The sequence below is a fragment of the Scomber scombrus genome, chromosome 17 (assembly GCF_963691925.1).
Source record: "Scomber scombrus chromosome 17, fScoSco1.1, whole genome shotgun sequence".
In the NCBI taxonomy this organism is placed as follows: Eukaryota; Metazoa; Chordata; class Actinopteri; order Scombriformes; family Scombridae; genus Scomber; species Scomber scombrus.
The window spans coordinates 18028092-18172270 of record NC_084986.1 but is presented as its reverse complement, the minus strand read 5'-3'; the positions used below and the strand labels follow the sequence as shown (position 1 = coordinate 18172270).

The 144179-nt window shown below is 39.6% G+C and overlaps 4 protein-coding genes across 4 annotated transcripts in view; 2 read left to right on the top strand and 2 right to left on the bottom strand.

Moving 5' to 3' along the window:
* Nucleotides 1-6016: 6016 nt before the first annotated feature.
* LOC133997723 (single-minded homolog 1-like) lies at nt 6017-15198 on the bottom strand. The gene is made up of 11 exons (XM_062437417.1): nt 15024-15198; nt 13108-13190; nt 12878-12967; nt 12629-12737; nt 12189-12274; nt 11631-11830; nt 11221-11327; nt 10866-11013; nt 7693-7849; nt 7196-7580; nt 6017-6759 (listed from the first exon to the last, which is right to left on the bottom strand). The coding sequence occupies exons 1-11, from the start codon at nt 15196-15198 to the stop codon at nt 6017-6019; spliced, it is 2283 nt and encodes a 760-aa protein (XP_062293401.1).
* A 36715-nt stretch (nt 15199-51913) lies between these two features.
* On the top strand, nt 51914-55627 carry si:dkey-205h13.2 (uncharacterized). The gene is made up of 9 exons (XM_062436947.1): nt 51914-51977; nt 52248-52279; nt 52424-52457; nt 52556-52612; nt 53790-53822; nt 54112-54283; nt 54670-54785; nt 54867-55041; nt 55528-55627. Exons 2-9 carry the CDS (start codon nt 52268-52270, stop codon nt 55625-55627), a joined length of 699 nt encoding a protein of 232 aa, XP_062292931.1. The 5' UTR covers nt 51914-51977; nt 52248-52267.
* A 10820-nt stretch (nt 55628-66447) lies between these two features.
* Nucleotides 66448-127640, top strand: LOC133997954 (glutamate receptor ionotropic, kainate 2-like). Its single transcript, XM_062437694.1, has 16 exons — nt 66448-66738; nt 85419-85586; nt 87075-87332; nt 90191-90372; nt 91691-91744; nt 93646-93819; nt 110805-110948; nt 111812-111919; nt 112041-112154; nt 112340-112546; nt 113577-113800; nt 118425-118543; nt 119402-119619; nt 120180-120405; nt 124083-124333; nt 127476-127640. The coding sequence occupies exons 1-16, from the start codon at nt 66615-66617 to the stop codon at nt 127638-127640; spliced, it is 2736 nt and encodes a 911-aa protein (XP_062293678.1). The 5' UTR covers nt 66448-66614.
* A 16130-nt stretch (nt 127641-143770) lies between these two features.
* Nucleotides 143771-144179, bottom strand: part of lin28b (lin-28 homolog B (C. elegans)) — a 15251-nt gene continuing 14842 nt past the window's right edge. Inside the window, exon 4 of the mRNA XM_062437511.1 lies at nt 143771-144083. Within this exon, the coding sequence (XP_062293495.1) occupies nt 143771-144083 (313 nt within the window). The remainder of the gene's footprint in view (nt 144084-144179) is intronic.

Below are 144179 nucleotides of genomic sequence, written 5' to 3'. Positions count from 1 at the left end.
ATGCATCTGGTCCAATTATTTTAAAGAATTTACTAACATTTAAAGTCAATCATGATACTTGCAGAGCTAACCATTTATCTTTGGCTGAGATATTCCCTGTAAGGGAGATGCAGTTTTATTTATATTTTTAAAAAGACAAAAGAATCAATAATTAGATAACAGAGTATAGGCAATGATTTGTTTAAATGCTTTAAGGGACATGATGCAGTTAAACTAAGATTATAAACCGCAACATTATTATTTACCACATGAAATTGTGTTTGTAATGTTAAGTCTGGTGATACATTTTCTTAATGTCAACAAATCCCATCAAAAGGCCAAAACCAACAATGAATTGATCCTACTGACAAGATGCTTGTGTATCCAAAGTCTGACATAGCTTATTCCTCTGCAGTACAGACCCAAATGTTTGTCTAGAAACTTTTAAAAACACACCAATGAGCCACAATGTAACACTAGATGACATGTTAATTAATTACCTTGAACCTGGACACTGCAGTTTATCTGAGTCAATCTGACATATGCCATTCTGCTGCTTTAAATACTCACTAATGGAACAAATCTGTGGTTGAAAATAGTCAACCACAGGAGATGGAGTAACTTTGGCTAAAAACCTTATATTGCCAAATCCTTAAATTTTAACCCTTTAAATGTATCCTAGTTGGTGAGATTTAAAAATATACTCATCAAATGTTTGAAAGTGGATTTTTTTTTTTACACTGTCTATAATTACCAATATATTTTCAAAGCAGCAACTCAGGTGCTGTGACACAGAAACCTTATTTCCTCTCCACTTTGCAGAATGACCTCAGTCTCCTGGCTCAGCCAATCATATCGACCAGATGACCTCAATATCCTGGTCCACCCGATCAGAACATCTAAATGTGTTCTGGTGCAATGAGGTCTGCTGTCAGGGTGTCACTAAGTGCCCTGGTTAAAGGACTTTTCCAAATCCTGTGCTATTTTGCCCTTGGTTGACTCATTTGCAGGTGACTCACTACCAGAAGTGAATAGGTTTATTGATACATAGGAAATAATTTAATGCACTATAGAAAGTTTGCCTCTTTTCACATTGTTATGTGTTGTTTTGATCCAAAAAAAAAAAAAGAAACCGCAATTTCGAAGATGAATGTTTCCAGGGGGAAAAAAACATCAGAGATACAGTGGAATTAAACAATTATAAGATGTCAGTTCACCCTCACAGAGGTCATAAAGTACACACAAACAGAAAACATATTGAAACATTTTCCTCTGAGTTGGGCTGAAGCTGCTTCATAAGGATGACTCTTCACCAGGCGCCAGGTTGAATTATGTGAAGGAACACTTTAATTGATGTATGAATATGCAATTGTGCCTCAATCCCAGGCCTGAAATCAATCAAGTAGACATTCAGGGCTATTCTGAGCCTCGCCACCTGCACACTCGTATTCTGTGGTTAGGATCTATTTCTCTTACACTGCAGTCGAGAAGCCCTGGGATCTTGCTTCTGTGGCTCTAAAGTTTACCTCCACTCAATTCAACACAGCCAGCATCTTTATCTCCTTTAACTGCTAATGCGTTCTGGTGTAAACAAAGCTGATTCACTCCTGTTTTCTATTTGCAGTAGCATAGAAGTTAAATCAACCGCGTATGCTTACATTTTGTAGAACTAGAGTAAGGAAACAATTAACATAACACATCTGTTCCTGCAATGACATCATAACCATGCTTTATTTTATTCCTGATTGGTTTTTATTCTAGTCCCAACATCTGCTGTCTTACAATAACTTTTTGAATAACTCCTTAAACATTTTAAACACCTTGATTGCAGTTAAAGAAAGTTGTTTCTTGCTACTGTGCTGGTTTAAAAGTATATTTCAAAGGGAAATATACTTTTTGCGCCACTTTATATGTCTGACGGCACACTTTATTGAGTTTTTACAAACCTCACACACAAGTTGTTCTTATTCATGGCTTTAACTGTATAAGCATTAGTAGATATTTTATTAATTATAATAAAACCAGTCATTCCAACTTATTAAACCTTCGTGAAAGGGTTCCTTTTTAGAAAATGGGGCCAATTAAGCATACAAAATGTATTATTAACCTATAAAATATGTTATATTAAAGCATTTTATATTGGCTCCATGTTGCAATGCCACAACATTAAAATACTGCTCATACATTTTTCATCAATAATAATACATTCAGTAAAATAACTTTCTAAAAGGAGCCATTCTGCTTAACGGGTTCCTTTCCTTCAACACTAAAAGCATATTTTACTGATAATACTGATATACATTTATTTGATTGAAGTTTTAAATGCAGGACTATTACTTGTAATTAAACTTTTTTACATTGTAGTATTGCTACTTTTTAAGTAAAGGATCTGAGTATTTCTTCCAGCACTGCTATGTCTTGACTTTATGATCTGTTCTTCTGAAAATCTCTGAGAAATCTGTTCACCTTCCTCTTCACTGACACAAAACCCTGCAGCTTCCCTCTGATTCGGAGACTCTATAATAGCCTTTTGCTTTCTATGGATCTGAGGTATGGCAGGGAGGATCTTGGGTGGAGGGGTTAGGTATGGACGTTAAAGGGCTATATGCAAGTGTGCGCAGTCTGGGCAAAAGGCCCAGTGTTTGGCTCCTTTTGTAGCCGACTCTACATGTGAAAGCCTTCAGGGCATTTCAGGCAAAAGCCCCAGTGTTTCGGAGAAAAAAAAACAAAAAAACGTTTCTTTTTTATTGAAATATCTTAGCTACAAACACAACCACACTCATTCTCACACACACACACACACACACACACACACACACACACACACACACACACACACACACACACACACACACACACACACACACACACACACACACACATATACACACACACACACACACACACACACCGTTTCTCAACCTTGGTGATGTCAACAGAACAGGGCAGTAGTTCTGCCTCCTGGAATGACAGCAGCAGTGATATCTGGCAGACCATCAGATGGTCATGTCAGCAATGACTGATGGAAGTTCTGCATCCAGACTGTGTCCAGGTCCTTCTCAGCTCAGACAGGCAGGCAGCCGTTCCAGCTACATGTGAATAACTTACATACATTAAAATACATGGCAGAGAAATTGCCTCTAAGCAGAGGTCAGAGTGGCTAAACGTGCAAGTTCAACCGCTCCAAACAGCGGGAGTGTGTTGCTGCAAGTGCATTTAAAACATGACAGCTCAGTAGTCATACTGAGCTGTAGATGGTAATAATGTGTTCATGATTTGGACTAGATGTTCTTATAATTCTGTTGTTTTCACTTGTTAGGCCTTGGATATTCTATTTTTCTTGCTGTGAAAAAATCCCATGAAAAGCCAGAGCCTGATATAACTTATTCCTCTGTGACCATTGTTATCCAAAATCTATTAAAAACAAATCAGTGAGAAAAACCCATTGTACAGGGTGACATGTTACTCCATGATGATGATTGTGGGCATTGTAGTTTATTTTGCTCTCTAACAGCAGCAAATATGTTTTAATTGGAAAATTGTCCAGAAATATACCACTGACGCCAGCTTTTGCAACATTTTCTAAAAACGGCAATGCCCGGTGGTTTGAACAAATCACAAGTTTATAGTTAAGAGACTGTTTTTTTTGTTCTCTTCTTGGCATTTGTTGACAATAAGAAAAATATAGAATACCATCAGACTCATGTTATTTTTAAATGGCAAAGAGTTACCAAGTATTTGGGTTTTATTATTCATCAGAATCATTTAAATCACACACTGAAAAACTTTTTTCCCCATTGAAACTTAAATTAAGTTGCTTTTTAGGAATAAGTCCTGTTTCTCCATTCAAACAAGGAAACACTTGATTTCTGCAAACTTTTTTAATTTTTTTTAAGCTTTATTGGACTATCGTGATCTGCACTTAATGAATGCACCTGACAAATGCCTAAAGATGTTCGAAACTATACAGCTGAGCTTTACATTTTATTACATTTTACAGTCTGTGGCAATCTTCACCACTGTATTCTGTATGCTGCTGCTAAGTATCCATTTCTGTATATCCACAGACTTTTACATAGGTTGACTTTTATATATAAATCTCCCCTTGGCCTGGTTCCTCCTCATCTGTGTGCATACATGTGTAAAAACCAAAATCAATATGGGCTGCACTCTCATGATATTCTTCAGATGTTGGTCTGCAGACTTAGAACTGAATTAGTTGAAAAAGCTATTTAAATATGCTGGTCCTTCTACCTGGAATCATGTACAGAAGGACCGGAAACTGTCAGAGCGGTTTACTATGGGGGCATTTAAGTCAGTAAAAATTGAGAAAATAGTACTATTGGTAAATGTAATTGCTCCTAAATTTTCAATGAAATCTTTTAAGAAGTTTTGACCTGTTCATGTTATAGCTAATAGTGACCTTGTATTGCATAGTAACTGAATATTGTGTTCATTAGTTTGTATGTATTATATAAGGATATATTGTATGTTTTCTTCTTACGTAAACAATTCAAGATGAAACTCTAAAAAATACAATGGCAATTAAAATGTAAAGGTCTACTGAATATGTACATTTTACCTATTTCTAAATATCTATGTCTATCTATCTATCTATCTATCTATCTATCTATCTATCTATCTATCTATCTATCTATCTATCTATCTATCTATCTATCTATCTATCTATCTATCTATCTATCTATCTATCATCTAATATGTTTTCTTTAAAAATAGTTTTGAAAGGAAACAGATGTAAGACAAAAATCAACACAGACAAAAGTTATGTGTTTGTGACTGTATTCAGATTTAAGAGACTTTTTTAAACAATTAATAAATAATCTTGTCACTTCTTGTCCAAAAGTTCATTGTGTGATGATATTTACATCATAAATTAAATAAGAGAAACTAAAAACATTCAACATATTTTTTTAAGATAAGTTTGTATCAGTCATTTCATTTTTAACCCCACTGTCATAACAAAAACAAAACAAATGGTCTTCTTTGAGAACAATTGCATGTAGAGCGGGATTTAATGCATACTCTATATACAGTATGCCAATAAATTGGGTAAAGGTTAAGTCAGGTAAAAACAGTAAAATGTATACTCTGATATGTAAACAATATGGTTTTAGCTACAACTGTACGTCAATATATACCATGCCTATATTTAGAGAGCATGCTGAGATTACAAATGAGCTTGTTCTGTAATCTCTATGCCTTCTAAGTGAGGGCATTTTACATATACATTACAACAGTTCCAACTTTACACTTTTACATATCAGAAGCATTTCTTCTTTCTGTTTTTCCACTTTGTTTCATTTTATCACCAAGTGTTGGTGTGATCCAAACACCAAAACTAATTCCACCAGTAAAGATTCTACTTGGACAGAAAAAATGACACATACAGAAAACAGCCCACTGACAAATAAATACCAGGAAACATTGACATCTTACAATAGTGAAATGCTTGCCTTTCCCATGTTGCACCTCATGTGTCAAACATTATGCTCTGTGCAATGGAGTTTTCAGGTGAGGGGGCAATGGAACACATTTTTTTACTGCCTTTGGAAATCGTGTCCAGGACAGATTAACTAACAAAGCCAATGGTGCATGAGACGTTTGGGACAGAAACATTGGCTTGATGTTTAACCAGACTCAAAACCTTGGTCACCTTTGGAGGGAGGGGAATTCAGTTCACCACTATTAAAGTAACACTCTATTCCTAGTAATGGAGCAAACCTTCACTTTATGCAACTTGGTGTACCAAACATCAGTTCATGAACATTAGTCCATCATTCATCTTGGAAAATTGTGCTCCAATGACAAAGAAAAGAGAGATGTATGATACAAAGGCCTGATAAACACAACTTGTGCTGAATGAACCACAAAGGGTACATCAACCCAGTGCAGGTACCTTTTTTTTCATTGTCTAGCCTTTTGTATAAAGCACCTGGTAAGTGTTGCATGTGCATACATCACCACCTTACTGTAACATCCTCATTTAGAGAACAGGACCTATCTGCATCAGACATCGTCAGCTTCCATTGGTTATGATAACTGAGGTGGCCTTGTGTCCCTGCATCTGCTCGGCTTGCATCCTCACATGGGACGCCACATCATACTGAACTCCTCCACAGGCCAGACCCGAGTAACTCCGCAGGCTCTCTTGGTCATACAGGTGCTCCAGGGAGTACCCAGTCAAAGCATAAGCTGCTTGCCTGTCCAATGGTTGCCTCTCCTGGGCCGAATAGAGCAGAGGGCTCCCCTGGGGTTGTGGAGGGTGGGGGGAAAGATCCGTCTGCATGTAGTCTTTGTTGAGGGAGAGGCCAGACCTGGGGATCCCATCAGAGCTGGGGCTGCTGAGACGAGACATAGATGCCGGACTGGTTGTGTTTTCGTCATTGTCATGAGGACCGAGCACTTTGACACCATCCCGGTGATGGAGGCGTTCAGAGGGGAGGTCGATACTGGGGGCTCCTGGACCTCGACATACCACACTGGGCATAGTGAGCTGGGAGTGGTGGGGTAGGGAGGAAGTGAAGCATGGGCTGTGAGCCTTAGTGAGGCCTGAGACTTCAAGTGGCGCCTTGTGTTGCTGCAGACGGCTCTCTTCCTCTTTGATCATCTGCTGTGTGGCACGGATCAGAGTCTCCATCTTGCTGGGCTCTCGAGGGCTAGCCCGGAAATGGTCGCCGTGGTATCGCTCACCTGAATCACTGGTGGACCCTCCACCATCAGGTGAACTCACTACACTGTCTTCATCCCAGTGGCCTCGTCCTGTAAGAAGAGTTCAATGGCGACATTTCAAAACAATGAAATAGATGAATTACATTGTTGTGTTAATAAGTAATTTGACCCTTTCTGCTTGTATCTACAGTGTGGTTGGTTGCTAAGTTGCTAAGACCACAAATTGTCTGTGTAACGTGTGCAATTCAGTTTTAAATTTGTATGGAATCATGGTTTGTTAGACTGAACGTCTTAGCAGAACCACAGTGGGGGTTGTTTCACTGTTTGAGGATGTGAGATGTAAAATGACTTGGCTTTCAACTGCAGGAAATTTTTGAACAGATGGTAGCAATCGGCACACTGGCAAGAGACGGCGTAAACAACTTAGCATGTCCCATAATAACATTTGGAAAACAGCTACCAGGAGAACCTAGGCCAGAGCTATTTTCAGAGACAGATGGTTGTGGTCTCAACCCTAACACCTCACCGTGAATGGCTCCATGGTACGATGTGATTTCGTATCCCTCGTTGTTTTCCACGGAAGATTTCGGCAGTGAGAGCACGGAGCGTGTGGCGTCCCACCACACCTCTCTTCCTGACTGGGGGGCTCCCAGAAAGTAGCGCCCACTCTGGCATCGAACACGATCGCAGGTGGTGGTGTGAGGATGTGTTTGGGCATGGGCGAGATCCTCTTCTGATAGACCCAGGCCGTAGCAAAGGGAGCCCGAGTCTGGATACAGTCGGTAAGCACATGATGCCTCCGTGGCCTCACCAGGATCCAACAGCTGGGGGGAGGCAGAGTCTGTCAGCGGGCTCCCTCCCCATTGGCTGTCTTGGTCTGACTCTGAACGCTCTGGATTGAAAGCCGAAAACTGCTGGACATAAACAAGAAAATCAGTTTGTGATTTGAACCTCTTTCTAACAATTAAGCCTGCACCGAGTCCCCTCTCTTGATTTAGCTCTATAAAAGAGGCTGTTGATTACCTGCGGGTAGGGTGACACTCTGGCTTTGGCCTTCGCCTGGGTGAGACGTGACTTTGTGCTCTTCCTGTCTTCACTGTGACTGTCAGTGTAGGGGAAGGCAGGCTTGGTGGGGCTCATTTGGTCCAAGGACAGCTGCATTCCCTTATACTCCGTGTCCCTTTTCACACACACAAAATATATGTTAGATATAAAAATAACAGTTTTAACCAATATTTATCCAGATTATGACTTTTTAGCTATGCTAGCAGCATGGCTCAAGTGATGGCAATTGGTCTGTCAACTGAATGGATTGGCATGAAATTTTGTACAATCTTTCAAGGTCCCAAGCAGTTCAAGCCTATACCAACTTTGGCAATCCTCTGACTTCTCATCTGAGCATCACCATGAGGTTGACATTTATGGGTTTGGGTGAAATCTACATGCACATTAATTTTTATAGTTTATTTATCGTTTTTTTTTCTTAAATCAAGCACATATTTAGGGGTTGTCTCATCTAAATTACACAATGTCAACAGTTGTATTATGAACAATTTCTTTGGTAGAAACGGTAACTTCACAGATAAGTTTAAAGATCATCTGGAGTAATGAGGACATTGTTTCTGGAAAGAGAAATTATTGCTCATTTTTTAGCCACACTAGTAGGTTGGTCAGTCCACTATTAGATGGCAGTGCCACTGAATTTTGTACACACAGTCAAAGTCCCAGGAAGATGATGCCTACTGATCCTCTGACTTATCCTCTTGTGCCATCATAACATTTGTTGTTTGGGTATAATATCACTACTTCTATTTTGATGAATTGTCATGAAATTGGTACATAGTCATATTCTCCGCTGGTTGAATTTAAATAACTAATATCGATCCCCTGATTTTTTTTTATTCAGCCCTATTATACATCCAGTATGTGTTTACGGCTAAAGAGCAAATCTTAGTATGCTAACGCTAAGATGGTGAAATTGGTAAACATTATATCTGCAAAACAACAGTATGTTAGGCTCTATCTCAAAGATGGTTTTACAGAGCTGCTAACATGGTAGTAGATTCTTAGTATTGTTTAAACACGTTTGCATCTCAGCTTCACTTTCGTTCAAATTATTTTATGCCTTGTCTGCTGTGGGCCACTGAGCCGCTTCATTACAGTGTTGATGGTTGAGTGCCTTGCTCAAGGACAATGAATGTTGTTGCTCAGGTTTTGCCAGTTAATTTAGAGTTTAACAAACCTTTAGGCTTGAATTTCTTCCAAATAATCTGCGGACTGTCTCTCTTTCTTAGAGCCTTTTGTTGTGTTGCACCAAGTGACAAACTCAGTAATTAGTCTGTAGCAGACGTCTTGGCCAATATTGAATATAGATAGCCACACATACTTATTTTACAAACACTTTTTTATGATATGAGTGATGTGAGGACTATGAGAAGTGAAAACAACATTTGAGATAAATATAAAAGATTAAGTCCTCCCACTTCTTGCCTTTAAGTACCTGAGAAAAAAAACAGACACCCTGAAAGTTAATCATTCTTTTCTACCGTAAAACCATAACACCGCTAGAAAGCAACATGACTAATCTGCACACGCCCAGAAAAATGCATGCGGTTGCACACAAACAACCTCTGCACTAAACCTCCTCCTATTTTTTGATTACTGCAGACTTCTTTTAACTTGTATTTGTGCATGTGGTCTGTGCACCATCTTTGACATTTTAACCCACTGTCCTGTAGCTGAACTCAATCCAAGTGACACTGTCGAGGGAGTGAAAAGGCTCCTGTGTCAAGTGTTCAGCAAACATGAGCCTATTCTTAACTTATCACATCAACAGTATGTAATAGCAGCTGCCTGGCATTTTAAACCCCGTGGCCCATCCCTGACCCTGCACTGCCAGCCTCTTTAATATGACTCTAAATATGACCCATTCTTTATGTACAACACCTTGGGGGAAAGGCTGTGTTTGGATAGCCAGTACACAGTGTGACTGTTATTTGCTTTTGCAGGTATAGTTGCGGTGGCTGGTTCTGCATCCTATCTGTGCCCTGTCTGACTTATGTCTGAGCCAATAATGTTGGGCCTTTGTGCAAACTCAGCTGTGTTAGCCGAATTCCACCTCAGGGTCAATGTCAGAGCACCTCATGTCTGAAATGCGCCACCAGCCAACCTCCAAACATGATTTATTAATGGATTCCTGTTGGGTTAAAATGCTGTTGGGGAAAGGTGATTGAATTGCTGTTTGTATTTTTTAATGTAATTGTCTTTTTGTTTTTTTTAACGTTCCTACTGCGTGTGAACTTTTTGATACGCCTGTGTTAGAGCTAATTATGCGTTTGGAAATTCACTGTCATTTTAATGTAGTTACTTTGTTGTCTCCTTACTGCATTGAAGAAATCAATACCTGGAGTGCAGCCATATGCATGCATGCACGTACAAAGACTCACATCGACACACCACCACACACAGAAGGACACACACACACACGCGCACACACACACACACAGAGAAAAGCGACATGTGGATCAACCAAACCTAACAAGGAAAATCCAACATGTGCTAGAGCTATGAGATAGCTATTGATTCCTAGTTCACCGTTCGATCGACTTTGCTTTCTTTAGACTGCAGATCGATGGTGACAGTAGAGGTTTTTTGATGGGGTTGAACCCTGATGTTTGTCTTGCTGTCTCAAAGGGCCCGAGTGTGGTTTGTGCTCTCATAACACACAACTGCCTGAGACCTGCAGCTGCAGTAGTTTGTGGATTTGTACAGAGGGACTACAGAGGGATAAAGGGAGGGATTTTTCAGAGAGACAAAGAGCCATCATATCACAGAGTGAGCTTCAAGCATGGATCATAAGAGTGTATGATGTGATTTTACTTAATCCAGTTAAATATTCAATGCTATTCCTTCAGCAAACACCATTAAAAATGCACTTGCTTTTAGCCCTGTATGGCCTCATAAACCCTGTGCTACTATAATCATGTAACTGTAGTTTTCAGGATTTCAGTCTCAAATGCAATAAATCTAGCAACCTGGGTATAAAATGTATGACTTATATCACAAAATGAAAGATAGCAGCAATATTATATGCATAAACATGTATATAACTTTTACTCTCTAATGTTTCTGAAGAGTAGCTCATTTGTGTAAGGTTCTCAGTAGATTTTGGGATGGAAATCTTTATCAAGACTCACGTGAGGACATAGTTGACACTGACTATACAGTGGGGTCTTGAGGATCGGCTGTTGTGGACGATTGTGGCATAACTCTGGACCCAGACCCAGCCGCCGTGCTTTGCCAGGAAACGATAATACTTAGTGGTGACTTGGCCTTTTACCAGCACTGAAGGAGATAAAAGAATCAGACAGACGACAGGGATTAACGTATTTAACGATGTGCATGTTTGTGTGTGAGAGCCGTGTCTGCTCGTACGTGTGTAATTGTCTGCATGTGGTGGTTGCAGCAGGGCGCCTGAGCAGTTACTGTCTGACAAAAAGAAGGTCAGGCAGCTTGTTGTAAAAAGCATAATAGAGCAAGTGTGTAACTCACAGAGATGGTGCGCACAGCGGAGGTGGAAGATGTCACAGCTGTGGACATGATGGTACAGAGTTTTCTCTATCAGGTCCTGGGGTTCGTAACCCGTCAGCTCTGCTACCCTGGTGAGGAATTAAGGAGTTATGTTAAAAATATCCAGAGGGATTCTGACATTTTAAAAAATATATATATTTTAGCTTTTGCTGAGGGAAGACAATTTTTCAGTTTTTCAGTCAGCAACGCAGTATTTTTTGGAAGAGTTGGATTAACCTCTTGTGAGAAATTGGTTTTACAGGCTTCACATTAAGTGTACACAACTAATGGAACTTACATTGCAGGTGATTTTTAACAATTTAAAAATGCAGAGAGACATTATTATAGATTATTATTAAAGATGATGGCACGGTGTGTACAGCTCTGTGTACCTGGAGTCAAGGAAGATGAGCTTCATGTCCAGACTGGCTCTGAACATGAACATATTACTGTGCAGTTTGATCTCAGTCACAGCACTGGGAGGCAGAGAGTGTCCCACAGCCACCAAACCAACGTTCTGGTAGCAGCCCTCGAAAGGTGACATGTCCAAACTGTACTGACGGATCTTCAGGTAGCCGCTGCAGTGGATCACCTGTGGTGGACAATGAAAATTAAATGTAGATTAATGTAACATAATAACATACTTCAACAAGAATTAAAATGATAATTGAACTACAATATTACCTATATTAAAATATTAATGTTAAATATTGAAATCCTTATGACACAGTGACATCACAAGAATTGTATGTTCATTTTTCATTTAGATGTAAAAAATATAAAGCATATGATCAAGAAAAATCTATTTGAATCCTAATAGTCATTGTTTTAATTCTATTAATTTATTACATGTAATAATTCAATTTTTGGCAATTAGTTAACTAATAATTAACTCATTTAAAAACTATTTTGAAATACTAATGGGCAAGTGACAACGCTTCTTTGTCTACCTTGTATCCACCACTGGTGAGGCCTGCGTTTCTTTTTGCCAGCACACATTTCATCCGCAGAAAGAAGGAGCGCTCTGCTTCATACTCTGAAAGAGAGGAAAAAAGAATTGGGTGCTCTTTAAAGAAAAAAGGCCCGATCGGAAAACACGCAGGAGGAAAAAAAACGAAGCCTGTCAAAATATGGCTGCATATTAAAAAACGTTGTCTCATAGGCCAATATGACAGATGAAAAATGAGTGAAAATAAACTGTGATTGTGCTCCATGTTTCAAAATACATCCATCACGAATAAGACACACTGAAGAACATTTATTTTCCACGCACTGTTCCATCTGTGTAACATCATACACATCTGTCGCTTTTATTATAGCCATATGCCGCTTCTATAAACACTAAGTTGCAATTAAATTGCAAATAGCCGAGAGAGTAAAGTGTTTTTACCTTGGACGAAGTGTGAATGATAGGGCTGATGTGGCGTCAGAACGGCTGTCATCTCATCGTGGTCGGCAGGATGGACATATTCATAAATACTGTTCCCGGTCAACTCTACCTGTTGAGAATAACTCAGGTAATTAACAGGTAGAGACTGTGTGATGGGCGGTGTAAATTGAATATTCTTTCAAGTGAAACATAATAGAAACGCAGAAAAAAATATATCTGACATAAATAAATATGTTTACACAAGCATACCTGAGAGAGACCTAAATGGACCGACGCTGTCTCTGAAATGTACATTATCTTTCCATCTGGAGCCACAACAAAGATGAATCCGTCCAGAGTCTGCAAATAAACAACATGCGACAGTTACATGACGCATTATTTTACATGACCACGCTGACCAGATTCCATTGCTGCATATCAGTTTATAATGCTGGTAATAATGATACTAATAAAAATAAGTAAAACCAGTAAGCGTATACCTGCAGTAAATGAGATCCCAGTTCTCGTCCAACATTGTCCAAAGATCTTGTTCGACTCGTATGACCCCAGGCCTCTCCCAGACCTGGAGAGAGTGAGAAATACTGTTTGGCTGCTGCGTGACATTATAATGAAGAGTTCATGTTTTTATCATTTTTATTTATTTATTTATTATTGTCATTTTGTGTCTTAATTATTTAAAACACAATGCCATATTTTGCATTGCTTATAATAATAATAATAATAATAATGATAATAATAATAATAATAATAATTATTATTATTATTATTATTGAAATTTAGTCATTCTTTCTCTATCTCTCTCTCTCTCTCTCTCTCTCTCTCTCTCTCTCTCTCACACACACACACACACACACACACACACACACACACACACACACACACACACACACACACACACACACACACACACACACACACACACACACACACACGTGCCTGTTTAAAAATAAGTCTATTTCGAGTTAAAGCATGATCAGTAGTCTTTCCTCTATGTCTCTCACATGTTGCACCTCATTAATCTGCTGCTGTTTACAAGCTGCAGAGGCGACGTTTCCTTTACAGCAACTGCAATAGACTCTCTTTAAATAGCAGCATTCATCGTGATGTTGTAATAAGTGTATTACTATTATTGCTATTTGATTATCATTATTATTATTATTTCCTACCCAAATGTAGTTCATATTTTGATTTTTTTTGGGGGGAGTGTTCCAAGAACCCTACAAATTCCGCAGTGTGGGCTATTTTGCTGCTCATTGTAATTCACTCAGTTTCATCAGAAATGTCATAGTGATGGGCTATCATCAATTAATTAGGTGTTCGTCTCCCCTGCTGTAAATGAAAATAAAAAAATAGGTCTCCGCTGTCCGATATTTGGTATCATTTCACCCCAGCAGATGGGAGGTTGTAGAAAGAAATCTACATTACCTACAACAAGCACTGCAAAGAAGATATTTTTTCCAACTCAACGATTGAAAATATTGAAAAATACAAATGATAAAATTTCTATTAAAAAAAAGATTTTTTTTACAGGCTTTTATGTTCCATGTTATAACACCAAACATATTAATAAACCTGTCTGTTACATTAACTACACGTGACAGTAAAAACGCGGAGCTTCTGATTTGATTTCATGGGAGATCATTTATAGCATCCCCCCCCCCCCCCCCCCCTTTTTTTTTCTTACACCGGCCAGAGAGGCTGTGTGTGATTGTGTGTGTGCCTCCTGCTTACATGGCTTTAGGTGATTAGAAGCCTTGCAGGGCCTTTTTTAAAAATAATTGGTGCGTCTTGTTCTCAGTCACGCAGAAAAGAAACCTGAAGAGACCTGTGTAAAAAAAGAAAGAACAAAAAAAAGATGGAGGCAGATTGCCTCCTTTGCCTTTGGACACACTGAGTAAAAAACGATCATAATAAATGTGTAAAGACTTCCTGTAGATCAATGAGAAATTAGTATAATATTAATATTTCTGTATGGATGAAAGTTCCTGGCGCGTAACCGTGCCTACTCTACTTAATACTTCATTCAACTGTATTTTAAAAAATCTTCCATAACATTACTACAATTGGAAGGAGACCTAAAGTGATTACTGATTTTATTAATACTTCTATAATTCTATTTGCAGTAATTAACATAGACACTATAAATAATAATGTCATTACTGTGTTATTAGGGAATAATATTTAGGCATAAAAATAGTGATTTTATATTTTCCCGGACTTTAAACCTCATAATGTAATTTTTCCTGAAAGTTAACAAATACGGCCATAATTATTTTTAAATGAGTAATGATACATGCTATGTTTTCGCACTAAATTGAGCTCCACACCTGACAGGAAAGAAGTTAAGAAAAAAAATAACCCAATGAGGTGTGTGTAAAGTGGGCTGCTCGCTCACCCTGAGGGAAAACAATTCTCATCTTCAGGTAACTCGTGGTCAGTCTTATGATGGACGCTTTGTCCAGCTGTGATGTGATTGCCGACGGTAAGGGCAACATTTTGGCCAGTTCATAAAATTCACTGTTCTCCTTTTCCCGTCTAGTCCTTGCGGCCGTTTTGGATTTCTCCTTCATTTCGGCGCCGTTTCACTTGTATCCTTTTTCTCGTGTGCAGCGGTTCGCATTCAAATCAGCACCAATTTGACTGATTTCTCTCCACTTTGCCTCCTTTGCATTGTAGAATCGACTATAAGCAGGAATTTGAACACAAATACACAGTTGAATCCAAAAATGTTTAAATATCCCTGGTACTCCTGGCGGTGAAGCTTCAGCTGGTTAAAGATCCAAAGTGCAGCCGCCGGCTTTCATCCATGACCTGCAAAATATAAAGAAAAGAGAAATTGTCATATCCAGCAGGCATGATTGCATTTTGATCTGCAGAGGACTACTTTACTATTGCACCGGACATGATTGTGTTATTGTGATGTATGCCTGATGCAGGCCTGCGTGTCAGCTAGCGCTGACTCTGGAAATTATAGCTACTATTAAATAAGACATGCAGTCAGTCTTTAACACTAGCATAAATAATGAATAACTAAAGCAACAACAAAAACTACATCTAAATATACAATGAAGACAACTCAACCACTATTACAACAGTCAAAAGGAAAAAAAATATGTGCAATAACAAATTCCACAGAAATAAAAAATCCCAGCATATAATATAACATAATTTCATGATGTGTAGTTATTTAAGCAGCTGACCCATGCAGGCATGACCTCAGAATAATTCACACTGACTTGTTTTCTTTTTTCTTTTTTTCTTTTACTTTTAAAAGACAAACTCAGATTATTGTGTCATAAATTTCTCCGAATTTTCCTCAAGGGAGCTGCAAACATTTATGTCTTCTGTCATTTTAGCGACCAAGTCAGCCTTAAATATTCATCATAAAACACATAAACATTCTGACAGTGAGATTAAATAATTCTCAGTATTGCATTCTGTGTTATTCTGTGTCATCACAATCACTCAGTGGCATCGAGGAAATGACATCTGACCCAAACACAATTCCTGAAACACGTGAACCTGCGTTGGTAAAACAACTACAACATTTTCTCACCTCAACGGTTTAAAAAAAAAAAACCTTTAAAAACAATAAAATGACATTTTAAAAATGACATCCAGTACTAGTTAACATACTTGTTAAGCCATATATCCGCAGTATTCCTACCCGCACTCAGACAGACTGTATTTTCATACATGTGAATCGATCCTATGGCCTTACAGGCAGCCTGCTGGGAATTTCACCTGTCCTGAACCGGGTTCACCAGTCGTCCCAGTTAAGTTTGGTTTCAGCTCCTCGTGGATTTCCACCTGGAAAGGCGAACGGGTCGTGCGCTGCATACACCTCTCCAAATTATAGTTACGCGCAACGAGTGGCATTCGTGCCCAACAAGCCTCCTCTCCCCAACTATCTCAATGTCCCTCTCTGGAGCTGCTCGAGACCCGCCTACTGTGTGCCCACGTTGCTCTGATTGGCTGGAATCGTCGAACTCCTTCGTCTGATTGGATACTTGCCGTGGGCGTCGATTTGGCACTGCAAGGTATGCAAGGCACTTGGCAGTGGCCGAAGTGAGCTTAGATGTGATCTTGTTGTGTTTTTGTCATTAACGCAGAAAAGATCACGGATCAAGCTGAAATAAAGAAATACATCTGCATGAAAAAGCACCGCAGGGATGTTCTGCATGGGGCTGTACTGTAAAACCTTTAAAGACCCCCAGATGATGATTATTGCAGGAACATATCCAAGAGGGAGGGGGGGGGGGGGAAATCAAATTTTACTCAAGAAACAATGTTATATTTTCACATCATAACGAGCCAACTTTATGTATTATTCATATATAAACGTCAGAGTTCTCCATCCAGATCAGTCTTTAAATTATTTGGGTTCTCGTTGGTGCAATACTAAATAAATGCAGTATTTTATTATCTTAACGTAAATTATTTTTCATCAGTATACACGTTAACAATACAGTTCCTCAAAAAGGCAATGTGGAATTTGGAGAAATAGCAATAAGATAGACAGTTTTAGTGATGTTTAAGTGATATAATAACCCAAACACAACGCTGAAAGAGGCCTAAAAACACGGGTGTCATTTTTTGAGAAAGTCAATAAATGTGCTAAACTGATGCGCAGGCCCTGTTAATAGTTGATAACCAAGTCTCAAACACGACCCCTCCACCCCCCTCTCGTTTTTAGCCTCTTATCACTGCTTGTAATTCTTTAAGTGATCTGTACACAACATATTGATATACGTTTCTAGTCAGCTCACCGGTTTAAATGTTATACTGAGTTGTTGACTTGTTTTCTTGTTGATTGGCCTCTTTTCTCTGCATCTTAGAGGTTTGTTTGTTGTGCTGAAACATGTTGCTAATAAAAAATAGTCCATACTTCTTTAGCTCCATGTGTTACATTTTTTCAGTTTGAATTAGAAATCTCGAGTTGACTTTGTACAGTTTTCTGTATATATATTGATAATAATCATTTACCCCCTTTTTCCTAATTCACCCTCTCATAACCCTTTAGTTTTCTTAAACTATTTCAGATCATTCATTTTTGTAAGTCAAATGCAAAGCAGTTTACACCCGGCTGAAAGAGCATTGCGCCTCGTCCAGAGCTCATGCAATAGTTTGGTATCCGTCAAACATGTTTATCTGAGGATTAATTTCCATGGTGTGAATCAGACGAGAGCGCCGCGGCGCATGTAGTTTTTTAATTAGATACCGGGCGCTCAGATGGAGAAGGGGGTGGAGGTGGGACGCGTATGGGGGGGGGGGGGGGGGGGGTTTAGAGCAGCGGGCGCGGTGACGGGGGCGCGGACGCATGACGGTGAGCTCATTACGCACATAATTAGCCCTTAAATTGATGCTGCATCCTGCCATAATTGGAGACTCTCTTGCTGCCTGGGAACAGATATCTCTGTTTCCCCATTTTCTCCATCTCCCTCTCTTTCTCCATTTCTCCATCTCGCTCTTCCTTATAGTGTGTGTGTGTGTGTGTGTGTGTGTGTGTGTGTGTGTGTGTGTGTGTGTGTGTGTGTGTGTGTGTGTGTGTGTGTGTGTGTGTGTGTGTGTGTGTGTGTGTGAGAGAGAGAGAGAGAGAGAGAGAAAAAGTATCTCTCTAAATGACTTCTGCTGGACTCAAAATTAGCCACACAAGGCTACACCTTTCTATTATTGTCTCATTTTAGACGGATAAAAGCTAAAAATTGGCAATTAGGGGATGGCCCTAGATACTGAACAGTCACATGTTCTCCCTTTAAACCAACAACATGTTCCTGCACTCTCACATCTGATGTTTCCAAAAGGAGGCATTCCTATTAAGTCTTTGAAGTTGAACACAAGCTTCATATCTGTCTGACTTCACTCTCTGTAAAAAATCCTTCATTGTTGTCTCTCATTTCCTTCCCTTTTTTATTTTACATGAGTCAACCACAGGTCAGAGGTCACCATGGTTTGTTCACTTCCTAAATCCTCTCTATGCAAAAGATTGGGCGCTTTAAACTCCTTTTTAACTATATACAAACAAAACATGTATTTTGTAGAGGTTGAATAGATCAGATCTACTGTTGCTTTCTATTTGCTGGTGACCCCACTGCAGTGACTGACAGCCTGTCAGTGATTGAGAAATTCTCTGAGGGTTTGAGCTCTGAGCGGTTTGGTAGAAGATTTACCCTGCCCGGACATCCTGTTAATGCCCCACCACAGGCTATCGCAACAGGGGAGCTCGCTTTGCTGTCCTTCCACTCCCCACCACCCAAGTCTCACCCATCTTTCCATTTTTATTGTGTTTTTACAAATCACACCTCACTGTGGGAAGCCAGGTCTGAAATTCTGCCCAGCATGGAAAAAAAAGACGACAGTGAAGTGAAGGTTATTTCTGGAAAGGATTCAAGGGAAAGGTGGGAAGGAAGTGGTAAGATGAAGGTATAGTGCACAGTGAGGAACACAGTGGTTCATTTCTTCTAATGAGCTCTCATAATGATCATGGAAGAGTTTCTGTTTTATGATTTGGGTCAGTGAGCAATATTATCACTTAACTATAGCTTAAGGTGCCCTTGAGCAAGGCACTTAAAGGGTATATTCAATAAACAAATACTCTATGTTCTCACCTATACTTACTTATCTAGCAATGCAAATAGTTCATGTTTTATTTCTTTAACTTCGGTGTGATGGAGGTGAATGGGATTTTGTTTGTGGTGTTCAAAACATTAAGAACAGACCCATGAAAAAGTCAACACCAGCATGCCTTCTCAGAAATACTGTACCCGTTGCTCAGGAAACTCATTATGTGATAATACATGGTTAGCAGGGACTGAAAACATTTTCTTTTTGGTGTGTTTAAGCAACTTTAGCTGATGTTTCTTTTAAGATCTGATATTTAAAACATTGTTGTGTTAGGGTTAAGAAACTAAAAACACAAACAGTAAGTAAACAACAGACTATGAGACTATGAATGTTATATGAATATTTGGTTAACTCAAGCAGTTTCAGTGCTTGGTGATGATGGCTGACATATTTTATTGATATTTAAAATATTACATTCTTGCAAAGTTGAATTGAAAATCAAAAATATTTTGAAAATAAATGATTAAATTATCTAAAAGTAATGGGCCAAATATATGCAAACTGCCATTTTTCACATTTTACATTGGTGCATTGTGCTGATCATGTACACTGGTTTAAAGGACAGGTTCACAATTTTTCAAGTCTGTCTTAAAACAACAGTCAGGTGCCCACATGAGCATTGTAAAGGGTTTTGCTCACTGTAATCATTCTTCCTGTTTATGATAGGGGACAAATCCACATTCCTTGTGTTGAGTTTAAAATGTATTTAAAGATAATGTGAGTTAGACAAATTAAGTGGATATCTTCTGGATATCCATGCAGTGTATTATGAGGGGGACTGTTAATGGTCAGTATAAACAGAGGGGAATGATTACAGCAAGAAAACTATGTGTCAGTGTTCTACTGGGCATCTAACTAATGGTTTAAGACAGACTTGAAAAATTGTGAACCTATCTTTTTAATTTGTCTGTACACCCATGCACTCTAAGAAAACTTCATCATGGACTTACACACAGACAGTGCAGGTTCAAATAACCTAATCAGGTTTAACATCAAATATATCATGAATGAGAATAGATATAAAATATATAGTGTCTATATGTGGAGGAGGAGAGACATAAAAAGCCATATGGAAATTCAGGGGGATATGTGGATCTAGTGAGGACGAGTAAATATGGTAACAAGATGTTTCAGAATAGGAAACATGGGGGAAAAAACATTTCTAAATGTGTTAGCAAAAGATTTTGCAGAACGAGTGAGAAGGCAATAAGACACTATGAGGCACCATGTTGAGTTACACTCTGTGCACCGAGATTGAAACGGTTGGGCATATGTAAACAGGCTGCATGTTTGACCAAGATTTGCCAGTTGTGTTTTCTGTAAGCTATTACTGACTCTTTGTGTTCTGTTTTCCCTAAAAAGACTGAAATATTATTTAGTACTCCCCACCATCTTTAGCAGTTGCTTTTTAACCAGCCATTTGATTGGAAATTTTATATTGTGTTCTTTTTCTCCCATTAACAGTGACTCCTTTCCATCTCCTCCCGCTCTCTGTCTCTTTCTGCCAGGCCCTTCACTGAGCCCATCTGCTGTGTGCAAGCGTTAATTAACCACACTGCCATTTCCTCTGTGCGCGCTGCGTTTGAAGGTGCTTAGAGCACACGAGTCAGCCCCGCAAGTTCATCAAAATGCTAATTCAGCCCAAATTAAAGTTGTGATTAACATTACACAGTTTCCTGTGCAGACAAATTGATCCTTCCACGAGCTCTCTCTTTCACTGGGTGATGAGTGTCTGGGGAGAGAGAGACTTTCCTCTTGGGTGTTCTTGTCATCATCGCCAAAGTGGAAGAAAAACAGAAACAGGCCCATGAAGCAAATGGTGTGTGAGTGAGGTTTGTGTCTAAATGTTAGCAGTTTTCTTTCTAACATAAACATTTGACACAGTTCTCCGATTTGCCTATTCTAGAAATATAGAATTCCATAATGTTTTTCCCCTGTCTTTCAATATTTTACAGCATATCAATCCATACTTGTTTGTGTGTGTGTGTGTGTGTGTGTGCTGTACATGTGGGCGTGCTTTATTTTCCATTGTCTCACACTGTGTACATACGTGAGGAACCAATAAGCTGTACCACTGATGCTGTGACACAGTTCTGACTGTATTTACCCTGCGCTCCAGCTGCCTCTGCACCTCCCAGACACTAACAGGAACATGAAAACTAGGACCCTGAGAGGTTAAAAAAAATCATGCATTTTTCATGTCATCAGAAATGCAAAGTTGTATTTTCCCCTTTAATTTTATGACCGCTTCTAGTTTTGTGACCTTAATCACCTTGACTCTGACACATTCACAAGTCTCTTCTGTCAACAGGCTGTAGGCACAAAATAAATTTGTAATGCTGAAAGGCAGATTAGTAGCTAGTCTTGCTGGGTAGCCGTGCTAATTCATGAGAGCAAATCACCAAGCCATATGCTCCTGGTGCAACTGAGGCAGCGCCATATGTATTTTTGTTAAAACAACAACAGCTTGACATTCCCAATGGGTAAATGACAGTGGAACGCTTATTTAGGTACGTACTGTAGTCATACACACAAACTCACACACACACACACACACATCTTGTGGTAATGAAAGCCCCTGGCGTTCATCACTCTGTCTTAAGCAGTGGTTATTGAGGCATTAAATATGTCTACACAGGGCTCAGTTAAAGGCTGCCAGATCAGTGTTCTCCTCTGGGGGGGCTCTGTTTGCATACAGACAGGTTGGGGGATTGGGAACGTGCGCCGAATGGAGCCCGGGAGTCATAACTGGGTGCCCACCACTCTGGTGTTAGTGCCATTATGGGATGTCACTGTGGGAGAACTGCAGCTCTTCAGCGGGATTACTGAGATTCTTGCTGAAATTGAGCGGAATTGGAAATGTGGCCGAAGGATTCTCTCTTGATGTGTGCTCAAGGCTGCCACACACACACACACACACACACACATACACACACACACACACACACACACACACACACACACACACACACACATGCACACACATGCGCGCACACACACACACACACACACACACACACACACACACACACACACACACACACAGAGAGAGAGAGAGATGTGCACACACTTACATTCATGTTCAAATTAATGCCTATGCACATTTACACAAACATTTTGCCACAACAGTAACTCTTGTGATGTTGATGCTTAAGTAAAAGAAAAGTAAACAGACTGATGTTGCAGGCGGATTTGAAGCAAACTTCAACTTGATCAGCTATGAAATTTCTTATCTTTCTTTTCTTTTGACAGCTTGATGACAAATGCAAAACAGTACTGGAGCATACCTCCGCAGCCTCTACTGCCTTTAATGCATGTTTGCATAATATAAAATATGGTGGTTTGTTGTGTTTTTTCAAAACCTGCTCGCAAAGCAAATTTCCCATATGGAACAATAAAGATTTGAATTGTATTGAAATGAACTAAACTTACAATGCAATAATGTAAATACCAACAATAATTCTGAGTTAGTAAAACACTATATTTGGAAATTTGGGAGAAAATGTATAAAAACCATTAATATGTAGGATTTGTGAAATATTCTTCAAATGGATTGAATCTGGTCCCCTTTTATCCACCTTGCATTGTGAGCGCTTTGATTTTCAGTGCTACTGTTGTGGATGGTAGCCCCTCTGCAGTATAAGCACAGGCCTGTGTAACAACATGTCTCAGGCATAAGAAAGAGCCTTTACAGCTCAGTAGCCTCCTTTCTAATGGGATTGGGGGGTCAATGTGTTTAGGCCTCACTCCCTTCTGAGATCCGTTCTCCCGTGTCATAAAATAAACATGCTGGGTGCAACCCTGGTGAGGGTGAACATTAACACCCCAGCCGCTGGCCCAGGGGTCAGCCAGGGGTCAGTAGCCGGCTGTGGTGCAGGGAAGGACGGAGATCACTCTTCCACACTGACAGCCGCGCCAACGCAGCATCAGAAGCTTTACATCGGGTGTGTAGAACACTCACACCCCTGGTGTCATGTAAATTCTGTGTGAAGGATGAATGGACTAACCAGACTCTTTAGGGTCAAAATGGTGTTTTTGGCCTCTTGTTTACCCTGGGCAGAAGATTTACAGACCTTATTTATGTGAGACCTTATTTATTGAGGGAAACCTTATTTATTTGAATTCTTCTTGTGTTATTGTTTCATAATTTTTACAGTCTTTGAAGAAACTATCACACCTTCAGACTTCATAACAAATTAAATCAAGCTGCAACAAAATATTTTAGAATTTTAATTTTAATCTTAGAAAAAGAAACCCCACTTAAATTCATTAAACCCACAATATTTTTCTTATTGTTCATGATTTCTTGGCTAAGTCAGGGTGGTAGAAATTAGCTGTAACATGCTCACAAAGATTTGCATCCACCAAACATAGAGCAACATTAGTATTCATTTTTGAGTCATGTTTCTGGCCACCTGATGAATATAAGTCCAACGTTTGCTCTCCTTTTAGCTCTGTTTTGCTCTCCACCAGCTCCTGAGGTAAATTTGAGTCAGTTACTGACTCTGATGAGAGCTGTAAGAGTGAACCAAAGCAGGGCCAGGAAAACATGCAAAAATTCTCCCTAAAGCTGATAGGGAACCACAGAGTCAGGTGATAACTCTGTTGCTTCATCGCAACAGGAGACACCTTTCCTGTGATCCATTGTTAATAGAAAAATATTGATTGTATCTACATTAAGTAACTAAAAGCCAGTAGTGTACATCATTCAGCACAAAGCAAATGATAGAAGTTGTTGAAATGAATTGTTTGCAGCATGTCACAGGTCCAGAAACCAGAAGAGGCAGAGCAGAGTGGCGTGTGCCTCCCCCAACAGTGCTGCCCTGGTGTATTATTCAGCCTGGCATTCACCCTGACTGTGCAGAGCCACAGATGTCAGACATGGCTAACCAGCTATTGTGGAGAGCAAGCACGGACATCAGACCTGCCAAGACTAGCCAGTGTTGATAGTGAACTACATATTCCATATTGACATTAAGAATGAATGAAGGAGGTACCAAGAGAATGAAAGTCAATGATTGACAGCCAGGTCAAATAGCACTTGTAAATAAGTCTTAAAGTTTGTACTGTATTTTGCAAAATGCACAATATAGTGGCCATTGGATATTCTCTGGCAGTAAACTTCACTCATGGTTTTCTTTGCTAGTAAAATGAATTTACACATTATGCAGCCAGAAGACACTATAATTAAAAACCACAAATTTATCAGCAAACTACAAGACGAAGGATTTATTTGTCCTTTTAGCCTATCCTCAATGTGCTTATAAAACATCCTCCTGCAACAATTAGGGTAGCATAGATCACATTCTTGCCTTCACAGAGGCCAAATAAGACCATAAGGCTTTGGGACATCTCATTCGCATTGGGAACGGTCTGGAAGATGCTTTACTTGATGGATTTATATATGGCCTGCGCTGCTTTCCAGTGATTGAATGTCTGTGTGCATGTGCTGAGCTGACTCTGTGTGGATCTGTCAGGGGACTCATAAGGCAGGTTTGAAGTAGGCATGAGATAGAAGGAGGATGTGTGTGCATTTCCTTGTGTGCGTGTGTGACTTAGAGTACTTTATGGTGAAAGAGCGTGTAAATAGTGACTGGAGACAGATGTGGTCTCATCCCTGAAAGACTGAGGATAAAAAAATGATTGGGATAGGACCTCAGAACAAGGCAGACATTTCTCAAGGTAACATACAGCATGTTATTAGTGAAAAGAAGCCAAAAGATATGTAAACGCAGCATATACTCAAATGCACATAGTTTTCTTTTTCTTTTTGATGACATCACTGACTGATAATATCCAGTTGCACAAAGTGAAATCAAATCTGTGAAAAGCTCGCACAATCTTTTTCAACTGTGCAGTTCACAGCTTCACCCAAGAGGTTAGCTGTAGCTTTAAACACCACACAGACTATAAAACATGAGCTGGAGAGTTGTGAGAGACATAAAAGCAGTTCCTTTTAATGTAATATTGATTTACAAACCGCATGTTAAAACACCTCCCAGTCACGGGTCATTACTTTCAGCCCCTAACGAATTGCACAGGGTGTTGAATTGGATTCAGTGCACATGAGGCAGTGAAAGTTTTTAGATCCACATGCACAGGTTTTGGGTATCCTGATGTCTAGACAGTAGCTTGAACTCAAGAAAGACTTTCCACAGCAGTGAAATAAAGCAGCAGTATACCGATAAGAAGTGAAGAATTGCCCTAAATCTACCTACAGTACCTATAGGTACAAATATAATCATGCAGTCATGTTATTTCATTTGGGTTTGATGTGACAGGCCAGGCTGAGGGAGGATCATTGGATTAACTGTCAAGATCTAATTTCCTTTGATCAGCGCTTTCACTGATACCATGCAAGTATTTTTACATGCCCATACTGATTAGTAGAATTAGAACAGTTACGTAAAATTGCTGTCTCTGTTTAACCTCACAGCACAGTGTTGTGACAACAAGGACAACAGGGGGAAATTATACTAATTAATTAGTTTCACTCACTTATTGTTTCAGTGTTGTTAATGGCAAAACAAAAGTAAAATGCTGTGAGAAATAGCACGACTGTTTTATTAGGACAATGCGCTCTTTGCTCCTTTCTAAAGAAGTAATTCAACTGTAGCAATGCAAACAATGCTGATGTATTTAAATCCTTAATAAGAGAGATGTTTCTTAAGAGATGAAACTACTGCATTTGTAGTAGAAGCAGTATCTTATTTTCAGTTAGAGTTTCAGGTCTGAGAGGCAAATAGGTTTTCTTAAATGTACTTACACTTGTAATCAAATTTGTTCAATGCAGAAATTATGAAACATATTTTAAAGTTCAAATGTCTTTATAATTATTATAATAATAATAATAATAATAATAATAATAATAATAATAATAATAATAATAATAATAATACTTATTCTAATTATTCTAATTATTCTAATTATTATTAATAAAAGTTGAAGTTGGGACCAATATTAAGGACATTGAACTCATGGCCTTGATCTTTTTTATAGGACTTTGGGATTTACACTATACATATAAAAGGCCACATTTCGAGATATGTGATTGGATGATTCCAAGGGTTTTGGACTGAATAAATCTCTATTGTCTAATAATTTTTAATAAATAAGTATTTGTCCATTAGAATTGTTTTCCTTCCAGTGTGGAGACCTTTGAAATAGCATGTCAGCTTTCTTGTTTAGGAAATAAAATGTGCACAAATTGTAACATAACAGGATTATTATTTTTGTTATTATTGCCTTGAATAATTGAAAAAACAATTATCCTGAAAATACAGCATTTTATACCGCTCACAAGATTCACTTAACAGCAGAGTGTACTCAAGCATGCAAGATGCTACAGCAAATGGCTTCCATTAACATTATAATTCACCTACTAGTAAATGCTTCCACATGAGCCTTTACGCATGTTGGGAAGTTATGCTCCTGATCATGAGAAATTAGTCTGTTTAAAGGTGTATATAGTATAGACAACTAAAAATACATTGTTTTTCAGACTTTATTTATAGGCAGTAACAATCCAGCAAAAACAAAACACAGCTTGTTTAACTCATGCAAATCTGTGGAGCTGGGCACCCCCTTCACACTTTGTTTGTCTATGGTAACATTGCATTTACATTTACATGAGCTCACTAGCCCTTTTTCGTCCCTTAGCACTGACTTGTCACCGTGCTGATTTAGTGGACCAGTCATTTCCATGCAGGCCAGCGGCTGCAGCGCTCTCCGTGCTGTAGATGAATATTTACATGGCAGTTAACAGGTGGTGAGTAGTTTAATGGTGGTAATTGCTTCATGGCACGTGTGGCAGGAGAGGAGGTGTGTTGCTTAGGGGTGTCCCACCCCTGTGATGATGTATCCCAGGGGATATATGTGCATATGTGGGTGTGTGTGCACCATATTTTAAGTTGAAAAAACAGCATTGTGCATTGTGACATGATTCAACGTGTTTCAGTGTCAACAATTTACAGATGATGACAGTTAATTTTACAGCTGAATGTTCTAAATGCATGAATTTAGTCCATGCTGATAAATACTATCTTCATTCAGCCTATTGTGTTGGGAAAAAATCCTTGCAAACCACTTAAAACAGTTTGGAAAAAGCATGTAAACCCTTTAGAAATATCCTTATATCCTCATACTGTAATGGCCTTCTGGCTCATAGAAAAGTAATACATTTCTATAAATTCTGGTTTGTTAAAGTGTGAAAATTTGTAAAAGTAACCAATATAAGCATAATCCCTATTTCCTCAGTTTAATAGGATAGAGATATATCATTTCTTAGATTTGTTATTTAGCACCAGTTTCAATTTTTTCTTCTATTCAGTGGATACAGATTAAGTTTTATTGTCCGTCTGACAGCCATGCAAATGTTAAAGCACTGGAATGTTCCACAAACTGCAGCAGATGGACACGACAAGCCCCTCCTTTTCATTCTCAAGGAACATGACATCACCACATATGGTCGCAGTGATTGATCTGTCGTTAGAGAGTGATGGCTGGCTGAGTGGTGAGAATGGGGAAGGGATATGCGCAGAGTGGAGGCAAAGTGCGGGCGTAATGTTTTCCATGGCAAAACTCATACAGTCAAAGGGATGAATGTGTCAATGCCCAGACCGTATTTAAATTGATTACCTCTGTGTGTATGTGTGTGAGAGAGAGAGAGAGAGAGAGAGAGAGAGAGAGAGAGAGAGAGAGAGAGAGAGAGAGAGAGAGAGAGAGAGAGAGAGAGAGAGAGAGAGAGAGAGAGAGAGATTTACAGTGTTTGGATGGCCTACTTCTTTTTTTTCTATATTTCAGTTTAGACTTCTTGCTTGTTTATATGCATTTGTGTTTGTATTTTTATGTTATTTGAGAAGAATAATACAAACCGTATTGTTCTTATGCATAACTTTTATTTTTAAGAGGAAAAATATGTCAACTTTAACAAGTTCTTGACTACTATTAGCCCTATTAATTTTTTGTTTGTTTTATATTATTATGCACACAAGTATCAAGCACAAAGTCAGTGTCTGTAACATGTCAACAAATGTAGAAATAGCAATATGTCAAATGCATTGAGGAAGAAGACTACCTAGTAAAGATAAATGTAAACAATGGACGATTTGAATATTTCTTAAAATCTGCTTTGTAAATGTTTTATGCAGAAAGAAATGCGCTGAATATCTTTGTAAGCCTCAAAGACACACACACACACTGTATTATGGGAAGATACAGTGAATTTAAACAAAACTTTTGTTTGTTTACCAAAAGAAAAAACTCCACAGGGTACCTTTAAACTAGGAACCCAGCGGTTCAATCCAGCAGTCAGTGCATAATGTAAAATACAGAACAGAGGCTGTCGGTGTTCCGGTCTGATTATACTTACAGATTCAGTATTCATTTACTGAAAAATAATATATAAGTGGCCTCTTTAGACCTAGTAGATCAACTTGTATACAGTGATTCATTCTGTTCATAAAGTGAAACATTGCAACTTTGTAACCAGGTGCCAAGACAGATGTATATGGTGACTCAAGGAAAGGGAGGAAGCAAGAGAGATTGTGAGAGATGATGTTAGAGGTAAAAGAAGTAGGATGGATATGCAGTTCCAGACACAGAACAGAAGCTGGGAGCTTGTCTTGTCCTGCTGTGTGTCTGGCAGATTGCTATGGAGCCTGTCATTGCGACCGGCAGGGTGTCCAGCCACTACATGGCATTCAGCAGGGGAGCTGAATAAATCACTGGAACACACACAGTCCAGTTTACAATTCGCCTGACAAAGCCAAGAGTGCCCTCTGTTCACACCTTTACTTTGTACAGCTATAGAAACAGCATTATTCTGACAGCTAAAGTAACACTGCTTGGGTAATTGATTTTACACATGCAGAACTAAGAAACAGAAACTTTTGACACCCAGAAACAAATACCACATAAAACATTAAGGCTAATTAATTTTGATAATTTGAAATAGTGCAGATTGTCACAGTTTTCCATAAAAATAATAAACAAAAGAATATCCAAACACAGTCCATTCAGCAACAGATTTACACAACAAATAGTGTTGCATGTTCAGGTTTCAACTAGACATGATGATCAGCATAGAGGGCATAGTTTGGAGGCCATGGGGAAGTGCCATGTGGGGAGTCCTGAATCCCAATCTTTAAATAACCTTCAAGACGCAGCAAAAAAAAAAAAACATACAAAAACAGGCTGACAACAACATTTTAAGCCAGGCTCAGGCTAACAGGAGTTTTGGGCTGATTTTTCTCCAATTCACCCCTCCTGACAATCAGAGGATAAATCTGGTCTGCAACCTTTGAGCTTTAAATTTCCAGAAATTAAGTTAACTAGTTAATTTAAGTTCAGGAGCAGGACCATGCCTCAACCACACCGCTAATAACCTGTCAAGCCTACTTATTCCTGGTCAACCCGTCCTGTCCTGTTTGTCTCAGTATCGATCCACATATCCCTTTCCCTTCCCTTTATCCATGCACCTTCCTAACTCATCCCTACCTATTTTCTTCCCTCTGTTCATCCCAACCTACATCCCTTCATCCTCTCTTCCCTCCTCCCGTCATCCCTTCCCATTCAATCTAGTGCATACACGTACTGTCTTGGGCCTGTAATTAGCTCAACTTGAAGCACCTCTGAGAAAGAACCCCACACTGAATCTACCTCTCTAGTGAACTTAATAATATCCTGTATGCGATGCACCATTATATTCCAATTTTGGAGAGGAGTAAAACTGTGAAGTTTCTCCTTATGTGCATGATGCAACCCGATTTCAAAATTGAGTAGGATTTTAAAACTCCTGTAGTCTGAGGCTGGCTTTAGCTGATCATTACTGAATGATAAGATGTATCAGTGCACATACATGTATACACCTACTTAACACTTAAATGCTCACTCCAAACATTAGATAGTTATAAGCAATGATAACATTAATATGCAGAATTGTGATGAACAAAAAATGTTTTTTGTCAAAGCACTTGACAAATGAGTAATTTAATTAACACTCTAATAGAGTATTTTAGCATTTATAATTCATACATAACGAACACTGCAAGGCATATTATTACACCAGAGCTTTTCTTTACGTTCACTATGTTTATAGTCTATACTAACTGTATTATTGCAATGGGTTATTAACTATAAAATAAGTTGTACAAATTCAACATAGATAAAAGACACATGTACAAAAATATTTTTTTTTCTTTCTTTTTTTTGTAGGAAAGTATAGCTGTGTGGTCCCAAATTCACATGCCCCATGCCATAGTCATACTTAGAAGGCATTAGGATGTCAGTGTCACCTCCTTTTATCCTAGAATAAATCAAAGAATTGCATGGAAACCCTGCAATTGGGCCGGAAAATAATAGGCTCTGTTCCTGGTAAGAGTGGCTCATTGGTTTGGATTGAGAAATGGCTGTGATGAGGAAGAAGACAAGCTTATATTTACACAAGACACCCACACAGGCCTCCATAATCAATCTTCCAATCTCTCAGGGTTCAGACTGAGCCAAGAATCAGTGTGTGGGATGTTGTGGTAAACAGCATGAATCTTTGCCATGAGTCTGTTTGAAACCTTTATTTATCCACATACAGATTTAACTGAGAATCCTTTCCTGCAATGTGAGACTCAAGATGACAGCCGTGCATATGTTGGCATTTTGGGAAATATGTTTACCATCTTACCCACAGTCAGATAACAAGATACCCGTGTCATCTCTGTGTCCACAAAAATGTGTTTCGCCCATAGCTACTTTGGAAGCAGAAAGAAATAGACAATTTTTATTTTAAACTAACAACAACTGTTTTGCATGGATCTTGTTAGTTAGGTTTATGGCCACCAATACGTCCGAGAGGGTTTAATTCCTGGCCACATGAGGAGGACTTCAGCTGTTGTTGGTCAGGGAATAGCTGCAGCATGAAGGCAAAATTGCTCCTAAAACCACTTTGTCTCATGTTTCATTTCTACACGTTAAACGCAAAAATAAAGCAAGTTTGGAGTTGTTGGGAGACTCTGTGAGTAGATCAAGGCTTTACGGTGGACATGCGCTGGTTTGTAAGACATGTTATCCAATGCATAGACTGTGTATGATGACAGATGTGGTGGAATGTGACCCACCTATTGGTTTGCATTAGAGACATTTTGAATCCCTGGGTTATAATGCCACCTTTTCTGTTGTGCTTTGTGTTGTCTTTCATGCTTTAGAAACACGCCCCATTAGCTTACTGATAACACCAAGCAATGCACACTTGGGCTAACGCTAGCTACTTCAGCTAAATTGTGCCAACAGGGCAGGTATAATCAAGTAACATTAAACTCAGCAAAATATTGCAATAATAGTTTTGACTCAGTGCAAGTCCTGGGGCTGGGGAGAGAAGCAGGTGGGCCAATTGTCAATCACAGCTGTAAATCAACGCTAACACGGCATACATCAAAGCTAATCTAAGTCTTCAAAATCCTGTCAACCCAGCACACGTATTAAAGGGTCTGGATTTAACAATTGTGACTACAAGGATTTGTTGAAAATAATTAATGACGTAATATTTATAGAGAAAAGTTTGGAGCCAGCATTTAACAGCCATCAGTGGCATTGCACTTCCTCATACAAATGGGGATAATGGCACATGCTTTTGCTCAGTCTCTTCTCAAAAACATTCATGATGTTACAATTGGATGTACTCATGAAAAGTCAGGGAGTGTTCACCTCTGTATAACTGGCCAATCCCTGTTGGAAGTACAAATTGCTTGTCTGTTTCAGAAAGTTAAAAAAAACAGGACAGAAGCAAGAAAAAATAGTACATAGTAATTATTGACTTACAAAAATATCAACCACCCAAGTAAATAAAAATTAGATACACGTGTAAGAAATATAGCTTCTTCACCTCTCACTTTTCTTCCTATTACAAACTTGTTGAACAAGACAAATGGCATGTTCTGTAATTTCATTAAACCCTTTTAAATTGTCTGTGTGGAAATCTTCTCCTGCTCTTGGGGATGTGCCCACAGATTCGCAGACATCTTGAAATAATCTGAGTGTATATTGAGAGATATAACTGGGGTAGGGCAAAAAAACAAAAAAAACAGCAGCCTCCCTCGACACTCATCTCCATTTCTCTGAAAGGCTGATGTAGACATCTCTATAAATATCTCCACCAAATGAAGAATAACTAGTTCACATGTCGCTGTGATGACACATTCAAATAGACATCTTATCTGAAAGAATGGTGTTGAGAGAGGTGGAAAATGGCAACAACACAATAACAAACTGATTACCAAGTAAAGACCTGAGAGAGATAAAGACAGATTAAAGGATGGAGGAAATGTATGAGAAGCAGAGATGCAAGAGGTCATTTAAAATGACCAGTCATGAACACTTAGGGTGAATGGGTTCTCTAGTGCAGTTACCAAGTAGATCTCAGTGTGACTCACCAGAGCTTAGCTTTGCCTGAGCAATAATTGGCAACATGAAGGATCCATGAGTGTTCATGTGTAAAAGTGAGCGTTTTCCATTTGCATAGGACATAGATGGGTGAGAAAGTGGAACCCTGTCACTCTATGGGCTCATGTTCCCTAATTGTCTCTTCAGCTACATTTTCTGTGTCTCTGCTGTCACCCTTCTATCGTGATGTCTTCTTTCTTACTCTCCATGCTAGCTTCCTCCTCTCCCTAACTTCAGAGATTGGCAGCCCAGCAGAGCAGAGTGAGTGCAGAGACCGTGCATGCTTTTACATAATCTCACAGCCTAAGCAAAAGATCTCCTGCTTGATACGAGTAGCTGCATGCCAAACAGTTCCACCTAGATTTATGACTTGGCACTATGAGCAGAGCTGGCAATCTAATACTTGTTGCCCAATGCATCCAGCGTCCAAATCCTTCCTTTCACAGTACTACATCAGGCCAAACAGCATTTGCAAACACATTTACAGTTTGTTTTGGCCTTAAGGTGGCAGATAGACAACATACTTTGAGCTCCAATGTATTTAAATAATACATATGGAAGTATGTAAAAGTAAAATTTGAACTGGTCTGATTTGGTAATTCGCACTAGATTTCTTTTTGAACTGCTAATCTGTGTGGTGGCACAGTAAACTTACTTCAGAGGATCCAGACGCTCTGAGGGTCTATTCTGGCAACAACATAATATTTTTGAGTTTGCAGTTTGGATTCAGGGGTTTATAAGTGAAATGCATGAGAGAAGAACTGGTGAAAATGTTCTACTGATTCTAGACATTTGGAAGTTTGCAGGGCAGACCATTATTAATCATTATTCATATAATATATTTTATAGTAGAGTACCTGAGTATAACAAATATTTAAAGGCTTGTTCAGGTTTTTAATCCTGTTTACTATAGTGAATCAGACATTTTCTGAATTTAATTATATTTATGGCTAACTTATTTTGGATTGCTTCATTTACAAAATACAACACTAATGCATTTGAAAAGTAGGGGGGAAAAAGTAGTTTTTGTATTTCTCAAAGTAAGGTATCCAACCTTGGTGTGTAAGAACTTTGTGGTGGTTGATACTTAAAGGTGGTATGGACAAAGTATCATTTAATATTAGAACTCAGTATTAACACTGGTTTCAAAAATTTAAAATTATAGTTACCCCTCCAGGAATTTAACAGGTCTGATCTACTCGTGTAAATGAAAACACTCTGTAAACTTTAACATTCATGCTCTGGGTGATGAATGCAAAGTCATACTGGAAGATAAAACAAGTGACAGCTTATATCTACATATTCTCTTGACTTCCTGCAACCATGTTTACATTGTAAATAAACAGAAGGTTCTTTTTCGTGTGAACTTTAAAAGACATCTTGTATTTTCTCTCTTTGCTTTGGCAGTTTTACACAAGGACGTGATTATTGCTCAATAGCTGAAACAGAGAAAGCAAGCTCATGAATATGAATAAACTAAAATTCAGTGAACTGGCTCAACTTTTCCAACCATTATAAACATATTTTCATTATGTTTTCTGAAAAAGTGTTTTGGTTTATGGCTCATTGTAGCATTGTGAGACGAGTGGGAGAATTAGATTTTTCTCAAAGACTTTAATGTTCTATGTTTATGGAGAATTACCCCTGTCCCCTTCCCTAAATGCTCATACATTTTTGATGTGGCTGGACTTTGTCGTGAAAGCAAAAGCTGAATTATTGAATCCAGTTTTTGAAGTTTGTTTTCCGTCTTATTTATGAAATTTCAATGCCTACTCAAATTTTAAAAAATCACAATATTTTCTCAATTTGTCAAAGACTCATTTGCGTATGTCTACTTCATTTTTATCACCACAAACATCAACCCCCCTGTTCTGGTTCCAGATGGAGCTCTGCCAGCCAAGAAAGGTGTTCGCTACAAACCCAGCTGTGTAAATTGTTAATTTTGAATCAGTAAACAAAAACCTGAGTCGTCCGCTGAGGCAAATATGATAATTGTTTGCGGATTATGGAGATCTGGCTGGCAACTCGGCAGAGGCTGTGAGTAAACGGGAAGAAAGCTCAGCTCAAACAAATGCAGTTACTCAGCCAATGGAGCAGTAAGACTGATGGCACACACACACTGGCGTGATCCTCGGGGGAATATCCAGCCTGGGGGCCCAGGAGGGTCTCTGTAGAACAGGTTGGTCCAATCATTAAGACACACATGAACATCTATAAAAATGGATTCTGCACAGACCATTAAGACTAAAAACTGTTTTAAAGCATTGAGTTAAAATGCATTATCAATCCATGTCAGGCAGTTTTGGCTCAGATACTGACATGATTAAAAGGTCAAAGAGGACTAAAAATGATGTTGGAGTTGGTATGGAGAAAAAAAGTAGCTAATTTGTAAAATAAAATAAAATAAAAAATTTAAAAAATTGTTGCTTTGATGTAGGAAAAATTGTAAACAACATATGGTTCAAATTTTGTGGAAATTGATTACCTCACCTCAAGTGCTGCACTGCGCTGAGATGTAACACACACAGTATAGAGGAGGAACATTTATGTTTATATTCAGTGTTACTCACCAAAACTCTTTTTGCCTTGTATTTCCTGGATCATAACATTTTTGCAGTTGATTTAAAAAAAATTCTAAATCCAGCTTTGTGTACATCAATGTTAACTCACCCTTAACCAAACAGAGGCCCTCTTCTAAATACAGAGCTCCATAGAAGCACAAGTGTCCAAAATCACCAATTTAATGTAAATATTTTTTTTTGTCTGTTGTAGTATGATAGTATAGCAATATGGTACAAACAATGGCAGTGCAGGGGTGTTGAAATGCAAAGTTTGTCAGCTAGAAATCAACCAGCAATGTAACAGTTACAATGTATGCCTCTTAAACCACCAAAACACATTTACGTTTCCTATTTTAGCTACAAAGTGCTAAAAAGCCATTGAGAAATTGTTTTCTATAACCAATTACAATAGATTGACTGTTTGTATATCCTTAAGCCTCTGCCGTAAAGATAATGTTTCTTACATAAAATGTCACTTTTGTTTCAACCACTTTGCTATTATAGAGGGTCCAGCTGTGCTGTTTGGAATTTATTATCATCAGATCACAGCTGGCTTGTCAGCAGATACTGCAGCAGGAATGGGAGCTTCCCCATGACATCATCCTGTTAAAAAAATATGCAACAGGGAAATTTGAATCACCGTAGAAAGCAAGTGTCTGTGATAGGCTGCAAAATGCAAACTTAACCGTTTAAAGGAGGACTGACATCTTCCAATACAGCATCCATTGACCTTTGAAGTGGATGCTGTGAGCTGCTGCTCCTTAAAGAAGAATTGCTTCTCTTCTGCTTTGCTTTTTCAAGAATGGTGATAATTTTGGTCAGTGAAATAATCTAATCTCTCCACAACTGAGACAACATATCTCAGCAAATCTTGAGATCAAAGCCTGCCTGGGACTCCTCAACATGGTATCCCATAAATGCCTTTTCTACAACAAAAACAAAATGCCCCCAAAGAGTGTGTGAACTGCCCACTCTAGGAAAATGTAAAAGAGATTTTAATGTCTTGAACAACGTAAGTAGAGTTGCTTGGCACTCTTGTCATTGATACACAGTCGCTGCTGTCTCCCTTCTCTGTGTGAGGCAATGGTCTTCAAGGATGGGTGGTCCGTCTGGGGCTGAAATCGGACGTGTGTGTAGGGGTGTGTGAGCTGCCTTTGTGTCAGGGGAGAGGGGCCTTTGTTCTCTTAACCAGAGAGGTGGGACCAACAGATTAAGCCTTTAGAAGTGCAACCGACCACCATGAGGGCATGCCGCAAGGGAGAATGTGTTTGCATGTTTGTATGTGTGCGTGATTATATGTCTTTCTGTGCATGTAAGTCTCTTTCTGCAAGCAGAGTATGTGCCGTGCAAGATGAGTGAAAGCAGAGAAAAGAAAAAGAAAAAGAGAAAGAAACGATCACAGAGAAAAGGGAGAAAAAGTCATAGTGGGCATTTGTATCCATTTGCATGCGAATTAGCTTGAGTTAGTGAGAATCTGATGAAGGTCAGCAGGTCAATAGTTCTTATCCATCTGTCCTTCTGATGGCATGCCTCCCAGGTCAGTTTGATTTCTCTGTGAGGGAGCTAATCTCACCCCAGTGCTCAGTGAGCCTCTACAGCGTCCTCTGATCTGCTCCTTCAAACCCCTCTGCTCCCCACACACACAACAAAATGGGTCTGAGCCGAGGGGAGGAAGGGGGGGGGATCAAACACACACACACACATACACACACACACACACACACACACACACACACACACACACACACACACACACACACACACACACACACACCGACAAACCAAAGGATAGTTGCTTTAAGATATTAGTTTTTATCCACTTTATATTCACTTTAGAGAATGCAATATATTAACTAAAGGGGGCCTCTAAACCCTTTTCAATTTGTTGCAGGCAATTTGTAGACTATTGAAAAAAAAATGTTCAAGCATTCTTTGAGCATCATGAGGATGAAAGTCCCCAGATAGGAATACTTAAAATAGTCTTATAAAGTTATCAGTGACAGTGAAGCATCTCGAGTCTTCCCTGCTAAATCTTCACTCACTCTTGTTGTCCCGTGTTTTGCATTCTGTCTTTTTAAGACACCGAGCAGGTTACAACATATGCTAAGAATTATTTTTAAATAATGTTTGACCCTCGTCTGCAGAGAGCAAAGCTTTTGGGAATAGGACAAGCACACCATCTGTGATGTAGTCCTCCATCAGTCCTCCATCTCATGACTCAACCCCACCTCCTCCTCCTCCTCCTCCTCCTCCTCTCCAACTCTTTTTCTCACTCGTTGCACAGTTTTCTTCCATCCTAGTGTTCTTCCGTCTGTCATGGCGGCTGTCTGAACAAACAAACACACGAGGGTCCGCAGTGAGCCAGACGGTGTGATGTTGGATTGTTTGCTTTGGTTGCTCCCGTGTGGGAGAAAGTTTTCTTAAGAGGCACATAGAGGTCTGGAGCTCAACGGAGAGACCACAAAACAAATATTTACCCTCCTGCCTCCAGCGCCTGGGCCCTTCCTTTTCTTCCATGCATGAGAAACAATGGGATGGACCCACTTTTGGTTCTGAAGACAAAGAGTGATGCGGTGCAGAGATGAAGACAGGCTTGACTCTCATCTTAAGGGTGTTAATGATGGCTGTAATAGGTCACCTAGGTAACCAATTATACAGTCAACACTGAACTCAACAGGTAATAATCAAACAGTCACATAGCCAGTCTTCTAGCAGTTACACACATGAATCAGAAGGCCAACTTCAGGTTCTCAAAGACAGAACAACAAAGCTGCACCTTTTAGCACTGTCTCTAACCCCTCTCACCCAGTGTTTCCTCTGACAACCTTTCCAGTTCTGCCATGCTCTTATTCCCCTACTTATAATCTCTTGTCTCTCTATGCCTTCCTGATGCGATCAAACACAAATCAACAGATATCACTGTCCCTCCAATGCAGCCATTAAGCTCAGCCTCTATCTGAATTTAAAGTGTCTCTCCCGTCGCTCCCCTGCCTGTAAATATGCACATGTTTGACTGTGGGGTCAGCGAGGAAGACAGGAACTGGGCAGAAATGCCTACTTCCTGGAGGAGACGGCACAGCAGGGGGGATGCGGGGGAGGGGGTGTCGCTCTACCAATCATGCGTCAGCACAGAGACATTCTCGGATGCACACTGTCACACATCAGAGATGAACAATAAAGCGGAGAGGTGAGTGAGAGGGCGCTCACAGGAAGTGGATGATTTCACTTGCTGAGGTGTGAGGCCTTTGATAGACAGATATGCAGGTGTTAATATCCTGCAGAAAGGAAATAGTTGCATGCTTAACTGACCTCCACTGAGCATGGGGCTGTCCTCAGGTTGGCCACAGAATTCTTAATGCCTGGTTCTACTTCACTCACTCGAAATAGTATGACTGAACAAAATGTTGGAGCAGAGATAAGCCATTTTTTGCGGAACTAAAATAGATTATTTAAGGCTGTCTACATTTTTAAAAATGCCAACAGAAAATCTGGTGGAACAATCCTTTGTTTTTGTTCAGCAGCATAGAGCACTTGAGCTGCAGCACTATAACAAGATCACTGGTAGACCTATATCGCCCTCTTGTGTTACATATGACTCATCAGTGTTTTCAGCAACACGTTGACAGCAGTCTGAGTATATTGGAGGAGACAGTTACAGAGATTACATCTTACTTAAAAAAAAAAAAAGTTTTTCTGTTGGTTTCATCATTCTGTGATTCTCATGAACAAGTCTATCACTTATTTCATATGAATGAGCAAGCACTTCTTGATAGACTCTGAATATGCTGCTCCTGTTGTGTGTTGTTTTTCATTCCAACGCAATCAAGTGTCAATCAAATTCTGAATCTGAATATGAGAATGAGAATCTCCACAAGGTGGCTAAAGCCTATCCCAGCATGTTGTGCAACACAGACAGTCCTCTCTTACATCCACACCTCAGGGCAATTAATTGTTTCCAGTTCACCTAACCTGCATGTCATTAGACTGTGAGAGAAAACATGTAGAGTATACGCAACTCGACACAGAAAAACGCTATAGGCATGTGTCCTCCTGTGGCAGTTTGAGGCATACCTTGTAACTGCGAAATTGTGGTTTGTGTTTCTGATGGGGACCTGTCCCAACATTTCCTGCCTGTCTCTAACGTTAAACAATCTTTAAAAACCATGCAGGCTTGACCATGACTGTTTTCCTTGCAACATATTCTTGAGCAATACGGACAAATCCATGGACAATCAAAAATAAAAAAAATGAAGATAAAATGTAATGAAGACCTGCCATAGAAACAGTTGGTTTAGTAATGGGGCAAAAAAAAAAAACAACCCAAAAATCTCCAGGTCAAGCAGTGATACATTTTACCTTGAAGAAACTGTGCTGGATACCATTGGGGGGGGTGTAGTGGGTTTTTCCTTCAACAGCAGAATCAGGGTTCGGATCTTTGCGTCATCAAGCTCCCGTCCTGCTAATGTGTCCTTCAATAACACGCTGAATCCCTTTCGCTGCAGGGAGGCTGTTCTGTAATTATTTCTGAACTCTGATCACCCAGGAGGGTGGCAAACAAGAGGAGAACTTCCCTACTGGGATCAATAACACTGACTAGAGTACTGCACAGTAGGTTATAACCATTTCCACCACTAGGTGTCAGCTCAGTGTTACTGTAAAACTACAGAGATATGTGTCCAGAAGACATAGTTAGAGTGCTGATACATTAATCATTTATTTCTCTTTGTGTGTCTCATATCAGGTACATTTCTTTGAATACACTTGTTTATATTTACATATCAAACTCAATAACTTACACTCTACCTGAGAAACAGTTCATTCAGAAGTATTGCAGGTAATATCAGAAGCTGAACAATTTCTGGCTCCTGTAAGAGTTACCATTTTCATTTACTTGACAGATAATCACTCCAGCGAGCAGATGACTGATTTATAGCACTGTCTACAAACCCGCATTAATCACTCTCACATGAATAGCAGAATCAACACTGTTTTAAATATAAATAATAAAATATTGTACAATCAATATTATTAGGTCTGATGGTAGCAAGACAGACAGAGACATAGATTAGTATAAACATGATGATATTCACCAAGGTGTAACTGTGTGTCTAATAAATGAACAGGTGGTGTGGTGTAATCATTTTTCGTCCTTTATATGTTCCTGTCATCATAAAGACTTCAATAAAGACTTCAAGCATGACCGTGGTAATGTAATGTAAGAAGACATATTATATAGGCTATGTAGGATGACAGCGGACAGAGTGAGAGAGAATTGAACTTCTAACTCTAACACATTATTCTTTTGTGTACATCATCATCATCATTATCATCATCATCATCATCATCATCATCATCATCATCATCATCATCATGTGCCATACTCTGCCAGAGTTTGAGTGTGTTAATTTGCCACAATTTCATTTTCATTCATAATTTAAGAGAAATAAAAATGCCTTAATTCACTCCATGTTTCCTGTTGTCGGTTACAAGGTTTATTGGTGTTCTGTCATAGACTTCCCCAATTTCCTTGGGAGTCAGTGCCCGTCAGACCGTTTTTAGGCAAAGAGGCCGCTAAGGAAGGGCTGTCAGCGGATATGGATGCTTCCAGAGCTCATTAAAGGGCTGTCCGCGGCATGCCAGGCTCTGGGAGACAGAGCCGGAGATAGAAAGCATCATAAAGGAATTCCATCCATCATGTTCCTCCATGACATTAATATCTGTCGCACACCTCTGACAATGCTATACTGCCCCCCTGGAGTGAGACATCTCCCTATCATAGAGTTGAAAACAAGCCAAGAGGGATACTCAAATGTGTGCGTGTGTGTGCGTGAGTGCGCATGTGAATGTAAGCGCTCATGTTCATCTGTCCCTGTGTACTTAAACATTTAGTTTGAAGGACAGAGGGAAGGTTTATGGATGTATTCTTTCTTCTGCCTTGTTTCTGTTATAAAACACTGACTGTGATATTGCAGCAAGTGTGTGTGCTTTTCCACACCACAATAGCTTCAGTAGTACTCTACACAAAGGCAGCGCTTTCACCACACGAACCACTTCAGGCTGTTGAACCAAAATCTGGAAATTGGAGCACTACTGCAGGATGTTTACAATGAAGTGATTCATAATGCGCAATATGAAGGTGGAGCAGCAATATTTAGTTGAACGTGCTTTACTCAGCACATCATGGAGTTAACTGTGAGTCCTTGCTGTAGGATGTTCCATCTCCCTGTCCAGTCTCTTCACTGGGCTCTATGTGATGAAGCAGAAATGTCCCCAAACATTTTTGTATTTTTTTTTATTTTGTAAATTTATTTTTGACTGACACTCTCTTGATTTCCAGAGGGGACATTTACTTCTGCATGAGTTTGCAGCTCTGCATCTGCATCACAGGCATTCTGGGTCTTGCTCAAGAGCACATCAACAACAGAGACTTGAACTTGAAGAAAGACGGTTTTGCAGTTTTGTTGGTTGAGGTGGAACTGATATTAACTAATAACTTGTTGGGTAGTTTAAACTATATAACATATCATTCTGTAGAAGCTTTAAAAATATATTGAACTGCAAAATAACCTAAATAAATCTAGTGAAGTAAAATGTACAATATTTTCCATTTAGAATGTAATGTAGTGTAAGTATAATGTCAAATAAGGTAAAGTATAATACATGAGTAAATGTACTTTGCTAAAAATCCACCACTGCATGTCAGTATGTAATGATCATGACAATCGACTTCTTATCAAATAAACAATTACCGATTAATTCAATTTTAAACAGTGACAGTGAGCGAAGAAATTGCCTGTGAAAGATGTACTTCTTCTTGGCATCTATCGTGTCTGACCCCTGTTTCTTTGCTTCTTCTGGGAGTATATTTGCCAGATTAAAACCAACTCTACTCTCTGTCTCCCTCTCTTTCTCTCTTGGGATCATAACCAGACTCAGCAGTTTTGACCTGAATAATCAGCCAATAAAACTGTAAATCAAGCTGGTGTGGATGGCTTTTCAATTGCACACTGTTGGTTCACCCCCCCGAGCAGATCCATTTACATTACAGATAGCTTACACTGAGGCCAAAGTGTAAAACACTACAAGTTGTCATCATCACTGAGCATACTGTATATTTTCCTCTTGTAGAAGTTTTGCATTTTGACTGTGTAGGAATTTTTAAATCAGTGTATGTATTGCATACTTTTTTGCAAATCCACGTGAGACATAAAGGATGTAGTGCCTTTTTAAGAACTTTCTGTCTGTATAGGTTTTACTGTCCTCCCATCCACATCTCCTCAAATTGCAGCAGCAAAGCCCTCACTGCCTCTGACAGGACTCTCCTTGGACCTGTCCTGCGGGTCATTTGTCAGCAAGAAAGCCCGCACAGCACAGTACAGATTGGCAGTTGGCTGTAACGCCGTTCAACGTGGACGAGCTGAGGCACCGCAGGGGCTGTGAATGAGAAATAATACAGAGCCGAGCTGAGTAAACATGATCCTCCAGCGTAATGAATCAGTTCATAGCACTTCCTTGACAACAGAAGCCTGTCGGGTATAAATGAAAACACATGCATAAATATTCTCCCTGGTTAATATTTCATCAGTTACACCCGCCTTGCATCCACATGAAACACCACGACGTGACGAACCAGCATCCATCCGAACGGCGACCATATGTTATTCCACATTTGTTGTTCACCGTTTGTGAGTTCAGTGTGAGGCACGGCTTGTTTTCAACAAGTCTTTCCTTCTGAGGTGATTAATCATAATTTCAGATATAAAACTGAATTGAAAAACACCTTAATTCTCCTGAGTGTTGTTTTGTTTGCTGTTCGGCACCAGTGAAATTCCTGCAGCAAAGGGGTTTCATTAAACCCCCATTCTGCAGCGGGATACTTAAATCACAGCTGGTGTAAAAGTATAGGTGACTAGTTATTTTTAAGGAATAGAATGGAGATATGTGCTTCTAATTAGACCACTGGCTATCTCAGTGGACCTCCTGTCACTGACTGTGCCCAAACTCTCTCTTTAATTACTCACAGAGAAAAGAGGATGTCAAGTGAAAATAGCAAGTAGGCTGCATTCAAGACATGCTGGATGATTTCTGCTGTGGGGCAGCAGAGATTCAGCCTACAGCATTGAGATGGATTCTGTAGACATGCAATCCATCATAGGGAGCTCACTGAGAATAATTATGATAGTGCCATAAAAAGATTTTTGTTTACGCTTCACAGTATGCTAAATTTTGAATAGAATAGGCCCTAAATAAGGGAAGGAATGAGGAACTAACGGCTAGCCGAACATTAGTTAACGGGCAGTTCTTGAATAACTCCTTATCAAATTTCATGGAGTCACTAATGATTAGTTAATTATTTAATTAATTAAGAAACAACTGATAATATTTTAATGAACTAATATGTAATTGATTGTTCATGGGTATCTGTGAATCCATATAATGGCTTTTTACTGAATGCATAGTTTTTGATTACTCTTGAAAAATGTCCTTCAGTTAACCATTTAGAAACCATTACGTACATTATTACCCACCTATTAGTGTCGATTTTTGTGTCTCCTCAAGTTTAGTGGTGCCATAAGCTATGTTAGGCTATTGCACACTGATCATTAACTGTTCATTACTCATCAAGTTTGTGTCTGCCCATAAGAGATGCACCCTTTCTGACAAGTAATTATTATAATTCATCATTAATTCATGAGTGATCCTTCCATTAGTTACCATTTCACCATCATGGTAATCCATCGTTACCTCATGATTAGTTTAGCAAAACATCTAATTTGGTTCCACTCCTTACGTTAATTAGTGCATAACCTTATTAAATGAAAATGAATCAACCTGTCTTTCCCATTAACAGTACAATTGATTAATAGTACATGTGAACTTGCTATATTTGGGACTAATTGGTCACTAAATAGTTACTATCACTATCCAACAGTAGTTGTGCTGTATAACTGTGAACAGACAAAGACACAAGTAATCCAAAGTATAGATATAATTTGTGGCACATCGCATCAATATGTTTGCTGCATGACATACCACCAACATAAAGTATAGAAATAGCCCAGCAATCTTATTAACATTTAATTTGCCAAGTTTTTTTTCCCTGATTTTCAACATTTATGTTTATTAAATGCATCACGTAAACTATAATTTCTGACACATTATTTATTTATTTATTATCTTATTTTAGATAAATGAGATCGACTGCTTCACATTTGTCTGCAAACTGTCCCGTAGCATGCTGGAGGTCAAACTGTGTTGAAGCCAAAAGAACCATATCATCTGCAAAATGCAGAGAAGCAATCCTTAGTTCCCCAAACTGGACACTCTCCTCCCCCCATGAGATTCTGGACCGTGATTATGTTCTTAGTAGTATGATCCCACAATTGTTTTCCCCCCAGTCTGATTTTTGTAAAAAGGTAACCCCCACCGCAGTCTGCCAGTCAACAGGCGACAGTGCCTGTTGCCTGATCTCCATGTGACACTGAAGTGGCGTGCCAGCCATGACAGCCCAATAATGTTCAGAGCCTTCAGCATCTCAGGGCGAATCTCATCCACATCCGGCAGCTTGCCACTGAGTAGTTTTATGACTACCTCAAAGACCTTTACCAGAGATGAGGCTTCCACCAAATTGTACAACTCTGCCTCCTCCAGAGAGGATGTCAATCTGATTTAGGATCCTCAAAGTGTTCCTTCCACCACCTGACAATGGTTCTAATCAAGGTCAGCAGTTCTCCACCCCTGCTGAAAACAGCCTAGGCTAAGCCCTGCTTCCCCTTCCTGAAACACCTGACAGTTTGCCAGAACTTCTTTAAGGCCAACTGAGTCCTTCTCCCAAACTCTTCCCACACCCAGGTTTCACTTCCTGTAAAATCTTCATAATAAAAGCCTCCCATTATTATAATTTGAAGCAGTAAAGCAGGAAATGCTGAGTTTGCATTGGCGGTAACTTTACACAACTCTGATAAGTAAAGCTTGACAATCACAACAGAGTGGGGTCATCGGGAGGGGGCCTTAACGAGGACCATAAAGAGACAGGGGCTGCATAAAGGGCCAGCATAAGATAAATAGGCAGTCTTTTAAACTGTGAATTATGCAAAGCTACTTGAAGCTTTTTGTAGGCTTTCTCTGCAGTTTTTATACCAATCTGTGTACTGAAAAGTGGAGAAAAGCATGAGACACTAGAAACTGTTCTGCTCACTCAGTCCGATGCAAAAGAAGCACAAATTTCCTCTCAGCTACAAAACTTTATGTGCGTGTTTGTCAGTTTGTCAATCATATCATTAGTGCAATATCTTTTGTGAATTGGACCTTGAGACGGGGCAGATAGTGGTTACAAATAATGTGCAATCCATGATGCTATTTGACCCGGTACGATGAACCACACTAGTGAACACAAAGTAATGAAGAGGTATTGATTCAGTGATCACTGACAACACTGGGTAACACTTAACAGTAAGGTTCACGTTTTATCCTGTCTTTATTAAAGACTTTAAGGCAAATATTTTTATTTAAACATTTCTTTTTAGATTTTGGATTAGCAACTAACATCAAATATAGCTTAGGACTTAATCTACCTTCTACTTACATTTTTGCAATCTTATTGGAGCATTTTTACTAAGTAATAATTATATTAGAGTATATATTTTATATATTTTGTCACTTAAACTCTAATCTAATCAAATCATCACATCCAAAGCAAGGCTTCATCTGGTACTATATTGCTCCCAGTTATGTAGCCTGTATTGGAAAACTAGAGTGGAGATTTTCCAGGTTGACAACTGATGGGTGACACCTTCTAGCCTACTCTTACACACCTGTGGCACATCATTATCCACAAGCCCCCAATTTTGTAAGTGAGAGTGAGAGGTACATACACTCCTCCACATGGGGAAAACCAGAGAGAAATAAACAGGGAGAGACATGAACTAACACAAAGTTGATGTTTTCTGCGGGGAAAAAAACAAGGCAACATTACATTCCCCGGCTTGTTGGAGGGTCGCACACCTCCACAGTTACCATGGTAACAGCCATCCCCATGGAGAAGGGTTCCGGCTCAGTCCCGGCGACCAGTGTTTGATTGAATGCTTGTCAAGATGCAAGATGAATGATGACGTGTAAGAGCCAAACTGATAGACACACTTCACACAGAGGCACAGTTAAGACCAATAAAAGGCTTGTGTGTGTATGCACAAGTGCAGGCGTGTGTGTATACAGCATGTATTAAAGAGTGAGTCAATGGGGGGTCTAGAAGGATTTTGCTGGCCTGAGCAAAATATCAATGAGTCCTCACACTCTCACTGACTTCTCGCAAATACAAACATGCATATTTTATGGCATGAATTCTCTAGGAATTTCATGCACGCATCAATAAAATAACCCATCTCTGTATTTACATGTATTTGATGTTTCCTTCAGTCCCAATTTGTGTGTGCAACAGAAAGAGTAATACCTTTTAGCAGTGATGTTAAAAGCTCAAAAATGTGCTGTCATTTCTGAAACATGACTCATTCTCCCATTTCTTGCCAACTTCTTGCTTGCATGCACTAATAAGCGACACCAATAAATAAGCAACAAGATTAAAGTAGATAAACATTTTATGTGACCTTAAGATGTGCCAGATACAGGCAGCGGCATTTAAGTGGCAGATTATAAGACTCTGTGCCTCATAAATGCTCCATGCCCTCCTTGCCTGCAATGTGAAGTTCATATCCAGTGATAATTAAACCCTTACCACATTTTCTTACCTCTACTTTACATAATTATCCTCAGGCCACTTTCTATTGCAAAGGAATTTTAACAGCTGGATACTGAAGACAAAGCTACTCTCAGAGGATATGATGGATATACAAAGAAAATCGGCTTTTTGGTGCATGCCTATCATCATTGATGTGGAAGTCATTATTGATATAGCTTACGATGTAACAGCATTTTAACCTTCAAGCCAACATTATGTTGTAAATACCTCGTTTTAAAAAAATAAATAAAACAGCAATCAGCATATATTAGGTCACAATGACACTGGCAACAAGGAACATTGTGTCAGAAAATAAGATAAGATCAAATAAGATAATCCTTTATTCATTTCCACAGCAGGGAAATATAGTGTTCCAGCAGCAAAGGGGGATGGCGCAATAGCAAGAACCATCACTAAAAGATAAATAAGTAAACAGACTCAACGGTTGAATTCACATCATTACACATAGGAAATACTGATATTGCAACATTTAGTGTACATTGATAATGCACGAGTGAATGTATCAGTTTTGGTGTGTGCAGTCTACTGGGAGCAGCGTTGATTGTATAGTCTGACAGCAGAAAGAAGCAAAGATCTGTGGTATCATTCCTTCACATACCACAGGTGAAACAGCCTGTCACTGAAGGAGCTTCCCAGTGGTGTCAGAGTGTCCTGCATGAGATGGGACATCTTCTACATCAGGTATTATACCTTCGCCATCATTTTCCTTTCTCCCACTGCCTCCACTAGATCAAGTTGGCATCCCAAAGAATGAGCCAGCCTTCTTAACCAGTCTGTTAAGTTTCTTCCTGTCAGCAATCGAGATGCTGCTGCCCCAGCAGGCCACTCCATAGAAGATAACTGATGCCAATATATAGTCAAAAAAGGTCCTCAGGTGTGCCCCATGCACTCCAATCAACAAACATGATTTTCACAGTGTTCCCAGTGTTTTACAGGAGAGAGACAGCGTCATCTGCCTCAATGTCAGATTGATAGGCAAACAGTAGTGGGTCCACTGATGGGCTCATCAGGTGGCAGAGATGGACAAGGACTGCCTCTTCAGGGTCTTCATCAGGTGGGAAGTCTGGCCTGTAGCTGTTGAGGTCCTTGGGGTGTGGGGTCTTTGGCACTGATACAATGCAGGATGTTTTCCACAGCTGTGGCACTCTCCCCAGCTTCAAACCCAGGTCTTACATTAAATGCTTGTTTTGTTATGTTGTGTTTTATTGTATTCTCATTTTTTCTTTTATCTGTGTTTTTATCTGTGATACACTGTTAGTGGCAGCACTCACAGTTTCGTTGTATAGGTGACTGTACAGTGACAATAAAGACTATCTTATTTTATCTTATCTTATCTTATCTTAGGTTGAAAATGTGCGGGTCTGCTGGTCTGCACAGGACTTGAGAAGCCTTGAGCTGTTGCCTATTGGACTTGCAGCCTTTCTCATCTTGACCCTCCTGAGATCCTTTCTCACCTGGATTGTTGTGATGGCAAAACTATCCAAGGGTAAACAGAAGTGTCCAAACGTCAACAGATCGACAGATATTACTGTTGGTAATGTAGTAATATATAGTAAATTGTAAATTGCAGAAATGGCTCACTAATGAAATTGTTACTGTGGGTTTATAATGCCCTTTTTTATTAGACTTGGGTGGGGGGTATTGGAAGGTCACAGATGTGTTAAATAGACACACAGCCGTCTTTGTGTATCGTGAGTGTTTGAGCAACATTTCAGCTGCATGGGTTTACAAATGGCCTTGTGCCTTCCTGCCGCTTTTAGCAGTGAGAGAGCTGAGATATGCAATAACAGATATTATAAATATATGATGTGCGTGTTTGTGTGTGCTTTCAGTTTTATTCAAATGGGAACCTGCCTGAGTTTTATGCTCTTGCATTAAAGAAATGTGTCAGCGTGTTTAAGAATTGCTGCTTTTCTAAGCAATTGTGTTGAAGATTAAGATGAGAATAAAGATTAAGTACATCAAATGAATAAAGAGGAATACTTCACTTTACATTGCACACTGCACTCTCCACAATCACAAAGAAACATGTTTTCTTATGTGCCCTTATCTAGTCATGCTGATAGTTTTGGTTTAATTACAGATATCTGTCTCAAACATTTCTGCCTCTACATCATTAAGAAATGATATTATTATTATTATGTTATATTTTAAAAATTCAACAGTAACTTGTCTTTCCAGAAAAGATGTACTGTTTTCATTGGAACTACCTTCTACCACAGAAGTAGTCCATATGGAAACTCTGACTGAAAACAATACTCCCTGACTGCTGTTGTGACAATAACATTTTTGAGGTCAGATCATGGTCAGGTCATATTCTGGAGATTTGTGTTTTCTTCATGAGGGTGTCAGATGACCTGACTGAAAGCATAGAACATGACACATATATGCATGTTGAGACACATTGGACACAAAGTAAGATAACCAAGTAAGTGATTTTTGTTTCCCTCAATCACATGATTCCAGTAATCAATCCTGCATTAATAAGACATAATACTGATAATAATAATGATAATAATAATACTGATGCACACAAACTGCTAATGACTAGTTGCATGTGACCATAATTTGAGGAGAGTTGTATAATGATAGTGGTGGGAATTATATGTGTATGCTTCTTTGATGTTATGAGATTAACATAGTCAGTGGGTCAGTGGAGGGCTCTCACTAAGATAGGTGAACTTGAAAGTGTGTGTGTGTATGTATGCCACCTAAAAATTGTGTTTTCTCAGAACTCCATCTGTGTAAATTGGGCTGATGGTCAACAGAAAGTCTGCACTCAGGTCCTTCACCGCAGGAGGATGGAACACCAATGACAGGACAGAGAGAGAGAGAGAGAGAAAGAGAGACTGGTAGTGTGTAGGGGTAGAGCGATAGAGGGAGGTGTGTGTATGTTGAGGGGAGGGGGGTGATAAATGAGTCTACACCATGCTGTCATTTGTACTTTGGCATCCAGTCCACAGCACAATTTAGTGTAAAATATTACTCTGGCCCCTTCAGATGACAAAGTTTAATGCTGATGTATGAATAGACAGAGACTATCCCCAGCTGCTATTGAACAGAGGGAGGTAGCTATTCTTCTCAAAGGGCAATTACTGCATACACACAACCGCTGAAGAGAGTGGACACTGAAAAAAGGCAGCCATACTCTAATCTTCTCTGTGTGACAAAATGGTAGAAAGTCAATACAGTGATTAGTGATACTGGATGATTAGAAAAACTAAGAGATGAGGTGGGAACCCAGAGAGATTGTCAGATTAAATAGCATTTTTGACATGTTGCATGCATATACTGTTGACATTAACATAATTGGAGTGTGTAGATTTTCTCATTCTCCCAGAAATTCATGAGTTGCATGGACATCTCTGGAACTGTGCTGCACACATTTCCTGAGAAAATGTTCATTCTCATTTCCAAGAGACATTAACTATATACATTGTTTTGAGTTAATTTACTTGTATTGGCTGTATAATTGTTTTAAAAAGCACTACCCTTTAACATGTCAGTTATGCATGAAATGCATTATTTCAATTTTTCTGAATACTATTTCACAATCTTTTAAACATTTTTGGCAACTTTAAAAATCGTACAGATATAAGAAAAGTTGTGAAGAAAAGTTACTACAGTAAGTTGTGGGTTCATCAAATCATGAATGTGAAAGAGGTCAGTTGTGCCCACAAAAAAAATATCACCTGACTCTGCAGTTCTCCCTCAGCTCTACATTGAGCTTTTTTAGCATCTTTTGTTTCAGTTTTGGTTCTCTCTCATCAACATCGCTACAGGCTGCAAGTTGTTTTCAGTGAAAAAGCTCTAAAAACCCACTGTGTGCTATACACCAAATTGCATTGATAGACTTTTCAACATTGGTGTATAGCTGGGCATCATACTGTAGTAGAGAGGCAGATATCTCCCAGGAGGTGGTGGAGACCAAAACAAAGCTATAAGGATATGAAATATATGACTCCTTGTTAAGTGCTGGTCAGTCATGTCTATCTATCTATCTATCTATCTATCTATCTATCTATCTATCTATCTATCTATCTATCTATCTATCTATCTATCTATCTATCTATCTATCTATCTATCTATCTATCTATCTATCTATCTATCTATCTATCTGTCTATCTGTCTGTCTGTCTGTCTGTCTGTCTGTCTGTCGAGTATCTGTAATGAGTATCTGCAATTAGGATACACAGGGGGCTGTTAAGGGTTAAATCAGACAAAGACATTTGTCAAGATTTGTCAAAGTGTCTATGACAAATGTTTTTGTGAGAATATGGGCCAACACAACTTGTTTTTACCAGTTTGATGACTAATTATCATGATTATCTCATGATCTGGTCAACTGCCAAATACATTTTCTGTGTTCTGTTGAACCTCTCAGCTCTTTGTAAGGTAAAGGAGCTGAAATGCTGCAATCAGGGAATTTTGAAACAGGATATGTCTTTTCTGTCATTTGTCTACGTGAAACATGTATTCAAGAAAATATAGGTTATAGGTATTGCAGAAGAATAGGGAGGCTGTACACTTTATCCCCAACCATTATGTTCTCATACACATAGAAATTTAAGAATGATTGTTTTCTAACATGTTTTGCTCTAGGATCGCAGGTTATTTTGAATGGGGAATTGTTGTATTGGGGTGTGTTCACCAACACATGATTCCAGTTATTGTAGCTGTTTCCATGATGTCTGTAACTGAATATCTTCCAGGTTGTTGTACAGCAGTATATTTTGGAAAGAGAGAGAGAGAGAGAGAGAGAGGAGAGAGAGAGAGAGAGAGAGAGAGAGAGAGAGAGAGAGAGAGAGAGAGAGAGAGAGAGAGAGAGAGGGAGAGAGAGAGAGAGAGAGAGAGAGAGAGAGAGAGAGAGAAGAGAGAGAGAGAGAGGAGAGAGAGAGAGAGAGAGAGAGAGAGGAAAGAGGTTTATAAAGCCAGGGAGAGGTTGGTTAACGTTCAGATCTACTGAAAGGTCCTGTGGGTGAGTTTATTTTGTTTTGGTAGAGAAATTTCATGTAATCTTTGAATCAGCAAGAATGCTTGTTGCTTCAGTTATATTTACCATAAGACACTTAAATTCTTTCATAAGTGAGGTCTAACACTTTTGTCTATAATTTCTATTTTATTTACTGTGACTTAAATGGTTTATTTTACAGTAATATTCAAATTTTAAATGTACATCTCAAAGAATGTTGTAAACATATTTCTTATCTAGATTCATATTCATTAATACAAATTATTACTCCAACAGGTGTCTCACTGTTTGCAATCATGATCAAATTGGTAATCTATGATATTTTGTATTATAAGTTCATTTTTAATGTAAATATGCGCCTTTTTAAGACATTTTCTATTTACAAGTTCTATATACACAGTATGTTCGATTCTGTGATCTTGATCTTTTCCATTTTTCAATTTCTCTAATAGTTGAGCATTGCTATTCTTGCAGGATTGCTTTTTGGTAGGTCCATCTCAATAACAACAATGATTATATGTTCAATTCTTACTACTATACAGTATATACAAAATATACAACATATGTTTGATTATCTTTACCAGAAAGCCACCAGCAGGACCGCAGAGTGCCTGACAAAGTGGAACCAACTGATGAAAAATGTAAGACCCACAAACTACTCACTGTAGTTTGATCAAATTCACACCTTGTAACCAGCTTTCCATGTCTGCATGTGATCATGAATCTTGTCATGACATCATCATCATGACAAGCACAGCTAAACCATTATTGTTACTTTTTTTTTTTTTTTTTTTTAATTTTTAAAAATTTTTGTATTAACATGTCATGCACCAGAAGTGCCCAGACCCAAGTGGGCTTACAAGACACAAATAATAGCAAACGAAAACCAGATAACAGACATTAGAGCAATTAAACATATAAACCATCCTGACGTTTTTAACAGACATTTCAGTAAATATTGGAGTTCTCAGTTCATCATACAAGGGACAGTATAAAAGAAAATGTGAATCATTTTCAACTTCGTTGAGTTCACATAATTCACATAACCTTTCATCTTCAAGAATATTTTTAAATCTGCCGATTTCAAGATTCAAGGGAAGGATTCCTGTTCTTAGCTGTGCCACTAAGGACCTTTGATTTCTTGTTAGGTTTGCTTTAACATAAGGTTCAGGGCCATCATTGTGCTTAATTTGGATATACTGTATGTTCGTAATTTGGGCTATAACAAAATATCATTTAACCATTTTGTCTCAAATAAAACAAATAGTTTCTCACTAATTGAAGCTATTGAACAAGTTAAATAATTTCTTTTCATATACTGTAATCCAACCTCTTCAAATAAAGTAATTATTTCTTTAGCCCATGGATAGCCGTTTAATTTACTCCAAATAAAAAATTTCTTATTGACCCTATTTTCTGACATATTGAGTAAACGATTCCATAATCTAATCATCTCACATTTACATCTTATAGAACCAGGAAGCCAGCCCATGTCACCTTGAACAGCCAAAATTGGAGCAAATTTATGAACACCTAAAAAGCAGCAAGCGGCTCTGTTCTCTATGGAATCTGCAGTTTTAGATTCTTTAAATCCCCAGACCCCTGAAGCATAATTTAATATGGGAGAGACACAAGCATCATAACGTTGTGAATAGGTAGAATATCCATTAGAAAACTGAATATTGATTTAATATTAAATCAGGTGTTTTTTAACATCTGTATTTTTGATGTGCCTATTTTTCGATTCTTGTAATATAGTTGTAAATTCAGACTTAGAGTGTTAAATATATGTAATTTTCTTTTTTCACCCTGGAGTAGCTTTTCCATGCAACATCCGTCCTCTGAAGCCAGGTTAGAGATTCCTTTTTTCTTTTTGACATTTAAAGCACAGACGAAACCATTCTGTGGATCACTTTGTATAGAAAGGTCTAATACCCATTGTTTTTTAAAACTCCATTCAGGATGGCCCTGCTACTATCCCACCCACATTCGTAAGCTGATTGCACCTTTTGTTGTTACAATTCTGTTGCATCTGTCTTTATTTGTTTTTTTGTTTAGTTTTTTAGACCAAACCACTATTTGGGCAATTGTAGAGAGATTTCAAATATCTATTGCTAACTACTTGAATACCTCTGTCCAGAATGCTGGACAGACTGGTTTGACAGAGATGATCCCAGTGGAACTGGAGACTGGGAGATCCTATACAATCTTCACAAGGAGAACCCAGGAAAGATCTGCCCTAAACCAATGGATATTGAGGCCCGAACTCTTTCTGGTCTCACTGTGGCTGCAGCAGGTGATGTCAACACTCAGTAAGTATGTGTTTTATTTAGTGATTCATACTGCTCGTATTGATCTACTGAATGTTTTGCATTTATGTTGTTTGTTTGTATTTTTCACATTTTATTCCACTGTATTCTGTTCTATTGAGTCATGTACTAGGCATACACAGCAGCATATTTTATGCGACTGAACAGTTGTTAAAAGGATGGAATACATTAATGTTAATTGGGTCTAATTATCTCCTAGTTAGAGAGTGTCCTCATTTGTCAATCACAATATTGTATGTGTAATATTCAAAATGTCTTCAAAGTATTCATTGTGTTTTATTCCACACACATCTGGAAGTCCATCCAGATGCACAAATGCTTCTTTTAGATTATTTTCAGTCAGTGTCACTCTGTGTTTCTTCTTTCAGGTTAGACCCAACTGTAGGATTCATCTGCAAAAACCAGGACCAACCCAAAAAGATGTGTAATGATTACCGTGTTCGTTTCAGCTGCCATCCCCCCTTCTGTGGTGGAGGAGGTATGTGCATAAGCATTCATTTACTGTGGCGCTCTGGCTACACAGTGTCCCATCAGTCATCCTGTTTATCTTAATTGCACCCTGCAGTATGCTGGACCAAGTGGTATGACCGTGATAATCCCAGTGGAACAGGGGACTGGGAGACTTTGAGGGATCTGAAGGATATGAACCCAGGACAAATTTGCGACTACCCTCTGTACATAGAGGCTGTTACCACTGATACACTGACCCCAGCCATTTCTACAGGGGAGAACTTCTATGCGTAAGTATAGAAGTATGGCTGGAATTATTCCTGAAACAGTGAATGTAAACTTTTGTTGAGGCACATTTACATTAAATGTGTTTAAATTTTAATGAGCCCCATGAGGAAACTGGGTAAAAGGCACATCATAGTATCTGAAACATTTAAACATAGCTGAGCCATTTCTTCCTTCTTGTTCTAACAGCTTTAAATGATAAAATATTGTCTGTGTGTTCTGAGGAGTAAGAAATATGAATACACCAATTAATTATTGCTCGACAATTCCATCCTTTTATTTACATAGAAGTTTTACATTTCAAATGAAGTGACATCTGCTCTTACAAGATTACCTCAGACAGTAACAGCATTTAAAATAAATCATGTTTTTATCATATTCAAAGAATAATTTATAGTTTTAGCAATGTACCTCATTAAAAAGAAGTTCTTGTTCTGCATTTTGCTTTGAGTAGCACACTGACTCACTAATCTCTTGGAATCATTTTTCAGCTACAACCCAACTACGGGATTTGTTTGCCGCACAGAGGACCAGAAATCTGGCGATTGCCGTGACTACAAAGTTCGTTTTGGGTGCCCATGCACATATTAAGCCCTGAGTGATAGCAGTGTGGACAGAAGACATACAGATTCTTAGTTTTTTTTAATTTTTATCAGATGTTTCTTTTCTTTTCTAATCTTGTTTTTAACACAATAGCAGGACCCTGAAATCAAAGGAGCTAAATGGAATTCAGCAATAGTTCATTTTATTGGTTGTATCTGTGCTTTTCCTACTGTGACATTATGGAATGATTATCTTATGATTACTGTAAGGAACAAATCAACAGCAATAAAATTACTAATAGACAGCAAACGTCTTTTATTATTATGTTCCACTCATAACAATTCTATCTTGCTGATGGTTTTACTCAGAAGCTCATGAAGTTATGGCTTTCTCTGAGACTTATGTGTTTTTAACAGATGGTGGGAACTAATATGGTAATAGACAATGGGAAGTACACTCGGTATGTCTGAGTTCTACATCAAAGTATACATGCAAGCACAATTATAAAAGGTACATTTCGTTTTAATTTCTCTTTCCTTTTTAAACATATAACTTCCTTTCTATTAATAGCACTTTGTGTTTCTAATGTGTGTAGGTTTAGTGTCCTTACATCCTCACTCTCTGCCGTAAATCACAACTGTGCCATGTTTCTGTCAAAGTCAAATGCTCCTGATGTGAGCCTGCACCCACACAAGCTCCTGCAAACCCTTACAGTAAAACCGCATGTACACACACATGCACAGATACACACAAATACAAACACACACACACACACACACACACACACACACACACACACACACACACACACACACACACACACACACACACACACACACACACACACACACACACACACACTGAGGGGAACAGGGAGATACAAGGTGATTCCTGCTACCTCGACACCATCAACATTTCCACAGAAGATGAGCACTTGTGATAGGTGCTGCTGAAAAGAAACTCTGCAGTTCACCGTGCAGAATGTAAAATGAGGGGAGAAAACTTTGCCACTGCCTGCTGCTGTGGGGAAAAGCTTGTGGTCTTTTGGTGTTTTTCTAATGCTTTCATGCTTGGACTTCATCCATATTTCTGCCCTTTGGTGCCATTTAGCTGGTGTGTCTGCATGTGTATCCTCCTTTACTGTAACACAGTGTTGAACTAGACAAAATATGAAAAGGACAGAGAAGAAGAGAGAAGGAAAATGACATAAACTGGATGCAATCTGATAAACCTCCCCTCTCCACTTTTTTATGATAAAACTGAAGAGAAGTTCTGCCATTGGTGGTGAAGTGAAATAAAATCTGCACTATTGAAGTGCAATAGAAATGTTGAAGCTTTAGAGCATTATGGTGTTCCATTCTCTTCCATTAATCTCCCAATATTCCATGGCTGTGAAGGCCTATTTATAGACCATGGGGATGATTAAGTGGTGAAGCACTGTGCAACAAAGGGAACCAAGCTCATTTTCTTTTTCCCATCCTCCCTCTTCCTTACATATTCTCTACCTTCTTGTCTCTCTTTCTTCTTCCTTCCCTCTGTGGCTTTGTCTTCATTGTCTTTGTCAAGTCATATACAAGCTGATACAGTATACACCCAACCTCCTCTCACATAGTTTAGTTGAAATTATGTTGAACTCAAGGGATAAGTCCTTCAATTAAATTTTTTTTTCTATTAATCTTTTGACATAGGCAAGGCAAGGCAAGGCAGTTTTATTTATATAGCGCATTTCATACACAGTGGCAACTCAATGTCATTTACTTAAAACAAACATTTAACAGAAAAAATTGAAAAAAACATGGAATTTGAGAAATAAAAATACAACCCAATCATAGTAAACACATACATCATGAGCACAGGAGAAGAGAAGTGTTTTTAACCTGGATTTAAAAATATTCACAGTTGGGGCTGATTTCAGTTCTGCTGGTAGTTTGTTCCAGTTGTGTGCAGCATAACAGCTAAAAGCTGCTTCACCATGTTTAGTCTGAACTCTGGGCTCCACTATCTGACCTGAGTCAGTAGATCTCAGAGCCCTACTGGGTTTATATTCTACTAACATGTCATTCATGTATTCTGGACCTAAACCATTCAGTGATTTGTAGACCAGTAGCATAACTTTAAAATCTATTCTATAGCTGACTGGGAGCCAGTGTAAAGACTTTAGAACTGGAGTAATGTGTAATCTCTTTGTTCTGGTCAAAACTCGGGCTGCAGCGTTCTGAATGAGCTGCAGTTGTTTAATGCTTTTTTGTGGGAGTCCAGTCAGAAGACCGTTACAGTAGTCGAGTCTACTGGAGATGAAAGCATGAATCAACTTCTCCTGGTCTGTTTGAGACATAAAACCCTTCACTCTGGATATGTTCTTAAGCTGATAGAAGGCTGTTTTGGTGATTGATTTGATATGACTGCTGAAGGTCAGATCTGAGTCTTTCAGCACGCCAAGGCGAAATGACTGTTACATTTCATCCCCATATTCATTCATATTATTCCTGCTTTTTTTTCTCATTGACAAAGGGGTTTATGGAAACGTTAATTGTTATCAGAAGAGTGACAGCAAAGAAGCAGCCTTAACATGAGAGGATGACACCCCATCCAGCATGTTTTCAAGCTGGCTCAAGACTGAAGGGTGTCCATTAGTTGGAATTGGAGGTGGGAAATATGCACATGCAGGGAGATCCTACTTACACCTTCCACTGCAAGGTGTCCTTGAGTGGAAGTAGAACACTGTACAGGAAGAATGGTTAAGCTCATTTTCATGTGTACAAACGTGATTAATGGGAGAGAGAAGAGGAGAGGAGATAGGAAGAGAGGAGAGGAGAGGAGAGGAGAGGAGAGGAGAGGAGAGGAGAGGAGAGGAGAGGAGAGGAGAGGAGAGGAGAGGAGAGGAGAGGAGAGGAGTAACCTGGACAAGCTCAAGACTGGCCTCATTTCGTCACCTCCAGAACAGCAAAGGCATAAATGAGATCAAACCCTTCTTTATGTTTCCACACTGATGCTCTCTATCTGCTGGTCCACATCCAGATTTTCCCTGGGTTTTAACAGAGGCTTAGGTGGCAACATTTTCCTGCAGGGTGGATTTTGCACAGGGCTTACTGTAGATGCTGAGGACCTTTGTAACAAGTATTTGTCTATTAAAACCACTCTGGGGATTTGTGCAAAGGAGAGAAACTGCTGAAAGTAACTCAGAAGACTAGAGACTTGAATATGTTGAAATGACTATTTTGTCAGTCAGAAAAAGCAGAACACACCCATGTGTTTGTGAGGAGAGTTTTATATTGAGAATTAATGCAGCAATTTATCTCTCATGCACTGAAGTTTATTGTTTGCACGAGTAAAAGAGATGTAAGAGTTTGAGATTGAAAGAAGCTAAATTTATTGCAATTGAACACATGACATATATCCATAAATCTGTTGCAGTTGTTTGCAACCACCCTGTGCATGTATTTAAAGACAAGTCTGTCACACTGTTTAGCATTTCTGTTTATCTGTCCAATATATTTTGGTAGTGCTGCAGTCTTGGCAACCCATGAAAACACTTGAGCTGTAGAAGGCATAGTCCATGTACCTTGAGTTATTTTTAATAAAACCCTAACCAGGCAATTTAATAATTCTCAAATCCAATGCGTCAAATGCCATTTAATCTAAAGACACAAATTTATCACATGGCATAAATTTGATTCATGCTAAATTATGGGTATATGAAAAGCTCAGCCTCCATCACTTCAGTACACTCTCTGGGTAGTGAAACACCAAGTTTAAATCCCTCTTACCAAGGCAATATGAGCCTGAAAAGCTATTAGAGCATGACTCCTGAGAGATGAACAAGACAAAGGCGTCATGCCTGTACCTTTCCGGAAGGTGAGAACAATACCAGGCTATTTTCACTCTGACAAGCCATATTAGTCGTGCCAGCTTTTGCCTGACAGCAACTCCTGCATGATAGCTGTCTGGGACATTTTGCTTCCAGTCACAGTAGCTGATCCCTTGATTGAAAACATTAAATGCTGGGAGTGTTATCCCTGTTTGGAGCCTCTGATCCTGGATGTCTGAGGCAAGTGCTGGGCCCTCTCATCCCCAGCTGCAACAGTTCATCCCAGGATCTTTGTGGAAACATAGTGGATTTTATTACTGAGGTTGGAAGCCTTAAAGGTCAGAGACGTAAGCCTTCTGTAACCTTTCCCTTAGAAGAAGACTTTCAACTGTATGTGAAGCAGGTCTCTAATGAAAAACATGAGCACGCCTTCCAAGCCTTCCTTATCTTTGGAACTGTGAACCCAACAGTCCCTTTAGTGCTCCCGTATGCCTGAGAGGATGCACTGTTTATTTCTGCATCACTTCCTGTGTGGGAGCACAGATCTGGCTTTATATTGCATGTTAAAGTGTGATTATAATGGTGGCATTCACATTTACAGGTTGTTTCCATGTCTCTTGTCAATGGTCTGTAAAATGGTGAGAATTAGATCAAGCGCTAATGAGTTGTTAATAGGCACCAAGAGAGCTCATCAACAAAACCCCAGATGTACACAAATCGTCCATGTGTGTCTGCTCTTTATTCATGCTTCCATGTCTGACTTTAGAAGCCCCCCCTCTTATTCTGATTCATGGACACCAAAGATGGAGATGTCTTGGCAGAAAGAAGTTTATTGGAGGCTTTCCTGTAACAGAATGTAAAGCCTTGTGAGTTTCTCTCCTATTCTCCAGTCTCTTTCTCTGCAGACGAGCCCTTGGCACCAACTAGTCCAGTGGGGAAAGGTACTTGCAAAAAGTGCCAGGATTTCTGTTTGAGGGCCAAAATATGTAGGCAGACAGATGCATCTGTCCACATTCTGTCTATTCCTCTCTTTCGAACTTCCTTTCTGGCTCTCGCTCAGTCTCTCTCTATCGCTCTCTTGCTCTCACACACACGCAGGAGCACACACACAGGGGGCTGTTTCCTCATCGTTCATACTGAGAATTGCCCTGTAAGGACATCCTTATCCTGCAAACCAGACTGCTGGACGCTCTGTAATAACCACTCCAGCCGTCCACCATCCAATCAGTCTGGCTCTCTGCTGTGTGTGTGTGTGTGTGTGTGTGTGTGTGTGTGTGTGTGTGTGTGTGTGTGTGTGTACGTGTGTGAATTTGCATGATTTCTTTCCTAAGATCTAAAACCACAAAGCACAGAAAATGTATTTTCCTGACAAGAACAGAGGTATAAACAACTCATTTATTAGTCTTTGATAATGTTCTACAAAACCATTTACATATAACTTATACATTATAGTGTTTACATAAACACCATAAATACAACCATAAATAACATAAAAAATATATTATAAAAAATATTTATAATAAATGAGTGCGTGGGGATGCTGAGCCTATAGATGTACAGAAGTGGATTATGCTGCAGAAGAAGTTTGAAAAGTTTCTGGAGACATTTCTTCTACAAAACTGGGTCAACTTTGCCATCCACTGAAACTGTTGTGAATCCAAGCTGACTACAACTGTCCTTTATGAAGGGGAAAGGGACAAACTTCTCAAATCAACCTTTTAAACCTACTAACAGGGAGTATTTGATACTCATATAAGTTGAAATAAAAGGTTTTGGTGGCATACTCCTTTAAAATGGTATCTAAAACATGGGACAGACATGACATAATATGGATATGGAACATGGATCCAGATAAAAATATTAGTTAGATATTATGTTAAAACTGTTTTAATTTGGTATCTATGGAAGCCCATTTCCGCCACTGTGATGAAAAAAAAAGTTCCTGTAAGTCATTATAATGAGAAACTATCTCAAAATAATGACTTAGTATCTCATAATAATGAGACACTAAGTCATTATTATGAGATACTAAGTCATTATTATGAGATAGTATCTCAAGATAATGAGAAGCTATCTCATAATAATGACTTAGTATCTCAAAATAATGAGAAACTAAGTCATTATTATGATATAGTTTCTCATTATTATCAGATACTAAGTCATTATTATCAGATACTAAGTCATTATTTTGAGATAGTTTCTCATTATGATGACTTACAGGATCTTTTTTTTCCATCACAGTGTCGGAAATGGGCTTCCATAGATATCAATACATATCTGGGATAAAAGCTGTCTAAAAACACCTATATTCAATTTTCTTTACTTGTATACGCCCATGGCCGGTCTACGAGGAACCTGATTGGACAAGTACTCCTAATAACCTATCCCTGAACGGTATCTGACTTCCGACTCAAACCATTCAAAACACAAAGTGGACTGCACTGAGTATGATGAGCTTGGTAAGCAATTATAATTTTCTACTTCTACCGCTTACTATTTCTACCATGACGACGGGTTCATTCATAAAACACCTACACTGTAATTTAGCACGTCATAACGTATAATAAAACGTTATTTGGAACGGGGCGTAACAAACATTAGCTTAAATGTAGCTAGAAGCTTGTTACCTAGCATATTTTAGCATAAATACAAATATATAATTATAAATATATATACCTTTATTGGTATCAAATACAAACAAGTACCTTTGTTAGTCAGAGTTGGCTAAGCTAGCTACTCTTACTAAACAAAGACTCAACTATTTCCCCCTCAAGTTTATACAGTGCTTATGTAGCCTATGTTTTGATGCTTTTATGGCTGCAGAGAGTAATTATAATCAGTTGAATTGAAACATTATATCATATTTAGGTCCTTTGTATAATTTTATAATTACAATATAGCTTTTTTAACGAGTGTAGTCTATTGTAGCATGACAATTCTATCATTAGCTTACAGAAATAACTGCACCACAGCAGACGTAAAGTGCCAATGGTAATTTTTCGAATGTGGTAGTACATCATCATAAAACCAGTAGAATTAACCATCAGACTTAATCATCATGGTACTGACCAAATTACCATGCTCTTTTTTGATAGGCTAGTATAACCATGGTTGATGGAAGTTACTGATGCCTGTCATAAAGTCAGAATGCAGCTTCAGAAGAAAGTGCCTGACTGTAGTTGCTGGGGGGGTGGGGGGTTTGTCAGCACTAACTGGAAGTGACAGTCGGCAGAGAGGTCCTAATTACTGTCTCACTTGACTAATTGTCGTTTCTGAAGAATGTATTCCCACTGAGGTCCCAGGGATCTCATTAACAGCACTGCTCAAGACATATAGGCCAGTACTGACTTCAGCATGCTGTTATGTTCATTGCTGAAGCAAAGCCACAAGTTGGAACTGTAATTATATTATACTCAAAATTGGCATGATTACGAGTGAGGCAGATATGGTATGGTGCATTTACAGGGTTGGACATTGTGAAGCTGTTGCTAGGAAAAATAACAAGTTTATATTTTGTGTGTGTGTGCAAAGAAACAATGTGTGCGTGTTCTTCTTGTGAAAATGTTAAGCCATCCTTAGCCACAGTCATCCTGACATAATGGCTTAATGATTTGAGATCATCGTTAGCGTTCTGGTGTCAACCATGTTAAAATAAACTTGTAGAATTCAGAATAATGCAGCGCAGATGAGCTTTTCGTATAGGGCGACTGAACTGAATGAATGTCTTCTCTTTCAGGGTCTTACCATTCAAAGTGCATCAGCTTCTCGTTTCCATGGTATCCCTGCCTGTGCCAATGCTATCTTTCCACCAGTCTGCCTGTGCGAGAGAGCGAGGGAAGGGGGGAGAGAGAAACAGAGGGAGAGAGGGAAAATGACAGAAGGCTTTTAGCAGTGGTTATCTCTCCTTTGCATAAAGTCCCCTTTGCATTACCCAGTGCATGGTGTCTGAATAAACACACCAACCAGCTCATATGGAAGCCTCCCTGGGTTACAAGCAAGTGGGTGTGTATAAACTCATCTAATTTGTGGTCTCCTTAAAAATGACATGGTTTGATCATGGATGAAAAAAAAGTACATCTCCCAAATGGAACTGGGGATATTTTCCTATTAGTCACAAAGAGCTGAAGGAGCAGGAATCATTTTAACATTATAACAAGGCAATTTGCCATTCCTGTCACCTCCTCTTTTATAACTGCTTTACACACACAGTTTTCTCATCTGGCTGGCTTACTCTGAAATGTAAAGTTTGGTAAATGACGATTTATAATCAGTAATCAAGGTATGAACACACAAAATGATCAAGTCATACTTTTTAGTAAAGCACAACTGAATTTTTGACCTTAAATGCTCAAGTATATGCTCATGCACAGACATACAATGCTATATAGATATAAGCCAATTAAGTCCGAATTATTTGTAGCACTTCTTAATTATATTCTGTAAATTACATTGTGGGTGCAATTAGTGTGGGGGCACCTGAGTGCTGATCAAACTTGGTGCAATACCTCCGTTTTGAGCCAGAGGGCGCTGTGACTTTAAGAGGAAACCGGCATGCCTGTCAGTTGCTGTCTTCTCCCTGAGCTCAATGAGCATTCTTTTCATGCTGTGTGAAGCTCTGCTGACTTATACGGAACCTCTGAATTTCTCCATAATTATGCTAATAGTCCAGATGGTTGCATGATGAGTGCCATTCTCTTTGATATTCTCACACGGCAGAGTGCTGGTGTGCAGACCCACGCAAACTGACACACGCTCAAAGTCAACGTTCACACCACCTACTTGATCCCATGTAATTACTTCGTGTTTCCTTTAGCTGACACAAGCGCCCTCTTCGCCATTAAATGCGTTTGCTTTTTATTAGAGGATTTGACAGATGCGGTAATGGAGTAGCACTTCAGCAAAAAAAAGCGAGGGTAGGCATCAGTGTGCTTTGCTTATCTGCGCTTTTAAATATAATTTCACTAGTATGCAGTCTAATAAACAGATGTAACACACATGCAGTAATCAGCACCGTCAGACTCCAAGAATAACCTCAGAGGAAATAAAAAATACCATAAAGTAGGACAAGGTCATCCAGAAGATCTATTATAAATGCACTAAAAAGCCCACACAGGACTATTGTAGTGAGTCTATATTGGAGTAGATCTACTCAACACACACGCATACACACACAGGCCAGCCATTCACACTTGAGTCACACAATCACGGTGTTCATCCAGGCTTTGGACTCTGGTGGCGCCGATCAAAGAGGCCCTTTCACATCTCAGTTGGGATGAAATGCCCCTCCACACTTTTGGATCGGGGCGCACTGCTTTACCTATAGCTCCAGCTGAACCTCTGGCGCATGAAGGGGGCGGACACTGATAAGGTGCATGTAGTGTTAAATCAATAGCATGTAGGCCCATGCAAGAGCCGCAGATATCAATCTTCTCGGTGCAACACATCCTATAGGATATAGCCTCGTTTGAACTCGCTAATCAGATCAAAAAACGTGATAGGCCTACTTACAGTCTCGAGAGATACTGCATGTCTTTCCCCCGTGAAATGTAACCCAGCATTGGAGCTTTTGTGTGTATGCCCCCCCCCCCCCCCCCCACACACACACACACACACACACACCTTCACATCGGAGGATGGCTCACACTCGAGAAGTCTGTTGCTGGAAGGCTTTCAAGTCTAAAGTGGAGTTATTTGCATAGGTTAAATATTCGTGCCTTTCAGCAGCTTCTGTCGATATTACGGATTTGCTGTTCTGCCAATTTTAATTCCTTTCATCCCACTCCTCCCACATTTCTGAAATGATGGGGGAAATTGTTGAAAGGTTGTTGCTTGAAATCCTGTAAAAAAAAAAAAAAAAAGTAGTTTAGAAAGGGAAGTTGTTAGTGACACACACACACACACACACACACACACACACACACACACACACACACACACACACACACGTATTTCCCGCAGGCATGAGATTATATCGCTTGTGTGCAGAGGTTGGACAGTTATTGTGTGAACAGTTGTGTCTTTATGTGCCAAGTGTAGAAAAATGCCTGTAGAATTAGACAATAATCCTAAACACCCCCCCTGCAAACTTCGGCCAAATCATTGCTGGTTATTTGAACCCCGAGGAAGGTTAGAGCAGACTCGTAGCTTTTAGTGGCCAACATGTGGGTTTGCTGCGTCTCTGTCCATGGTGCTGAATCAAGACCCTGCGCCAATAGGCTAAACAAGTGAAAAACGTGAATAAATCAAGCGTAAATAGAGTGCTACAGATAACTCGTATCACTTCAGTCCAAGATAATCACATTTGATTAATATAACAAACCTAATTTTGATCGTATGGAATAATCCTCAGCGTGATTGTATTCATATTGTGTGGACATACGTAAGTGTTTTTTGCTTTTGTGAATGGAAGCGAAACTGGCGGCAGTTTGGACGCATTTCAATTAAAGAGTCACCCTGAAGTTCCTGTTTTATGCGAGCTCTGAAAAGACTGGATAGACTGTTTACCGACACATCTTCAAAAAGCATGCAATCCTGGCGCCAAGTTGTGAGAGAAGCAGTATCTAAAGCCTTATGAAATAAACATTCACTCCACCCCCATTATTTTTCTCTCTCACTTTCTCTCACTCTCTCCTGCTATTCATGTGTACATGCCTCTTTACCTTTCGCTTCTTTCCCATTTCTCTCTTTTTCCTATCTGTTTCCATATCTCCGTTCTCTCCCTCTCCCTCTCCCTCACTCTCTCTCTCTCTGTCTCTCTGGTGCGCGTTCACAACACTAACCTTGGCTCGACGTCAGAGCCTGTGCAGCAGTGCAGTATAATGGGAGCGCAAGCAACCCAGAGCGCCTCATAGGGGGCTGCATATCGCTGCTGTATCCTCTGCTTGGCGCTCTCTAACCCCTCTCCAACCCTCTCCAGTTCCTCACCTATAGCCCATGCTTGTGCTCCCCCCTCCCCACTGGATCCGTACCCTTCGACATGGATGTCCCACCGTCCCTCGACCCGGAGGATTGTTGTTTCTTGGCGCATTGAAGGAGGAGAAGGGGAAGGGGAAGGAATCATGTCGGGACTGCTAATGGATTTAGGGAAAGCGCAAGTGACCATGCCGTGATCTTGCGCATCCAGGGCCGCCGTCACCCTGCCTTGCCCAACAACCGTACACGAATTACGGGGGAATCGAACCCGCGCACCGGGGGGATTAAAACCACTGTGCATTTTTTAAAAACAACATGAAGATTACCTCCCATCATCTGATGATAACCAGTCTCGTTTTCAGGTCCAACCTCAGGCTGATCCCGCTTCTGCTGCTGTTTCTTGGTTACTCTCGCGGGATGCCACACGTTTTAAGATTTGGTAAGATTCCACTTGTTTATGATACGATATAATCTGAAGCGATGTCCACTAACACAAACTGCCCGTGTTGTCCACAGTGAAATGGCATCCACAGGGTGCAAAAACAGATATATTGAGACGTATTTTATCGCACTCCCGTCTTGTTTTGTGATTAAGATTGCAGACTGCGCTCTGAAGAGTGATTTTTGATCAATAGTTTATAGTGGTATCTTTATTATTTCGGAATGTTTGGTAGCACTATTTCGGGAGGGGTTTTTTATCGTGAGTATGGCACCATCAAAGGGGGGGATTTTCCACGAACCTTTAAACCAGTGTTACAGTAACTTTGAAAGAAAATCAGCTGTAGCCAACCCTTAAAGGAGCACTCCTATATGCAACACGTCACGGCTGTGGACAGCTGATGAAACTCAGAAAAAGCATCACCAGACTCATGTGTCACATCTCCTCGCCAATATCCGCACGGATACTTGTTTCACCACGGCCTTTTAAACTGCTGACACCCCAACATGTCCTCTGCAGTAAATGTTTACATGTACTATACATTGGCCCCGGAGTGTGGATCAATCACTCTCATCTGTCACAAGGGCCAATCAATGCGACTGGCAGCACTTTTCATCTTTAATCCCACTGAACTTCTATCCAACGGGAATTTCCGTTGTTTTTGCGGATTTACACCTACTGTCATTGCCATTGATAAAACTGATAGCTCCGGTTTTCATTGGCGATTGGCTGAGTCACGTTGGACGCCGTTGTCAAAATAACACAGAAAGACACAAATGCAACTGCACGATTGTTAAATACATCAACCGAAAACCACCTCTTATTCTGACACTTTTTTGGCTCAGAAGCCTTTAAGTTGATTGGCCACATCCCAATGCAAGAATTATGCAATTCAATTTGATTGTAAAAGTAATACCTCGACAGTTGCCACTACAGTGCATTGTTGCTGATTCATAACTTTAATGGCACTATTAACGTGTATATTTATGCTATAAAATCATTAAATCACGCTCTCCTGTGGTTTTTGTACGACCTCAGTTGGATCCGTGGCTGCGATTTGCCGCTCTCTGTTTCATGTGCAGGGCACATTTTAGAGTGACAGGGGGGCTGCGGATGTCATCAAGTGTTGACAACACATCCTTACAATCCCCAATTCCCCCGAGGGTCCTGTTTAAGAGTCAGGCCGCGTCCGCAAGAGCCGCCGCTATGGCAACGGGATGTGCTTGTCTTCCTGCTGCATCCTCAGCCCGATGAGCGATTTCCCGTCTCACACGTTGTCTGTGAGACGCTGGGCGTCTATTCACTAATCCCTATGGGACGGCAAAGTCCCTGCGTAATCGCATTTGACACCAAAGTTTCCAAGCAGGCAAATAACGATTCAATGCCCGGGAGACTATTGTAATCATTGATAACATATTTGTGAAGTATTCTCTATGTCTTATAAGGAAGTCTCCATGGATGCTGCATAGTTGTATATATGTTTTTTTCTGTGAATATAATGACAATAGATTAGATTTTGTCTCACTTGTGTTGCCTGTGCATCACCATACCAATATTTCGCCTATGATAACATGCTTGATCTGCAAGGCATCTGTCATCAGTGGCATTACAGACATAAGCGTGCGAAACAAGAGGTGATTCATGCCAGAGATCTTTTTGCTTTGAGCTAAATCTCTAATGATTTGTTGTTTCCGTTCTCTGGTGGCAGTGATACAGCCAGGTCTCTGTCCGTGGTCCTGAACAAGTCGCTGAACCGCGTCTCCAGCACCGCGGACAGCGATCCGGCTTTTTGACAGCGCAGCCTGTGCCTGTTGCTGAACAAAAAGCACAGTGCATTCGTTTTGTAACAGGCTGAGATACGCTGTTTGATAGCTTTAGTTTCTTTGTTTTTGTGCAGTAGTATCTCTGCCAGCCAAGCAGTATCTGCTTCACATCTTTCTGTCCTAAAATGGCCACATTTCGTGAAGTGTAATACGTTCTCTTTGCTAAAAGATGATATGCTTATCTGTCTGTGTTTGCATGTAAAGCAGCTGAGATTCCAAAACAGAAAGCTAGATGAAGACAGTTATGTGACTTTACCAGGAAAAGAAAATCTAATCAGTGTGTGTGAGTGCGTGTGCCGTGAGAGAGACATAAGATGTACAAAATTGCCTTGAGAGACATTGGAACCCATTGGTCCTCTCCCAGTGCATTTCCTGTCCTGCAGGATGTGCTTGCTCAGCAGATTATCCCAGCTGCTCCTGCAGGAGGCTGTCTAAATGAGGAGGTCAGCTCCCCTGGGTCTGTCTGTTCCCTTCCTGCCCCAAGTTCCCTTCTGCCCAGACAGGCAGCTCACATTGTACAACTATTTTTCCCCTGTCAGGCTGAGACCTTTACACACACACACACACACACACACACACACACACACACACACACACACACACACACACACACACACACACACACACACACACACACTCTTTAAGCTCTGTAACACCAAGTATAGTCAGCCTTTTGTATTCATAGCTTCAATCTCACCATGTGGAGCGACAAGTGTCAGAAAAAAATATAACAAGAGGTGTTCTTGTTACCAGCTGCACCAAAATGTGCTGAGCTAATTTCTACACAGGACTGAATTATTGTGTTCGGTGTTCCTCGTTTATAATTTTTACAGGTAATTCACTTACTAAGATACTGAAATGGACCCAAAGCAGTTCCTAGGTTTAATAAGATATGCGTGAGAGAGGATTCTCTTTTTATATCTAATTCCCTCTTGCCTTTTGAGGGCATTCAGTGAGACTTTGTAGGTATTGATTCTGCTGACGGTCGTAAAATGTCATTTCAGGTTTCACTTTTCTTTCCAGTTCCATCCATACAGTGTAGGTTAAAGGGAGGAGCTGCAAAATGTCCACTTTAAACATGAAATTTAATTTTATAAATACAACTGTGAAAATTAAACATGATATTGGATTTGCAAGCAAAAGGAAGGTTGATCCAATTCTAATAATTTCCCTGCCACTTTAAGATGTTAATATTTTTATAGGGATATCTGTCAGAAGACGACCCAGAAACATCAGCTGACCTTTTGACTCAAATAATTCAATGCAGTTGTATTTTTAGATCCTGCTATTGCAAAAGTTCAGTTTGCTCAGCTGTCATTTTTGTCTTCTTTGAATTCAGTGAGGTGGAAATTCAAGCCGACACTAAGGCTGTAGCACCATGTGAAGCTAACTGGTAGGCTTAAATTAAAGGAGCTCATTTTAATTCATTCCAATGAAAGAGCTCTATATGTACACAATAGTATTTAGCTCTCCCCGTAACAAATGTTCAGTCATATAAGCAATGAGTCATCACATCTGCCATTCCATCAGAGTTGATTGAGTTTTACTTACAGACCTGCTTGTTATTCATAAAACGCTTCACCAAGAAATGAAACAGAAGAAAAATCAACACAGAAACTGAGATGGTGTTTTAATTCTGATGACCATAGTTGGTGTGTGGCTGCGAGGATGAGTGACAACATTATCACGGCAATCTTCAAACAGCGTTGGCAGAAGCAGTATGTCCCTGGGCTGTCAACTGCTGCTGAAAGCATTGTTGACTCAGAGATGCTCATTTTGTTAGTTTATTTCCTGCTTATGTTTATATTTTCCCCGTACAGCTGTGTCTGGGAATATTTATTACTAAAACACAACATTGTTTTTTCATTTTGGAAAACGGAAATCAAGTCTTTTTTTCTTGTACTTTGGCGAAAGACACAATCCCCTCTCGTGAAAATTGAGTTTATCTAACTCCTTCCATTATGCCGCGCCAGGATAAAGGTCCTTTTTATTGCGTTCATAATACATAACACTCTTTTCATCCCCTCAGCTATGTTATGGTGGTGAAATTACAAGGTTGTCGAGAACAAGCAAGGGTAGGAGGAACAAATTCAAGGGGAGTTTGTAGTTAATTGACTTTATTTGCTTTTGCTTTCCGCCAGCCTGAATTATCATCATGCCGGAGTTTAGTTTGGGATTGCAGGAATTACGGATAACACCCTGCGCCCTGGCCCACTGCCAGTGACTTTGCAGCAAACATTTAAATAGGCACAAAGCTGCTTAAAATATTCATGTGTCACTTGGCCCTGCCATAGCTTATAGAAATATGAAACTATCTCCCCTCTGCTGGCAAATGATTTCCATGGTTTAAAAATACCCACCGTGGGTTTCAAGAACAAAGAGGAGATCTGTCTTACATTAGCATGCAGCACCACACATGGGCTTGAAGCAGGGAAATATCTAGATGGATTTCTAAAACATGTTTACAGTCCTGAGTCTTTGAAGGTCTTGCTGTCATGCCTCAGTTACAAAAGGCTCAATGGTGATTAATACAGGGTACAGATTTCTTGGCATTTTAAAATGGAAAATATCTGTCTGGCAAATTAGATTTCTTGTTTCAGCATTTAGCCAATTTACTGGCTGCATTCAGAAAGATTTTACTTACATTGAAGGTGAGGTAACCAGTTTTAGCATAACTGCCTCTTTGACATGCTGTCTATTTTTTTTTTTGCGAATCAAACCGAAGACATCGCGTCCAGTGTACTTCTGCTGCCGCGTGGAAGGCTTGACTTATGTATTGGCTTTCATTATTCACAGCCCATCACTCTTTGTCAGTGTCACTCAGGGATTTCCCTGGGTATACGCAGGGTTAGGGGTTATATGTGCAATTGTTCCGTGAAACTGTCCCTTGAGAAGAACGCTGCAGCACGTCTTGCTGCCTGGTTGTCTGGCTCAGAGCTGACTGAAGGTCAGAGCGGAAAATCGCTCACAAGGAATGATTCCTTTTTTCCTTCTTGTTTTGTTTTTGTATCTTCTAAATCATGCCGAGCTGTCCTGCTCACAGACCTACCGAGTGAGATGGAGGACAATTGGAAGCCAATGAGAGGTGTAAGAAAAACAAGACTGTTTGTTAGAGAGAGAGAGAGAGAGAGAGAGAGAGAGAGTGAGTCTGTATCATGTGTGAGAAGAAAAACAGTGAGTGTTGGTTGAGGCCCGCAGATACAGAGTAAAGATAGATTAGTTTGCCTCAGAGCAGTCCACTCTCAGCCCACTCTCAGTTGTGGTCTTTTATTACTGTTTTGTGATGGCTTCTGTGAAGAGAGACAGAGAGGACAGTGAAGTGTGCTGTGGAAATACAGTGGGAGGCCAGGAGTCGTGCACTGCAGCCCTGAATAAATGTCAGCAGGATCATATTAGCAAGCTGAAAATGTGCCTGGGACTACTACAGATATGCATGAAATAGCTTTTAGAGCAGAGAAAAACTACAAATATACTTCCAATTTGAACCAATTTGTAAGCCTTAACCCAAATATGTATTTTTATTAGCCTCTCATGTCATTATCTAGTTGGCTGTCTCCACTTCCACTACAGTGTAACATGGTAAGAATCAATAAAAATCAATATGTTTGTATTGCTAAGAGGAATAATGGAGAAAAAAGAAAGAAATTGGCAGCGTAACACGTAACCAGTGCCAAGTCCCGGATGGCCCCTTCCTGTGTGTATCAATCACAGGTTACCATCTGTGAGAACGCAAACATGTAAACAAAAGACAAACAAACAAATGAAAATAAGGTATTATAAGGAGGATGTGTAAGAGACTGGATGAATAATGCATGTCGCAGTGAATTAATAACGACTTTAAACAGCTAAAAACTGCAGGGACTTCATCAGGCCTATATGGTTTTTGATCTAGACATTAGTTCTTTCCTCACATTTCTTCTATAGTCTGACAGACACAGCGGGACTAGTTAATTTACACCTAATGTGATGTGGTAGCTGTGTATAACCTGAGTCGTCCATCCTCAAGTGATATGAGGAAGAAGAAGGAAAAAAAGACCTTCCCCTTACTGCAACATGGCATCATTCTTTGCACCAAATGTGGGAGGGAACATTCAAGACCTTTAACTTTAGAGGAGCTCAACTGTGGTAATTAACTATTGGAGGTGATTGCTTAAGAGAGGGAAACAAACAAAGGTTTATTGTGGAAGTTAGTGATAGTGCTAATTGGGAGCCAGACTAAATGTTTGCTGTGTATGTGCTGTGATTAATACATGTAGGAGGGACACTGATTGCCTTTTTGTTGGATGTGTTTGCTGCTATAGGGCTTCAGTGGTAAATATGCATGTATAATTTCAACCATGTAGTTAGCCATAATTTAAAAACCGTGTCTCAACATGCCCTGTGAACAGAAGCAATTACATGTTAAATTCCAAGCACACACAACCAAGTAAACTTATTTGAAGACATATATAGCGTAAATGAAAGCACTCTACATTGGAGTCAATCGATTACAGAAAGCCCTCTGGCTGTGCTGGCTATGATGTGAGGCACTGGTCAGGTTAGGATATGGTGATTCACCTTCATCTCCAGCCAGCTGAATAAAGCAGTAAGAGGAGGAGGGGAGTGGCTGACTGAAAGAGAGAAAGCAAAATTCCGGCTCCCATTGAAAGCACAGCCTGTTGGATGTGTGAACATTTCTCTGTGTGAACCAAGGACACAGGGGGAAATAGTCTCTGTGGGATGTAGTGAGGCAGTCTTACTTAAAGTCATGTTCTTTGAATCAGCATGACACTCTATTGTCCACGATCCATTGGGGCTATGCAAAACATCTCCTCCTGCGATGTTAAATTCATTTTTCTGTCTGTTTTTTTTACTTGTACCTCAGAGGGTTTTTTTAAGTGTTTGTGTGGCATTCTCTAAACCAGCCATCCAATCTTTTTTTTTGTTTTGAAGATATTTGTGAAAGCAGAGGAAGAGAAATATGCCCAGAAAAGAAGCTGTGCATTTGTGTCAGCTGCTGCCCAGAGATAAACACCAAAGTCAGCTAGTCAGGGTCTTTAGTTGAAGATACTAAAATAATCTAATCTTAACGAAGCTTTAATGCTAAAACCTACATCTTCTTGCTGCAGTAACCCTCCTCGGGGGTCGGTCGTTAGTCAGCCACACTCAAAACGACACACTTTCCCCATTTTGTTTAATATGACCCCACCAATCCCACCCTTATACCCGTGCACAAAGCATTACGGTGGGCTGGAACAGTCTGGGATTGATTTCCCATCTTGCACAATCTGTTTGAGGATTTTGAGGAGACATAATGAAGCCAATCGTCTCTGTTTCCCCTGCACAGCTACCAATGAGATATACCCATATTGCTTTTTAGACATGACAAAAGACACTGAATTTCCTTCACAGCGGGGTGCAAATAAATGTAAGAAATGCTGAAGTAAACAGTAGACTGCAGATCAGGGGAAATATTAAAATGGCTCTTGATTTTCCACCAATTTCACCTCAGTTGTCTTTTTACATTCATCCTCAATAGATCTTTTCTTATTTATTGAGGGAAAAAAATGATTGCACATATTAGAAGGACTTTATTATGCAGTATTTTTCTGTATCAGCAAGCCTCTGGCTCTTTCCCTCTCTGTAGTCAGTGTGCAGGTCTGTTTCATTCCCCTCTCTCTCTTTGCCTCTGAAAATCTGTGCAATCGCCTGCGTGTGTATGTACAACAAGCCAGGAAAATAGACACACCTTTGCAGCAAAGTGTAGCATATTGACTTGTACCTGTGGCTCTGATTATCAGGTAAGCCTGTGTATGGCGGTGGCTGATGAACCCAAAGCAAGAGCTGACATTTTCCTGCCCTGTGGCTGAGGGAGCGGGGGGGAGGATGCAGGTGTCCGTTCAGGTCTAATGGGCCATCCATTCAGTCGTTTAATTGAGTGTCTTTTATCTGCCTCCAGTGACCTCTTTTATTCTCCATTTCTCCCTCCATTTCCCCCCTCTCATCTATTTTTTTCATGCCCCACCCCTCTCTTCCTCTTCCCTCGGCTCCATCTCCAAACTCTCCTCGTTTTGGTTGTCTGACAGCACAGCCATCTGCCATCTGCGTATTTTCCTACAGCTTACTCCGACTTTAGACATCTTGGCCGTCACCTGTTGTTTTCTAGACGCATCCGACTGGCTGTAAGGAGACAATGTGACGGTGAGGTGCAATTTAGCCTCAACACAATATCTAGAACAAGACAATAGAGATTTTTGTCCATTTCCTGTTTTCTTTTTTTCCACCTTCCTCCATTTTTTTGTGTGTGTCCCATTTCTCCTTTGTCCTTTGCTGTCCTCTCCATGCCGTCTTTGTCCCCCTATGGCTCTCAGCTTGTCTCCTGGTTCTTCCCCTCTACTTTGTTCTCTCACGCTGTCATCACGTCTTACTTCCCCTCTTCCCCTGGTCTCAGTGTCCTTGCACACAAAGGCATGAATCTTCATTTGACGCACACATTCCAGACCTCTACTTCCTATTGTGCTTTTGAATTTCAAAGCCAAGAATACCTTTTCAGTCTCAGATATCCATTCAACTTCCCCAGTCTTGCAGAGCCCTGAGGTTTTTATTACAATGACTTACTCTAAAATATGTTTAACATACTGTATATGAGACATGGTGCAGATGTATGTGGACAATACTCCTTTGTCTAAAGGATAGAAATGTCTTTATATCATCTCTTGTATACGCTCCATATTCTTTTTATGATGAAAATAGCTTTGATGAGACAATATAGACATCAGTAATATAGAATTCTAGTTCAAATGTATTGCAAACCACTAGCAACTACTCTCCTAGTAATTGTTTTCCATAGTGTCTACTCTTGTCTGATGTATATATTTCTAATTTTATTGCACAAGCTTTATTACCTTCAGTGTCATCATGAAAAATGATCACTGTATGTGCAAAAACCTCGAAATTTATGAAGATCTCAGATTACTGAAATCCTGTAAATTATCCTGCCTAATAATCCTGCCCACCCTCTCCACCTCCCTCCCCCCACATCACCCTACAAAAACCCAGCTGTGAGAATTAAACAGAGCTGCCTTCTGAATTAATTCTTGACCTTTGGCTCTGACGAGAGATAACATCTGCACTTCTACAAGAAATAAAGTCTAATTTTACAGCTATTTGGTGCAAAGTGACAATGGAAAGAGTGTTATACAGGAGCGTTTTGATGAGCCGGAGAACAGCGAGAATTAGAATGAGAGCAAAGGGAGCAAAGAGAATGATAGTCTCATATAATTTGCTGTGACCTAATTGCGACATGAATGGAACTTTTCAGCCCTGTACCAAGACCCTGGATGCGTATAATATATGTTAAATGCGTGTTAGCGATGTTGTAATGTGAGTTTACTTTCAGATAAGAGTGATGGTTTCATGGATAAAATGCAAGTGCTCAAAAATTGCCTGACAGCCTTTTTAGAAGATGGAATTCACTTAGCTTCCCATTTTTTGGCATGGATGCTGAGAGACAGTTGGAAATCCCACTGCTTAACTTTCTGAGAGTTTGTTTTAAGACTCCAAGATTACTGTAAGTCAACTTCTCATCTGTATTTTTTTTGGTGATTGGTGCTGCTCGAAAGCTGGAGTATCCAGGGATGCTGGAGACACCCAGTCCATTATGCCTCATACTTGTCAGCAGCAGCACCATAAATGGATAATAATGCCCTAATGGCTTTTATCGCAATTGGGGAAAGTGATTATAAAACAGAGACGCACATGCACATGCATAGTCCCAATGTTCTGGAGACTGGACTCCTGCCTCTCTCAGCCTGCAGTGGATAATTAGCATCTCTCACACGTGCTTAGGCTTGATTAAAACTCAGTTTACAGTGAGCAGTGCTGTGAGGTCGCCATCTGTCACCTGCCGAGTCCACCATGAGACGTACTCTAGTCAGAGCGAGTGAGAAAGGTGGTGTGTGTGTGTGTGTGTGTGTGTGTGTGTGTGTGTGTGTGTGTGTGGTCGTTTGATAAAGGAAAGAAAAAGATGGGGCACCGAAAGAGAAATGGCAAAGACGGGTGAGGCATGAAGCATTAGGAAGCATTCTGTTAATAACATTTCTCTCTTGCTCTCTATGGCCTGTATATTAGACCCAAATCACACATTTTCTGTATTGGCAGAAAAACCTCTTGACTGCAGTTTTGGGATTTTTATTATTTACTCAAACTTTATAACCTTGTGACTGCGGTATTGGGAATACTCATTTTTTTGTACTTTAGTCAGACAGGACGTGCAAGGCTCATAAAACCTACAGTATGTGGAATGCAAAATGCATCAATCAAATACTAATATTTTCTTTGCTGAGAAAGATGACGCCTTCATGCCACAGCTTCAATATACAGTACACATCAGGTGCAGGGTGGGTCTTTGTTATAAATGACACTGCATTGTTGCTTCTCCTAAAAATACGATATTTATTGAGTGCATTTAAATGTCATGCATCATTATAACCAAGACAAACTATGACTGTGGCAAGGTGTAATATGCTAAAAGGCGCATTCTCCCCCAATTTAAAGAATTTGTAATTTGTGGGACTCTTGTTTCCGTAGTAATATCTTGAATATTGCACGATACACCCAGGGATATTTGAGCAGGTGGGGAGGATGCACTTAAAAAATAAAAACAGTATTCTCAGTTCTGGTATCTGTCAGAAACAGTACAGGGGAAAGGGATTTCTAAAGTGGCCCGCAGAGAAACAACATAAAGACAACTGAAAAGTCTTTGCTTGCAAAGAGTGAAAATATTTATTGAAGCTTGACTGCTATTCCTCTGGCAGCACTGAATGCTGCCGGAGGAAGAGCTCTGAGCTCAAAGCATGTCGCCACCTTTCTGCATGTTATATTACCGTTACTGTAATGTCAGTCTTCTGCTCTGTGTGTTGTTGTTGATTTGTGTGCTTCATATATAGTTTTGCTCTTTGCAAGCAGGGAGCTTAAAAATGTCTTCATGTTGTTCCACTGTTCTTGGAGTTGCCAATAACAGGTGTACACTATTTGTGTTGAATGGAAACCCAGTGTCACGTCAAAATGTGTAATAGCAATATTAGTCCACAGCGCAGACCATATTAGTTTCAGAATTACAGCTCTAAAATTGTGAGATTTTTGTTTTGTTTTGTTTTTCTTAGCTTAATTATTTCTATTGCATCCATGTCATGTGACAGGCCATGTCAAGTTTGTTTCTGCGAAAACAAAAAAAAGTGGATAGTTTAAGCATTAAAACACATTTTGATAACCCTTTATTTTCCTAATCTTCATTCAGTGAATGTATATAATGTTCAGTTTGTCAATTATTAGTACTAAGATTTTTTCAGGCTTTCTATTGTTGCTATGGTGGTTGCTAAGGACACTGCTTTCACTGAAAGCACAGGGTTGCACGATGTTTGAATCATTTTCTTTGTGCTGTGTAGTTATCAGAGCTGTGTAGTTATGTTATTTGTGTTTATTTTATTTAACTGTTTGATGATATTCTGTCATTAAAAAACATAGATTTTAGAGCGCTACAGGGATGAATTCAATCTGAAATCCAGAATTTGAAGCATTGCAGTTAACTGCCCGGAGGACCTGTCCGGAAGTATTTTCTTCACTGTCACCATGTTAAGGTTTTCTTTTAATGATATCTTTAACATTTCTCAACAGAAAAACAAGAAAGTGTCCTTGTTGCCAAAACTATCTGAAAATACGAAATTTTCCACCGAGAATAAAAGGAATGTCAACCTTTTTTTTTCTTTCTATTTTCTCCCCAACAGTTGACAATCATCTGACATGGGTGCTAGGCCAAAAAAAAGCGTCTTACAATTTTAGAGCTGTTATTGTGAAACTTTTTGTGCTGTGGAAGCTATTACACATTTTGATCTGAGACTGTGAGTGGGCTCTAGCATGCATGCCCCCCCTACTCTTTATAATTTAATGACAATTATTTTTTTCTCCTTATTTTCACAAACTAAAAATATCAACTTGCATGGAAAATAAGTTACTCATAAATTGCATTTCTGAAAAAGTAATTAACCTATATACCATGCATCGATTTGTTCTGAAACATTAACGAAAGATTTTCCAGCAATAAAATGCTATACAATTTCGAGAGAACAAAAACATTCTTAGGTTTGTGAGTGTGGGTGTGTACCGACACTACGAAACATGCACTCACTTCCTACTGTGTTTCTATGTTTGTCTAAACAGGGTAGTTGAAATCAAGAACAGGATTGTGTCCCAGATTGTACACATGTTGACATGTTTATGTGTGAGCTGTTACTGCAAGACAGAAATATGGTAATAATGTGAAATACACAGCATAGTAAATTCTAGTTGTGTTCCATGTTTCTGTAAGTAGCTTTTTTAATCTCAGAACAGCTTGCTCTGTATCGTGTGTGTGTGTGTGTGTGTGTGTGTGTGTGTGTGTGTGTGTGTGTGTGTGTGTGTGTGTGTGTGTGTGTGTGTGTGTGTGTGTGTGTGTGTTTAATGATACACAACCACCATTCACATTTGACTCAAGCTGTGTTCCTATATTTCTTAAAGGAGCTTGTCTAATCTAAAGAGCAGGCCGATATTTCTGTGAAATATCTGTTTTCGGGCGAGCGTGCGCTCACACACGTCTCATTTTCACAGTTGTTGGTATTTCTCTTTCAGTTGCATCCTCAACTTGAGAGCGGTGGAGAGGTTGGAAACTGCGAGCAGTCAGAAGTCATTTGGGACTTCAGCAATTCAAGGCCTGTGGAAGTGTACTCACAGTTTGGCACAATTAGTACCAAAAGGGGTCCCTGCTTGACAAATTAGCACACAAAATGTCAGTCGGTAGTTTAGCACATCCACAATGAGCCCTTGCAAATTAGCACATATTTTGAGGAGGGAGCTGGCACATTATTATGAATAGAGAGAGCCTGGCAAATTAGCACATCTGTTGCCAGTGCTCAGAATTAATACATGTTATATGATCACTGGTTTCCCACTTGGAGCTGGGTCAGGGACGAGGTTTGTGGAACACATTTCTAATTGAAGACTGTGTGTGTGTATGTGTGCTCATTATAGGAGATTGATAAGATTGATCTTTGGTAGAGCTAATTATTACCCTGAGTTTAACTGAACTTAGGTAGCTTTGAATGCCTCAGACGTGGGCTTTAAATTCTCACATCAGTCACCTTTTCCCCTGGACTCAGTTGTGTCTTACCTGACAGGTTTGTTTAGGCTCAATCCTTAGAGTGCGTGATTGTGTGTGTTTGCACGTGTATGTTCAAGTGTGTGAGTCAGCTCGAGGCTTAGTGTCCAACAGTGGCAGGTGACAGTCCTGTCCAGTGTCAAGAGGTTTTAGAGTGACAGGCTGATGGTATTCTGGAGAAAAACAAACAACCAACTTAGTCGGATGACGACAGTTAAATTATTGTTCACATAAGCTGCTTTCTTATGGCTTCATGTTCGGTTTCCATAATCAAACAGAGTGATTGATTAATTACTGACTCACTGGATTGAGGCACTTTTTATTCCACTTTTTTGATTTTGGTTTTTAAGTGATTTTCTTTAAGATTTGGATCCTTTTTTAAGTTTTTATTGCTTTCATCTGTCATTCTTTGTGAAACCTAAAATCACATTCAGGGTTTTCTATTCTATTATATGATATTTCAGGATTTATAAATGGAACCCTTGTTAAAAGATTCCTTTTTAATACTAGTAAACAATTACTTTTACTCCTGTCCCTTTTACTCTTATCTCTCTAATTGGATTTAAGCTAAATTGAGTAAATGAGTTTACTAGACTCCATGCAGATCTCCTTCAAGTATCTGTTTAGAAAATGCACCTCTATTAACCATGTTTATTGCTTTCCTTATCTTGCTCTTACAAAAACAAGACCCTGAGAGATATTATCTATGAGCCAAGGCCATAGAAGATGTAGCTGGTCAAACAATGCACTGGTAACACTATATATATTGCCCATACATGTAGAGTAGAAAAGAATAAAGAAGAAATGTCACTACTCAGCAAACAAAATGTTTTAAAGAGATGTATGATGAATTAAGAGGTACCCTCAGACATTTGGACAGCACCTGGTTTCCTTTAAAAAAAGAAGAATAGCCGAGAAAAAGAATGAATTTTGTATAGACTAATTTTATAATAGTTTGTTTGTGTGATATCATAGCACTGGCGATGTCCTGCACAGTTGATGTATCCCATGCCCTGGTCAGATTTCTGGGGATCTTCAGAGAGAGAATTGGCCCTTGTGCAGCGTAGGAAGGTCAGTCTACCGCAAGGGAAGCTTCAGATTAATGACCAGGGGCGGCGACTCTCTGCAGGCCTTCATGCATCATGTCCCATTCACTGCCAAACATGTCAGGGAGCGCGCCCATCGGGAATTTCAGGGATATGGAAGATTTCCATCACTTTTGCTTCTTGCCATTCGGTTCCGAGCACTGATCCTCACTGGCTGAAAGAAAGATGGAGGGAGACATAAACAGGCCAGGGCATTGAGGTGTGGCCTTATAGCCTAACTGAGTGACTGCATGTGCATACCTGTGCCACTTGCCCTAATGACGGGGTTGCTCAACGGTTGCCATGGCACCCGCCCCAAAGCCCATCGCCATCCTGCAGCTGCCCTGCTGGTCATTAGTCACAGAGACAGGCCGTCTGCGCTGTCACGCCCCTCCTCCACCAATCAGCTGCTCAGATTCCAAAACTGCCCGGACCTCTCAGCCATAGCATAGATGCATGAGTCGCCATGGCAACATATCTGACTCCCATCTCCCTTTGTGCAAGAGTATCCTTGAGTAGAGAGAGCTAATTGTATCTTCATTCATAGTTTAGTAAGTAGCCCCTTTCTTTTAGAAGTACAAACATTCTCCCTGCTTGTACTCACAGTAGAAAGTCAAAGAAATATGGTGTTTAGTTTTAGTCTTTGTTCAGAGCTGCATCTAAACAGTAGAACATATTTGACCAAATTCATACTCATTTTGATTACATGTACTTAAATTTCAAGGTTCATTCATTACTATTGTATGTGATGTGAGCCCTTCAGAGTCGAACGATTTGTATTTACAGGAACTAATTGCAAATTAACTTTCTGTCAGAAATGAGCAAATGACCAAGTTCCTTTCTAATGCTAGATACCAAAATGTCCTTCATTAACTGTGACATTAAAAGGGAGTAAAATTTACATAAAGGAGACGCCCTCTTACACTACACTTTCATTTCCATTTTCTGTTCAGTCTGTCTGCCTCTCTTTCAAGCACACACACACAGACACACAAAGATTCAGACACTCAGATCAGCAGGCCTGTTTTCTCGTCAGGGTGATTATCCGGCTCATAACTCACTCAGAGCTTTCATTTGCACCATAATTCAAACCAGTCCCAATCATGGCAGCTCTATAATTCACACACACACACACACACTGATTATCTCAGCTGTAACTCACACACCTGCAGTCACTTGGACCACAACAGCAAGTAGTGTGAGGAGGACAAAAAAGAAAGATAATATAGGACAGAGCTTTCGACTTTAAGCAATCTAAATTTACATCGCGCCACAAACAAGACACCGTTTTCTCAAAATCAGGTTTTGAGGATGTCTTCATGCCAGATTCATCATTAAGCATAAACAACAAGATGTAAGGACTCACATAACATGTTACCTCTTAAACCATCCAAGCAAAATGATAACAATGTAATTTTCTGTGTGCTACTGTATCATATTCCAATGTAATTTAATGTTTGACATCTCCCTTGAAATACTTAATTCAATGTTTCTGCTCTTCTGTGATCTCAAAAGTATATGATTTCTTTTCAGCCAGCATGTCCAAGCCATGCAGAGTACCAAAGAAATCTGATGAGTATAACTTAATACACTTTTGCTCATTTTCAGACAGGCCAGCAGAGCTCAGTCTGCTCCCTCAGGGCAATAGTGTAATAATTATCTATTAGGTCGGACTGACATGATTCTTATCATCTTTAATGGTGATTCTCGGGTATTCGTTCTTTTGAAGATTAATGTGCCATTTCGGTGAAATGAAATGCCATGAATAGCAACATGTTCACATCACAGTGCTGTTCAGCAGGGCGACCGACGCATGAAAACCTAATTTCTATAGCTCACTCAATGACATAGTGAAGCAAAAAAAAGCACTATAGCGCGTTTTTAAGTTGGCGCTAAAGTAGCACCTTACACTGCAACATTTTTCTCTCATTTCCTCTCAAAGTCACTTTCTTCAGGTTTCTACTGGTAAAAGAAAACACCATAAAATAAAGTAAGAAAGCACAACACATGGCTTTCCAATGGTGACAGTGATAAAGCTCACTTCCCTAAGTTAATGATATCTTCTTTGCCCTACTGCTTTTTCGATCACTCCCTTCCACAGCCAGTCACTATTTATAGCTGCGATGTCTATTACTGTGAAGCTCTCACTCTTTAAAAAAAAATGCCTCTCTCTCTTTCCCTCTTTTTTCCTCTTTCAGTTTCACTTTCCCTCGCTCTCAGTAACTGAATCAATAAACAGGCTTTAAACTTTTTTTTCAGTTTGGATTTCGTCAAACCGACTCGGTCCTCTTGAGAGGACGGAAGCCGTGGATGGACTCCTGAACTCTGCTCTTGTCTTCGAGAGTGGTTCTCAGAGCTGCTCTCACCACCGCCTTTCATCTTTCCCCCCTCATCCATTCTCTTTTAAGTTTGATTTCTGTAAAGCTTTCTCAGGATTTAATCCATCCTCAAAGGTGTTCGGTAGCTTTCGAAACGTGGGTTTGCTTCTATTTTTTTAAATATGTTTTTATTTTGCAAGTTATAAGTTGTTGCTTGACTACAGCTGTTTTTGCTTTTTTAATTGAAATATTCTTTGTGAAACTTTTATATGGTGCACACTCTGGCGAATTGCACCACCCACGTTATGGCTTTACTTCATCCTAATGAGGGCTGTGTGAAAATACCATCATCATTTTCACTGACCACATTTACAACCGAAATTAAAAATGTCCTGATTGACGGGCCTATAGGTTAAACGTCTTGTTAATGTTCCCAAATCACATAAAAAAGAGCAGTAACACTGTACTTCTCTATCATCCGTGTAAGTTGGAGTCAGGTTTACTTACATGCATTTTTGTCGTATGTAAAATGATGTCAAATAACATCAACAACAAATGTTACCTTCCTTTGTTTGGGATTCTGAAATGCGCTGATGGACCTTCTGGAGCTTTAATCGTTTTCTGTTCAGCTCAAAATAATTGACAAATCTGAAGGGAACTGTTTTAAGTTAAGGATGCTCCACCAATAAACACCAACAAAATGAACTGTTGTTTTTCGTGATTGTATTAAATATTTTACTAATTTACTAATGAAAAATGTACTAATTTCAGAATGATGCTCTCATTTAACCTCTTACATCCTGTATTGACTGACATTATGTCTATTCTTAACTATTTTTCACAGGCAGGGATCATGTGCCATTTTTGTGTGGAATTTAGATTCACTCAGAAATGATGAATAATTATCAGAAATAATTATATTAAGTAAAAGGATTTAATTGACATTAAATCAACCTCAGGGCACCACTCTCAAAAAGATAAAGGATGGCCAATTCATTGATTCAGCCTCATTAAATCTACTCAACTACCAATTTGGAACTCTGATTAATAATTAACTTAATAACAAAATTACCATATTAATATCTAATAACAGTTGAGGGATTTTGGAATTCTACAGCAAAGAGGTTGACAGTATTCTTGTACAAGATTAAAAAGATTAGCAGGTATATACAAAAGTTATTGTTAATGGTGTTGTCATGTTGCAGTCCTTTCCTTATGGTTCCCACCACCTCCATAGATGGAAAGCATGTAAACTATGAGGTCACATCATAAGACACCGTGGTTTCATCTGGTTCCAGTTTCAATCCTTGAAACCTTGTTAACAAAGTCTGGTTCTGTTGCTGTGATTAGTTTTTTGGGTGATTGCTATGTACTGTGGTGTGATGGCAAAGTGTAATCCTTTGGTTTAGACATCTTGCTTTGGAAGGGTGAGTTTCCTGTCTGACAGTTTCTTTAACCATCTGTTGTATGTTTTGTCCAGTGTGGAAGTATTTTTCTTTTGCCTCCAGTTAAGGTCTTCTGCTTTGTGTTGCTGGCTGGTGACTATATGTTTTTGAATTTCCGTGTCTATCTTTCCTTGCTTTTGGTGTGTTGAGATAGTTTTGCCATCTCAATAAAATCAGTGACCTAGAGTTAGCTCAGCGCTATCTCAGCTTTGTGGCCGAGGTGATCAGTTGTGCTGGCTATGCTGCACCTGTGTCTTAGCCACTGTAACTAAATGAAGTTGAATCAGGCAAGCTTTTGAGTCTGGCATTAAGAAGGGAGCTTGGTGTGTCTGCTTTGTGCAGGCTGCATGGGTTCAGAGAGCTGCAGGCTGCAGTAGCAGGTGCTGCATGTTAGAGCGTGGGCAGAGTAGAGAGTTGCTACTGCCCCTGCAATAGCACTGAGGAGAAGGAGAAAGAAACAGAAGTAAGATGACCGTTTTATTGACCTAGTGATGTCATGGAGAGTTATAGGTCACACTGACCAATGGTGATGACCGACAGCTGCCACGGAATTCAAATTAACTGAGATCCAAATGCCTAATCCAGAATTTAGATCTGTTTCTTGTCAGTGTCTGACTGAGCTGAATAAAGCAGTAAACATAATAGAATAAATGATATGAGAGTACAAATACTGGAGTGTTAAAAATGATTACACCACTTGGGTTGTAATTGCCTGCATCATATTGATCATTTACTTGAATGTCACTTGTGTTAAGGGATCTATTGCAATTACATGAGAGGGAAGTGGCTATTAACACCTCTTATTCTTTGCTGATTTTTTTTCTCTTCTCAATCCCCAGGAGGAATATTTGAATCCATTGAGAGCGGCCCCTCCGGAGCAGAGGAACTAGCCTTTAAATTTGCTTTGAACACAATCAACAGGAACCGCACCTTGCTCCCTAACACCACACTGACCTATGACATCCAGAGAATAAACATCTTCGACAGCTTTGAGGCCTCCAGGAAAGGTGAGTCAGGATGTATTGAGGAACGTTTAACAGTACCTTGTTAATTAGTTAATCACAATTAGGCCTAGGTAAAATTGTATTTAACTATCTAGATCAAATATATTTGGTTAAAACAAAGAAGTAAAATGGTTTTCTCATATGGCTCCCAGGAAATTATCAAGAAATTAGTTTTGCCCAGTTGCGTAAGCAAATTTTCTAAATTGTAGTAGCAGTTCTCAAAACACTAAGAGCAATCACCTCATCATTATATACTGAGCAGCACTTAACACTTCATTTGTCCAGCAAACTGCTGTGTCTTTTTGTGTTTAATACAAAAGTAAATAACTTCATTATCGAGTGCATCACTGCCACCAAAATGACATATTATCACAGCTTATGTCAAGGCAGCAAAATGTGTAAAGAGCAGAGAGAAAATACTAAAGTAATGTTTCTTTATTTATCATTGAGACTTACACATAATAACACCTTATAATTAAGTTAAATATCCATTACAGCCAAATAATAATTTAATGCTGTACAAACACCAGTTCCAAGTTTATTCAGAGGTTTCTCACTGTCATTGTTCACCTCTCTGGCATGCCCCCTGTTCACAGTAAATAGCTTTTATGTAACAGTAATGTAAAACTGAAAATACAAAAGTGAAAGTACAGTAAAAACAAATGTCTCAATACAATAAATAACGAGATATTTAGAAATAAAAATAATAATAGTAAAGTCCTCTCTATTACCTCAGTGGCTTTCTGGAGTTCTCACAACAACACAGAGGCTCTATTTGTATATCTTCCCCTCTGTACGCTATTTACATATATATATTTTCAGGGAAAAAATATGTCCAAAAGAAATAATACAAATATGCTAAATTGAAATTTTTGTTTTTTAATGTTTGGTGTAACAGCTCAAAGGTAATTGAAATGTACCAAAGATTTCAGACAATCATAGAAAACCATTGTAGACAATCATGAAATCAATTGAATGTTCTTTTTTAAGATTATGTTTATTTAAGCACTTTTGCTTTTAGTGGACAGTTACTCACAAAGAGGCTGACAGAAAACAAGGGGAGACAGAAATGGGTAGAACATGCAACAAAGGTCCCTTGCCAGATTCAAACCGGGGATGTCACAGATTTGTAGCTGGGCAGCAACGGCGCGGCTAACAGGGCTCTTCAAATTTAGTGATCTTTTCAAGGTCACAGTGAAGGTTGAATTTATGGTCATTCTCTCCAAAACAGAACTCAGAACAATAAGGAATGAAATTGCAGACACTTAAAGAAACCGGTACAAAAGACAAAGTATAAAGAATAAAGTCTTACAGCAACATGAAATTCAATTGTTAAAATTCATTTTAAATGATTAATGATTAAATTATTTTACAGGGTCCGTGCAACAGGGAGCTAATTCCATTTATACATACAGTAAGAGTAAAGATTTTGAAACCTGTTATTGAAACAATAAACTGACTTATCACTTTCTCTGCTTGCTATACCACCAGCATGTGATCAGCTTTCCCTCGGGGTGGCGGCCATTTTTGGCCCCTCACACAGCTCGTCGGCCAACGCAGTCCAGTCCATCTGCAATGCTTTGGGAGTGCCCCACATCCAGACCAAGTGGAAGCATCAAGTGTCAGACAACAGGGACTCGTACTATGTCAGCCTGTACCCCGACTTCTCCTCCCTCAGTAGAGCCATCCTCGACCTGGTGCACTTCTTTAAGTGGAGAACCGTCACTGTGGTCTATGACGACAGCACAGGTACAGGTACAGTTGGTGTCTGTCTTTTTCTTCTTACAGTACAGGGGTGTGTCTGTGTCGTTGACATTGACTGTGATGATGGTTAAAACAGCAGCACTTACACTCTGAAATATCCAGAAAAAAAGATATTCAGAAAAAAAGAGGTACCAGGTGAACTACAAAAAGCAGCACTGCTGCTCAGAGTTCAGTGAGTGCTTTGTAACCTGTCAAGTTAATTCAGAAATCAATAGCTTACTGTTCTGCCTCAGTCCTCCAGGTGCTGCCTGTGTCAGTCTTTCAGGAGAGTGAGCAGCAGCATAGAAAAAAAAGAGAACCACATTACCCAGAATGACCCAGTGTCTCTTCAGATTAATGCAATGCAGAATTGTAGTATGTGGGGGCTGACAACAGCCATTAATAACACACAGAGACACTTGATCTCTGAGGGTGGCTATCAAATGTGTCTGTGAGCCATTTTGTCTATCCTTTGACTTTGTGAAGTGGCTCATAATATGCATTTTAAAAGACGAGTCGTATTTTAGCTGGAGTGCAGTGATATTTTTATGAGATAAAGTGTAATCACTCCAGAGAAGATAACAATATTCAAATGCTTATTCACAATTTATGAGCTATTTGGCGTGATGTGGTTGACAACTTAATGTAAGTAAATTAGACAGAGATGAGAGGAGGTTTAAATTTGCGACAGGTTGCATAATGAATTCACTCCACATTCTGCACAAATGAATATTGTCTCATAGTTGACATCTTAAATGATGTCTCTTACTAGAGATTTAAACCTTTTTCTATTCCTTTTTATCATCTAATAGCGTTTTTAAACCATTAGTTGTTTTTTTTTTAAAGAAGTATGGCACATGAAAAGAGGAAACTGTCAGTTTAACAATGAGAATCACAGTTAGTGTAGGAACATAATAATATTCAAATTACTGTGCATCTCAATAGATCAAAGAAGGAAAAAAAGCCATACTTTCTGCCTTTTTTAAGGTTGTTTTCACACCTCCCTCCCAACAAAAAAAAATCACACTGCTCCACAAAGGGAGATGAGTAACCAACCCACTTGTATGAGACGAATAAATAAGCGAATTAATTAATTAATTAAAACAGACAAACAAAAAGGAAGGGGGGGGCAGAGACTGAAGAGAGTTAAAGTTTATTAAACCATTAGTTTTACAGCTATCTTGTTTCCTCCAGATATCCTCCAGTCTTTTCACATCTGTTGCCTATGCCTTACTAAACAGCCAGTCCTGCTGCATGAAGGCACCCGTACATTAACCTCGGATGATATCGCAATGACTCGTCCAACTTTCCACATTATTCTGACTCATCTCCTTGACCTCTTTACACTTACTGCCTTGGAGCTTGGTATGTTAACACTGTCATTCTGCAGCAAAGCACCCCACTGAGATGGCAAAAGGTGACCTTTGCCCCCCCCTCCCCACCTGTCAGATAGGAGTGACTTGGGCCTCCTCTCTGGAGCGTGTCTGCTGTAACACACCTGACGCCCTGAAAAGTGTGACAGCTGCATAGCTGCGTAGCCTCTCCCCACCGCTTCCACCTGGTCCCGGGCTGTAATCACACAGCTTCATGCTCCAGGGCCCTGAGCTACTGATTGGAGCCTATCTGACGGCTGGCAGGAAAAACTATCGGAGGGGATAAAATATTCACACACAGCCGTTAGAAGATCCAGGGGGAAAGTCTGAAGGCATTAACCAGAGCCCACAAACATCTACACTGACGGTGTTTCTCAAACGCTGCGTTCCCTTGACAGATTTTTTTTTTTTGCTTAACACCTCCCAGAGTGTCAGTATGAACAAAAACAGGGAGACGGAGACATGCCCTAGAGTAGGGATCTATTGGGATTGCCTGAGGAAAGCTCTAGGAGGTTCAGTATTCCTCTTCTACAATGGTACTTTTCACAACAAGACCTGCATGTTCCTATTTCACACCAATCTTTCTATAGGCCTCTGGGAGATTCAGCTCCACTCACAGTAAGACCATTAAACTGCTCACACAGCACTTCATTTCAAAATAAAAAATAGGCTGAGCTATCTTAAAGTGGTTCCACGAAACAGAAAAAAAATCCTATCTCTCTCCAGTTCCCTCTTGAACTACCCTCGCTGCTCCCATCCATTTTTATATCCATGACAAGTAATCATCTCTCCCATCAATCCAGCCTCTTTCATCCCTGGACTGTGAGGTTCTTTACTGAGGGAGAAACTCATTGTAATCTCATTGCAGTATCTCCCGGAGAGCTTTCTACCTGAGCGTGTGGTCGAGAAATGAAAGGTGAAGACTGTAGCTCAATATGTGACGGCGGCGCGAGGCTCCCTAGGGGCAAGTACATGCTGGGCAAACGGAGCCTCTCTCATCAGAACACATCTGAAGTGTGTGTGTGAGAGAGAGAGACAGGAATACAGGAGAGGCAGGGTTGACTGCGACTTTCCATCAGGATAAAATTGAAGCTATTCCATGCTACTGTATGGTATCATGCAAGAAGAGAGCAAATCAACATTTGGGAGGCTTCTGTGGGATTGGAAGTTTCTGTAGGAGGGTGCAGATTGAGGTTCTTTCTATTTTGTGCTTTTGGTATAAAAGAGTGCAATGTGCTGGGTTGGTGTTAAATTCTCTTGATAGATCTGTAGCAGTCTTTTTGCTTGCCAAGTATGAGTAGGAGGATCAATAGACTGTGGATTAGGAAGGCATGCATATGAGCCTTTTTCTGCTGAGAAAACCTGAATGCAGTTGGTTTTATGGCCTCCTCAGAACCAGAGATAGTTCAAAATGGCGGCAGATCAAACACACTATGTTGCTGCATCTTTAAAATTCCTTTTTCACGCTATATGTATCATCTTTGTCTGCAGGTCTCATCCGACTGCAGGAGCTGATCAAGGCACCGTCACGATACAACATTCGTTTGAAGATTCGACAGCTGCCCACAGAGACCAAGGATGCCAAGCCACTTCTGAAAGAAATGAAGAAGGCAAAGGAGTTCCATGTCATTTTCGATTGTGGGCACGAGATGGCTGCCTGGATACTGAAACAGGTATGAAACTACCTTAATGAACAATGATAGTTCATTAGTTTCAAAAACCAAACTTGGGTAACTATTCACTTTTAATTTCGATATGTAAACAGTTACAGAAGTGAAGCTGATGCAGCTGAACATTTGTGAATAAGATGAGTCAATTTATCATATTGCTCTGTGAATTTAATTAAAAGTAAATTAACTACAGCCACCAAATTTACATAATTTACACTCAGTACTAACAGTTCATTCCATATGTATACTGTATGTACTAAAACAAAAATCTCATATTCGTTGCCTTTATTACTTTCTCTCTTTTAGCGCTGGTGCAAATGACTTAGATACAGTCTTGCCCCGTGCATCTTTAATCTCTTAGTAGAATATTAGATCTCTACTACTGAGCCGTCAAAATGGATGCTCTCCATTGCACAATAAAGGTTTTTTAATTAGAAATTCTAATTCTGCTCACAGGCATGTTAAATTCATTTAACTGAAGCACATTATTCATGAGAAATGTGGGGGTCTTATTGAACTGAAGTCTTCTCACAAGCGTATTGCACTGTTTTAAATTCTCTATCCAGCCATGTGTCTACGAGAAACAACAAGAATGATTATTTATTGATGGGGAATACTTGGTAGGCTCAATGAAAACATATACTGTATATCAACAGCTTAATTCAGTTCCAATTTCAGCAAACTCATAAAGACTGCCGGCTTAAATTCTGTGTGTAAATTGTTCTCCGATAATTGCGTCTCTAACTCGTATTCAATGTGACCACACATGGTGTTTTCTTGATAGTGAAGACTCCTAATGGTGTGCTCAATAACAAGAAAAGTTTGTCTGAATATTCACACAGACACGGAGCACAAACAACACATTTTGTGTGAAAATAATCTGATATTCAAATATCATTTTCAAAACAGTCAAAGAAGCTTTAGATGTCTCATTTTAGCTCTTGTAAGAAGTTGCTCCACTGCTTTCATTCTTGGATTTATTTGTTTATTCAGTTTTTAAACATAAATGTCTATTTTCATTTTTCCCCCACATTTTTTAGATCAGTACTTCTTTTGTGATAATGACATCTAAGTTTCAGTTTGATGATAATTCAATAAATCTATTATTATTATATCATTTCAAAATGAGACCCACCCATCATATTTTATAGTGGGGAACCTTTTTTCTCTCTGCTGCTTTCTTGCTCAGGAAAGATATTTCAGGGTGACTATACAGGTTAAATAAGAGCTAAATGAAGAGTGAGGGAATAGAGTATTAAGCTCGTTAAGCTGTTAATCTTCAATTTTTTAGTTACTGCCCACTGTTCTTTTCTCCCTGTAGGCCCTGGCCATGGGTATGATGACAGAGTACTACCATTATATTTTTACTACCCTGGTGAGTAAGCTGGCACTTCTTTTTTATATGACAATTCACAACAATTCAATTACGAACTATGTTGTTTATTAGAATTTTTGGCACTGTACTATCTACTTAATAAGGTGTGTGGTTTTCTTTTTCTGGGATTATAGTAATGCAAACATTCACCTGGTTTTACTTGTTGCAAGGAAAATTCATCTGAGTGTCTGATAGCAGGTTTTGCATATTCTCTCAGAATAAAATTAAATATGACTCAACCAGCAGCCAGTTCAAGTAAAAAAGTCTTATTATTTTCATTTTTGTGAAGAGTTTTAGCGCTTGAACTACAACCTGACTTGAGCTGATAGACACAGTTGGCCTTGAAAAGCTGACTCATTGCCATATAGATGATTAGAAATATACTCTTTGCATGTTAAAGTCTCAGTTGAGAATTTTTAATTTCAGTTTATTTTCTAAAGTCTGCACTGACCTTTTTACCCCAGCTGGCCATCCAAAACTCTGAGAGCAGGAAACAAAAGCAGTTGGATATATGTTATTCTGACTCTGGCTGTATTTGAAGTTCTCCAAAGTTCTTTGATCTAGCCACTACAAAGATTGCCTGCTACGCTCCAGATGAAAAGCAGCACATCTTCGCTGAGCCCAGAGAACAGAAGACTGAGACTAGACTCAGATAATAGCCCTGAGCAGATGAGACTATTACCCATTTGGTCCATTATAGCCATAACAAACAAATGGCATGCTGTGTTATTTGGAGCACAATTGGAAAGGCTGAGGGAAAGGTTGGAGAAAACTGACCTGAAAAAGACATTTACCAGTGCACAGGACATGTAACTATCCCTGGTGCATCCACATAAGAACCTGGCTAGATGAAAGGGAAGTGAGTGACAGCAGGTATGTCATTGGAAAAGGAAAGAGAATGGTAATAGACCCGTTTCAGCAGCATGCTGCTGCTTGTCGGTGAGGAAACATGCCTACTTTAACATCAGCCAGTGTTTGGCAGGTTAGATGCCTCTGTGCTGGCCGGAGCTGCTGTATACTGGTACCAAGCCATCCTTGCTGCTTTCAGAATAGGGCACACCCATTCTGCGTCCATCACCTGCTGTTGCTCTGTCAACTGTGTTGTTGCGTCCCAGAGACATCTGCCTGGTGAGATGCCAGACATGCTGTATGCAGGACAATCGGATTGTCCTTTCACTTCCACATGATAGATGGCAGTCCACCAAAAGCCTGCCTGTAACCTTGAAAGGCTTGCCTTAATCAAGGCTACTGCCTCAGCATGAGATGAAATAACCGCTCAAAGACCTTCAACTGCTGTCTTCTGCTCTCATTTCTTTTGCTTGAAGGATATGGTCGTGATTTTCTATAGTTTTCTTATTGCCAATAAATGTCATGTGCAGAGCCAAACCAACTTGTTCCTTCTTACAACTTTTGTGTGGTAATGCAAAGCTTGATATATCTTATTCCCTTTTTAAGTAGACTACCAACAACCTTTTGCATTTACATAGAACCTAGCCTATTGTGTTACATATCACAGCCTCTTGACTTTATACAAAAGTTCTTTACAATGTACACCAAGCTAGCAAAGCTCTGTAAATGGCATCGCCTTCTTGCACATGTGCAGTGGCCTTACACTGAACGACTCTCCAGAGACTGGAAACGTGACCGCAGTCTTTACAGTAGAGCCATTTCTTAACAACATGCCCAAACTCTTTGTGGTTGAGGAACGCATCACACAGTGCAACGGTTTGGTTCATTGACATTTGGATAGACACACGATACTTGTAATTAGATACATTTATTGTTGGTTTGGTTCTGCACATGCGATCAGCCGAATACTTTAAAGTGCTCCTCAAATGACAATACTAATAGCAGTGTGCAACCAAAAATACTAAGTACACTTTCATGTTAAACGCTTCTAGGACCTTTTTGCCCTGGACATGGAGCCGTATCGTTACAGTGGAGTCAACATGACGGGGTTCCGCATCCTCAACACAGAAAATTCTCAGGTGTCGTCAATCATCGAGAAGTGGTCAATGGAGCGGCTACAAGCCCCGCCCAAACCCGACTCAGGCCTGCTGGATGGATTCATGACCGTAGGCTTAAACCTTTAATGTTGCTTACGTAATGCATATGTTATGCTGTTCATGCAAAAACATGCTTATAGCTATACTTCATTCCTATATGCCCAAGTGACCAAATCAATTGAAAGCCATATTTAATTTAATGGCACCTTTGGGGATTTTATGCTGCAGCCACTTGAGTTCATGATCTTTATGAAGGTATGTGACGGTAGATTAAACAAATCAATGCTGTGACGTATTTAGAGGAAAATGAGTGAGAACCAGTTGTCAATCACATGTTTCATGGTGCAGGGCTTTTGGGGTGGGAACAGGATCAGCATGAACGTCCTTAGTGTGGAGCTTTTGGGATGGTGCTCATGGGTCTAAATGCTCAGTAATGAGCTGGTGTGAATGGTAATAGCCGTTTATCTGCCCTCCTGCCTCTCACTACTCTCCTCTGGGAGCGTGGCCAAAATATGACAATCTGTCAGTGTTCATGCAGAGAGAGAGAGCAAATTGGATGGAAATTATGGCCTTGGTTTTTTAGGATGCCATCCAAAAAAGCGTGGGATAAGGTGATTTGAAAGTGAAAAAGCGAATGGAGCTCGTCATGGACATTCAAGGTCCCTCTCTGGGTCTGTTGTTGTAAACAGCCAATTTACTCCACCTCCCTCACAACACCTTTCTCACAGACAAACACCTATTTTCCCCCCTTCTTTTAACTGGTGTTTCTTCCTCTTGGCAGATTTGGCAGGAGAGCCAGAATAAGAAATCTGACATGTGTAATGAAATAAGTGTTTTTACATCAAAGACTTAAAGCAAAGCCTTTGAATTGGACACGGTGTGTGGTTCCTATTAGTACGGTCATGAAAAGCCTGGAAAAATCATCGAATTTGAAAATAGCAATTTCCAGGCCTGGAGATGTCTTGGAAAAATAAATAAACACAGATCATTTTGGAAAAGTTATGGAAATTTTCTTCAAAAATACCTTTATAATAGAGTATATGTGGTTGAGTTAAGACTGACTAAAAACAATCTATATTGGTTAAAGAGTACTTTAATGTTTGAGCAGATCTGTCTCATCACTTGATGTTATGCTGTACTCTGCAGGGGGTAACATCAAACTCGGACCTGAGTTGCAGCCTGTGCTTTGACGAGATGTAAATTTGCGCAATACCAGGAAAATGCTATTTTAATGATGGCTGGCTTCGCTAAGCCTTGTTTTCCAATGTTATTTTGTGATTATTATTTTTTATGGTGTACCGTGCGATCACTAAGAAAAAGTGAAGTATTACTTCCGGCTATAGCGCGTGTTTATTTCATCGTCCTTCTTTCTAATGTCTGAGTGTACTGTGAAAATCTTTTTTTAATAATTAATGTAATGATAATAGTCCAAAGTTATGTGAAAATGCATAGTCTTTAGTCAAATAACATCAATTTATCTTGTGGGATGACCCCAGACCCGTGCAAGAGGCCACAACCACATGCCCCTTTTCAGGACAGCAGTCTGCACTAGGACAGACTGATAATGGATTTACAGCAGAAGCCTCCCTGAATCAACTCAGGTCTTCCAAAACATTTGAGAGAGGCAGAGAAAAGAGATTTAGATGACTGCAAGAAACTCTTCATCACACTACCTGAGAAGTTGCTGAAAAAGGCTCCAGTACATCACACATTAGTGAGAAGCTTGCAGTGCCACAGAGACACATGGCTGAATCTAAGGAACTGTGTGCAAGTCAAATGAAAATAATGTTGCACATACTTTATAATAAAGTAATATAATAATCATAATAATTATAATAATCATAATTATATTCTTCACATAAAAAAGACAAAGTAACATATAAACATGTAAATGTACATAAGATGGAAAATAAAACCCACTTGATAATATTGCTAAACTTGTTGAAGTTAAACACATACTGTAGATGATGCACTGTGTGATGAAATTCTCAGAGAGTTTAGAGAGTTTTATCATGCAGCTGCTCTTCAGGCTAAATTCAGGGAATTTGACCCCAAACAGATCGAATGGACACCCTACTATACAATGTGGACAAGACCATCATTTTCCAGAGTGCGGGATGTGGTAAAGATACTTGTCTTGTCTAATGGGCAGGCCAGTGTGGAGAGAGGATTTCCTTTTAACAAAGCACTGACTGTGGAGAATCAGAAGAAGAGATTTCTTTTGGCTCAGAGGCTCACTGCTGACCATGTCAGGTCTGTAGGGGGCATAACCAAGGTAGAGATCACAGAAGAGCTGCTCCCTTCAGCATCAGGAGCCAGGCTATCTGGATGAAGAGAGAAGAAAGAACAGCAAGCTGTTGACTCAAAGAAAAAGGCCCTCACAGATGAGCAAGATCATTTGAAAAAGATGAGGGCTAGGATGGAGGCTGATATTTGCCCTTGCGAAATCGGAGGATGAATACAGTGAGAAAGAAGAAGCTACAAGCAAACTAACCTTCATCATCAAATCCAACAGTTTCCGTCGAACTACAAAAGAAAGAAAGTATCTCTACTGGAGATTGAAAAGCATGTTGTTGAGAAGCTTGCAGTAATAAAAAAAAAAATAATAATAATAAATTGGTTAATGCTGAATTTGGCTGTAAAAAAGGGGGCTTGGCAACGTTGGTTTGAAATCTTCTTGGTTATAAAGTCTTATATTTCAAAAGACAGTTTGTTTCTAACACTGCTGACACAAACATCATTTCCTCCTGTCATTTTATGTTTGCCACATCTTACTGGTGTGCCACTGTGACTTAGATACATTTATATTTGTATCAAGCCATATAGCTTGTTATTGATTTTAGTTAAGATATACTGTGATACATTTTGAGATGGATTCTTGTTCTTTTCACTCCGTTCCTTTCATTTTTCATGTGTACACAGATGTTTCAGAGACTGTACAGTCATGAAAAATTGCCTCAAAGGCATGGAAAAGTCATTAAAATGTATTGGTAAAAATGTGAAAATGTATGAACCCTCAGCCATAACCTTAATTCACTCTTCAAAGAGATCAAAAAATGAAAACACATCAAATCAGGTATAGAATTTTTTTTTTATGTATGTAATGCAGTTTACTTCAATATCTGGCCAGAAACACATATCCATTACTGCTGTAAATATTGAAATATCATATTTCATTTACCTCAAGAAACGGCATGTGCATCCCTTTTCCAATGCTACACTTGTGTGTTTTATACTGTACTGTTATGTATGCAAAAAGATTAATGCAATGCACAAAGAGGTTAGATCACTTGATCACTTGATTTTCCCCCCTCCACCGGAAATTAATGAATATTAGTAGGGAATGTTGAATTGATTAATTAGCATTGCATGAATCATTTTGTCAGATCCTATACTACATATTGACATATCTCAGTGGACTAGAACCGTCGTTAAATAATAAATAATATGTCCAAAGCTCATGCAAGCTTGGCGTAAAGTACTTCATTAGAGTGCACTATTTATAAATCTCAGTTCTGATGTGTTTTATTCTTCAGTGTTCCACCCTAAGAGGATTTCTTATAAAGAGTGAATGAAGAGATATGCGCATGAATATAAAAATATTGTCATTTTAATGGTATAATAAAGCAGTCGTGGAGAAACTGTTTTGCTGGTGATTAAAAAATAGCCTGCATCTACATTTAAATATATGGTTTAAAATGATATTTGTTTTCTCTGAAACTCAAATGTGTTTAATTGATTTATTTGACAGACATTTATGCTGCAGCGCTCTGGGCTTGAAGGGTATCATTAAATTAAAGTGAGGGAAAGCTGCAGCAGCCTGTGTGTGACTTTCCACCCCTGACCTTCCCTCCAGCTTTTTATCCCCCCCTGTCTATCTCTCTCATACCTTTTTCTTATTCTCTGCAACACAGAAGCCTAGCTGGGCTCCGGGCTTGTTTGTGCTTGGTGACCAGGCAACAGTTGAGTAGCGATGGTTACCAGGACAACGCTGTCCATGTCACCTTGCGATTTCATGAAGGATTGATTGACTGAGATGGGAGGAGGAGGAGGAGGGTGGGGAAGGTGAGATGGTGGTGGCAGGAGGGGGGTTGATGAGGAGGAGGAGGAAGAGGAAGAGATGGGGGTAGGGATGTTACAAGCGTTGAGAGAACCATGCAGTGTTTTCTCACGCCACTAGGCTCGCATTAATGCAGGGTGGTGTATAATCACGGTGACACTGTGTTTTCTGTGGGAGGGATGCATAATGAGAAGTCGATCCTCGGCCCAGGCAGGCTCGCAGCCACAAACCAACTTGGCCTCTGCCTCTTAAATCTGTTTGTCAGATGTATCACTGACATGAAAGGATGCTTAATAAGAGCAGGGATTCAATTAGTCCAGTCCATTTGTGCGTGGCTGTGCAAGCGTGGGTAATTTCTTCCTCGTTTGTGTTGAATCTTTAACCAAACCAAACCAAAGAGAAAAGGAAATTATCACCCTCCATCTTCAATATAGTCAGATAGACAGACAGATAGATAGATGTTGTATCTAATCTTAATTTTTTTGTCCCATTTATGTATAATTGTAGCCTACAGCTAATAAGATATTTAGTTTTAATGCTTTGTTGTAATTTGAATTTTTTTAAATCCCTGTTCACTGAGCTAAGTATATGCTTGGATTTAATTGAGAGAGAAAGAAAAAAAAACAGTTTCCCAGATGTGTGCCTCACTTAGGCTTTAGGCTGAGAGATATTTTTTTACATCTGCATCATTTCATTAATGTCTACATGTCATTGAGCTGTAATTACTACAACAGAGGGCTGGATGTTCTCCAGTGTCATCGACAAAATTGGAAATTTTGGTGTAATAGCTCATAATAATAGCTCTTTTATTAATACAGAGCAGTTGTTGGAGTAAAATGTATGACATAATGAGACTGCTCCCTTACTTCACATGGAACACTGTAAAAAGCATGTTAGAGTCAGGCAGGATAAATACAACACAAGTAATACTTTTAATCTACTTGAAATGTGACGGTTTTTTTTCCTTTCCATCAGCAGCTATTGCTAAAAAATATCCTTGAGCAAGACACTTACCTTGGAATCAGCAAGAGAACATGCATGCTCAGCAAACTTCCCCAGGATATTGCAAATAACAGTGATTTGAAAAAAAACAGTAGTCCCTAACATAGGACTGTAAATTGCTTTTTGTCCTCCCTCTAAAAAGCTGTACAGTCATAAAAACAATGTGTTTGGCTGCACATAGCACTTAAAGAAGGCTAGTTTTGGTGACATACAGATGATAAAGGAAGTAAAAGTTGAGCTTATTTTCCTTAAGGTTTTCATAATAAGTATTGTAAATTAATGGTCTGCATTTTTTAGAAATATCTATTCAATGTATTTGCATTTTTTAATTGCCTCCCTATTTATTTATTGTTTACTTCTATAGGGACAATATAGCATGAGCTACTTTGCAATGTCATTCCCTTTAATAAAATACATATGGAGGTCCTCAAAACTTCACAGTACATACAGTACATTAAAGCACAGAATTCAACAAGAAAATACATACAAAACAGCAAGACACAAACATTGCACAAATACAAACAATTTACAAATAGTAATACAGTATAACTATTATAAAATGACAAGCACCACATCACTCATGGCTACATGACTGATCCATCTTTAAAAACTGTTTTAGTCTAAGTTGAAACTGATACCAGTCATGATCCATTTACAGAAAGTGTTAAAGGCAGTCTGTCTTTCCTCCACAAGATATAAATTGCGTATATACACACGCACGAGGGATTCAAAGGAAATGATTCATGCACATACTGCGCCCCATTTCACCAAATTTGCAATATGCAATCAATTTCCTCTCCTGTTAATTGTGACACATTTGAATAATCAAAGCAGGGCCCATACCTGCAATCCATATCTGAGCATGTGAAAACCCTGCACCACTCACAGACGTATCTGCAATTTGTAAGAGACCATCGTTTGTGAGGCACTGCTACCATTTGCAGTCGGTGCTTGCAAATTGCTTTTTTGAAACGGGAACCGGGGCATTATTCTGGTGACAAATCGGGAGCATGTGTGCATTTTAAATCATGTCAATGACAGTTCAGTTCACCTCATTATTATACTTCTATATTAAAACAGCACAACACAATGAATCCTCTCAGCCTTATCCACCCCAAGTGTGCTTGCTGCCCCCATTGGTTGTTATGCGTGTCCTTTTAAACTAAGACCTGTATTATTCAAACACATTTGCTGTTACTGATCAGTCACTACAGGTATTTCCTTGTCAGGAACAAAGCATGCTATCAATTTAATGTATGTTTTTTTCAATGTTAGCAACATTTAGATACTTTGTAGAGACAGAGAGAAGGAGAGCAGGGTTGCAGATAAATGTTCAATACTGGGATGCAGAGACAGAATGTGGCAGAGAGAGGAGGAGAAAACCTGGAGAAAACAGACACCTCATGTTATTAATGAGCATTGCCTGGGAGCAGAGTGGGAGCCGCCCACACAGTGTGAGCAGGGTGGATGAACCTGCAAGGTAGCACTCTGGTTAGAAGGTGCTTTACCAGGCATGTTTACATACAAGTGTGTTTGTACTGTACTGCATGTAAGTGTGAAACACACCAAGCCCATACTGTAAGGTGTCTGATTCAGTCCTCCTCTGTAGGGGAGAACCTGGCTCTGTATTGGCCTCTTGGGTCCATGGTTGGATAGCACATGGCTGTCTGGAAACTAACAAAGGAGAGAGAATACAGCACATGATTCCCTCTCCCTGTGAGCTTCATTCATACAACATTTCAACCAAATGAGGGCCCTCAGTGTGTTCCCCAGCCAGCGTGATGTTGAATAGGGAACATACAGTATATTGTATGAATCACTACACAAATAGAATTTACTGGAAATGAGTTTTAGCATTTGGGGACACTTTTTATTTGTTCAAAACTAATTTGAGTTTTTACCTTGCTGCTTAAATAAGTTCCACACTGCGCTGGATGTGCTGACAAGAAATATCTATAGAGAGTAATATTGTGCAGCCATAGGTGCATCACCCAACTGATACATCAGCACAGCCAATATCACCGATTGTTCGCTTATCAAGTTTTACCAGCACACATGCCATGATAACTAACAAGAAATCACATTACAGAAATGCTACATATATGGTCACTTAGGAACAGAGTCACCATTACAGTGTGTGCTGCGTAAAACCCCAAAATAAAATGGTCTTAATTCTTCAGTGACACAACATAGATCATCCAGAAATGTGCAAAAGAATATCAGACAACATACTGCATTTATAATAGATTTTCATCAGTACTGCACTCAATCAATTAGTCACAAATCAGGTGTCATCACAACACCTATTTATTTGCAGCTATACAGAATATCACGTTGCTTGGATGTTATATTTGGTGAAAGGACAGACAGAGCTAACAGAATAGCTCCACACAGGTTCACAGGTTGGTTGCATCCATTACAGCAATGTGATCTCCCTTCCTCTGATCACAGTTGGCAGAGGAGAGAGCCTTTTAAAGACAGCGACTGTGGAGAGCGGACACTCGATGCCCTGTGCCGGGCACCACCAGCTGGGCTTGGCACAGCATCAACATTATTAGCACCAATGCTCCCTTGGTCCATAGAAGCCTTTTGTGAATGAGAACAGGCAGAGGAAGAGGGAGATGGTGAGGAGGTATATAAAAAGAATGATTTAGATTTTTCTTCCACTAAAATATTTTACTTTAATGTCTCATGTATCAATTTACATTTTAATGAGCTAAACTAAAAGATAAATTGAGGAAGAGGAGAAGACGAACAATACAATACATTAAAAACCTTGAAACACCAACAAAAACATTCCCTAACAATATCCACCAAGTCAGATAACATCCACATATGCACATGCACACAATACATTCCTCGACAGTAATGCAAGCAGGCGCCTCCTGATGTTATATAGGACCATAAAAGCTGGTGCAATCAGCAACTACAACTATCATCAGATCACTATCATACAATCAGCCCCTGGAGGCCAGTGCAGGCAGCAGGAGAGTATGTGTCATGGTCACAATTGTGGTCAGGGATATTGGTTGGCCTTGAGATCTCTTGGCAGGCTATCTTCCCTTGAGTGGTCGGCACACCTACCCACCCACCTGGACGCACATACACACACGGATATTGTATAGTATGTATATATTATAAAGATGCAATATGTCAGCAGTAAAGTGGAAAGCAGTTAAGTCATATACTACTGTACACTGACATAGAGGCATATAATACAGTAGATTTACACAGGAATGTGGACAAAAAGGCAGATATGCATTCATATACTAGTAGTGTTAGAAAGTACCTTTACTCAGCCACAGTATGTCAGTGCAATTCTGAGTATATAATATATAATATAAATAACATTTACTACTACAACAATGTATGAAATAACTGGATTTAGCTACACCTAGACCAGCTACAAATTTAAAATGCCACTTACTGTACCCATTAAAGGATAGGTTCACTGTAATCAAGATCTCATCCAAATGTGCTTATAATGTAAGTGACAAAATCTACAGTCTTCATTTTGAACAAAAATGTATTTAAAAGTTTATTTGATAAAAAAAAAAGAGGCTTCAACCATCTGAGTTAGTCAAATAAAGTTGATATCTATAATAGTGAGTCTATTTTGTAAAATAAATTCCCTCTTTGTGTCTCAACACACAGTGTTTTCCTTATCAGCTGAAGTGGAAGGATAGTTACAAAAGAAAAAAGGAATCAGGCTCTTAAGACAGTAACTATAAAAGATTTTGATTTGACTGACTTTACTGAAGCTTCATATTAGCTTCAAATAAACTTTAAAATACATCTCTAAGGTTGTTTTTTGGATTTTGGTCCCCATCACTCACATTGTAAGCGCATTATGAAGAGATCTTTAAATAGCCACTATGAACAGGAGGAAGGATCATAGCAAGAAAAACAAAAGTGTCTGTGTTAATTTGGGCATCTGACTATTGATTAGAAGAACCTTGGAAAATGGTGAATCTATTCTTTAATGCATTACACTCTGCTTTCACACTCTAAGTAGTGCTTCTCATGACAAGTAAACCGATCTTCAGGTTTACTTACTTTTGATACTTGAACATATTTTAGTGTTAATAATAATGGAACATGTGCAAAAAACATGTTTCTTTTATGCACATGCGGGGAAAAAAAGAGGAATCCATGCTGCATGGTACTGTATTGTCATGCAGTATCAGCTTACACTAAACAAAAGTTGTTGGCAGAACACACTTTTGGAATTGATTGTATCATCCTGCCCAGGAATTCTAGGGAGACCCTTGCAAAATGCCTACCATTTAGCAGCAACCCAGATGTAATCAACACTGCCTGTATTGTTTACACTATGAATCAAGTGTGAACTCCCTCCACCCTCAAGTCCTCTCTCTCCCACTGTGAAGGACTGTTTAGCCCTTTTCTCCTCCTCCACTCTTGAGTCCAGGTCTAACTTGAAGTTGTCTCAGATGATATCTAATTCTTAAGAGACTGACCATTTCATTGCAATCTATATTTTGGCTTATTTTCAAGTGGTTTAGACAGTAAGAGCTTTGTTACTCTGGACATTTTGGAGAGTGAAGCTAATGAACTGAGGGAAGGAAAAACCTGTGAAGTGAGCACCTACTAGCCTCTTCAGCTAAACTTGGCTGGAGGCTGATTAAATTTGAGAAAAGGCCATCATGTTAAGCAGTCACTTAATCAGATGTAGGTTAGGCAGCATGATGCTAATTAGGGTGAACTCGAAGTGGACAGTGCTGCCAACAGCATGCTGTTCCCTCAAGGGTCTGCTGGGACAACACTGTTCTCAGGATTGTACTCCTCTATTGTCAGACTTAATAAAATGATTATCATATTCGATTTTTCTCATGTGCACACATTTACAGCAACCTTTTTTTTACTGCTTTTGCTTTGACCCAAAATCAGACAAATCTTTATGAGGATAAATCTGCTGGTCTGCAGCAGATTTCTGGCAACAGCACCAGTGGTTTGCTTGAATAAACAGAAGAGGGACTAGGTAGTTATTATGAGCAGTGTTTGAACTGTTTCTGCTGTTTAGTTATGTAAACTATGTGTTTTATATTCAATGTATCAGCAGGACAATGACTCTGACCTTCTTTTTCTAAATTAAACTATGTTTTTTATTGGCATTACAGGGACAAAGAATGAAGAGAAGTTATTAATTCACTCATTCATTCAAGTATAGTAATCGAAACAGAAATATAATGTAGAAATTGATCATGTACGTTAATACAGTGGTGTTGTTATTGTCAATGTTCAAGCATCTGTCAAGGCTGATACCTTGATAAGAATACATGAATGTTAAATAAATATCTATAGACATACCATAAGGTTTTTCTATTCACTTTCCCATTCATTCACTTGAATAGAAAAGTGGTCTCAGACTTTTTGACCCTACTGTACATCAAAAAGAGTTATGCTTACTCTCACCACTCCCTCAGGACACTCTCCTTTAAACCAACTCTGCAGTGTAGTCTTTCATCCCCCCTTTTAAGTGTGCTTAAATCTACAATAAAACCATGAATGTGCTTTCACATAAATCCAACTCTATCAATGGATCCGTTACCCAGGGCTCCTCGTCGGAAGACGCCTGTCTTACTTCCCTGTGACAAAAACCTCATTTAAAAAAAAAAATTGCAACAAGGCTGCTCTGTTGCCTCACCATGTGGAAATGCAATGTGAGAAAGGGATTAAACCTCCAACGCACAAAAGAGAAAGAGAAAAATTACAGTGACGGCAGTGGCAAAGCCCCCCGTATACCCACACTCTGTGCAACGCTCACGCACAGCTCAGTGAAATACTGTAGAGAAGGCAAGCAGAGAGGGTGGAGGGAAGACAGAGAGGATGAAAGGGAAGAAGCGATAGATGTGAAGGAAGGAGGGACAGGGGCAGCACATAGGCGGTCAGAAAGAAAGAGACAAAGAGAGACAGAGTGGAAAACTTACAGACAGAGAGAGAGATGGCACATCGAGCCGCAGTCACCCCGGGGCTTTTTCCCACCAAAATGATCTCACACTGCCTGTTCTCCTCTCTCTGCTAGGAAAGCCTGAAACAGCCATAATATGCCTCATAAATCACATACTTCACATTTCAGTGTTTTTCAACCCTCGTCTTTTCATTTCCTTTCCACAAATGAAAGTTTGCACAAATCTCAATGCACTAAATCAGTTTTGTGGTTCAGGGTCTCAGTGTAGCATATCAATGCCACAAATTCATCTCACACTTTTCAATTCAATTTTATTACTACAAAAGGTACATGGTACATGGTTACATAAATAAACACAAAGGAGGAGTAAGGACACAAGACACGTCTGTCTATTCAATATGAGGCTGGAGGCAGCAGATGGTATGGTTAGCTTAGCATGAACACTGGAGCTGGCCAGTCAAAATCTGCTTATAAAGCTCATTATTTAAGTGTTTTTATGCACTTCACTTTTCGTGCAGATATAACAAGTTAATTATTGAGCTTTCAAGATGTTTGAAGGTGGTCAGTTTAACACGGTTCCATATGATATTCCAAATCTTCTGAGAGACAGTGATCTATTCCTATGAAGATTTCAAGTCCATATCCTTGTCTAGACTCCTTGAACATGCTCCACAAAATCCTGGTAAACTTTTCAGCAGAGCCAGGCCTGCTGTACCATATTCTCTGTAGGTGTTTTATCCAGTCACTGTTTAAAGACAGGGGGAAAGCAAACTCCAATTTCCAAAGTCTTTCAGCCGTGACTATTTTGAAGATAAGAGTTTTCTGTACATGTGTCATCATCATTATAATTGATATGACTTGAAGTATTAAGGAGCCTCATTCATTAGCGAGGAGGGTTCAGTTTTGTCAATGCAGGAAGCTCACCAGCTGCTCTTTAGCTTATGCTGTTTTTTGACGAAGTTGAAATTCATCACTAATTATGTACAGACATTTCTGACAAGTCCCTCATGGGAATTTCATCAGTGCCGATAAAGTAAGTGCACGCAGTCATAATGTCACTCTAAATAAAGTGGAAATTCTAAATCGTGTGTGTTTTTTTTATACAGAAAACACAACTTGACTAGTGAAGATTTAATTGCTGAAAATCATAAATTTCAAACTGCAGTGTAATTCATCTGACAAGCTGTGCTTGTAACTCAAATACTTGCACCAACTGTGCAGTGAAACGACACAAACACATACAAACTATGGAATGAAATGAATAATTACCCCACTCTTCAATCAAATCATCAAACCCCATGGGTTTGTCTGTGATGTGAGGGCAGCGTGACTCCAGCTCCTAGAAGACAATGAGCCTCCTTCTCTCCCACTGACATTGTGACACTGCTGCTGATGGCAATGCTGCCGGTTTGTGTGTGTTTGTGTGTCTCAGTGCATGTGTGTACATATTTGTTTGTGTGTGCTGTTGCTCTATGGCTGGCAGCTGCAGCCCAGTGATACATGGTGAATAACAGGTCAGTGCTAATCTCATTAGGGCTAATCAGATGTATATGATATGTATAAACAGTAGACTTCCACTGTACACAAGAAGCCGCAGTACACGTCCATCACCAGACTGATAACTGTGTGTGTGTGTGTGTGTGTGTGTGTGTGTGTGTGTGTGTGTGTGTGTGTGTGTGTGTGTGTGTGTGTGTGTGTGTGTGTGTGTGTGTGTGTGTGTGTGTGTGTGTGTGTGAGAGTGTGTGTTTACAATAATGCTGAGAAGAGGGTGACTGATTGAGAAGAGGTGAAAAGAGAAAGAGAGTTGTCGTTTTTCTGGGTGCTGCATTATCCCAGGAATTATGGAATTATGCAGGTGGAGAGCTGATGTGAATACTGATTCAGGGAAAAGGAATACATTTGTGTAAATACCCACAAACACATAGACATAAATAAAGCAGCTAGCTCAGAGTTTGTGGTTCACCTGCTCTAAATGAGAAAACTACTGTACATGCACCTATGACAAATGAGGCATGCCTCTGGGAATTTGCAAGTTGAGATTTGTGTGTGTGTGTGTGTGTGTGTGTGTGTGTGTGTGTGTGTGTGTGTGTACACATCTTGCTAATTGGCTGGTGCATACGTGCTTTAATAGTTGTTTGCTCTTCACGTATCATGTTTATGAGTAAATGATAGATTTACTATAAAATCAAGGGCTGGAAAGGAAGGTGTAAGGTGCGAAAAAATGCGTGCTATTGAATATAGAATAAATTGTGTGGACTATGGAAGCAGAGGAGATCATGTGATTTCAGATGGTGACATGGGTGTTTTGAGTGAGAGAGAGAGAAAGGCAGAGAGAGGTGGGAAAGAGAAGGCAACAAAGGTTTTGGACATCTTGTTTGCTGTCTTCTCTTTTGTCTGATTGTCCCAGGGGTTTTAGATTGGTTTCATTTAAAGCACTTAAAACACCCCACGGGACCAGTGCTTGGCCCTGAAATAAATATCAAGATCGCTCTTGGATTGTTTTTAAATTGAATGCAATATGCCAGAGCTGTAAGCCATCATTTCACTTTCTTTTCCCCTTGATCTTTCTTTCCTCCACTTGATGCCAGCGTCTTTATGTTTCCATCACAAAGGGATTTCAGGAATTGCTCCGCTCCAAAGGCAAAGAGATCTTTGCCATATAAATAATTTGAGCCTGACAATATCTGATATATCGTGGCAATCGAAAGTTTAAAGATGGAGGAAATATTTCTAGGAATGGTTGTTAAGTCCGAGGAAAAGCTAATAAAATTACATAAATCATTCAAACAAGCTTATGGGGGATCGAGTGGAGTAGTTTAGCCGCACACATGGCAGCACACATGGCAGCACACACACTGTTCATAATGTAAAACAATCTAATAAAAACCTTTTCTCTAATAAACATATTCGTTTGCAGCCAAATTGATCTTTATATTATGATAAACAAATTAGATAAAAGCATCTATATTTTGTTATCACTCTATAAAACTCTCTAATCTCTAAAAGAGATTTTCAAAATTTTAAGAGAGGGAACTGTATTTTCCGGCCCCCAATCAGCCAGCTTTGAGATAAATATGGAATCAACCTGAAATAACCTGAACGCCTGGATCTTTTCTACAATTATACATTTATTGTTGTAGGAAATGCACATCAACAATCTGAGGTGTATTCTTAAAATCCTTTGAAATATCTGGCACAGGGTGATATAATCCCACCCTTTCTCTGTGCACATTCTCAGTCAGTTTTCTGTCAAGTTTTAATACCTTGACACAAATGGAAATAGAAAATATTTTCATGACAAACTATCTTCAAATTTCTTATCTCTCTGCCAGAAAAGCACTAGAATAAACATCTTGATATGGAAGCTCTTTGTGTTGCATATTAAGTAGAAACAAAAAAATGCGACACTTTCACATCAAACATTTCTTGAAGTGAACGATACAAGTTACATTTGATTATTGTCGACAAATCCCATTAAAAGATCAAACTCAATAATGAATTGAAACTACTGACACGTCCAAAAACTATTAAAAACACACCAATGAGCCACACTGTTACACTGGGTGACATCTCTTTCATTACAATCCACATCAACACGGAAGTTTATTTAGTCAGTCGCACACACACCGTCCTGCTGCTGTAAACACCCACCAGTGCACGAAATGTAGATTAATATGCTGCTGAAAATAACCCCTAACAAATGCACAATTTACGCCTGTTTGAATAACCTTTGCTAAAAACCTTCAGTGCTTATTTCTTTTGGTGCTTAAGCAGCCTTTTTTTAACAAGTAGACTGTATTTTTCTTACTGAAGATGGAACCAGAAGGTTTGAAGCTCAGTGCCACAGACAGACTGCTTGGAAAAGAGGGAGATAGATAAACAAAACTAGCTTTGGTCTCTTCAGAGGATTTGTAAACAATAAGAACATTTTTTTTAAAAAACATTAGCCGTATCCTTCAGGAATTGTTAATCTTTGACGAAATGCCATCAATTATCAGTCACACATCAAGGTTGTGATAAAATATCCGGTTTGTGTGTTTTTCACAGAATATATTTCTAATGGTTGACTTGAAGATACTGTATCCACTGTAGTTTGAACTGCAGATTGGGGGGGGGGGGGGGAGGGGGCTCGCTGCACGGGGTAATTATAGATCAGCTGTCTGTTGATGAAACAGTTGATTCCGTGTTTCAGGATGCGTTCGACCTTTTGATGTGATATTGATCGATTTTGGGAGGAGAATGTCAAGGTTGTGGGAAGAAAGTTAAAAAGTCATAAGCAACACTGATGTGAAGTTAGTGACTGGGGGGGGGGAAGAAAAGAAACAGGGATTTCATTTGAATTAGATGAATTCAACCATGTCACGGTCAAACTAAAATCAATCCAAGAATGAATTTTTTTCGAATAAATGAATTCCAAATGAATCAGTTTCTATTGAAATGGAACGCAGTGGACTGAAACTAAATGTGATTATTGCAACTTTTCTCAAATCAGAGTGAGCTGCACCCAGAGCAAAAAATGCAAACAAGCTTTCAATCCAACTGCATGTCTCTGTATTTAGTTAGTAACACAATAATCGGATGATTGCAAATGATGAACTTTCCCTTTAGTGGAGAAAATTGTGTTTGGATATTGACTGTGTGCAAAAGTCTTCCCCTCGACTCAAGAAATAGATTACCGAAATGACAGACTCTCTCCTAATCAGCATTTGCCATGAATACCACACACACATACACAGACAAGCACACATGGATTCACACACTGCCTGCACTGGGAGAGCAGATATGCCACGAGCTGTTCTATTTCCCAGGGAAGCTGTAGGGATGAAAGAGTGCAGAGATGGGTCTCCCATCCTCTGATCTGCAGCTGCCTTTGACACCAGCAGTCACCAACTCCAAAAGCACAGAAAAACCGAAGTACAAGCTTAAAAACTGACAATCTGCCCACCGCCACAACCACACATAAACTCCCTTCCCTCCTCTGCAGCTTGAATTTCCTCTTTAATTTCTGTTGGAAGTAAGATGTATTCCTTTAATTGACCTGCCATCATAAATAAAGGTTGAATAAATTGTACATGAAGCAAAATTTTAGCTCCTCCCCAGACCCTTCATGCACTCTTTTGCTCCCACGTGGATGGCATGGGTGCTCCATTTCGCATATAGGGACAACATAGGGAACTAAAATGAGCTGAATAGCGGCTTATAGGTCTCCCACTGTGCGCCTAGCTCTACCGAAGCCCAGCTCATTCTCTCTGACAGCCAGCACATCTGCAAAGACCCTATAGCCGCGGATATTTTGTGGTCTCAAAGTCATTTTTCATTCGCCCCCACACAGGTTGGTCATCCAGGACTTGTCAAATAAGATCATCACAGTTTATTTCAGCTTCAGTGGGACCATGGAAAGAGGATCTGAGCTGAGCTGTAATGTGTTGACCTGGGTAAACATAGAGTGTCTCAAACTGTGTGGACAGTCAGCACGAAAGGAATTCATGTGTGGCGGGCAGAGTGGTAAAGATAAATCTAAGCACGCCAGTGTGAGAAATTTCAGTTCAAGAATTTACTCCCTTTGAGGATTTATTACTGCTACCGTGCACTTTCCAATGCAATTCACCATGAATCCCAGCTATGTGTTATGTGCTTAGCATGTTAACAAAGTCTGCCAGTCAGAGTTGTCCCGTCTGCACTGGTGCCTGTTTTGCGTTCCCTGTGTCTCTGGGGAACAGGCACACCCATCAGGAATCATTAGTCTTCACAGTGACAGGCCTGCCTTCCACTGAGAGACTCTCCCTGGCGGAGCTTTCTCATTGCCTCAGACAGTGTTTGGGTATTTTTACTAACAGGCTGAGACACTGTGCCATTTGTGCAGGGCATTTCTTGCTGGCATTACTCCTAATTTATGTTCTCTTGTCCTGACTAAAGAGTAAGTCAAGTCACCTGAGACTCACACACAATTTCTTATGTTCCTACTCAGGTGAGTGAGCAAATGGGTGAATGAAAGGTCATGTGGACAGATGTATTGGCAGGTGTTAATAAAAAGGTGTAATCGTATAACCTCCCTTTTTGCAGACGGACGCGGCGCTGATGTATGATGCCGTGCATGTGGTGGCAGTGGCGGTGCAGCAGTCGCAGCAAATCACGGTCAGCTCTCTGCAGTGTAATCGCCACAAGCCGTGGCGCTTCGGTGGGCGTTTCATCAGCCTCATCAAAGAGGTACAGGGCCACCGCAGCTATTACTGTGCATCATGTCCTGACTTCAGATCCTGGAATGTGCTGAACATTGTAACTTTGTTGTGTTACACTGATCAGTGCAATCACCTGTGTTTGTAAGGATTTGCCTTGTAAATCACTGTAATGCTTTCTGTGAACTTCATTGCACGCAACTATCTTTTCATCATTGTCTTTCTCTTTTAGAAAATGATGATCATTATAAAACCCATATAAACATCTCAAACAACTTTATGGCTTCATTTTAACAATCTCAATAATCATCATGAATGTATAATCTAAATAATAAGTGCATTATCCGCAGTAACTACATGCTTTTTGTGATGTTTCAATCCCTTTCTAATACATCCCCTCCATGCATATCTCTGTCCGTGTTTATATCAAAGCCTCTGCGTGTCTCCTTAACTCTAGTCAGGGTCAGCCATTTGCTTTGTTCTACAAAGCTCTTTCATTCTGTGGATCGTATCATTGCAGGTAATTTTCAGAATGAGCCATTGTAGTAGCTGGCGTTTCCTCCCCCTCCTGTGTCTGCCATCGCTCTCCATGCCCGTCTGTTCCTCCAATGGCTTTGAAGTGAAACTTCAAGCACAATGAACCACATGCATAATGAACTCTTACCTGTCAAACCTGCTTCTATTCTGGCTGCTTTATTGTTTCGTGTTATGTTGTTGCAATAGACAGTGAGGGGAGAGCCAGACGGAATTCATAATTGCGAAAGAAAAAGTTTGGCGGTTAGAGGTTGAACGGATATTGTTGAGAAAGACGAAACCTTAAGGTTAATGGAATGACTGTGCAGAGAGCTTAGGATTTATTTACTATTATTATTATTATCATATTTGTGTCTGTAGGCTCACTGGGATGGTTTGACGGGACGCGTTCTTTTCAATAAGAGCAATGGACTAAGAACAGATTTTGACCTGGATGTCATCAGTCTGAAGGAGGAGGGACTGGAAAAGGTGCGTCACTGATTCAAACCTGATGCACTGTCACTGGAGTCTCAAATAAAACAAAATGTGGTCCTGGTTTGTCAGTAAACTACAAATGTGATACAAACTTGACACTGAATTGCTTCAACAGATTGGAACATGGGATCCTCCCAGCGGTCTGAACATGACAGAGTCTCACAAAAGCAAGACGTCCAACATCACCGACTCTCTGGCTAACAAATCCCTTCGTGTATCCACGATACTGGTAGACATGAGCAAACAAAACCACAAGCAGCACACTCACACACACACACACAAAGTCACAGAGATTAATGATATACATGAGCAGTAAATACAGACACATAAAAAGAGCTAAATATCTTCAGAATACATACAAAAGAAAAACATCCGCACAAACTTGTTTTGCTCACACACTTTCTACCTGTACAGGAGGAGCCATATGTGATGTTTAAGAAGTCGGACAAGCCTCTGTATGGGAACGACCGTTTTGAGGGCTTCTGTATCGACCTGCTGAGGGAGCTCTCCGGCATCCTGGGCTTCCGCTATGAGGTGCGATTAGTGGAAGATGGGAAGTACGGCGCACTTGATGAGGGTACGGGCCAGTGGAACGGGATGGTGCGGGAGCTCATGGACCATGTAAGTCAACAGTCAGCAGCGTACAATAAGATGAAAAAGATATGTAAAAAATATGCACATTCATCTTCAAGCAAAGTAATATCTAACAATTCCTGCATTTTTTTCGCAGCATTATCTTTTTGTTTTGACCTAATGATTACTGTTTTTGTTCTGTATGCAGTGGCTTAATTATGGTTGTGACATGAAGGCTATAATTTGCAATATGTGTCTAAATATCTGTCTAGGTTTTAGAAGATTTACAGTCAACTTCTTTCAAAGCAAATCTTCTATTTTCCAGTATCTAATTACATTTTCTTGATTCCAGGGCAGCAACCTGCCTTATTCCTACTTGTTTAAAGGTGCTAATATTCTTGAAAGATGATTTAAATTGGAAAAAGGTTGAAATATTCTTAATGCATTGTTATATTTTTCACATCTTTTGAGATAAAGGATGTATGTAAGAAGCCTCAAATACACCAGGAATCATTGACTGTGTGTTTATACCATTTTACAGTGGTAGTTTATAAGTTAGCATGAGCGCTTATAGCCACCAAAGAGTGCCACCTTCAGAATCCTAAACCTTTCATCAGTAAAAGTGGGGGAAAAGACTGTAATACTGCACTGCACTTTGATGAATAACTTATTTCTTGGACAAGCTATGCAAAAATACTTCAGCGCAAGCTCTCAGCACCGAAGAAGGCTAATCTCACATTCAGCGAGGACACAGGGTTAATTCGTTACAGCTTAATCTAATCCTAAAATTGTTGCCTTGGCGACTCACCTTTGACACCACATAAGAAGGATCAGACATATAACCTGCAATTTCCATAAAAACTCAGCAGCCAACCTGCTAATCTAGCTGCACTAATGACCCTGATTATTTTTCTCTTCTCCATCACAGCTTTTCCTCCTGCACATACAGACCCGGCCAGCTGTCGACAGAAATCAGATGTTAATTTGATTTGTTGTAGTGCGGTACCTCAGCTTTTTTTTATTGATGGACTCAAACACCTAACCCCCACTCCACTTTGTCCCTTTTATCTAATTGCAGAAAGCAGACCTGGCAGTAGCTCCTCTGGCCATCACCTACGTCAGAGAGAAGGTCATTGACTTCTCCAAGCCCTTCATGACACTGGGGATAAGTATCCTGTACCGCAAGCCCAACGGCACCAACCCAGGGGTCTTCTCCTTCCTCAACCCCCTCTCGCCCGATATCTGGATGTATATTCTGCTGGCTTGCTTGGGTGTCAGTTGTGTGCTGTTTGTCATAGCCAGGTAACATGTCAACCCTCCCTCTATCGCTTCCCCCACTCCTTCCTTCCCTACCTGTTTGTCTGCTTCCACTAACATGCAGCAGTTGCTCCCTCTGGGCCTGAAGAGGGTAATTTATTTGCTGAAAACCATCAAACTGTGACTGGTGGAAAAAGCACTCCAGCAAGAGGCAGCGCATGCCTCCTTATTCTTAGATGACCTCAGTGATGTAGATATGCTCTGCAACAAAAGAATATCAAATCTAAATACATTACCTCAGAGGACCATACCAGTGTTTTTGCATGTTTTCTCATGCTTTACACTAGTGTTCATCTACAATGTTCATCTGTAATTTTATGTAGTCGTCCCAGTAATATTTGTTATTAAAGTGAACTAAAGTGACATAGCACATGACATGGTTAAGCTACGTTTGAGTCAAAAATATGGTATAAATGCAGCTGCAAAAACAATACTTTCCACTCATATGTTGATATTGGTTTGATTTGAAAGAGAGCTTATTTTAATTCTAATTATAACTATTGTAATAATGTGTTAACCCACCATGCTCTTTCATCTGTTTCTATCTGTGGCCAGTTCTCATTTTTCACTCTGCATTTTGTCAGAGTGATGTTTATTTGGGGTGCTTTAACTGTGCACTCTCCCTCATGCCTCTATGCGCCTTTTTTCCTGCCTCTTTCCCGGTCGCTGCAGTGGAAATTGTAAATAAAGGTTTTGACAGCATTTTGGGTGCAAATTCAGGAGGCTTATCTCCACCTGGTTACTGCAGTTACAGTAAATCCAGCGCACCTGCAGAACAGCCACCCCACACTAAACTGATACAACAGCTCCATGAGTCACACGTTTTACCTGCAAGACTCCTGCTTTAAAGCTGTTGTTCATTGTTTGTGATGTGAAAATGTCAGCGAAATAAAAAAAACGTGTTGCTGTTGATAGTGCTTTCAGCCAAGCCACTGTCAGTAGAGATGCTGGTATGTCTGTTTAAACAGGGGTTAAGCCGACTTTTCTACATTTAACACCAAAGTCCGAAGCAGGAAACACAGTCACTTGGCGTTGTGCTGCTGTCTTCCACTTCCAGCATCTCCCGCCACTTAATTTTCAAAGAGTAGCTGGTCGACCAATTATCTAATTGTGTGTAACTCACTCTGGCACTTGCTCTATCACTCACAGATGATGGTGTTGACAGGGCTGCTCAGTGGCTGGTCCTGCCAAAAATACAAGTTAAAGTGTAGTTTTTAGGGAAATGCATGCAGTTGTAGAATCTCTGATTTTACAGCCTCCCGCTAGCTCTTACCACCTAGAAAAGTTTCCAAAACAATCCATGGTTTTAGCATAATTATCATGCAATGTCAAAAAACATAAATAAATATGTATTATGTTTTAGGAATAAATGTTTAATCTGATCTCATTGCAGTAAATTATCTAAAGAAAGGTATGACACTGGTATGGTCTTTAAAATAAGCTGATTCCTCACCAAGTCCCATGCATATTTGAGCAGCAGCAATTGTAAAATCAGCTAACCGTTAGATATCTCTTAATCAGCTGTAAGAAATGTACAAGCGCAACGCTGACATTGTGCAAGTACAATTCTTACAATATCTAGATGAACCCCCCCCCCACAAAAAACCCTGATGCATGACCGATGTGGAAAGATATGTGTTAACCCCAGGGCTCCTCTCCTTCTTCTTTGATCCTGAGAAGTTTGGGTTTAATGCACATTCCATCAAATGTTACCGGCAAAATGATCACATGAGAGGAAAGCAGCAACTGTCACCTAAGTTAGTTCAGAATATGCAAATTGTACCCATAACCCTTTGTTCCATGGTTGGTCAGGGTAAGTAATTAGCATGCAATTCTATTGATATTCATCTGGCACTAATGAAATGGTACTTTTATTAAATTATACTGCTCTTGTCTTCATTGCATGCATTGTGCCTTTTTTTGCACACCATGGCAATAAATAGTGCTTGTCCTCACACTATGTGACCAACAATATTCAGCAAAGTTTAAATCTGACGTACTGTGCTCTCTGCACTTCGCTGAGCTGGTTCTCTCATAATTGTAGTATTGATTGCACGGCCACTGATAGATTGGTCAAGCCCCTAAATGCAGAGTATATTATTTTCTTTAATCCTCTCCAAATAGAGTGCAGAGTGAGCTTCTGAAGTCCCGGTTTTGCGCAATAAAACACTAAACACCTCAATCTCACCAGGGATTCACAATGTCTTTGAACCACTTCCCACACACAGACACTTTTTTTCTTTTTTTCTGATGAAATAAGCTATCTCATTTAAAGCTCCACAGACATACATTTCACTCAATGATTCATTCCAGCTCTGTTTTGGGTTTGATTGATTTCTCTCTTAAGTAACAAAACAAATGTTATCATCTCATATCTCAAACCCTTTTTCAATGTAGTGAGTGTCCACCTGCAAAGAAGAATTTAGAATTTAAATTGCATCATAACATGTTTACATGTAATTACAGGCTATTGCTGTTTTGCGGTCTACGTCCCGGAAACCACACATTTTAACACCCCCAATGCAACATCTTCACTTTGCCCTGAGAGAAGAAAGGCAAAAGATCTATAAAGCTAAGCCGGAGTAATTGAATCCAACAGACAGTTAAAGGAGGGAGTGGGTCATGTTATTGTGGACGAGGACGGGCGACGGGGGAGAGTAACAGGAAAAGGAACAGGAGAGGGGGGAGAGACGGGGGAGGAAGAATCCTTTTATAATTCTGTACGCAATTCGACATGTCCCTCATGCTTGGAGTGAGGAGGTGACTTTACGTCCGCATGTTCCACATCCCCTTCCTCTTGGTGATCGGTGTGCAGAACATGGCCCGCAGGAATACGGGCCGGCAGCAGGCAAAGGTCACACAGAGGAGCCATTGGTCCCGCATACAGAATACACATGTAGACACTGACAAATGCCATCCAATCAAGAGTGTGTTGTATAGATTTACACCCACTGCCTTATGCACAGTACATACTGTATAGCTGCTCACAATCAGATGTTCACCCACAATAAGCCTGAGGCTACAGCTCAACATTATATGTAACATCTGTGAACAACAATATAAATAAATCATCACAGAAAATATTTGACTTTGAGATGGATTTGATTGAGCCAATGCAAACACACAGTTGCCACCGCAGACAAATGCACACCCACACAGCCGTAAAGGCACATGCGCAAACATTCATGCGCCAGGGGGTTGACACACACAGGCATAAAAACATACACACATTCCAGCGCACATACGTACACACGCGCTGTGTTCGGTGCAGCACCGCAAGGCCATTGTGCAGTTTCAGTTGCCTCTGGTTCCAAGGAGACAGAGCTCATTGACATTCTAGCAATCAGGCGTCTTGATGGGGTTGACAGGAAGAATTATAGTGTGTCATCACAGCCACGTCCACGTAGATGAATCTCAAGGGGACAGCATAGAAAATAAGTGTAAAGGAAGAGCAATATGACAAAAATGTTGCCACATTTACGGTGCTTGTAAAATAAGACCCTTAATTAGGCTGCTGCAACAACAAAGAGAGATCAAATGACATATCTTTATGTACAACTACAGCAATCATGCAGTCTCTGTAGCAAATAGTGCTACAATAAAACAACCGTCATATAACATTTGGGTTGGTAATGTGAAATGCTGCTCAGTGTCTTGTAAACACAGTATATATATTTCCCTGTGCGTCTGTAAAAGGCGCATATGACAAATGGCATCACATTGCTGCGTAGTCTCGACCCTTAAGACTGGGCTCACAGGCTTATTAGCATGCAGCATGTTGGGGGGAGAAAGCTCCTAAACAGCCTTACCTGATCGGCCCCTCAACTCTGCATAAGCAATGTTCCTTCTATCAACCACTTCAGCACAAACTCAATCAGCTCCTGATGCTTAACGCTAACCCAATCACCCTGTGCTAATACCATGCCACTTTTGCTCAGGATAATAAATGAGAAATGTCCACAGCTGACCTGAAAACACTGACAATCAGCCGAGGCAGGTAGCTGGAGGCAAGGGGGTAAAGGGGGTAGGTTCATAGGAGGAGCAAGGCAATTGGGTAAAAATGATGTGTAGGTTGTTGTGATGGCAGTTGTTAGGGATAGTGAAATGAATGAAGGTGTGAAATGAATGCAAGGAAAGAGGAAAATCAGCTAGGGAGGGGAAGAGCAGAGCCCAGAAGAAAAAAAAGGAAAGTGCTACACCCTTGTTGAGGGTGTGAAGAGGATCTGCAGGGGAACAGTGATTGGAAACACATAAAGGTTCCTGAGTCAGTGAATCCAAATGAGTTCCAAAGATCATCACGTACTGGGACATTATCACCAGTGACAGTGTTATTCCAGCCTATTGATCTGTTCTCACAATAAACTGATGGCATTTGAATATGCCAATAAGTTGATCTCGGCGAAAGCCTGAATGATTCGCTTTGGTCCCTGCAGAAGCTCTGACCCTGAGGCCACAACACTGGATTCCTACACATTAACATTCCCTTTGTCTCTGCTCATAATGCTTAAATTAAAATGTGTGTTATATCTGCCATTTAATCTGCACCAGGGAACACACTGTTCTGTGCTTTGTGCTGACATAACTCTCTCTCTCTGCTCTTCCTTTATAGGTTTAGCCCTTATGAGTGGTACAACCCGCACCCATGCAACCCAGACTCGGATGTAGTGGAAAACAATTTTACGCTGCTCAATAGTTTCTGGTTTGGAGTTGGGGCTCTCATGCAGCAAGGTAGTTGCCTCAGCCTGTGGCTGCTGTTGCTCTGTGGAGCTGGAGCTCTCTATATCCCACTGTCTCTGAGGGTTGGGTTGTTTTATCCAAGCCAGCAGCAACAAAGAGAGACCTCTGGGGTTCCACTGCTAGGAATACAGAACTTAGAGTAAATGTGCATGTCATTGTTAAAACTGTAATCAGTGCAGCTTGTAGGGACATAGAAACACATATGTGTATATGAGAAATACAGTATAAAGGAGACTGATTTAAACAGCTCTTATAACACTTGAGTAAAACCAGTAACAGTTAACTAACCCACCTTTTAAATCCCTGAATCATAATACAGTATGTTTTTATCAACAGTAACTAAAATAGCACAAATGTATTCAATAATATATTATTCATAAATAAGCTGTCTATGATAGTAATGATAGCACTAATACCCAGTGTCCTCTCTTCTTGCCATTGGCTCATCAGCACCCAGAGATCAGTGGGGTGTGGAGTCAGGATGTGAGGTTACCTTGGGTACATGACTCTCTGGCCCAAACAGCCTGTCACTTCTCCACACAGTTAATAATCAATATTGAATGTGTTCAATGTTATATGATTGATTTATGCAAACACCTTGTTCACAATGGTGCTTTTCTGTGTGTCCTGCATTATTTAAAGCACTCACTTGTGTCTGGGACGAGAAAATGTAGCTTGTTTGAAATCCAACATCATCTTGTTTTGAGACCTCTCTCGAGTGATTTTCATCTTGAAGCTAGTGGCACATCTGCCTCAGCTGAAATCTTCGAGAGAGCTCTCGAAACACGTTTGAATGTTTTTAACGAAATTAATCAAAAAATAAACCACTAACCACCTCCCTCACCTCAGGCTCAGAGCTCATGCCCAAGGCGCTGTCGACTCGAATAGTTGGAGGCATCTGGTGGTTCTTCACCCTCATCATCATTTCCTCTTATACGGCCAACCTGGCTGCCTTCCTCACTGTGGAGAGGATGGAGTCGCCCATAGACTCAGCCGATGACCTGGCCAAGCAAACTAAAATCCTGTACGGTGTGGTAGAGGACGGGGCCACCATGACCTTTTTCAAGGTAGCTGGGTCTGCCATGGGGTTTATAGAGTGGTTGCCCTCTTTCACTGATTAACTTCCTTTCGTTTTCCTGAGTAATGAAAAGTTCTGTGTTGTAGGACATATTAAAATCTGTTACTTAAAGGCCTGCAGTATAAAAATATGCTCTCGAAAGTAAAATGCATTGAATATGTCATTTAAGTATGTGGGTGGTATTTACAAAATGAATGTATCAGGAAGAAGCCTAAATGAGCTCATAATGCAGAAAATAGCCTCTGTGAGAGTTACACTTTTACTATATATATTGTAGTATATTATTAGATTATTATTGCTGATGCATTAATATGTAAGCATTTTACAGAGTCGGTTGGTCAATGTGGTTTTAAACTGTTTTATATAGTGTTGTGTAGTTTAATCTACAACAGTGGATCCTATTAGCTAATCATCTGTTATGTGTGTGAAATCTTATTCTGTAAAGTAACAAAAGCTGTCAAATAAATGTAGCAGAGTAAAGGTATAGAGAAATATGAAATGGAAATACTCAACAATCTCATTCCACTTCTGTTCTGTGGTTTCTTGCAGAAGACAAAGATCTCCACCTATGACAAGATGTGGGAGTTCATGAACAGCAGGAGGCAATCTGTGATGGTCAAGAACGTGGAGGAGGGCATCCAGCGCGTTTTGACCTCGGACTATGCCTTCCTCATGGAGTCCACCACTATTGAGTTCGTCACCCAGCGCAACTGCAACCTCACACAGATCGGAGGCCTCATAGACTCCAAAGCCTACGGAGTGGGAACACCTATGGGTAAAAGACCTCAAACTCTATACACCTCTGTGGCACCTGCTGCGTTATGAAACGTTTGAATAGCTTTCTGTCATAGAGAGATGCTCCAGCTACTGTGACAGATAAAAGGTATATAGTGTGGATGATGGATATGCTTTGAGAATAGTGAACTTGACCTTTATTGATGGGGTCACAGGTATAATTGTTCAGCAGTGCAAGGTGTAAAAGGTTCAGCTTAATAAAAAGCGAATGGCTGAAGAGGTTGGATTTATGGATAAGGTTAAAATGTGCCTGGGGCTAAAGAAAAAGGTGCCATTTGAGGTCTGCCTTAGCAAGAGTGTTTTTACTTTTTTACTTCTAATGATTTTCTCAATTTACATATTTACACAGTATAGAAGCGAATGTGGGTTAAATGTCCACAAATACTTTTAATGGTGTGTTTTAGTTTACTTTGGTGTCACACAAGACAAGACTCTGAAAGGAAGACTGTGGAAAAAGTCAAGGAAAGCAACCTGAAAGATAATTCGCTGCTCTTCCCTCTGACTTACTTGACAGTGTCTGAACTGTAAATGAGCATTAATTTTCACTGGCTAGCACTGACTTTCCAAATAAGGAGTGCAAGTGTTGCTTTTCATGCTCTGAAAAAACACAATCCAGTTACCTCAGACCAAGGTGAACATTTAGGCCAATTCAGGCATTCCATAAGTCTTTAACTACTATTAACGGAGCAAAATGAGCACTAGCACACTTATTAAATGGTCTGAATTTAGTGATTTAGACCATAATGACACGTTGAAAAAAAAAGATAGCAGTGTACTTTCAGGTACTTCTGCAGTTTTGGTAGTTGAAGCTGTAGTAGCTGCTGCTTGTATAAAATGAGCAGCGAGAATAGTTTCAACTGTTTATGTGACCTAGTTCCTAAAAAAAAAAAATGGTGACAATTTAAAGCAGCATTATCCAATGACAAATCAGGGGAGCTGTGTTTTCCTTCAATTTGGCGTTTCAGCACATTATATTGTACATTTTCCACTTCCAAGTAGCAGTTTTGTTGCATATAGAACAGTCTGTGTCAGGGTTAATAAATTTGTCCGCTCACAACCCTGGTACTCTGCGGGACTCTGGCCAAAGCTGGTGACGGTTTCATCCCAGTGTCGCCGAGGTTAGAGTCGTCGTGACGAGGCCAGGGAGAGCACTGCGACTAGCTGTAATGGCCACATCTATCATCAGTGAAATGAAGGCCATCAAAATATGGAGGATTAATTCCGGCCATCCACATCTGGACCCGGCTACTGCTGATGAGTATGGGGCAGTTATGGATCTGCAGGGATGCTATGATTGCCGTGGCTCTAACAAAGCTGAGGTGATGCTGTGAAATATAGTCCCACTGTGGCCCAGTAAGTGCAGGAGTACTTACATTGATGCCCTTGAGATGTACACATAGACCTAGAACGTGGGTGAGTTCTTTTTCACTCACAATATATGAGTCCGAAACATATCTCATATCCTTTAATTCAGCGATAAGTGGCTTACTATTTAAATGAATAAAAAGATGTCCGCTCTCAAAGTTATTACTGCCCACTAACTCATTTCAATCTCTAATGCTGATGTTCATTGCTCAATATTTCAGAAATAACGCTGATTACAGCCTCTAAAATGTTTCTTCTGTAATAGAAATGGTTTTAAGATGGATAATAACTTCATTAGTTCAAAGTGAGCTCTGTTTTCATGCCAGCAGTCCTCTCAGAAGAATAAGAATATTTTCTTTCTTTTCTTTTCTGTCGGACTTTCAAATGTCCTTGTCCCAAACATTATGACAACCTCAGCTTTCATGTTAGCCTTTCGCCTGTAACTTTTGGCCCTTCTAAATGCTGTTTAGCAGCTCATTCCCTGTAGGGCTGTTACAGCAATAAACCAGAGCAAGCTGTATGATGTGTTTTAACCTTTTATTGCTTGTCTGTTTTCATGCATCCTGTTCCCAAAACGCAAATGCGTCATCTGCAGCTATCGACTTAAACTATGATCACATTAATACTTGAGGCCAGACAATGTGCGAGTGATGGATGTCTTCTGGTGTTGAACATCTGTCAGTTAGTTGTGTATGCACAGTGTGTCAAGCACAGTGCTTTTCCATTCGCCCGGGCCCTGCTCTCCATATCCTCCTCTCTAAGGACCCATCCTATTAGCATTTATCCAAGGCCTGCTTTGTTAAGCTATCATTAATCATTTGAAATATGAGGGGACTCAGATACTTGATAGATCTCTCATCTTCAAATGAAGCAAGCATATGCTTCTCACATGCACACTCACAGGCCCCTACAGGACTCCATATTCAGAGCAGTACACGTGTACTGTACATGCACAGAATGCGTAGATTCACACATGTATTTAAGGTCGTCGTCTGAAAGTGTGCGCGCTACACTCTCACAAACGCAGGCAAGCAAGCTTATTTACAGGTAGGCACACTACAACAGTACTCATCTATTAATGAACAAAGAAGTAAACATATGAAGACATGCTGTTCAAATGAGTGGCACTCTGTGTAATTTTCCACTTACGCATTAATGTCCCCTTTATCAGTCTAAATACATCAGGACTTTGAGATGAAAGGATGATAGATGGCAGCAGGTAAATGATAGATGAGACAGAAAAGGGAATTCACTAAAGGGGCTGACAGGCAAAACTGTATGAGAACAACACAGACAGTGATGCTACCTGCAGCCAGATTCAGTTAATTTCCCCCAGAGTTGTACAAAATGTTCCCATGTTCATAAAAATGATTGATATTATGTTGACATTACAGACATTTTACTAATTGTTCAACTCTTTTAAGTCATTCTGAATGAGCACATTAACCAAATGCCTGAAATGGAAAAGTACAACCAGGCTTCATTACGTATGAGTTCTGTAATCACATAAATACACTAACAAGCTTTTAAAGCAGTTTATAAATGAAACATGAACGCTCACAGTGAGTATTAATCTTTCTTGGCCCGGTTGGGGTATAGTGTGTGCGCTGTGCCTCGCTCTGGATGGGAGAGGAACACGACCCCACTCGGGTTCTCTGTAACGATTACTCCTCTTTGATCACACCAACACCCGCTGTGTATTAATGCCTCGCCGCTAATTCTGGCGTCCTCCCACTGTCTGTGGATTTGGGCTGTTTTACTCATCATGGTATTAACATGCATAAAAACACAGTGATAAAGCAACCCTATCTCAGATATACACATATAATCCTTCATACACATGCACCCATGTAATGTACACCCCACTAGGCTTCTTTGTTTTCTCTCTTTATATACGCCATTTATGGCATATGAAAGTGTGCGCAAACAGCAGTTAATTCATCAGAATTAACAGCAGCTCTGCTTTTACAAAGCCAAGTCTTTGTTGCCAACTCCCTGTGCATTATAATTCACACACTGCAGAGAGGAGTGAAATTTTTGGAATCACTCCGTGAATATAGGGATTAGTGGGATTTGAAGAAGGACTTACAAAAAACTCCCTCTAAGCAGCCAACAATGACATGACAGGTTATACGATCACATGCGAGCCATAGTGTGTTTCATCCACCCACCACTGGTTTTATACTGTACTATACATCCACTCTACAATGACTATGCTAAACATAATCTTTTTTTTTATATGTGGCTATTATCTGTGTTCACTAGACTCATATTGTGTTTTCGTCCCTGCAGGCTCTCCTTACAGAGACAAGATCACGATAGCCATCCTGCAGCTGCAGGAGGAAGGAAAGCTGCACATGATGAAGGAGAAGTGGTGGAGAGGGAACGGCTGTCCTGAGGAAGAGAGCAAAGAGGCCAGCGCTCTGGGGGTGCAGAACATTGGCGGAATCTTCATCGTGTTGGCTGCAGGACTGGTGCTGTCAGTGTTTGTGGCTGTAGGGGAGGTCCTTTACAAGTCGAAACAGAACGCCCAGCTGGAGAAGGTACAGGAGTGTTTGACGTATTTTATAAACTAAAGCTTTAGCTGTGTTTTTATTCAAAATGCCATCATTTTACATAAGCTGGGTTCATTTAGAGTTTCATCACTTATTACATAACCTTTTCAGGCCTCAGTTTCTCATATTTTTAAAAAAGATTTAACAAACTATAAACATAAGAAATGAAACCAAATGAAAATACATTTTAAGCACCACAAATAAACTGTACAGTATGTTTTCAGTTTGTATTAACCCTAACCCGGCGGCTGTGGCTCAGGAGGTAGAGCGGTCGTCCTCCAATTGGAAGATTGGCGGTTCGATTCCCGGCTCCTCCAGTCTACATGTCGATGTGTCTTTGGGCAAGACACTTAACCCCTAGTTGCTCCCGTTGCTGTGCCAACGGTGTATGAGTGAATGGTTAGATTCCTCCTGATGTGCAGGTTGGCACCCTGCGTGGTAGCTGCCTGCCATCAGTGTATGAATGTGTGTGAATGAGTTGTAGTGTAAAGCGCTTTGAGTGGTCGAAAAGACTAGAAAGGCGCTATATAAGTACAGTCCATTTAACCCTAACCCTTTTTTTACAGGTGCAGGGTGAGTTCACATTTGTCTAGTTTGTCTTGAGACAAATGGATTCTGTAATCATTCCTCATGTTCATCCTGGCCATGAAGTACTCCATTTATAAGAGATGTGGATAAAATGTGCATACAATGCATTCCAAAGTTGAGCTGTGTTTGTCAAATTACATTTAGCTATTTTATAAAGTTAGTCTTTTCAGTTTGAAATTCCTGTGTCTTTGCTGAGCAGCAGTGGAGGGATACTAACAAAAAGATCTCAATTTGTACTAAAATGACTATAACTTTGGTAGATACATATTTAACTTCTCTAACTCTGTCTACTGAATAATAGTTTCTGCTGAAATGTATGATGTATTTGTGCATGGAAGGAGGGTTGTTGACCCCAATCTCTTATTATGAAATCCCTTCAGAAAGGGATCTCTTCATGGCCTGCATGGACAGATGGAACAAACAGACAACAATAACTCTTTCAATGTACATATAAGCATGCATATGTTCATTTTAAAAATGGTAATCCACCCTTTAATGAAAAATCTGAAAAATGAAAGCATGCATACAGTATGGCCCATTTACAGCTTTTTTATTCTCCCCCCCTCTGGTTATGTTTCTTTCTAGCAAGAGACTGAATGTTTTTCAGCCTGTGCTATCTTTGCTCTATTTTAACACTGAGTGCACATGATTCATCACGCAGCGTGGAGTGTGTATTTTAGTACTTTAACTTGTGCAATGATGTTTCCAGGTAATTATGAAAGTCCTTTTGATAGCATGTTTTAATTATTTACATATACAGAATTAGCACAGCACAGCAGAGTGTTACGTTATTGCAAAAGTAATTAGTTTTTGGCTCTTTTTTTTTTACAGGCCACATCTTAGCTATCATTAATCAAGAGCCGCAAGACTGGGTCACAATATTCAGATAATTTGCAAATGTCACAATCTCTATGGTGCCAAGGTGCTAGTAATTTACATGCTGACATCAAGCCTCTGCTTCTCTATTTTCTCTACCTGCCAACCTCCTTCCACTCTAACATCTCTAGCTTTTTTACCCCCCTTCGTTTTCCTCCCTTTCCCCATCACTCTAATCCATACCCTTTCTCGTTTCTCGTTTGTCACCTTTTCTTTTTCTCTCATCCTTCCTGGCCCTCTCTTCTCTCATAATCACAGTTCTCCTTTCCCCAATGTACAAAATATGCCATTCATACACTAAACAAATATATGTGAAAATGGAGAGAGATAAAAAAGCAAAAAACAAAAACATGATATCAATCTCACACACACCTACACACACACAAACAGAAAAATAATAGCTTTATACTTTACCGCTCTCCCTCCTCTTTTATATCTTCTCTCCTCCTACACCCTCCAAGAATTTAAATTCGATTTAGCATAATCAGAAAGTGAATTTATGGGGAATTTGTCTTGGCTGCGTTGGTGCACAAACATATTGACATTTTATAGGATTTCACACCACATGCATAATGCAGGGACAAAGGCACCTCATAGTGCAGAAGTTACATAACATGTGCCATTCTATAAATCTGTGATTGATGTTTAAAAAGAAGATATTTGTGGATTTAATCTGCTGAAGTGGATGTTTTGTCCTTTATTCAGTATCTTTACATTTCTGCTTGCATGCCAAAATGTTACAAGTGTTGATTGTTTCCTGATTTAGTTCTTGGCAGAGAGTAAAAGCCTCTGAAACAGCATTGAAACCTTTGTGTGAAAAACTTTTTAGAAGTCCAGTACCAAGTCTTCGGAATACCCCTTTATTACTTTGGTTTAGAGTCAGCAGTAGTAATGCTGTTACGGTTATGATGACTAAATTAAACTAACTAATAATTTCACTAATTATGTTCTAGTGATGGTCAATTGCTGAGTATAAATTGTACACGTTTGATATTTTGATAATAACATAATAATAATAACACTGATTACGTTTTTTCACCTTTTTTCAACAAAAATGAAAATATTCATTTATTTCCTAATTGAAATGGAAGCAAGATAATTAGGATATACTGTATGCAACAAACACAAAACCAATACTCACAAAAGCATGAAGAAGAAGACAAAAAAATCTAAGCCAAAAAACAATTTCATGAACAAACTATATTTAAAAACAAAAGCATTTGTCCTATCAAGCATTAATATAATCTGAAAGTTAACACATTTTTTAAGTATACATGTCCCTGTGTGTAAAATTTTGAACATTTCTAATACCCTGTTTCCCCAGTGGTTAAAAAAAAAGAAATAAGATGAAAATGAATACGCTGAAAGCACACAGATGGCACCAATTTTCACTGAAAATTGTCCTACAAAAAAAAACTATGCCATCAGAATAATGTGAAAAATAACTACACCCATAGCAGCTTTAATAATAGACAGTGTTAACAGTACATGCTTACAATATGTAATCAAATTGCAATTGCATGTTTGGAGGCAACGTGCAGTATTGGATAAAATGCCAATATAGTCTCTATTCTACACATTATAGAGCTGTGCAGGTTAGAGCAGTGTGACAGACAGCACAGTGCCAGCTGTAACTTTTCCTTCTTTTATTGTTTGCCCTCTGCAGCGATCATTCTGTAGTGCCATGATGGACGAGCTGCGGGTGTCTCTGAAGTGCAAGCGCCGCCTCAAACAGAAGCCTCAGCCGCCCGTCATTGTTAAGACAGAGGAGGTCATCAACATGCACACGTTCAACGACAGGAGACTCCCAGGAAAGGAAACCATGGCATAAACGCTGAACACACCCTGAAAAACACCCCTCAGTAAAGACCGTAAAGGGGGAGAAGGGGTCAAATTAATGCTGACTTAACCCCAGACTGAGGTTAGCAGTCCAAACAGGATTCCTTTTGAACCCACTCGCTTATGTAGACAGATGTTTCCTGTGGAAATATAGATGCCTGAGCACTGTCACCTCACTGTGACGTTCACTTTTTGAAGGGAGCTGGAAAGGAAGGACTCTATAAATTGATAAATGTAAATTGAGAGGGGATCCAAGCAGGTTTGGGAGAAAACATAAGCCTGGTCCGCATTAGAAGTGGACGTAACACACACATACATTTAACACATATATTCACACACACACACACACACACACACACACACACACACACACACACACACACTCTCATCTGACACCTGTGCAGAAGGGAAACTCTATTGTGACAGTAACGCCAGATGTAGTTTTTTCTGTTGATGTCAATGCCCTTTTGTCTTACCTCCATGTATGTGACCCCATCGGTCCCTCCCTTCAGTGGCTTCAGTTTCTTGCAAATGATTTGATCAAACACTAATCTCACAACAACAAAAGGGAACAGTAGTCAGTGACAAATGGTTTACTATGAACTGATGTGTAAAAGTGATTATTTAGTTTGGAAACATTTATGCTGACCTTGTCGAATATTCATCGTTTTCTTCTGTAACGCCTTTCTCGTGCCAAAGTTCTGCCATTGTAAAGAACTTTCTACCATGCCTGTTACGTTCAAAGCCTCTACAAAGCAATGTATACTGTCAAAGTTCTCATTCATGTCCGTCCTTACACGCGGTCTGCAGTTTTCACTCTGTATCAGTTGTTGTTTAAATGCAGGATTTCTACAAAAATGTTTGTTTTTGTACAAGAACAAGAAGTTTTGTAGTACTTTGTATCATGGTAGCCCCTCCTGTGGACAAAAATATGTAGCAGATACCAACTCAGCCCTCAAACTCTAAAAAGTGGCGGCTACGGGGCTTCAAACTCTGCTGTGTAGGGTACATCTCTCTCATCGTTCAGAGATACAGTCTTTTGTCTGTTAGTTTTGTGAGGCCAGTTGTATATACAGAGGGATATATAAGTCTGGAGACAATGTGGTGGATTTTTTGGCTTAACAATGAAATTCTAAAGTAAATAAATTTGAGATTTATAAACTGGTCCTGCTCCTCAAAGGCAATGCTGAAAGTAGGAAAGATGGTGACTCATTCCAGAAATTGGAACGGTGCTCCTGCAGCTAACGGTAGCGATGATGAGTCACCTTGAAAGATGTAGTGAAACATCCACATGTTGCTTAAGGTAAGGATAAACATAATGTTCTTTAAGTGATGAGCTTGTTAAGCTGGTGGGCTGCAAAAAAAATATTGGATTTTTGACTGCTTGAAATCTTAGACGTCTTGTTTTTCTAAACTAATGAACACAATCTTCCAGTGCAGTAAATGCTTCTGTTAGGCCGTCACATTTCCAATACAAATCAGCTTCTCTCAATTTATTAAACTGAATGTCTCTATTAAAAAAAACATAATGAGGCAGTCTACCACATTAGATGAAGAGTAAAGTCACTTTATTTTAAACACACTGAAATAATCTCATCACACCGGCAGATATTTGTTGCTTTTAAAACATAATAATGGGTGACAAAGTGACAAGATATAGAGCTTTTAATCACATCACATCAAACGGAGTTTGCCTGGTTGTCATGTCAACTTTAAAGTCACAATTTGTTACACTATGATAGTGTTTATAATGTGAATTTCAGGATATTAAACATCCATCTGGAGGGGAGGGGGAATAATGTCTAAATCATATGAGGTCCCCAGGTAATACTAGTCCTTTGTGCTTTTTTTCCCCATAGATGGCAAAGTCATGACCCACCCTACTCCACCTCAGATTCGCTTATCCTGAAACTTAACTAATCTCACTCCTCATGCCTAAACCTAACCAACACAACTATCAAAGGCAATGAGTACTAGCCAATCAGAGGCAAAGTAGGGCGCGTGACTTAGCCATCCTAGGAAAAACAAATTTAGCATCCAATGTGAATATTGGAAGTGCTGTGTGACAACACCTGTTGACATAAATAGATTCATTTTGAAAGAGCAACAGCCAGTGGGAAAACTCCAACACTTGGCCAGATCACTCAGTCACTCACATGTGTAAGGCTGGCCCCATTGTTGTGGTCCAACTAAAAATGGACCACATCTCCATTTCCAACTGGACAACTCCACCTGCTGATGAACATCATGTGATATGATTTTTCAAAAAAGCTTCAGAATAGCTACTAAATGGGCATTTTGGTGAGATTGTTTCCTTAACCGCATTTTTACTGTTGACCTCAATTATGGGCCACTTGTGAATGTAAATGTGTAAAGTAAATGTGACATGGTAATAATCAACCACTTTAAGGAGCTTACTGTATGTTACTATCGCAAAATGTCTCTCCTGCCAAAGTGTTGCCTCTACCTAGTTGCCTCACGTGTGCAGCTCAGGAGCATGTTGTCGATGAAAGCCTGTAGTCAGAGCAGCTGATTTTTCAACTAATTGTCTCCAGACGTGTATTCTCTTCACAAAGTGACACGATCACATCAGGCCCCGCGACACCACTCGTCTGTTAACTCTGTTTCATGTTGTGAAATGACAAGCATCTTTGGTAGGTTGCTTCATTACTGACCCCCTGACCTCCCACTCTACCCAGTTTAGTCTGAGACAAACAAACACCCACACCCAAGGGCCAACGCTCGTGATGACACCTCTGTTGTACATGAAAGGATACACTGAAATGATCACATGCAGACATTATGAAAATTGATGGAGGAAGGCATAATCCTGAAACTCGTTGGCGTTCTACCAGTGTTGCTTGTCATTTTCCACGCAGCTAGATCTAGTGGTGCAAGCTGAAGTGATTGAATACCTGGACACATTCATTAGAAACGACTCCAAAGGCTTAGCTGTCCTGTTGAAAACAAATACGAGCTCATGGAATTTGACATTGATGCAAGGTTTTACAAATAATGCCATTAAAAAATGTCATAATTGTATCTTCTGTACATCTTTTTTTTTACTCTCCTGGTATCAAAAGAACAGAGGACACAGGTGGATGTGTGCTGGGAACTCATTTTGGAGTGCATCAACTGATGCCATCATGCATACTGATGTCTTGTATTATTCAGAAATGTCAGGCTCTTTTAATTGATTAAATGCCCAAAAGATTTGATTAGTATCATCTAAATGAATACATTAGATAAATAGTTAATCAAATCAGGTTTTTTAAGCATGTTCGGGCAGCTATTTTTCTGACTGGTGCATCTGTGCACCTGCCGTAGCTTCGTGCCACAGACTTCCTGAAATATCCCCTCTGAGATTACAGAAAACCAGATGACCGTAAGTATGTAGAATTCATAATGATACACAGGAGACTGCAGAGTCTCACAAAAAAAGGCCCAAGAAATGTCCCACGCCTCCTGACTCTCTGATTTTTCATTGTTTATTGTTATTTCCCTCCCACAGGCGGCGGGCCGTCAGACAGCTCTGGGTCTCTGACAAGGTTTTGTGGGAGTAATGATGAAAACTGTTTCTGCAGCCCAAGCTCTGCCGCCACAACATAAATGGCCACCCTGTCTGCCCTCCAGATTGACAGGGAAGGTCAGAACATGCGTCAGTGCGTTCAACAGGGACCGTTTAGTCTGTCACACTTATTTCCATCATATTAAGTCCTCTTCCTCCTTTTCCTAAGTGGTCATCGGAAAGGTATCCTTGGATAACATCTTGTTCATTTGGCAATTAATGGCTGAGATTGCATTGTGGACATAAAATTGCTTTCTGAATGTGACTTTGGTTTGTCATACAGATATTATAGGCTAATAGCACCTGCCAGGGAAGGTTTTGTGAAAGGAGGAAATGTATTTCACTGCTCATTTCCCTACACTTTAATAATTCACGATCCCATATTAAGAACCATGTAAGTCCACTGTGAAATAGTCATTTCATACAGTATGATAGAATTTCACACATCACACAAGTGCAACATGGGGTTCAGTATAAACACCCAAATTACTGCAACTGAAGAAGATATTTTGTCCTGTGAAAACAATATTTCGCCAACATGTTTTTAAAGAGAAAAACAGTCCTATTTTCAATATTGTAACAATGCATTTTTCAGGTAATAGCTTTTTAAGTGGTTCATTCAACAATAGGATAATTTTCACAACCCCTAAAGGAACACTTAAAGAATGGGTTTACAACTTTCAAGTATGTCCTAAAACATCAGTCAGGTGCTCAAATGAACACTGACGCATGCTTTTCTTGCAGTAATCATTCCTCCTATTCATACTGACCATTAAGAGATCACTTCATAATGCACTAACAGTATAAGTAATGGGGGACAAAATCCACAGTCCTCTTCCTGTGCAAATATGTATTTAAAGTTAAAAATGAAAAAGGCTGTAGAAGATATCCACTTTAGTGACTCAGACAACTGAACCTTCATATCATTTTAAGATAAACTTATAAATAATGTTTTCTTCAAAACAAGGACTGTGGAGTTTGTCCCTCATTACTTAAATTGGAAGTGCATTTGGAGGTGACTTGAAAAAATGTGAACCTACCCTTTATTCCTTCAGTTTATCTGAAAAATACAAGACTACCATTTTTTTTAAATAAGTGGTTTTAACTAGTTAATGAAGATTTGCAAACATAAGCTTACAGTTAATTACATTTTCAGATATTTGAGCAAATAATGTGAAAACTGATTCAAATTTAACAGCACAATTTTAATCAATTGTGACAAAAATATGAAATTATAACTAATAATACAAATTAATTAAGAGTGTGTCATTGGCCGCCATAAATAATCATTTTCTGCACATTTACCTACATGTAAGATTATTTTTGGTTATTAGAGAGAGTACTTGTTGCTCTAAAACAAAATGTGGGGGCGGGGGCATTTTAACATTTTATTTCCACTCCCTCTAGTCAGAGATTCCTGACATTGTCTGTGTGAATAATTTAACAATGTGTTACCATGTGGCTCATATCAACAAAGCTAGTGGCAATTTTTGGTGCAATATTCATCCTGTGGTGGATGATTCCCCCTCTGGTGACATTTCAGATCTAGAAATGAGCTTTGACTCCTTTTTATGGAGTTTAGCATGTATAATATTAAATCCTGGGGAAATGCAATAAAAGAGGAATTACAGTAGCGTTGTTGCTTGAAAAGTGATGATTTGTTATGAATTAGGATGTGTGTGTGTGTGTGTGTGTGTGTGTGTGTGTGTGTGTGTGTGTGTGTGTGTGTGTGTGTGTGTGTGTGTGTGTGTGTGTGTGTGTGTGTGTGTGTGTGTGTGTGTGTGTGTGTGTGTGTGGAGGGGGGGGGTTATTGAAGGATCCACTGGTCCCCATACAAACAAATCTAATGGACGCACTGGAACTAAGTGTGTCTTGTACAGGTGAGTGTGTGTTTGCATGTGCAGCCTCCTGTACGACGGGTTTCCACAGTGCGCCCAGGGGTACGAGCCCTGTTTCGACTGCAAATTAATTTCAATTTGAAGAAGTGATCTTTTGTGTCATGCGGCAATTCGTTTGGATGTGGTTTTCTATCGGAGTGTTTTTTTCCCAGTGGCAGATGTGTTGTGGTGGGTGGCAGCTGCAGAATGGAAGAGCACAGCTTGCTTAAGTGATTCACCGTGCTCCTGGCGTCTCCGTTACCCCATGAGTCTTTTGCTGACAATGTTTTCATTTCTGTTTGCTTCATGTGTAACTAGGATGGTGGGCTGGATTCTTTGACAGCTCTGTCAGAAAAAAAAAATGAAAGCGCTGTTTATCTGTTCAGGGGTATGAAAAACTGGGAAGTTTGGAGGCTATTTAATTTCCATGACTTCTGTTCCTGAGAAAAATACAATAGTGCCCTAAAATGACACAAAAGCACATTTTACGATCTTAGTGCTCAGTCAGATTAAATCCCCAGGGTGATACTGCAAATGAGGTCAATTTCTGATTACTACATCAGCAGCATTTCTGTATTCACACACAGGAAATAAAAGTGTAGAGTGTCAAACCAGTCACATCTCCTGATGGGGGAATCACTGTTTTGTTCGCTGCTGTCAAATAGCACTCTCACCAAAATCCCCCATTAGGTTCAATCAAACAAATGCCCCCCCCCCCCCCATCCTCCCACTCCCTCCTTCTTCCTTTGAGTCACTCATACTGTTGATGCCGCCTCTGGAGGAATACATCAGGCATAACGCCTTTTCTTTCATCAATCAGCAGCTTTAAAGTCATTTTCCTCCTCTCGCAGGGAGCCAAATGGAGACGAGAAGATGTCGATTCTCTCATCTCTTTGTCTGTCCCCTTTGATCTCTTTTTACATGAATTCCCAATGCACAGAAAGTAAATGGGTTTTTTTCCCTTTGCTTTTTTTGTCTTTCTCTGGAGCATGGTTGATCATACAAAATTGACCAGAAATGACTCCTAATGACCCCTGTGTTTTACTCTAAAAAAGAACACCCAAAAACACACTCCTGGCTATCATTACTCATAGCCTACTGCATTTTAATGAAGGATGAATAATTCAGGGGTGCACTTGTAGATATAATAGCCCAGTGCGCTGATGTTGTGAACATGATGTGTCCTGTATAGAGGCATGGGCATCTACGTGTTAGCACGTGTGTTTTTGGGGACAAGGTGATTTTTGCAAGAAAGGACGAAGGTTGCAACAGTGCTCGCGTGCCAGTGTGTGTTGTTATCTGTCACATTAACAGACAACAGTTGTGATTTATCTTGTATTCCCAGCACAGGGGCCCCTTCTATCTCAATGGAAAGGTTAAAGCATACAGCCTGGAGGCGGTACAACAAAGGTCAACGTGCAGTTTAGGAATGAGGAATAGGACGACAAAGAGAAAGACAAGAAAGAAATGCACTCTCTCTGGCCTCCATACTGCTTCTGACATCCTGAAATCACACACTGTACTGTTTGCAGCAAAGGCCCGCCTGTATTATCCTCTAGTTCTCTCTATCCTTATCTATCCCTGCGATGCCTCCAATATCTCATGCCTTAAAAATAACTGACCTTGAAGAAGCCATCTCCAGAGATGGTATATGAAAAAAAGGCAAGCTGTATGAAAATCATGGCGGGTAACAAAGGGAAAGTGTAAAAAAAAGAGCGTTCATTTAATGGACCCCCTCAAGCCTTCATGTGCTTAGGAGAGAGACAGCTGGTTATAAAAAGCAAGTCGCTGGGCCATTAAAGAGGAGCAGGAGAATAGAGAGAGGGCTGTAAAGAAACACCAGCGTCTTTGGTGAGTCAGATGTGTTGAGGTGATTAATCTGCTTTGGCTGTGTCCTTCACAGGCCTGAGGGGGAACGATGATACAGTGGTGTCAGGTTCCCCCCTAGTGGACAGAAAGGAGACCCCAACAACACTCATTTTCCATCACTTCAGTCAAGTCCATTTTTTATCCGTATAGCCCAATATCACAAATTTGCCTCAGGGGGGGCTTTACAGTCTGTACAGCAAAACAACATCCTCTCTCCTCAGACCCTGGATTCAAATAACACCTTCACACTCAGTCTGTCCTCACTTATTTTGAGTTTTGTTGACATGTAGGAGCTGTGAGTGATGTGTCTTGCTGTTTCTATTATCAGTAACTGGAGGACCATAAAGAAAGGATGTTCCTCAAGGTCAAAAAATACAATGTGGAAGGAATTTAATGAGTTGAAGTGTTGAAGTCAAACAGCTCTTAGAGGGGAAAAACACAGCAGGTTGATGTGAGAAATTGCATTTTGATGGGTTTTTTGTTGGGTTGCATTTAACACATTTTTCATCACCAGTTTATTCATTAATTATTTTGTATATTCACTGATTGTTTTATTTATAAGATGTCAAATAATGATGAAAAACCCTCAATGTAATATCTCAGAGTACACAGTGACAAACTCTATTATCTTGTGAGATATTAATTGATAATAATATGAAATAGAGAAAAGCAACAAGAAACAAACAATGTTCGGCATTTTTGCTTGATAAATGGCATAAACAATTATTCAATTATATAAAAAATGATGGTGATTAATTGTATGTCAGTCAACCAGTCAATTAATTGACTAATCATTGTTAGTTAGTTAGTTAGTTAGTTAGTTAGTTAGTTAGTTAGTTAGTTAGTTGATAGTTAGATGATTTTGTAATCATGAGGTAGGCGTATTTGGATTTAATCCAAACTTATTAAACTTATTTTAGAGAACAAATAAAGATATACATTGATATTTATCTTGATATTTATCTTTAATATGTCTGTAATTCTTCTTTCTAATTGGCCCCAATTTGCCTTTGACTTTCATGTAATATCATAATCCCCAAGTATAGACTTAAGGATTAGTAACCATAGGGGGAGTAGCTAATGGGAATCCTCACAGACAAGAAAGAGCGGAAAACAATTCAAATGCATTCTTTGTAAGTCACCTTGAAGATTGTGTAACTTGTTTTTTTGAGGTTGTGGGTTAGAGGAAGTATAGGTGTAGTTAAAGTCCCCCTCCACTCAAAAATGTATTTTTTTCAAGGTAGGCTTTCAGCTAAAATTTTATCTGTTCGGTGATGTTCTTGGAGGGGAAACAGATTTAAAAAGACAATTGGAAGGAGGTAACCCAGACAGACATGAAAGCATACATGGGTGTTTTAATTTTGGCTGGTGTGTACAGATCCAGAAACAAATCTACCAGCAATTTATGGGATGCAGAGTCTGGTCGGAAGAAGCACTCAAATTCAAGATGTATACGCTCATATCAGTGAGGCATACAGGCCATAAATAACATATAGAAGTTCAGTAACTTGTAATGTTCACAAGAACTGAACTTGATAAAAAAGATTTAACACAACAAATAGTGATAATATAAGTATTATTACAGTTTTTATGATGAGTCTTAATGGAACGGTCATTTTTGACCGGGGACACAAAATTGTTTAACATGAAATGAACACAACATGAGAGTTAAAGAACCAGTGTGTAGGATTTAGTGGCGCCTAGCGGTGAGGTTACAGATTAAAACCAATAGAATACACCCCCACCTCCTGCCCTTCCAAGCATGTATGAGAACCAACATTGGCCACAAAAACCCACAAAAGGCCTTTTCTAGAACCAGTGTTTGGTTTGTCTGTTTAGGGCTGGCCTACTTTGGAACATGGCGAGCTCCACTGAAGAGGACATACTTCCTATAGGTAATGAAAACATTATTTTTATTTTCACACTAATTAAACTATACTTATGAATATTATATTCCATTTCTGCCAAGTCTATTTCACTAGATTGCCACTAAATTCTACACACTGCACCTTTAAGTTGTGGGCATGATTGTGACATCACAACCAGTTCTGAGCAAATCTGGACCACGATTTGTGTGATGCGGAAACCTGAACTGAGAACAGACTTCTAGAGAGGTAGGTGACACCTTATATTCGACAGTTTTGAACAATATTTTGCATAGTTCCTGGAATTTTTAATGGAGAGAGAGGGAAAAACAATATAAATACAAATAACAAATTATTTGTTTTAAAGTAGTAAAGTAAAATGTGTGGAAGGGGTCCTTAACTCTCTATGGCATGGTATGACCCTTAGGCAACAAACCATATTTTTGTCCTCACACCACCCCTTTTTTCTTTTTTTTAAAAATTTAAACAAAAGAAAAAGATATGCAAGCAATGTCTGTGTCCATTCAAAATGAGGGACTAAAGTGTTTTGACCTTTTGTGTGGGGGTCAAACTGTCCTTTCAAGAAGAAATGTCACACATGACATAGTGCCTGCAATGGATAAGATAAATATCACTTTTTAAAATGTTTAAATTCTAATAAAAAATATGCCTGTGCACCAGTATGTAAAAAAGTGTTATTTCACTTGTTGCTTCTGGACAACATTGTGCAGTCAGACCACTCTTGTTAGGGCAATACCCTGCATGAAGATGTGCTGTGGTGCATATTTAACACCATATTCAATTACTTTTTAATCTACTGAGTGGATCCCAGAGTCAGCTTTGAAACGGTTACAAGGTTAGAGGTTAGTCAGTAGAGTAATGGTAGTGGCTGCTTATATAGTGCATTCATCCAAAGTGCTTTAAAATGTTTTTTGCCGCTCATTCACCCACTCACACACACATATATGGCAACAAGCTACCATGCTGGTGCTGGTGCAACCATTGGGAGCAATTTAGTGTTCAGTATCTGGCCCAAAATACAGAACACATTTCTACATGCAGACAGGAAGAGTCAGGGATCAAACCATTGGAAGTGAAATATTATTTCTGTCAGAAAATAAAAACTCATGCCATAGATGGTTAGATTTAGGTGTAAATCTGAGCCTGAACTCTGAGCTTAATTGTGCCTAATTTGCTTCAAAAAATTCTGGACACTTCCTATAATGCAACAAGACAGCATCTTTCATGAAACCCTCCCTTCCTGTTGAATGCTCATGTCTGTTATACTCAACAACCCCCAGTTTGTAACGCAGCGTCTTCCACATAAATGTGTAGTCTTTAAGCCCATGACAGAAGACATTAACAACTATTTTCACTTACCACGATTAGTAAACTGATCTTGATGTGTAAAATCACTGATTTGCCACTTTAAAATAGTAAAGCAAGTGTGTGTGCAAATGTCTGTGAGAGGGTGATTTACCATCTGAAGGACACAGAAGTGAAGATCCAAGCAAGCATTAAACAACCTCAATGTCTAGTAGGAAATTATACATACTTTAATGCCCATATAATATGTTTATTTTCCAATCAAGTAAAACATTTAAGACATATTTAAAAATCCAATCCAAGATTCACAGAAATAAAAAAAGGCAGTACACTTATACTGGGGCTAAAATAACGAGTGATATGCACATAGAAGAACATTTCTTTTCCCACATTCAAAAGCAATCAGTGCTTGGCTCTTGACTCCAGAGAAAGAGAGCTCAGAAGACTCCCTCTGGCCACAATGTAGAGAGTAAAAACATAAACATGAGAAATGTGAGGTTTATTAGTCAATACAAGGAGGTATCTGCACTTTACTGCCTTGGTTGGATTTCTAGGTCCTCAAAGGTCCAATTTCCAGAATGATTTCATGTACATCACACAATATGAATCCAGCATGTTACAGTTCAGTTTAAAAAAAAAACATCATAAATGAATACATTGTTTTATCCAGTCAAGGCAAAGCACAGAGCAGCCAACGAAGGCAGCAGTTGAGGTATGTGAACTTCAGTCCTTCTGCAGTCATCTCCTCAATGACCACATGAGGGAGCAGTGAGACTGACTGCTGAGGTTTCCCAGTCTGGGATCATGGCATAGTACATCCTGTCTGTCTCCTTTCTTATTAAGGTTAATTCAGGGTTTTTTGTCTTCATTGCATGAATGTAATATTCACGTGACTCTTGGTTTTTTTGTCTTCGAGCCAGGTGTTTTAGCAGTTATCGCCTCGTAAGCTTCTGAAAATTTAGACACTGCTAACACACTTGATGAAATCCAAATGTAGTGATTTTGAATCTTTCAGATAAACTGAATGATTAATGCTTCTATTACAGTTGGGACTAGAATCAATCCTCATCTAATTCGCTGCCAGAAATGAATAAGCTATTTCCCAGAATTGTCTGACTATTCCTTTAAAACAAGGCTGTTTTTCTTAACCGAAGGTGATTCATTGTTTTCAACGGATAGTGACAAAATTAGCCCAATTTTAAGTATAGTTGTATAAAAGTCTCTACAGAGATAAATCATGCAACTGCAGTTTAATGTGAGGTAAAAGCATGAATTATCCTTTCAACACAGTTCTTACTTTATGAAATAAAAAGATTAAAACAAGTTATTCAGATTTTTTACTGGTTTCTCCATAAATATCACAATCATGAGGTCATGTGACGCGATACAATCTTCTCTACAATGCCTTTGAACAATGCATAATGCCACATACAGCAGCAGGTAAATCCCTCTTTGTCAGACATGTCACTTCTCCGTTACCGCCACTGTGGGGCAGAAATTCACCAGTGCCAGTTATCAGATTGGTTTCTAGTGAAGAAGCCACAGTGCAGCTGCATTTTGGTCGTAATGGATTTCTAACCAGATCTTTCTTCATTTCTTGGTGTATTCTGTGGCAGCTTGTCACATCTGAGAATATCATGTTCCCTTTTCTTGGCCTGAGCCTACATTCAGGATCATAAATGTTCAGGTCTTGATCTTAAAACCTTATTTTGAATTTTTTTCATGATTGCATGGATAAGACTCTTTGCTTCTGCTGTCTCATGTTTGCATGATTCAAAACTCATGACAAGTGAGAAACTAATTTAACTACACCATCCTACCAATGTGTAAATACTACAATAACCATTGGATTATTACTCCCTCTTTTTTACAGTCACTTGTGCTGTACTAGAGGGATTTCTTGGCTCTGTCGAATACTGAACAGGACAATAAACAAGAGATCAATCAGTAGTTACATTGATTGGAAGAAAATATAAAGCTACTAATAAACAATAATATCACTATATTTTACTGTGATTGTGTATTTTGTTCGTAACTGGCATAGACAAGCATTCAGTTCCACATGTAGGCCCACTGCAACATAGTAATTCTCTCAGCTGAGTGTGAACTGCAATACTGTGATCATATGCAAAATCAATCTTTAATCTCATGAGTTAGTTTTTTTTTGTTTGTTTTTTTCAAAAAGGTACTGATAACAATATTCATCTTCATAAAAAAAAATTTAAATGACGTCTATTCAATGTCACCATTAGTACAAAATCTACTGATTTCATGTTAACTGATCACAATGCCACTCTAAACTGCAAATGTAGTCTGCAACAAAAGGGGCATCATCTCCAAAGCACACCACTTTTGATTATCTGAGGCTGTAAAAATGGCTGACAAAGGCCATTTACTATGGAGGCCAAAAAGAGGAAAATATCTATTTGGTAATAGGGTCAGACAAACAAAACATAGAGATAGGCACTCCTTGTGCGAAGTACAATCCTATTTTTTTTCCGCCATGAGCCCATTATATCAAGTGGTTACAAAAATGGTTATGATAAAATACTTACAAACTAAAAACAACATTCCATGACTTTTCAAAATGTGTTCACACGGAAATGTAAAATATTTCATATTTAACATGTTTATATTAGCTTGCCCAAGAAACTGAGGTAAACTCACTGGCTGTGTGCAGCTACATGGTGAGTGTATAATGACAAACACAGAGCTGGCAAAACAAAAAATGTCACCCTGGATGTGTGAGACAAATACGTTCCTTCTGAAAACCTACGTAAAACCTTCAAAAGGGGGTTTGATTGTAAGATATATTTGGAGTCACAAGTGACGAGCCGTTTCAGGGCTGATTTGTTGAAAAATGCCACCTGACTCTAGTGTGATGACGAGTGGCAATTTCATCAACAAACAACTGCATGGAGGAGGTAGAGGGGGCTGGGAGGAGGTAAGGAGTTTGTGGAGGAACAGCGCATATGAGGTAGGCTTTTGCTGTAAACAAAAAAAGAGAATTTTGCAGTAAAAGAAAAAAAAAGTAACTCATCAAATCTGGGAAGGAAGACCAGGAAGTCTGTGGCAACATTAGGGAACTTCTCACACAACACCTCAGTACAACAGAGACCTACAGTTAATCATACAAGCTCATCAAAAAAAAATATACAAAACAAAAAAAAAAAGAAATGCACAACTATGTATAACTCAAGAGGTAGTTGCTAATATCAGTACATGAATCGGTTACATACTGTATGTTTCTTCACCATTGCTTAACAGAGTTTGTTCAGTCAGTCAGTGGATGATTCCCAAAAGAATAAAATACACTTTTTTTTTGGTTAATTCCCTGAGAACAGTTCATCATCCTGAGAGGAATTGTGTGTAAAAATGTAAAAATACATCATACAAAAAGATGTTGTTTCCATAGAGATTTGAGCATGGGCTGTGCTCCTTGTGTGGTTTGGTCATTCACTTTTTTTCTTTTTTCTTTTTTTTTTGTACTGTCATGCTGCATTGTTGAGATTTGATTTTTAACGCACGCACACATTCAAAAAGCTGTACATTAAAAAAAAAAAACAACCGCAGTGTTGCGCTTTCAGCAATAAGTCCCTCTTACTACGAAAGCAAAGCACTTCAGCAAACCTTTAAATGCCTTCAAAAAAAATAAAGCCGAACTCTTCGGTATAGAAACATACCCAAAAAAAGTTGGTTGTCTACGTAGAGCTTTTAAAAACACACGAGCTAGTTTGATATAACATACAAAGTTATTTGATTTGTCAGAACATTAAGATACAACTCCAAAGCGACCCAACATGAACTTTGTGAGGTGTCGACTTCAGATAAGCTCTTTTCACATTCAATATGGTCAGAGAAGAGTTGTTAGGTCACAAATAAGTGCCACTAAAGCCATGCTTGGGATTCAAGTTATACCAAAAGCAGCACTCTTTCTCTCTATCTCTCTCCCTCTCTTTCTCTCTCTCTTTAACTCTCTCTCTCTCTCTTTCTTCAGTGAGTCTGAAGCAGCAGCAGTGACAGCGTCTCATCTTGAAGAGGAACGAGCATTACCTGGCTGGTGCTGACTAACAAATGGTAGGCACAGATGGAGGAGGAACAGGTGGTCCGATCTTACTGTAACACAGCTGGGAGAGCAGACAGCTGGATGTTCTGCGACATTCATTTCCAAGAGGAAGAATTGGTGAGGTATTAAGTAGAGCAGCTGTGATGACACTGTAATGGTCTGATACTACACCTATTATAATAAAAAAACAAAAAAAGGTGACTCTTTGTGCTGTGTCAGAGATGACGGCTGACTTTTTGAATGAGTGAATAAGAAGGCGTGGAGTGAAATGACAAAGCAAAAAAAAAAATCAGTTTGATTTGTCATGGATGAACAGTTAAATAGAGAGAGAGCTATACATTTTTTCACACAAGTATCCCATGCTATATACAGGGCTATTCACCTATGTCAGAGCTAATTCCTTATATATGCATTACTTAAAGTTAATAGAATTTCAATTATATCTTGTGACTTTACATATATATTAATGACTTATACTATGATTTTATAAAATGTAATGTTATTTTCAGCTAATTATGCAACAACCAAAAGTGGAAGTCTCTAACACTAATAGTCCACAGAAGTAACGACTCATTACCTTCAATCTAAACTATGAGCTAGCTGGATAATACAATGTGTTAACTAAGGCATGTCTATCTATGATAATAGGAAACTGAGAGGGTAATAGTGTTGACTCGCACCCCAAAGGAGAGGCGCTCCTGTCTTACAGTTTCTTTCCGAGCATGCGCAACACACACAAACACACACTTTCTCTCTCTCTTTCAGTCTTGCACGTGCATGCACAAACACACATGCTCACTCTCTGAAATGACAATCAATTGGTCCGGTCTATTTCATGTGTGAGAGAGGTATGTAGTGGATTTGAGTGTTTAAAGATAATAGAGAATGTATTTAGCAGCCTGCAGTCTGGCTTTGCAGATTCCCTCTGGAATCCATAAAGTTTCCCTAAAGATCTTTAGATTCCAAGCTGACAATCCTACGGGTCTGGATAATCGCTTAGAGGGTGTTGAGCTTTTAAAAGTCTTTGTCTAATCCTTCTTAAAACGAGCTACCGTGTGTGCTAAAAGGATGCATCATGATTTTTGGAATGATTAGGCCTACAGGAGAAACATCTGTAAGGAAAAATTAAAAAGCATTCAAAATGGCCAACACTTAGGTCCAGAGGGGGAAAAAAACAGAAGGAAGAAGGAAAAAAAGCCAAGATTCATACCATGTTGTTTCACTCTTGAGCTGCACTGATTTGAAACAAGAACAAAAACAGTCATTCCCTGCAGTCACCATTCCTGCGGTGGCTGCCATAGCTGCATCAGAGGACTGCAAGTCAGTCACACACATTCACGCACGTCCGTACCCCATTGATCGTTGCCATAGCTGCGCTGGTTAGACAAAAAGAAAATCAAACAAATAAAATAAAAGTAAAGAAATTAAGACCTCCCATATTTTTTCACAGGTGTGAGGTAGATGAGGGTGGGGGTTTCAGGTATCCTTGATTGAGGGGAGACGTGAGGGTCAGGGGGTTTAGCGGTGAAAGGTTCACCTCTTCGGACTGTTTCAGGATTTCCTCCACCTCTGGGTCCGGGGGCCGCGGTGTGTGTGGGGCTCCTCGGGGGAGGAGGAGGAACCCTCCAGAGGAGACGAGCTGGAGCGCTCCTCCTCCTCTGGGGGACAGAGGTAGGGCCCGGTCCCTGGGCTGGAGGCCGAGGTAGACGCATGTTGGTCCTGAGAGCCTGTGGCAGGCGCCAGCGCCTTGTGGGGACACTGAGCCACCATGTGCGTGATGCTCTGGCAGTAGTGGCATTTCTTTGGCTGGGGGGGCAGGCCACACTCCTTGGCATGGTGATCCAGACCTCCACAGTTATAACAGCTGCATTAGATAGAGGAGACATTGAGAAAACAGAGAATAGATAGGATGATGAGAAAAATATCAAAAATCAAATTGACTCTTTTCACATTACTCCTT

Bases quoted from the DNA above. Each gene is read 5' to 3' on its own strand.
- LOC133997723 (XM_062437417.1), bottom strand. From the start codon at position 15,198: ATGAAGGAGAAATCCAAAACGGCCGCAAGGACTAGACGGGAAAAGGAG. The intron at 12,968-13,107 runs GTATACGCTTAC...GTTTATTTGCAG, and splicing joins TGGGATCTCATTTACTGCAG to ACTCTGGACGGATTCATCTT. The intron at 7,581-7,692 runs GTAATCAACAGC...TATGTCCAGCAG, and splicing joins GAGTGTCACCCTACCCGCAG to TTTTCGGCTTTCAATCCAGA.
- si:dkey-205h13.2 (XM_062436947.1), top strand. The intron at 53,823-54,111 runs GTTAGAGATTCC...ACCTCTGTCCAG, and splicing joins CATCCGTCCTCTGAAGCCAG to AATGCTGGACAGACTGGTTT. The intron at 54,284-54,669 runs GTAAGTATGTGT...TTCTTCTTTCAG, and splicing joins GCAGGTGATGTCAACACTCA to GTTAGACCCAACTGTAGGAT.
- LOC133997954 (XM_062437694.1), top strand. From the start codon at position 66,615: ATGAAGATTACCTCCCATCATCTGATGATAACCAGTCTCGTTTTCAGG. The intron at 87,333-90,190 runs GTACAGGTACAG...CTTTGTCTGCAG, and splicing joins GGTCTATGACGACAGCACAG to GTCTCATCCGACTGCAGGAG. The intron at 91,745-93,645 runs GTGAGTAAGCTG...AAACGCTTCTAG, and splicing joins ATTATATTTTTACTACCCTG to GACCTTTTTGCCCTGGACAT.